This window comes from Podarcis erhardii, assembly GCF_964252035.2.
Source record: "Podarcis erhardii genome assembly, chromosome: 12".
In the NCBI taxonomy this organism is placed as follows: Eukaryota; Metazoa; Chordata; class Lepidosauria; order Squamata; family Lacertidae; genus Podarcis; species Podarcis erhardii.
In genome coordinates this window covers 26,898,832-27,043,010 of record NC_138513.1, presented here as the reverse complement: position 1 = coordinate 27,043,010, position 144,179 = coordinate 26,898,832, and the positions used below count along the sequence as shown (strand labels likewise).

At 42.6% G+C, this 144,179-nt stretch overlaps 2 protein-coding genes and 1 long non-coding RNA gene across 5 annotated transcripts; 2 read left to right on the top strand and 1 right to left on the bottom strand.

The window, feature by feature from the left end:
• The first annotated feature begins 5,899 nt into the window (after positions 1–5,899).
• SOSTDC1 (sclerostin domain containing 1) lies at positions 5,900–10,963 on the top strand. The gene is made up of 2 exons (XM_081833949.1): positions 5,900–6,184; positions 9,694–10,963. Exons 1-2 carry the CDS (start codon positions 5,989–5,991, stop codon positions 10,107–10,109), a joined length of 612 nt encoding a protein of 203 aa, XP_081690075.1. The 5' UTR covers positions 5,900–5,988; the 3' UTR covers positions 10,110–10,963.
• A 3,425-nt stretch (positions 10,964–14,388) lies between these two features.
• Positions 14,389–20,919, bottom strand: LOC309325767. The gene is made up of 2 exons (XR_014149979.1): positions 20,709–20,919; positions 14,389–18,749 (listed from the first exon to the last, which is right to left on the bottom strand). It is a non-coding gene; the product is annotated as an uncharacterized lncRNA (long non-coding RNA).
• Positions 20,920–28,267: 7,348 nt separating this feature from the next.
• Positions 28,268–88,645, top strand: CRPPA (CDP-L-ribitol pyrophosphorylase A). Of its 3 annotated transcripts, none has more exons than XR_014161535.1 (11): positions 28,268–31,543; positions 39,668–39,947; positions 50,212–50,361; positions 52,274–52,378; positions 54,487–54,532; positions 65,532–65,629; positions 66,237–66,329; positions 67,539–67,631; positions 68,929–69,051; positions 76,393–76,500; positions 88,173–88,645. XR_014161535.1 is itself a non-coding variant. In XM_081882250.1 (11 exons), exons 1-10 carry the CDS (start codon positions 31,176–31,178, stop codon positions 76,435–76,437), a joined length of 1,401 nt encoding a protein of 466 aa, XP_081738376.1. In that variant the 5' UTR covers positions 28,268–31,175; the 3' UTR covers position 76,438; positions 88,173–88,645. The 3 variants fall into 3 exon arrangements, 2 of the variants coding, with proteins under 2 accessions (XP_081738376.1, XP_081738375.1); XM_081882250.1 differs by having other exon boundaries at positions 76,393–76,438; XM_081882249.1 differs by lacking the exon at positions 76,393–76,500.
• Positions 88,646–144,179: the final 55,534 nt, after the last annotated feature.

Below are 144,179 nucleotides of genomic sequence, written 5' to 3'. Positions count from 1 at the left end.
GCCAATATTGGGATAGATCAGATTCTTCTTCTCAGTCTAGCTCATATGCATGGAGAGGAGCAAAGCTGGGCCCTCCATGCTCACCAGCCATATGTGTCCCACCTGCAGCGTCCCTAGATGTCTATGTTGCCAGACTCTCATGCAGGGCAGTAACATCAAAGTGGGGCCTGGGCACATAAATCCAATGTGGGGCATGTCTAGGCTTGGACTGAACTGTGCTGTTGATTATGGGATTTTTGCCAGGAAATTAACCTACACGTGTTAGTTTGATGCATGCATGCCACATCCAAACATCAACAGATCTACATCAGTGGCAGTGAACCTCTGGGGCCGTTAGCCCCATGCACAATGCTTTGCAAACCCCAATGATCAGCTGATTGGTGGTGGTTACAAAAATGCAGACTGAAATGGGGCACCTGGTGTCATTGTGAGGTCAGGTGATTGACAGGTGGACAGATGTCAATTGTGGCTCATGGGGGTGGGCGATAAAGATTTGATCCACCTGTCAGATCCATTTCCCCAACCCTACAAAATCTGCACTCCCCACTTTTATCTACATAAAGTTAGCAACTTAAGAAGTGAGGGAGGCATATTAGGTGCAGGGGGGTGTCAGGTATGTTCTCATTGTGATCAAGGCCAGATACTGCCCAATCTGTTGCTGTTTTGGCTACTCTTTTGACTTTATATTTTTAAGCTGTTTCAAGTTACAGAGTTCTTCAGTACATCAGTTAAGTATTTCTATAGCATTTCCCCTAAGTACTCAAACTCTTTCCCATAAATTACTAAGCAACCCTAAGGGCAGTGTGATTATCCATGTATTATGGATTGGACTGAGGGCATGAGACAGTGGCTTGTGTAAGGCCACCCACTGAGTTACGCGCCAATAGCTGAGCTAGGGACGTCTTTTAGGTCATAATTGCTCTTAACTGCTCCGAAGGCAAACCATAATTGCTCTAAACTGCCTCACTTTGCCAACTTGCCATTTTTCTACTGCCCAGTCACCAGATATTAAATTCAACATGCAAACACAAAAGAGATCCATCTCGCCTGGAGATATGAGCTGATTACTTTCCCCACAGCCTGACAAGAAAGTGATGAATCTTCTGCAGTTGGCAGCTCTTCCAGCTCCTGACAGACCAATGAGGCTCTGAGAAAAATGCACCTCCAGATCCCGAACCTTTGAGGAAGTAAAAAAATGTCAGCTGTCAGTGCGACACAACTGGGATAGAAGATCTGTCAGGCAGGGCTCCAAGAGGATAGGTCTTTATAGATCAATAGCAATATTTTACCTGGGGGGCAAAAAGGAAGCCAATATAGACTTCAAAGGCATTATGCTGTCTATGGCCAATACCACTAATTAATCAAGGAGTCCTTTTTAACAGGAGGAGTAGCTGTAGACTGGGACAGGAGCAGCCGATAGACAAGATGTCACACTTATTCTATCAGGAGATCATAAAGGAACAGATAAGTTTGGCAAAGCCTTCATTAGAGAGATGCTGACAGTCTTCTGATCAAAGACAGAAAAGAAATGCAATTTAGAATCCAGAATCCAGATGGTCACTCAGAAATACTTCCAGATTGCAGAATACCTTAACAAAAGGTGAAGCAATTTACCAAGATGATTTCATGGTTATCTGGACTACATAAAGTATCCATTACACACACACACACACACACACACACACACACACAATGCTGAGACTGCATCTTCTGGATATGACGTATTAGTAACTGTCGCCCATGTTTTTGTGACCTCACAGATCAAATGATCTAAAAATCTCCTGATGAGCCTCAAAGAGAATTGTAGGAGCAAATATCCATAAAGTCTGCAGAGCATATGGAAAACACTGAACAAAGAGAAAACGTTATTGGAGAGGAAATACTTGTAAGAAATAAGCTTGACTTGGATAATTTCACATGCTTGCAAAAAGAAGAAGAGTTTGGATTTGATATCCCACCTTTCACTCCCTTTAAGGAGTCTCAAAGCGGGTAACATTCTCCTTTCCCCTCCTCCCCCACAACAAACACTCTGCGAGGTGAGTGGGGCTGAGAGACTTCAAAGAAGTGTGACTGGCCCAAGGTCACCCAGCAGCTGCATGTGGAGGAGCGGAGACGCGAACCTGGTTCCCCAGATTATGAGACTACCGCTCTTAACCACTAGACCACTTTGAAATTGCAGATCCAATTGCAGGTGAGAAGTGGTGGTGAGCTCTGCATGGTGCAGACACATTGGTTCTGCCAGTGCATTTGCACCAAGCCAACCTCACTTTGCTTCCTCCCAGTAAACCACAGCAATGTCTGTGATAAAAGGTGAGGTTAGCACTTCTGCTCCTCCTCACTGACCACTACTGGCTCAGGTTTAAACTGCCACTTCTGTTCTGAAAAATTCCATTTATTATGAGTCCAACCAAAATGTCACAAAGCCGTGAGCAATACTTTGAGTCCACCAGAGCTGTTCTTCAGGTTGGACATAAAGCAAAGCAGGGGAAGTGGGGCTGAGGGGAAAAAAAGCTGGTTTGATGTTGAAGCCATAATGTCTGCATTGGTCAAAAATTCTCTCTGTGTATATCTCTCTCTGTGTGTATGTGTGTGGCATAGAAGCACTTCAGAATTTACAACCACACCATTGCAGAAATCCAAAGCAGAACAATGGGAAATCTGTATTGTGTCGATTCCACTTCGAAAATGGGACCGGCAGCATGCCTAGTGTGTTGCCATTGCTGTTTATTGGACAGAAAGCGCTCACTTCCACGAGGCTCTTCTGTTCCCCATTACGTAGTACAGAGGAAGAAGGCTGCACATGGAGAAACAAAAGAAGCATATTTTGGGTTAAGTCATAATTATATACAATATTTTTCTGATACAGCTGAGCGTGCCTTTATGAATCGTTTAATACAAGGCAGCCTTACTTTATAATTGCTTTATAAAAGCAAAATAGATTTCATCATGTCTACTTTTTTTTTTAGGTGGGTTAAATTGGATAGGTATAAAAGAGGAGAGCTGATCGTCTGGCTGTGGCGAGACACAGGACCGTCAAGTCCTGATCAAGGTTTTCCACACAAAAGCAACTGCTAATACACCGCCGTTCCAACCTGCAACATTCTTGCTATTCCAGAAAAGGGTGTGGCCAGTTATAATAACACAGGCAGGTACGGATTGAGCTCTCCTCACTCGCAGCTGCCAAGAGACTTATGGGTTCTGCTTTTCAACACCTCCTGCTTGCCTCCGTCTCTTCCACAGAAGCTGTCACCTGGGTGGTGCGCGATCTCCCATCGTTGACATGAGTGGCATCGTTCTCATTAACTTAAATGGTGAAGGTAAAAGCCTTGGGGATGCCACATCCAGCCAGAATTCAGTATTTGGCATTCAAACTAAATTTAGCTACATCGGTATGAATTGGATTAAATCGTACGTCAAAGAACTGAGGTTGCACAAATGTTTGGGGTATAGGTGGTTTTTCTTTTTTCCTATTCTGGGGGTTCCGGTTAAGCATTGAACAGAGGAAGCATGTGCTATAATGTTGCTCCACAGAAGAGGCTATACAGGAACTCATATGAAGTGCCCTGTGATGTGTTAGATCTAGCTCACGGTGGTTCTCCAAATATTTGCCGGATTACAATTCCCATCATCCCTGACCATTGATCATGTTGGCTGGGACTGATAGAAGTTGTAGTCCAACAACACCTGGAGGTGTTGCTCTGACCATGTGTCCTTTGTCTCTGTTTGCACAAGTTCAGTATGTGCATGCAAAATACGCACTACTTGGAAATAGATGTACTTTCTGGGAGTTCTAAAGTGATTTCTTACAAATGCAAAATGGGCCTAATGTGGCCAGTGCCAGTTCCATACGTTGAAGTGGTCAAGTAGACATAAAGCAATGTGATCTTGCAGATAAACTTGCAGATAAATAAAGTTGTTAAGGGCTTTATATAGTAACGCCTTGAATTTGTCCCAGTAGCAAATTGGCAAGCAGTGCAACCTCCGAGCACAAGTGTTATATGTTGACAACAGCGCTGCAGCATTCTGCACTAACTGCAGCATCTAGGCCAGGGTTTCCCAAACTTGGCCCTCCAGCTGTTTTGGGACTACAACTCCCATCATCCCTAGCTAGCAGGACCAGTGGCCAGGGATGATGGGAATTGTAGTCCAAAAAACCGATGGAGACCCAAGTTTGGGAAACCCTGACCTAGATCAAGTGCAGACAGTGCCTTGCAGGAATCCAGCTTTGACGTGTGTTTCTGCCAAAAAAGCTACAATCAGGGTACCACAAACATTGGTTGTTGGAACAAAGCCAGCTAAGAGCGCTGGTTTATTTATTTGTTTATTTTTTGCATTTATGCCCCAGCTTTTTTCCCCTCCAAAGGAAATCAAGGTGGCATACATGGTTCTCCCCCTCCTCATCCAATCCCCACAACAACCCTGTGAGGTAGGTTAGGCTGAGAGACAGTGATTGGCCCAAGGTCACCCAGTGAGCATCATGGCCAAGTGGGGATTAGAACCCAGAGCTCCCAGGTCCTCCTCGTCCAACATTCTAACCACTACATCTCACTGGCTGTCAGACATAACACTAAGTCAGCTATACTGCATGTTTGTTCCTCTCCAATGGAGGAAGGAGCAAAGTGGAGGCATGCCAGACTAATTTGCTTAAACTATGGTTAGTGGCTTGGCACTGCATGTGGTCATTGCAGGACCAGTTGCCCCGTATCTCAGGGAGAGGAATCTCAAATGAATGCTTAATATCTGGAAGTAAGACATCAGCAGAACGCTACAGGTCAAAGTGAGATTTCCTCCCCCTCTTTGCAGAACAGCTTATTATTACTCATTATGTAAAATATACTTTCACATCCTTCAAATAGCAGGAGACGACTCATGAAGTGAAAGTTCCAAGTTATGTGCCACTTATGCTAGAGTATTCCCACTGGGCTTAATGAGGCTAACTTGGGCCATGTGAGCTGCCGAAGCTGTCTAAAGAAACTTCCTTTGGGGCAAAGAATGCGTATTATCTTTGTCAGCAGTGTCAGAGAAGTACAGCAGAGAATTTCTAGCACATTGAGAAGAGACAATTCCCCTAACACAAACGTTGCTTTAGGAAAGCTTTGCGTTGATCAAAGCTACATTATTAAAATCTTTCTCTAGGCCATCATTAAATTATTCACGGGACACATATAGTGGGCTGCCGTTTTCTCCCCCTTCCAGAAAAGTATGCTTGCCCTGAACCTTTTCCGCAGTGTGCAGAACAATTTTGCATCTTTCACATAAATGACAAAATCCATCTCTCTCTCCCACCCAGTACAGTAGTAGAAAGTCTTAGGAAGACAAATATTTGCTGGCAACAGTGATTCAGGCTGCATACTCCTGAAACCTTGAATCCAAACATGTTCAAAGCATATCATCCCCCCTCAGAGAATTCTGGGCACTGTAGTTTAGCCCTTCCATAGGCTAAACTACACCAGCAATTCCCACCAGCAACCCTTAACCACAGTGCCCAGAATTCTTTGAAGGAGAAAATGTGTTTCGAATGTGCTTTAAAGGTATTGTGAGTATGCAGCAGGTGAGAGGGGGAGTCAGGTATGCAGAGTGTCAGAAACGGCAAACCAGCTTATCCCCTCTGCAGTGTCTGGTTGCTACTGAACAGCTCTTCGATTCCTCCCCCCCTCTCCCCATCCTCAAAAACCTGGCCTAGGAATCCTGCAATTAGTGACTTTTCCCTCTTAAGCTCCTCCTTTGCTCCAGCCTTCCACTGGTAAAAAAAAAAGAATCCTTTGCTGCTTCCAGGGGATCCCACCCTCTCCTTGTCTGTGTTTTCATCCTGAAGCTCTCCCCAAGCTTACACTTCCACGAGCGCCAAGCCTCTGGGACTATATAAAGGGAGTCTCTGGGAGGAATTTCACAGTTGCAGAAAAAGCGGCGGAGGAAGCAGCAGCAGTAGCAGCAGCAGCAGCAGCAGGAGCTGGGATTCAACAGGCGCGCACACAGCTTGAGCCAGCCATGCTCCTCTCCGCTCTACAGCTCTCTGGCATTCTGCTCGCCTGCCTGTTCCTGAAGGGCTGCTGGGCTTTCAAGAACGATGCCACCGAGATCCTTTATTCCCACGTGGTGAAACCCATTCCGGCCAGCTCCAGCAACAACAGCACCTTGAACCAAGCGAGAAATGGAGGCAGACACCCGGGATTCGACCGGACCAGTAAGTATCTGTTTGGAGTTGTACAGATGCGCTCTGTTCGTTATCCCCTCCTCAAGTACACTCCCTGCCCTTTATTTTATTTTACATACGATGTTTCAAAAGTCGAATTGTGTTTGCCATTAAGGATGCACCCCTTTAGAAGTTCTTGTGGAGAATTCCGTCTCAAGGGGGGGGGGGTCCTCCAAGCACGCTTTTTTAAAATAAAAATAAAAATAAAAATGAATGAGTTCTCGTGCCAAAAACGTGGCAGGCTTATTATTAGTAATTCCAAATTAGATCCAGGCTTTTTGCATTTGGGAGTTCTCTCCTGGATCTTGTGCTCATGAGATCTGAACAGGGAGCAAAAGACAGAATATTAAATGGAGAAAAAGAGAAGTGCTTCGGTTATTTATTTTTTTCTCCTTCCAGATCGGGGGCTACTTGAGATTACCTTTCATTTCTCATAAAGCGTCTTTGTAAGGGACAAAGTGTAGTTCAGGAGAGACAATGCTTTCTCTCCTCTCTCTCTCTCTCTCTCTCTCTCTCTCTCTCTCTCTCTCCGGGCTTTTCAGCTAGCTCACTCGTCTGTGCCCCTTCACAAAGCTAACATTTACTTTCAGCAGCCAAGCTTTGATTTTGTTCCAGCATTTTTGTTTTTTACTTCCTGAATTAGCACTTACCTGCTTAACTCCTCTAGTCAGTGTCAACAAACAGGTTCACAACCTACCCGGGATCTCTGCTCCAACTTGCCTTTGGAAATGCCCTGCTCCCCTGATTGGGCTTTTGGCTGGAAAAAAAAAGAGGGGCACAGTTGGGAAATGTTTTTTTTTTTCCGGGGGGGGGGTGGTCGAGTTGACTTGAGCCATAAACCAGAACATCCTTGTCTCCCAAAAGAGTAAAAAAAAGTTGATGACCACGTTTTTTAAAACAAGGAAAAAAGGCTTGCCTGCATTTCTGCTAAGCGTAGCTTAAATACACAGGAAATATCTTGTCAATGCAAGATTACATGAACAGCCCGGTATGCATTCATTGTCAGCGAACTGTCACTACGGGGGTGGGAGGGGAGCTAAAGTTGTACGCATGCAAGCACTAAAGGAGACAGACAATGCAAAGTGGTAACCACTTCCTTTCACTCACATTCCTGAGCCAGGTGCAGGATGCAAACCTGGATCAAAATTATTTGGGTGAGGAACAGTGTGCAGAAATCTATTCCTCTTAAAATAGTCAGTGGGGAATAGTTGGTGAAGCTGCTGTCTCTTCAAGTAATAAATAGTCACACACACACAACCTGGGTGGAGACTTCCTGCAGAATGTCACCATAGAGAGGGAATTGGTTGATGGACATGGCATGTTGGCACATTAGCAAATTCAGCTTTGCCTTACTAGAATTTGGAGAAGATCTCTTGGTGCCATCTTGCACAAAAGAACGTCCTTGCAGAGTGTGCCTTAAGGAATACTGTACCTGGTTCCTGAAAAATGGAGTTGGTTGAAAAATCCATTGTGCATGGAGTATTAGATTACACCTAACACCCTCCCTCCACAAAAGGTTTGGTAAATTTGAGTTGGCCTGTTGTGCCTATATAAGACAAACCTTTCGCATAAGCTCTTCCAGACAAATATCCCTCCATATTGAGGAGACTGCAAAAAAGTCCATATGTCTTCTTCTTCTTCTTTTAAAATGGTCATTCAACTCTTCTTGAAATCAAAGCAGCAAACATAAATTGAAATATCATGGGCGTGACGCTTTGCTAATTAACTATAATTCTGCTTATTTGCATTGCTTTTGAATAACATTGCACAGTTTCCACTTTCTTTAAGAAAGAGAAAGCAGAAGAGTGAAAGGTGTGTGTTGAAATTCATGGTGTGTGTTCATTTCAAAGGGTAATTATTAAAATAAGGAATTGTGCTTACTTCGTTGAGGGTATATCTCTGCAGATGTAAGCAGGCACAAACATGTCTCTATCTGCGGCTGGTTCAGTGCCTTGGTACAATGTCAGTTGCCTTTTTAAAAAAATGAAATAATATTGCCTCAGGTTTAGCAGTATTACCTGTTTTAAGTAAGCATACTGACAAGCAATGTTGCAATACTGTAATACTGTCGCCTGAAGAAAACTGTGTATTTTGACAAAGAAAAATGTATAGAATACAGTTTTCTAAGAATCTTCCTCAGAGCTAGAGTTTTCCTTGAAGGTGGTATGCATACATTGAGCTTTTTTGTATTGTTGATATTTAAATCCAGCATATTAATTTCCTAAACTCCCCAAACAACACGCATAAATCTTCACACTAGCTAAACAAATACTTAACATCTTGGAACAAATCCATCTTATATCAAGATCCAGGACAATGATTTCATGCAAGTCAGGTAGATGGATGGAAGCTTTTAACACAGTATTACTTCTGATACCATCAGAAGCTGAGGCAGCTTATATACAAACAGGCCACAATTAGCAACCCACTTACTCTGGGGCAATCCCACTAGCTTTTAGACCTGCACTATTACATTACAGCTTTAGTGATTCAGTTTTGGCCCAGAACAGGGATGGGGAGCCTGTGGCCCTCCAGGCACTGTTGGACTTGAACTCTTGTCTCTTGGCCAGGCTAACTGGGGCTGATGAGAGCTGTAGTCCACCAACATCTGAAAGGTCACAGGTTCTCCACCCCTGGGCCAGAGGGAGAAGTAGAAGCCAATAATCAGTGCCTGGCCTCCATTGAGTTAGATCAGTGTTTCCCAAACTTGGGTCTCCAGCTGTTTTTGGACTACAAGTCCCATCATCCCTAGCTAGCAAGACCAGAGGTCAGAGATGATGGGAATTGTAGTCCAAAAACAGCTGGAGACCCAAGTTTGGGAAACACTGGGCTAGATGAAGTACACATCTATAGTGGGGAAATATACCAAATAATCACCCAGAACATCCATGAAACATCAACTGACTGCCAGGGGTCGACCTTTTCTGTGCCCCAGTTCAGACATTTGCCCAGTCTCCATGTGACTGAGGAGAAACATGCCCCTCTCATTCCTCCACCATTCAGATGGTGTAACAAGAGTTGAATGCACAATACCAGCTTCCATGGAAGCCCTGCTGACACAATTTCTCACCCTCAAAAGAGATTTGGTGCCAGTGTTATTGTGGCTGGTGTGTATGTGCAGTAAAATGTGTGTTGCAGGGAATCAAGGGAAATTACAGTGGCTGCTTGGTTGATGGGAAGTATCTTGTGATCACAGAAGTAGCTGCTGCAATACTCTGTGAATCCCTGCATGAGCAGATCCACAAACAGTTACTCTTATGAAGTTGGTTGCAGCAGCAAGGGGGAGGAGCAATAATGTGAAATATGGATGTTGACATGGACTTCCTGGCTTGCATATTACATCATCTACACATAGTGCAGCAGGAAGGAGCTCCATCCCACGGCCACATGAAGGACATATAAACATGGGTACCAAGGCTTTGTGAGCTACTCTGATGCAAGAAATAAATGTAAGCCATTGGAATTTGAGTGTTGACCTCCATATTCTGTGCCTTTGACAGGTCGAGTTCAAGTTGGATGCCGGGAACTGAGATCCACCAAATACATTTCTGATGGCCAATGTACCAGTATAAACCCTCTGAAAGAGCTGGTGTGTGCTGGGGAGTGTCTCCCTTTGCCGGTGTTGCCTAACTGGATCGGAGGAGGCTATGGTTCTAAGTACTGGAGCAGAAGGAGCTCACAGGAGTGGCGATGTGTCAATGACAAGACCCGCACCCAAAGGATTCAGCTTCAGTGTCAAGATGGAAGTACAAGAACCTACAAAGTAACTGTTGTTACAGCTTGCAAGTGCAAGAGATACACCAGGCAACACAACGAATCCAGCCATAACTTTGAAGGAGCGTCTCAAACAAAGCCCGCGCAGCATCATAAAGAGAGGAAAAGGAACAGCAAATCCATGAAGCATCCCCCAAGTTAGAACTCAGCCATGCATCTTAAAATTTGAACTTATCAATGAATTGCCTGCTTTACAGATATCACTGCCTAATGAAAACTCTATCATGTCATTGTTTGCTTCACAGCTGGGTGTACATATACTTGTGGCTTTGACCAAACTCAAAAGGGCATTCTGTGCATAAGGACCTTTTTCGGGGGGGGGGGTGAGTTGAGCATCTATATTTTCAAGATGGGCTCCAGACCTGCAGCTCAATGAACTTCTTTTTACTGGAAACAAAGAGCTGTTGACATGGACATGCGATGTTTTATATTGTAGAGAGCTGCTGTTGTTTTTATGGGCACATGTTCTCAATCAAGTATTTAATCCATGTCTCACACCTCTCATTTAAAAGAAAAGGAATGATTTGGATTTCACACCGGGGGGGGGGGGGAGCATTGTTCATGCTGATCATTTTCTTCCAAACCTTTGTATCCATAGAATTGTAAACAAAAGCAAAATACGCATGACAGCAGCTTCAAAAGTAAATTTGAACAAAAAGCTATTTATTAATGTAATTATTTAATGAGCTTTGATGTGTTTTATATTTTTTAAGACGCCTGTTTTATGTCTCATCACTCCCCTCCCCACATGCATCAAAGTGTTTTCCTATGATTTTTGGTCAGAGTAGAATATACATTTTGTAGATAATGTAAAATAGATATTTTAACCTTTGTAGTTTCTCATTTTGGTTTTCAACTCAAGGAAGCTGAAACGTGGGAAATGTTGTGTAAATACACTGTAAAGTGCATTTGTATTTTTTTATGTGTGTGGTAAAAAAAAGTAGATCTTACTTCATATCAGTTTCATCCATTTTTAATAAAAACATATCAACAACATTGTTATTGTCCTTGGTTTAATAGCACATAAAAGAATGGTGCATCAGTGACATAAAGTAAGGGCTGTTTCTGAGTGGCAGATCACATCAAGGTACTCTGGGTTGGCACCCCATAGCTGCTGGGGTGGTGGACATGTTAAGCCACCTTCCAACATTGCTGCAGCTTACCTAGATCGGGCTGAAGCAGGGCACAGCGGCAGTGAGTCCAGGCTTGGTGAACATCAGTGGAAATGCCAGATGGGCTCTGCTGGTGCACCTACACAGCCTAGATCTTGTCACTGCCCTGTCACTGCCCTGTCCTGGTCCTGTCCAAATAAACTCAAGCAACACCAATTTGTAGAGGGCAGCTCCTCCTTACCACACCCAGTGCTATTGTTCAAACCACCACCAGACATTTGTGGAGGGGACATTGATTGTGGCATGGATGAAACTGCCCTTGGGCATTATACATGAAAATAGATTCACTACTGCAAGAATCCTTTGGGCTGTGCGAAGGGACTCCCCCTGCCCCCTGCTTAATCTGTGCTGGGATTTTCCTCAACCCTCTAGAGCAGATTTGGGGAGGTTGTGCAGAGAGATTGAGAGGAAAAGGCACAAGCAGAAATCATTGCGCTAGTGTATCTATTTAGTTTCATACCATATAAGCACTCCCCACCTGCCCCACACATCATGCATGATCACCATTGCCTAAGGGGAAGAGCAGGGTGTGCTTTCTGGGAACCCACAGAAATGCCGATGTTCATCCCCCAGTATTCAGAGGGCTGCATAGGAAGCAGACTCTCAGAGCTTTCCCTAGCTTTCTCCCTTCGGTGACGCCACTGCAGTGTGCAGTTAGTGGCTTGAGGGAAGGGAATTGTTTTTAAGATGGTTGAAGACTGTATTATAACATAGGCATCATCTGGCCTTGGCATACAGCAGTGATTTACTGGTAAACTGGGATCTATGAGTTGACCTCAGGGTAAGTGGCAGATCAGAAAGATTTTCTGACTCTCAATTGTTTAAAAAATAGCAACAAATGAGAGGCTCCCCACTTAGGCTTCTGAAATGAAGAAAGTGTCAGAGGAAAACGGAGTGGAGTTTTGTGTGGAAGGGCTGTGGGTTCGGTTGCAAGGGGGCGGGGGGAATCCTGGGCTAAGCATGTTCTTTAATTCTAAGAGTCATAGCATATGGGAAACATACAAATGAATGCTCAGAAACAATCACACCTTTCTTTTGGAAAGGCAGCCCAGGGAGGGCAGGGATATGCATCAGTCTTATGTATTCTTGGGGGGCGGGGGAGACATGGCTGTGAGTGCTCTCACATGAAGTTATGGTGGCCACCAATTTGGATGTCTTTAGGTAAATTCATGGAGTAACAGGAGCTACTAGCCATGGTGGTTACACTCTGCCTCCATGTCAGAGACAGTATGCCTCTGTGTTGGAGACAGTATGCTGGGAATCACAAGTGGGAAGAGCACTCTTGAACTCAGGTCCTTCCTTTGAGGCTTTCAATAGGCAACTGGTTGGCCACTGTGAGAACAGTTGGACTAGATCAGCATTTCCGAAACTTGGGTCTCCAACTGTTTTGGACTACAACTCCCATCATCCCTGGCCACTGGTCCTGCTAGCTAGGGATGATGGGAGTTGTAGTCCAAAAACAGCTGGAGACCTGCTTCAGAAACCCTGGACTAGCTGCACGACTGGCCTTATCCAATGGGCTCTTCTTAAATTCTTAAATGTATTGTGTGGCTGTGACCCAAGACCACCACTTTGCCCCTGCGGCAAAGCAGTCAGTAGCACTCATACGGGGCTCTCTGGTCAGCCAATCTTGCTCTGAGGAATGGTTATTCCTCAAGAGCAAAGCACTGTGGGCAAAGGGCTATACCACTGCCACTTTGCCATGGCCAATACTGTCTAAACTTGAACAGCAGCAGCCTTTCAAGCTGAACTACTCTTAAACTACAGTAGTAGTGCGGGTGCTCTTCAAGGTCTTCTGAACCTGGAAGGACCTGACATTTCCTAGGGTCCTTTGACAGCGAGGGAGACAATGCCAAATGAGAAGCCCTGGAGAGCCTTGACACACTGAGACTACTGCCACAGCAGGAAAACACGCACAAAAAGAGGAGGTCAGTGGTAGCTCTGCCTCATGTGCGTAGAATGTCTTCATGCTGAACCAAAGAACATTATTCATTTTGCAAGCAAGCAGTCCATCCAGTAGTGTCTCGAAGCCACATTCGTTTGCAAACAGAGAAGGTGGGGCAAGCACGTCCTGCAAAAGAAATTAACAGCCCCATTCCAGCCATGTTGCAATTTACCAGGGAAGGCTTTTTTTTTTATTGACATAGGCACATCAAGCAATTAAACAATGCTTAAATACTACACAGCAACTTTATGGTCAGGTTCCAGAGATACTCAGAATTAGTTATCTGTAAAATCAGCTGTACACGATACTTGGGCAAAGTTTTGGGCACATATGGGAACTGCCCAAGGGCTGCTAACCAACCAGACATTTCATTTGAGGATTTCTTGGAGGATAAGACTTTCATAGAAATCATAGAGTTGTAGAGTTGGAAGGGACCCTGAGGATCATCTAGTTGAACCCCCTGCGATGCAGGAATATGCAGCTGTCCCATACGGGGAACAAACTTGCAACCTTGGCATTATCAGCACCATGCTCTAACCAACACCAATGCATATTATTTTATGATAACTATATTACTTCCAGAACCAGAGGCAATATGCCTCTGAATACCAGTTGCTGGAAGCTGCAACCAGACAGTTTGCCCTGTTTGTGAGCTTTCCATACGCAGATTGGCCATTGTAAGAACAGAAGGTTGGACTAGATGGGCCTTTGGTCTTATCCAATAGAGCTCTTCTTATGTTCTGATGATTCTTGGTGGCTAAATAATCTATTTTACATCATGTAAATACACTTTGTCATCATTTTAATTAATATTTAATTTATTTAAACATTTTTGACAACCTTTTAGGGCAAGGCCATCCAAAAATCTAATAATTCAATGGGTTGGATTAAGACTACATCAGAGGTCATTTAGTCCCACTGAGAACAAAGAAACAGATGTATCCATTGGACTAAAGTGTGACTAAATCATTCTGGATCCAGCCAATATATAATGCTAAAATGCAAAATCAGTTTGCAAAAGAAAAAAAAGAAGAAAAAGGTGCCACCATTTAAACAGCAGAATCATTCAAAGCCAAGCAATAATCTGCTGGAATATATAATAGAGAAGTCTCCTAGAAAAGAACACAATTATTTTGTCATTTGGTTTATAAAATATAGAGTGCCAACTATGTCTATGAACAAGGATATACATCCCCCCCCCCTAACTGATTAATCCCAGTGCTGGCATGAGTCAGCTGAAAAAGCAATATCAATCTCATTAGTGAACTGTTATCTGCTGATGAAAAATGCCTAGAGCCAAGGAGTAATAAGGGTTATATTTAATGAAAGGAAATACATTCTCCTCTGGCATGTTTGCTATTTTGAGAGCACCATGGAAATACAGAGGAACAACATATGATGATGGTTGGAAGGAGCGAGCCACAATATCTTTAAAAGATCCCCAGTTTGGGAGACAAAGTTTGTGACATGTTTGCAACCATGATTAGAAGCTTAATTTTCATTCTGTTTCCCCTTTCAACTGCCGCCACACACACAACCTGCTAGGCATTTCTCCTCAACTGTCTTTGAAACCCAGAAATGTCAAATCCAAGTTCAGTCACAGAATAATGCTGACTTGAATAACACCCTTGGAAATACCTAAAAGATTTCTGCCTCATAAATAACCAGAGTCCTCCTCAACCTGACCTTTACATCCTTCCTGAAGAACTGCCACATTAATCATGAGCGTGTTCAACACATTCCACTCTGGGATTCTTGTTGCTACAGTGCTAACTTGGAGGATTTCAGAAACTTAGAAGGATCCGCGAGTGCTGGAAAGCATTCTCTTCTCATGATGCATTTCCTTTCCCGCAGGCCAGGCAAGGGGCTTTGATTTTAATTTCATTGACATACTTGTAAATGTAGCTCCAGGTGAAAACTTAAATTTGTCTGCAGATTTATGAGCCGGGCAGACAGTCTGTCACTAGACTTGTTCCCTTTGCTTGAACATCAGCCCCACAACAAGACTTGCCTGAGCATCTTTTTGAAAGCCATCCAGCTTTTCAAATTGTTTCACGTTTTGTCCATGTCAATTTCTTCCGAGGGATGCTGGGAGATCTTGTTGGGTCTGCAATATTAAAGTGAGCTGACTCCATTCACTTCACAGGCTAAGGTGCAGAGTGGAACACAAATAGCTTTGGTTTTTGCACATCTTTCAATTTTTCAATACAGAACCACAAACTGATCATTCAAAAAACAAATGAATATTGAAATACAGATAAAACAAGCATTTTAGGTTACCATGCACACCAAAATATGTATTTTAGGGTAGAATAAAAATGCATATTTTATGGAGAAAATACAATGTGCATATTTCTGCTGTTGTTTTTAAAATGCAGCTTGATGTGGAAACATGCTTGAAGAGCCTGATATAAACAGAAGCAGACAGATCTGTCCATTCTCATTCCTCCTCTACATCAACCTCTGCAATCCTATGTACTCTTACCTGGAAGTAAATTAAGCACAGTGGGACTTACTTCTGTGTAAACACGCAATAGGATTGCATTGCACATTTTTTTTTTTTTAAAAAAAACAGCAACTCAAGACCTCTCCGTTTCCCCCTGGTATGGAGATATTCCATACTCTAATAACGAGAATATATCCATATTGATCACAATACTGAATTCAATTAACTTCTTGCAATGCTCCAAATTTGTTCTTAACACATTTGGGAAATGGCAGTATCTTTGCCACATGGCTGAACAGCCTGTTCTGTTTTTAAAAATCAACCAAGCTTCTCATCTTCCAGTTCCTGAAATGAGAAGCAGGGATGCCTGGAATTTGGAATGCAACTTCTTGAAATGTAGAATGCACTCAGGGGCACCAATGTGCATCAAGTAAATAAGACATTTTATACTGTAACTAATCTGGTTATAGGATGAGGCTATAGGTTCACCACAGCTACCTGATAACTATCTGCTAGGGTAACTGAACCAAGGGTGATGGGTATTACAGAGGAGATCTTCAAAATTCCCTGGTGAGACTAGCAGTTCTGTGAGGCTGTGACTTTATAGCATAATGCACCAATATAAGAAAATGACCAGTCTATGAAATCCTTGAAAAAATGTATGGTTAAAGGCTGCAGGTTTGTGTGTCCACATGTGTGCAGCCAGCACTCATGCATGCTCATATACACACTTCTGAGAGCTTTAGGATGGTTTGCTGGGAGTTATGATGTGTGTTAACCCATAACCTTATGCCCACAAGAAGCTCTCACACAAAGAAATAAAGAAAGCTTGGTTTATTATATAAAATAGGCGTGACAGAATAGATATACAGTGGTACCTCTGGATGCGAACAGGATCCATTCGGGAGCCCCGTTCACATCCTGAAGCGAACACAACCTGCGTCTGCGCATGTGCGGGTCGCGATTCCCCGCTTCCGCGCATGAAGTCATTTTGAGCGCCTGCGCATGCATGAGCGGCGAAACCTTGAAGTAATGCGTTCCGTTACTTCCAGGTCGCCGCGGAGCGCAACCCGAAAATGCTCAACCCAAAGTTACTTCAGCCCGAGGTATGACTGTATATATAAATGCTACTTTAGACAGCAGAGTTACAGTCAAAGCAGGTGGCAAATTACAATACATACGCACTTTAATTAAAGAGTTAAATATTTCCTAACTATTCTATGAAGCTTACAGAAGAATGGGCATGACAATTTTGCCATAGACTCACTAGGAGAGGGGGGAAGGAAAGTATACCTGTCCTTAGAGTTCTGGAAAACACTGGGTAAGTTCTGTCCTGTTGGAGCTATGAGAGCTAACTGACCTTTGAATTGAATGGGTTTTTAAATACTAATTTTCTAAGGTACACCAGCATAGATGGGAGAGGGCTGTGGACTGAGTGATTCCTGCAGTTTCCATAATCCCTTCCAGAATTTCCTGCCTAGTTCGCCTTGGTAATCCTGTTCCCATTTGCTTAACAAAAAGGGTGAAAGACTTGTGGTGGTTTGCCATTATCTGAACCTGGCTATCTCTTGTCTGCGATCTGGCTTCAGGTCTGAATCTCACTGAGGAGTTGAGTATCTTGTACTTGACAAATAAATTTGCATGTGATAACGTTTAAGCCAAGATGTGTGTGAATTCAGGAGATTCCTGGATGCTTTTTAGCAGGTGGCTGGAATCAGCCTGGTTTCATGGTTACTGGAGTTCATCATGGGGGGGGGGTCTTATGTCATATTAGAGTTACAGTGGTACCTCAGGTTAGGTACTTAATTCGTTTTGGAGGCCCGTACTTAACCTGAAACTGTTCTTAACCTGAAGCACCACTTTAGCTAATGGGGCCTCCTGCTGCCGCCATGCAGCCGGAGCACGATTTCTGTTCTCATCCTGAAGCAAAGTTCTTAACCTGAAGCACTATTTCTGGGTTAGTGGAGTCTGTAACCTGAAGCGTATGTAACCTGAGGTACTACTGTATGTCAATCTTATACTTATGCCATGATCTACAGAGACAAACCGTATCAGAAATTCAGATTCACACACACCTCCCCACAAGGTATGAGTAGCACAGCAACTCATTCAATATGTGTCATTAATTCATTGGCTGAATGAGAGCTAAGGGCTTTTAAGATAGTATTCTAGAACTTTTTGGGATCAGACATGATATTATTCACTCAATTAGTCACTGGCTAAATATTTTGAAAAGCCAGTAGTATATTATGGAGGGGGGGCAATCCAAACTGGGATTATGGCATGGAGGAGTCTTTAGCCATTTAACTCCAGATTGCCCCTCCCCAAACATCTGATCAAAGCAGGAACAAACAGATGAGGTCCCATCTCCCTGTGTCCCAATCCCCGTTTGGACTGAACACCTTTAATCTGCAATTTCTGCTTTTTCAGATTTGTGGGAGGTTGAGGCTCACTGGGGAAGCAGGCATTGTCCAGTGAAGGCAGGTCAAATCAGAGGGCAAACAAGAACAGGACCTTGGACAGCTCCAAGAGGGCCCTGATGGCTGAAGTGTGTTCTGCTCCTAAGGCAGTTACAGGAAGATGGTCATTGAGTTGTATCCAACACTAGTCCTAATTAGAATAGACAATGAATGGGCATGGCTAGCTTAGGTCCATTAATTTTCGTTCGTCTATTCTGAGTAAAACTTAGCTGGAGACATCCTTTTGCAGGGACCTAGACCTATGGAAGTCTTATATAACTTGACAAGATATGGAGTATAACTACACTCTTCCACTTTGGAGGAGGTGATCTCATGGCTTATTCTATTTATTTATTTATTTATTTATTTATTTATGGATAACCCACACTTTCATAAAAATATAGCAAGGCAGAGTACAACATATAAGATAAAATCAGAAAAAGATCCATAAAACACTCCAAGTTTTGCATGTATGAGTGGCAGTGGGGAAAATACACAGGAGAAACATGGTTGCTTATGGTTTGGTTTGCTTCTAATGGTGTTCTACTCTCCTTGGCGACACTTGCAGTTATTGTTCATTTACTAATCTTATTTCAAACAACAACAAGTTTATTGGCTGCAAACTTTATATACCAAGGGACCTCTTCCGTGATTTTTTTCCTCTTTTCTTTTTGGCAGATCAAGTACATTCCTTTCCTCTCTCTCTCTCTCTCTCTCACTTCCAAAGAAGATGAGAAGCACGGTGGCCAACTGAATACTTCTGAAAGGATTAAGGATGTTCGAAGGGTGAGTAAGAGTTGCTGTAAATTTAACACACCAAAAAAAACCCCCGAAAAAAAAACGCTTATGAAAGAAATAATATAAATAAATAATCCTGGCTCATAATGGGAGTATTACAACTTTTGCCAGGGGCTGTTTTCCACGCAAGGATACGGGTTTTTACACATATTCCTTAAATCAGAAATGGCTCCTGAAACTGGGCCAGAAGTTTTGAAAAGATGATTCACAATGCAATCCTACCCCTAAGGGGGTACCACTATGTGGGGATAAGAACAATAGACTAGACTCTATGTGGGCACAGAGATACCCTTATGCCAGCAAAGTCTACCACCAAAGCAGCCTTTCTTCTGGCAGGATACCGTCAGCATAAGCGAGGGAATAATGGGTGGAGCAGGAGCACACAGGGCATGAACAAAGGAGGAACTCCCTGCTGCTCTAAGAAGGCAGTGGAAGAGGTAAAGTAAATTACATACTCCCACTGAAGTCAATGGAAAAACGCAAACCAGGACCCCTTTTCTCCCCACCCCACAGCTAAGACTATGCATAGGATGTATCCCTAGGATCTACCCCAAGGCTCAGGAGTTGAACTAATGCTTTCGATCCTTGGTATCTCTGAGAAGAACTGAGAAAAATACATGTCTGAAATCCTGGAGATCCTCTGCTAGCCTTTGCAGACAATGCTCAGTGAATGGGCCAGCAATCTGACCCAGGATAAGCTTCTTAGGGTGCTAAGATTCTCACAGTTGATCATGGCATACCATAATGAGTATCTGTTCAATTTGTGCTCTCAAGAAGGGAATATAGATCACATATACAGCAAGACACTTGGTTGGTTGGTCGGCATCCATCCCTCACAAGACCCATGGCATAGGGATATGGAGAGCTGCCTTATATCAGCAGACGTTTGGGAATATGTGGAATGGCATATGGGGAATGGAAGAAAATCTAGGAAACAATACCCATATCCCCTCCCTCCCTAACAATACCTGATGAGCACCCTAGCACCAGAAATGGTCTGCTCCAGCTGTTAAATTCTTCCAAGGAGAACTGAGCAGATTGCACCCATTTCATTTCTGCTCAGTCTCACCCCACTCCCCCCCCCCCTCCGTTACACCATCCCTCATGGAACAAAGAACTCGGGAATTACGTAAAAGGTGATGGAGGTCTCCAGCAAAGCATATTCACTTTGCGAGTAGCATGGAGAACCACCCCTGAGGTGGTTTTCTCCCTCAGCAATGAGTTAGCAGGCCAAGGGAACAACTGGGCCTTTCAAGATTTATTTTGAACAGTCAGCCCTTAGCTGAAGAGTTCTGACGATTTGAATGGAATGCTCAAAGGTCAAATTCATGTTGGGGGTGAGCACACGCCAGTTGTGGCAGGAATGGAAGACCATTCTTTTTTTCTTTTCTTTTGAACATTTTTGCTAGGGTAGAGCCCAGAGGCATTCTGATGAAATGAAGATTAGCGGGTGGCTTCACAGTGCAAATTGTTGCCAATGCACCATCCTGATAAGAAAAAGGAGAAAGGGATGCTGGCAAACACCCTCACTCCTCTGGGGCACATGGGCCCCTGCCATTTGCCCTACTAAACGTGTCTAAATTCCTTTTTAATTGGAAGCTCCAAGCGTTGAACCTGGGTCCTTCTGCAAACGAAGTGTGAGCTCCGCCACTGAGCAATGGCCTCTTCCCAAAACAGTAGTGTAAAAGATAAGAGAAGCAAGATTTTATCAAGATCGTTAACTCAGGGTGATAAATCTTTTGGTGAACTACATTTACATTACTTGAAAGCAAAACTAAATTGTGCCAGTGACACATCAGTTCTTTAGCAAAAAATTTTAAAAGCGCAAACGTTCCCTATGCTTCTAACTAGGAACCGAGTAGCACATTCACATCAGTCATACTGAAGCACAAGCATTTCTGCTATGATCAAACTTACTTACTAAGTTTTCAATCCACTGGGCCATTAAAAAAGCACACACAGAGATGTTTAGCAAGAAAAATAACGATTTCAATGAGTAGCAGACAAGGTAAACATCTCTTGGTTCAACCCTTTTCTTTTCCAAAAAATTCAGATATAATAGGATTTAATAAAAAGAAAACCATTTGGGTATAATTTAATTTTAATGTTTAATAATTATTTATTATTCAGCCCCATAATAATAATATTTTTTTATTTATACCCCGCCCTCCCCAGCCAAGGCCGGGCTCAGAGCGGCTTACAAGCAATAATAAAAACAAGATGAATGATTACAACTTAAAAACAAAAATAAAATACATTAAAATAATGGAACATTAAAATATTAAAATGTAGCCTCATCACAGGAGGAGAAGGAAAAGAAAAAAGAGAGGGAGGGAGGGAGGGAATCAAATTGGCTCCAAGCCAAAGGCCAGGCGGAACAACTCTGTCTTACAGGCCCTGCGGAAAGAAATCAGATCCTGCAGGGCCCTGGTCTCATGAGGCAGAGTGTTCCACCAGGCCGGAGCCAGAGTTGAAAAGGCCCTGGCTCTGGTTGAAGCCAATCTAACTTCCTTAGGGCCTGGGACCACTAGGGTGTTGTTATTTATGGACCTTGAGGCTCTCCGTGGGGCATACCAGGAGAGGCGGTCCCGTAGGTACGAGGGTCCTAGGCCATGAAGGGCTTTAAAGGTCAAAAGCAGCACCTTAAATCTGACCCTGTACGCCACCGGGAGCCAGTGCAGCTTGAAAAGCACTGGGTGAATATGCTCCCATGGCAGAGACCCCGTGAGGAGCCTCGCTGCAGCATTCTGTACCCACTGGAGTTTCTGGGACAGCTTCAAGGGCAGCCCCGCATAGAGCGAATTACAGTAGTCAAGCCTGGAGATGACCGTCGCATGGATCACTGTGGCCAGGTCGGGGCGGGAAAGGTAAGGGACCAACTGCTTGATGCGGCGAAGGTGGAAAAATGTCGCCTTGGCTGTTGCTGTAACTTGCGCCTCCATGGAAAGGGAGGCGTCAAGGATTACACCCAAACTCTTAACGGAAGGCAATGGCACTAATTGGGCCCCTGCAAGAGAAGGGAGTTGGTCCCTCATCCCCATGCCATCCCGACCTAGCCATAGGACCTCTGTCTTCAAAGGATTTAGTTTCAATCGGCTCCCACGAAACCATCCAGCCACAGCTTCCAAGCATCTGGTCAGTGTGTTCGGGGCCGAGTCGGTGTGGCCATCCATCAGCAGATAGAGCTGAGTGTCATCAACATATTGGTGACAGCCCAGCCCAAAGCTCCGGATAATCTGGGCAAGGGGGCGCATAAAGATGTTAAAAAGCATCGGGGAGAGAATTGCGCCCTGCGGCAATCCACACACCAAGGAGTGGCGCAACGACATTTCCCTCCCTAGTGCCACCCTCTGTCCCCGACCAGAGATAAAAGAGCACAACCAGTTACGGGCTATGCCCTGTATCCCCACGTCTGCAAGGCGGTGGTCCAGAAGGTCATGATCGACCATGTCAAAGGCTGCTGACAAATCTAAAAGGATCTAAGTTGTTGAATAGTTAAGATCAAGCAGAGCATTTGTCTAGAATTCAATTTTTCTAGAATGTAGGACGTTTTTGTCTAGCTAGGGTGTGCTGGTAACTGTGATTATGCTTTTTGCTTACCTGGATGGAGAGATGTGTGTGGAGGATGTGTAGACTCCTCTGACTTTTGCGTGGCAGGAATGTAGACTACTGAACAAAGATAAATCTCACATCTATTGCTCCTCCTACCTTTGTGACCAGTTCTGCTCATCACTTGCACGAGTCCCCTCGGAGATTGTACCTGAGGGAATGTGGCCCTCAGACCAAAGAAGTTTCTCCAACCCTTTTCTAGATCAATCAAGAAGTTGCTTGCTAAGCAGCAGATGTAAACAAGATGTAACTCTCAAGCTGAAGGCACCCATCAGTCACATAATGCTGGGCATTTGATTCACTTTTCTTGTCATCTAACTCAGGTAACAAAAAAATATGTGTGGCACAATGCATGGCTTATGGGCTGCATTGTTTGGTGGGTCAAAAGTTGTTATTAATTAATCTCCTTCCATATTGATTTCAAAGTGATTCACAACCATATAACAAAATGCCTAGAGATAAATGTTAAACAATATAGATAAATACCCAAAGCAAAAATTTAAAGCTTTTTCATTCAGCTGGAAAAACTTCTCAAAATGAGAATGGGTGCCTGTCACATCTCAGCAAGGATGCTTTCCACAAAACAGAGGCAGCTACATTGAAGGGAAGGTCCTGCTCCAAATTGTTGCAGAGGGCTTCTGATAGTTTAGGAACTTCAAGAAGAGATTCTTCTGCAGAATACAGTGAGTTACTGGGTATGTAAGAGGCAAGGCAGTCTCTTATGCAACCTGGTTCCTACTTGTCTTAAACATGAGTACCAAAACTTTGAACGTGGCCCAGAAGCGTTTTAGGAGTCAGTGCAGATCCTGCAAACAAGGGGTTATATGATATTGATAGTATACCCCAGAAGCAAGCTAGCTGCAAACACTGGATCAATCCCACATGGAAAGTATTGTAGTAACCCAACACAATTCTCTCCAGCAGTGGCCATTTTAGCTGGTCATTATGTAACAGGATAAAGAGCTGATGCCCCAGTTTGCTTATTTTCGCCTTGCCTCCCTTATGTCATGCCATTTAGACTGCAAGCAGTTATGATAAAATAATAAAATAAACCATCTTGTGTGGTTTGGCAGAAAGGCGATATATAAATGCAGTAAAAATAAACAGTTTTAATTGTTTCAGCTGCTGGTTATGCAAGCACTGCTGAAGCATAAGCCTCCCGGCCAATTGCCCCCAACATGTGTTGCTTACATTGCACAACCAAGCAGCCCATCAGGCTCCCCTCCCGCCCACCACTGCCCCCCTGAGAATTGATTTTCCACATAAACGTACGATCATTTGTAATGAAATGCACATGGGTGAAACTGTCACAGTTCTTTAGAGGGCTCCATTTTCTGTGAGAGTCCTATGCCCTGGATTATATTTTCAGAACTGGAATAGTAGCTTGTCTTACTTTAGATAATTTTGGGAAATCAATGGTCCCCCCCCCTTCTCCTAACACCTGCTTTTGTAAGTACAATCCTCAGCAGTAATTGACAAACAGCTGTTGTACGTTCCATGCGGCTAACTCAAAAGGCTGCACAAAAACAGCTGACCTAGACCTCAGAAGAGGCTGGCGACAAGTGCAGCGGCTTCTGGTCAGTTCAGTAGCACTCGGATGTTACCCTATAATCACTCAAGAAGAGAGGGTAACAGCATTAAACAGTAACTGAAAGAAATTACTGCCAAGCTATATGCTGTGAAATCAGTGTGAGAAATAAGGAAATAAACATCTGTGCTACACTGGACCCTGCTTAAGAGCCAATGATTGCTAAGAAGTAGAGGGATTAAAATGAAGTGTCAGGAATTAATAGAGATACACGGATGAGAACGTCAAACTGCATGACCAGTGCCAGATTTATGTATAGGCTAAGTAGGCTGAAGCCTAGGGCCTCTAAATCTAGGGGGCCTCCCCAGCCTACTTGCCCCCAGCAGACAGTCTCCCCTCTCCCAAAATTGCAAACCCAAGACTTCATGTGAGGGCAGGGCAACTTGGGCCCAGCAGCTATGAGACTCAGGGCCAGCCAGAGGGGACCAATTTGAAACTCTAGGGCCCAACTTGATTTTTTTTTTGTGGGGCCTTAGTTCACAGCCAAAGTCTGCAGAATCTTAGAGGTATAAGTGTGCTAGGTCATTTTCACAAGGTCAGCAAAGCCCTTCAGAAATCAGACCTGTTATTGAGTTCTTGTGCTAGTTTGTACAGTTCACTTCTGGATTTTTTAAAGAGAAGATTTTGATGAGCATGAGAAACAAGCAAAAGCTACCTTGCCAAATGTTGACCACAAAACAAGGAGACAAAGAGTGGGGGAACAGCAAAGAAATGACAGAAGTGCACCTGATGCCAAGTGGAGTAGCCTAGGGTCTGTCTTCATCTAAATCCAGCCCTGGAAGGGGGTCGGGGGATGGGAGAGAGGGACTGGGGTGGCAAAGCTTAAGTTCTTTTATTTAGTGTATGCTTGGGGTTTTTCTGTCAGTGTCACTTGGGGAAGTTCTCTTTCTATTCACTTGTTATGTTTCATTGATGGTGGAAGAGGTTAGGCTGACCTAGGGTGTGGGTGATCATCTTTGGCTGGCTGCAGCGGGATTTGTTTGTGCGTGGGTGAGTGGGGTTGTCAGGTTAAGTTAGCCATATTGAATGGTATGCTGTCGGTGGGTTATGAGCTCTTGATAGTGTGAGTGGGCATTGTTATCTTGGAAGATGTTGAGTAGGGCCAGTTCTGGGGTGACTTCTAGTACCTGTTTAGTTGTGTTTATTTCTGGTATGACTGCGCACACTCCTTTTCTCACTGGGTCCTCGATTACTTGGTTTGGTGGGATCTGTTGGTTCAGACACAGCAAATGTCTGAGAAGGCCCCACGTGGGATCACGGGGAGGAGGTGCAAGGAAAAAACTCTTGTAACATTGATTTCTTGGGCAACTTGGAAGGGCTGTGGTGGGATCCAGGAACGACAACTTGGAGCCCCACTGACCACTTAACTGCTCTCTTCTCCATCAGATGAGACGCTTGCGGGGTATGATAGCATCTTTTGTCGTTTGAGCATCTAACAGATCTGCCTGCCTTTGATCAGTTGTGCTTCAAGGGAAGCTAACCAGTCTCCTCTGATGCTTTAATTTTTTTCAGCCCAGATAGATGTTAACCAAAGGATCTCACAATAGTCATCTCCTTGCAGGAGCAAGGAAGCACAGGAGAATCAGATGCACCACAAGAGCATCTTGGATGGGATAGCTTTCAAAGAGGGCTAGACAACTGCATGGAGGAGAGGCCTATCAAAGGCAACTAGTCGTGATGGCTATGCTCAGCCTCCCGTTGGAGGGAACAATGCTTCTGAAAAGCACTTGCTGGAAGCAACAAACGCCCCAAACGTGTTTCACAAGGACCCCTTCCTTCCATCTGCCCCAGTACCTGAGGGTCATCACATCTCTCTAGGTATTTGGCTAGAACAAAATATCTGTTGGGGAAAGGCTCCCTCCCTGCAAAGAAAATGGAGGAATCAACAGGCGCCTGGCTCCCGGCCATGCTAGTACCAGTCTGGCACATGAGGGTGGGGGACACGGGAAGGAAGCATTCCTATAGTATAGGGCAGGGATGTCCAACTGGTCGATCGTGATCTACTGGTAGATCCCTGTGATGTTTTTGTTGATTGCGGTCGATTGCTGGCCGCCTCCTGGCCCCGCCCCTCACCCCGCATTGTTGGAGAACTGAAGATGGAGTTTACAAACCGAGGCGATTCCCCCCCCCCCGTGATCCTTTTGTGAGTTGCTGTTTCTCTCCCCCCCCCAAAATACTTTAACAATGTGGCGTTTCCCTTCCCTAAATAAGCAAAGCAACTTCAGCCTCCTGAACACCCTCTCTAAAAAAACTCAACAACTGTGACCTGAACCCCAATAAAATGGGGGTAGATCACTGCCAGTTTTTAGTTCTGTGAGTAGATCACAGTCTCTTGGAAGTTGGCCACCCCTGGTATAGGGCACTCAATTGGCATTTCCACCTACCTGAACTGTGAGCCTTTCCCCCTTGTTCTGGACTGCCGCTCTGCTAAGGAAGATGCAAGCTCTTGCTGGAAGCCACAGGTGAGGAGTGTGTTCCTAAGATTCCCAAATGTTTCAGAAGCATCTTTTTGGTCCTTTAGCTCCTTGATATAATCATAGCATGGCAGGGTTGGAAGGGATCCCAAGGGTCATTTAGTCAAACCCCCGGCAATGCAAAGATCCTGCCCACAGCCAGCCCTGGCTGGGCTCCAAACTCTAGCTTTCTGGTTACCATTGCAATTGGTTACCATTGCATGGTGTGGAGAAAGGGGAGAGAGAAATGTGTTGCTTACACTCTCATAACACTGATATGAGATCCACACCATACAGCCCTTTCAATAACTAAAGTCTAAAGGGCTGTCCCATGGAGGATGGAGCAAGTTTGTTTTCTCCTGCTCCAGAGGCCCTTAGGGCCTGAAGCAGTGACTCTCCTTCCTTGGAGGTTTTTAAGCAGCGCTTGGATGGCCATCAGCCATGGATCATCTAGTTGAGATTCCTTCATTCCCCGGGGTCCTTTCCAACTCTACAATTCTATGATGCTATGTTTTAAAGAGCATCCAATGTGCCTTTAAAGCACATTACTTCCCCCGAAATGATTTGTGCCACAGACCTACAATCCCCAGAACCTCTAACAAACTACAATTCCCAGGATCATTTGGGGGAAGACACCTGTTTAGAACAGGGATGAAGAACCTGCAGTTTGCTCACCCCCATTTCCTAGGAACCAGGAATGGGAAGCTCAAGTGCTTCTAACAGTATGGTTATAGGAAGCAGTGTGTATAAAATACTGAATGTAATAGGGTCATTAAGGTAATTGTATCAGAATTATTATGGGAATGTCAAGGAGGGAGGGGGAAAGAGAGATTGTGGAATTCTGGTGGTGAGTGATGATTGGATGAGGATTTGAAAGGGAGTTTGAATGCGAGGCAGTTGAGAGTCAGTTGAGAATGGTGGGTTCTGGAGGGGGTGGTTGGGCAACTAAATATTCAGTATAGGATCAGTAGTCTAGTCGTCATTCTTGTAATAAAGCCGCATATAAGATAAAGAGAAATACAGTCTCCTTTAGTGAGGGTGCAATACCTAGGATCTGGACCAAACATTGATATTTTTTGCTCTTTTCTAGTTTCATAGGTTTATGTTCAGGTTCTAATGATGTAACAGGGGTGGGGGCTCTTTAAATACTGGACCTAACCCCATCGGTTCAAAAACTGAGAGCACCGAGTAGGTTTCAGTGCATACTCCCTCCTCTCCCCAACATGTGCTTTGCACAAACATGTAACAGCAAGAGAAACCACAGATATTTATTGCTTAGACTCATTAGATATTTAGTGAACACAATAACCATACAATTCAGAGCATATTAACTTTTTCTAATTATTAATTACAGTGGTACCTCGGGTTAAATAATTCGTTCTGGAGGTCCGTTCTTAACCTGAAACTGTTCTTAACCTGAAGACCACTTTAGCTAATGGGGCCTCCAGTTGCCGCTGCGCCGCCAGAGCACGATTTCTGTTCTCATCCTGAAGCAAAGTTCTTAACCCGCGGTACTATTTCTGGGTTAGCGGAGTTTGTAACCTGAAGAGTATGTAACCTGAAGTACCACTGTACTTATTATTACACTTCTAGGAGACTGAAAACTGAACCTCCACTGCCTTGCAGCTATTCATGAGAAAAGCTTCAGGAGTAAACCCCAAGGACGTAAGGGTGGGGAATCTGTGGTCCTCCACATGCAGTTGGACTCCAATTCCCATCAACCCCATTATTTGGAGAGCTTTTTGTTTCTACAGTGGCCATAGTGGCTTGGATAACTTGTCTTTTGTATTGTATAGGTATACACTTGCATAGGTTTTTTTTTTTTCAGCCTGCTCATGCTCCCCCTGATAGCTTATGCTGTAGTTTTCTGAAGGGCAGAATTAGGTTGGAGGATGCCATTCCCATCTCCAGAACTGCATGGCCCACCCCTATATAGCTATAAAACGCTCAGGTTTGGGGTCAGCTGGCAGCCCTTCGGCGCTGTATAGCACAACAGGTAAGGCCCCAAAGTGAGAAGACATACAATGGCATTTTGTTTCAGGTCCCACTTTTAACCATAACTAAATCCTATTCTATTGCTTTTAGTGGAATTTAGTCATGGCTGATTTTTGCTAGATTCTGTCCAGGTCACTAAGTATTTCAGGTTGCAACCCTACAAGCACTTATCTAGGATGAAGCCTCAGTGAACTTAATGAGACTAACATCTGAATAGACATGCATAGGATTGTGTTGTCAAGTAAACAAATGCATGTCCAGCATGCTATCTCTTAAGGCAGGGATACTAATCTCCACAATGTGTTATATGTGTGCATAGAATGGCAGCTATTGTTGTGGGTTAAGAAATACCTTCTTTAGTAGCTCTTTTAAAAAAGAAAGGTCCAACTGATATATAGAAGTGTTTGCAGTCACCAATTGGTTGGATAAGCAACTTGGGAAAAGGAAGCATTTAACTTCCATCTCAGTACACAATGAGCACCTTTTAGCAGACAACCAGGAACTCTCTCAAAGCTATAATTTTGCCTTGGCCTTTCAAAAAAAAATCAACAGTAGCTTATATTGTTGGGCATACAGTGAATAAGCAATTGTACTGAAATATTTAAAGACAGCTGCCATTCATTGTAGGGCACAAGGACTATTTACATATGTCAAGAGCATTTTAATGGGAAACAAAGAGGTATAGTTAGCTCTATCCCACTTCCCTAAATGTCAGTCTGGAAGTGTCATTCAGATGAATAAAAGTCAGAAACAAGAGTTTACTTCAGGGGTGGGGAGCATCCAGAATTTGCAAGATTTACTCCCATCAGCCCCAGTCAGCCTGGCCAATAGTCAAAGATGTAGTCCAGTAAGGTAGTCCAGGCTTCCTAGCAATGGTTTACATTGACATCCGAACACTGTGATCTTTTGGCAGAATTAATGGTAACCCTATGTGCTCCAGTACCTACATAAGTAGCTCTGCCTCTTGGAGTGTTATCAGTTCTCCTGCTTCAGATGTTAGGCGCTAAATGGCTCCTTAAACCAAGGTTACAGTCGCCAAAACAGAATGCCTAGTTGCCATTTTTGGACCAGACGAAATTAATTCTGCTTGTGCAGAGAAAATATAATGGATAGAGTTCTACAGGATGTGTTGCTAGTGTCTGAAAATAGTCAAGATCCAAGGATCCCCAGGCATGCACCTCAGCATGGTAGAGACATCAGGAGCTATCCTGGCATCCAGGCATCTTCTCTTGGGTGCAAGTGGCCAGTAGCCAGGTACAAAATGCGCCTGGAGAATTTCTAATGCTGAACTTGGGTAAGCTTTTTATAAATGCCAATTTATTTATTATGTTTATTTCCCATATCTCATCCAAGGAGCTAAAGATTCTCCCCTGCTTCATTTTATTTTCACAAACCTTTGAGTTACTTTAGGCTGAAAAAACAGTAGGTTGTCCATTGTCACCCAGTAAACTTTATGGCTGGGTTGACATTTGAACTCAGCAATGTCTCCCTGTTGCTAGTCAAACACTCTACTAATGTCATTAGGGTCAACTAAAAATATCACAATACAGTGAACAAGCTTTTGAAGTTCCCAGAACCACCTTACTACCTAGTGGTGTTTTATTTACCTCTAATAATGGTATTATTCTATAATTCCTTTGGGCTTTCCCAGAATAAATTAACACAACCACTTGCTACAAGTTAACTCTGAATTAAGTTCCATTGATTTAATTTGGGTTTACTCTGCAGCATTTATCTTGGGGACTGGTGTCTGTGATCTAGTACCCAACCTTGTTGGTGCCACTTAGCAACAATTTGCACTGATCCCAAGACAGTATTATAAAGCTAAAACCATTAGAGATCTTGGCTACAGCTTGTAGTTAGTAAGAAGAGCTCACCTGTGATGGCCGTTTCCATCAACATGCTAACCCTGGAGTTGTCATGATCCATGGCATGGGCATAGTCAGGATTTTTTTTTGGGGGGGGCAGGCATTATTGGTCAGTTAGTTAAGTATTTTTATTTACTTGATGGGGGTCAGCTGCCTACTCAGCTACACCCATGGGCCATGGTGACTTCCGGAAGTTGTGGGACTCCAACTCCCCTCTTCCCGAATCACTGGTCATTCTGGCTGGAACTGAAGGGAGCTGGAGTCCAGCAATATCTGAAGGGCATCACATTCTCTACCCATGTGGACAGTGCATGTGAGGAGGCAGCACAAACGGCCAGGGAGCAGCAAAGTAGCTAGAGCACTCCTCGCACGCCATAGCTAGCCTTGTCCTGTCCTGCAACCCAGGCTACTGAATTGCAGAGTGACACAAAGTAAGTAACTGGTCTCTGTGCTGAAACATTACATATGCATCGAACTGTAGTAAAAAAACTAGGGCAACATCCTTAACGTAGACAGTCTACAAGATAACCAGGTCTAGCCACAGCGTCGCAGGCACTAAACTGAAGGCAGTGTGACGCCGACGGCAGCCACGTGGCTTCCGCTTTGAATCCCAGCCCCTTTTTTTAAAAAAAAATGGCAAGGCGCATGCGCAGAAAGAACGCAAGCGTCGCCCTCCCTCCCTCGTTTCTAAGAGGGGCAATTTAAAGGGCCAGCCAAACCCACTTAAAAACAAAGTAAATTTAATAAAAATTTTAAAAATGCCGGGGGCGGGAGAGGATCAACAAGTAAAAGGATGGTGGCTTGTTGAGAATATGTGAGGCAAGAGATCAATTCAACGGGGGCGAGCTATCCAGGCAGCCGGCATAGCGCGCCCGATGGTTTTTGCGACTCACAGCCAGGCTTGGGGGTCAAAAGTGAGGCGGGCGGCTGCGGCTGCTCGAGACAAGCCCCTTCTCCGTCCCTGGCGCGCGCGCAACAACCTTTTCTTCCGGGGTGGTGGGGAAGGGAGAAAAGGAGCCACAGTTCGGATTTCCACCATGGAGCTGCCGGTGACTGACCTCAGGGAGGGCAGTTGCGGCGGCAAGGGCTCGGAGGCGCCTCGGGAGCGACGCCCGCCGGTGTCTGTGGCGGCGGTGCTCCCCGCCGGAGGAAGCGGGGAGCGCCTGGGCGGCTGCACTCCGAAGCAGTTCTGCGCTCTGCTGGGGAGGCCGCTTGTTAGTTACACGGTGCGAGCCATGGAAAGGTAAATAGCCGCCGCCGCCGCCGCCGCCTCTTCCCTCACGCCAGCCTGACTTAGCGTGGCCAACGGCTTTTTCCCTTCACCCACGCATGCGCACACGCTCTCCAGGGCTGACAGGAATGGCGCGCTTACTTCAGCCCCCCCCCGCCTTCTGAGAGAAATAATAACTGTCAATGTGTAAAATACAAAGCAAGCAGTGTGGGTGTATGAGGGAACCCCCCCCCCAAATATCGCATTGGGCAACGTTGGGGTCGGTCACAATAAGGTTTTTTGCCAAAAATGCGGGTCATAGTCATGGCAACAGCACTTCAGGCATCTGAGATTTTGAACAAGACGCAGCTCTGCCTGGAAGCTTACAATTTTACCTCCTTAGAAACATTTTAAAAGGAAGGGGAGTCAGAAAATCAAATTCAGCTCTGTATTATGTGCACACGTGAAAAGACCTATTGATTTCACGAGAATTCCCTTTCAGAGTCGTGCTTACGTACCTGCTGAATACAGGGGTGTTTATTCTGATTAAACACGAGGAGTTTTGCAGCCTTGATTCCACGGCTTTATTGCTAAGATGAGGGAGATGTTCAAAGGCAAGAAGTTGGCTCACAAGCCCCACCTGCTTGGATCCCTTGTCCTATGGAGCCTCAGCTAGTAAAAAGTATTTGCAGTTCTGAGTCCTCATGATCACTAATGTTAGCTTAAGCATGTGTTGTACTTATTTATCTTTTACACTTACACCCCACCTTTTTTCTAAGGAGTACATGTTGACTTGGAGGTCCCACTAACTTCAGGGAAGCTCTTACTGTGTTTTGAACTGCAGCTCTGGAATTTGATCCTATGCAGCTGGGTACACCTAAGCTGCTTGAAATGAGTAGGCTTTTTCAAAGTATTCACAGGTTTGGTCTGTAAATGATCTTGAGTATGTAGCTGTCTATATCCCAGGTCATTTCATATTCCAGGTAATTCCAAATCCTAAAGTTGTAGGTTTGATGGGAAGAAAAGAAAAATCATTGCAAGTGATGTGGTATTTTTTTTAATTAAAAAAATTGAATTGGAATTAGGGTAATTTACACTGGAAATTTTTATGATGTCCTAGGGAGTAATCTAATTTAGCATAACTGTTTAGTAAATGAAGCTAGTGGCATTGCCTAATATTTACTTGTAGTTGTAGTTGACATCTATTTACTGTTACTAATGAAATTATGAAATGGAAAAAATTATGTGGGGAAAATATGGCACTGAAACCCCTACATCAGTAATTGTAAGCATGTAAATAATGTGATGAACGGGGCCATAACTCTTTGGTAGATCACATATTTTGCATTCACTGGGTCACAAGTCCTTCTCCCTGTCAAGTCCTGGTATGGCTGGAAAAAGAGGCCTGCCTGAAAAGTTAGAGAGACACTGTCAGAGCCCACAAAGAATAGACTCCATGCTGTTGTACTCTTTAACTCCACAGTTAATATTTTGGAATAGCTACCGTCCCCATCCTGTATTTCCCAGCTATTCATGGCAGGCCTTTATTGCTCCAGCTCCTCCAACTGTCATTTTTCCGAACTGTCAGAAATGCTGATGTCAAAGCCTATACCCAGTTGGTGCAAACAGGGAGCCATACAGTCATGGGGCAGTACTTTAGTCTGGACTGCTTTCAATTATGGATACCATAAAATTTGGACTGCCATGGGTGAATATATAAAATAGGAAGGTATCACTTGGATACATTATTGTGATTGGCATTAAATCTATTCCATGGCCCTGATTACTTACAAGCATCTCCCCACTTACCTGTGTTCTGCTTGCATGGTGCTGGGAAATAAATAAATAGAATCATACTGTACCAGGAAGTGGTGGGAGAGAGCTGGAGAGTCCTCGCAGCTTACAAGGAGACCCTCCCCAGAACCTGAAGAGGGCGGAGGAAGCCCCAAAGAGACCTGTGGCACAGTGGGGTTTTGTTTACATAACAGCTGACATGTGGGGTAGCACAGCAGCAGCCACCGCTGCCACTTTCCCGTGTGTCCTCCAACCTCCAGCTGGTCCCAGAGCTTCTACTATAGATATTTTGGTCTGGGTTGGAGAGGGAACTAGAGAGCAGAAAAAAATAGACGTTTAGAGACTTTTTAGAGGGTGCTCTGCACTTTATGCAATTTTATTTACGCTTGTGGGTGAAGGATCATAACCCCTGCATAAGTGAGGGGACGCCTGTACTCTAGACTCTAGAGTATTCCATTGAGAATCAAGCCTACCCCTGTTTTGTATAGCTTTTCTCTTTATCTGCATAATCCAGTCCAGGGTTCTTAGCCCCACTAGGGCAATAGTCTTTCACTAGCTGGTCAGGACTCAAAGCTGGGTTGTATCCTGACCTAAGGTGGATCAGCCCAGTGGCATTACAGCATTACTTGCATATGGAGGTAAATTAAGGATCAGTGTTGTACTGCATGTATGGGCTAATGGAGCTTCTGAGTCTGAAAAGGTTGAACATTCTGCATGAGAGTCTGTTGGAAAGGAACTGGTTTATATGTGACTGAGGCCATGCATGCTGAAAATAGATTCCAGGACTGAGCCTGAAATAACATTGACTTAGGTCAAGTTTATTGTGTTTTGAAACAACACAGTGCATGCTTACTACCCCATCTGTTGAATTCAATCTTGCCTTCTCATGTTCATTTTTAATAACATTCTTTCTGCCCCTGTTGTGTCCCATTTATGTTGCCTACCACCCTTTGTGGCTTCCCCTTAGCTTTTGTTGTTCCTCATAGACTGAATGTGTTGTCTTAATAGTTTGGCAGGTGCATAAATTGTAATTTTGCACACCACTACCCTGTGTTTGATTGTGAAGAATGATTCGGTCAGTGACCTTTTTGCCATGTGCAAATGTGCAGAAAGGAAAATGACTTGGATATTTGAAGAATGGTTGTACTCAGCAGTTTTTCAAACAGTGTGTTAAGGTGGGCAATAGGAATACAGAGTCAGAAATTCCTTGGGCTTAGCCCTGGAGATTGTTTCTAATACAATGGCTGTTTATGTGAATCAATAAAGAGGTGTCTGAGTTCAGGAGTGGAGTGTTTTTCACTTCCGGGTCGGCGCCATCGCCGAATGGCGGACTCCCTCCGAGCTCCGGAGGGAGCCTGCACGGCAGGGGCTGGGTCCTACCGCACCGGCGATGCGGGGACCCTTAAAAACCACGGCCACGGGGGCCGTGGACATGGAGACTCGGCTGACACCGTTAGCGCCCTCCCGACTCGTGAAGGAGCCTTTTTAAAGGCTACGGATCGGGTGCCGGGGAGAAGCGTGGTGTTTTGAGTCCTCTGCTATCCCTGCCGTGCGAAGCCGCATGCCATTCGGCGGAGAGCGCTGGCTTCTTCCTTTGAAAATTCGGACCTAAAAGAACAACCTGTAAGTAATTGGAACTTGGACTAAAAAGAGGGACAAAAATTTTAAAAATTTCGGAGCGAGCGGGGGAGGCGCAAAAAAGGAAGTCAGCCACCCCCTCCATTGTAGAAGGGTCAAAGCAAAGGATCTGATAACTAAGATCGGAGTAACATCATTTTGGCAAGTTTTTAACCTCACGAGTGAAGAATATGAGATTGAGCTGGAGGAGGAAAGTAGAATTCGGACTTAAAAACAACCCCCCCTGGAACCCCGGGAGCGATCGATGACGGAGTTTGGAGAGGAGAAAGGCAAGTTTTGACAGCTGTCAAAGAGCTGTCAAAGCGGAAAATAAGATAGAGACTATGTTACAAGGACTTTGCTGGTTATATTTGTTATAAATTGGATACAAATTGTTTTAAATAAGGATTACAAAGTTACTAGGGCTAATGGATGCGATCTGGAAGAGAACTCAGTTTTTGCAATCCACCTAGAGGAGCCGAGGGATATTACAAGTTTTAGCTGGAAATTGGAACTGAACTGTTTATCTCCTGGGAAACTGCAGAAATGGAACATTATTATGACTACAGAGGCCACTACACCGAAGAAGACAATGGAATCATCTGTTGTGGAATGAAAGGAACTTGACGTAATGTTTTGTTTCTGAATAACAAGCCTCTGTAAAGGAACTAACTTTTGGAATTAGGACATTTGTGCAGGAAAACAGGGACAGAAAGAAATAGAAAGAGGAGTGTGATCAATAAGAACAACAAAATAACAAGAATTGGACCAAGTCAAAAGTGGGGACATTTGGGACATCCAGATTTGACAAGCTTAAGGATTATAATTTGGAGTTTTTCACTCCTGGATATAAAAATCTGGATGGAAAAAATGGGCCTCTCTTTGAGACAGAATCCTTCCATGATTGGACATTCGAAACTAAAGAGGACTGGCAAAGGACTATGATTTAGAGAGACGTGGAAATATCGGACATTGAGGAACATTGGGAACGCAACCGGGAAAAGGGGGGGTGGGAAATGTGGAATCCTTAAAGGCGTAAACTATGTTTTATTTAGGCTATATACATCTACATGGTATTCTAAAGTGGGGAACTCGTGGTGGGAATAAGCCGATTTTAGGGGAATGGAAAATAATGTTTTTTAAAAAAAAAAAAAAATTGGGTTAAGGATAACAAGTTTGAATTGAGGAGAAGAACTTGTTGAGATCATTTGAGAGATTTGGAATACAAGGGGGGGAGGGAAGGGGAAGTCCTGAAAGGATGTAATTGGAAAAAGATTTGAAATTGGATGTTTTATTAATTTGTAATTAATTGGAAAACTTTAATAAATATTATAAAAAAAAAACAACAGGAGTGGAGTGTTTTTCTGTTCCAGAAAGGCTTCACACTTGGGCAGAAGAGAGTACTTGCATGTGAATTTGTTAAAAGATACAAAATATACAGAAGCTGAGTTAAAAATACAGTTTTTAGAAGGGAACGGAGTGATGCTGTCACCCACACAAAATCAACATATTGGTTTAAACTGACTGTGATGAACCCCTGCAAGTGTTCCCTATTACATGCCAATGGTGCCAGAGGAATAGATTTATCACCATTCTCTCCAACAAAACCCTGTGGTGGTAGTGGTGGAAAAGCTAGTGTGTGTGGTTAACACTGACTAATATTCCATTATCTCTAATTAATGCATATGTTGGTATTTATGCATGATGAATGAGCATTGTTTTGGCACCCCAACTTATGCTCATTCATTCTTAGCTGTCTTAGCCCCCCACTTGTGCCACCCTGCATGTCCCTTCTCTCTTTCCATCTGTATTGGGTCTTTCCAAGAAGCCTTCTCTGACCCTATCCTGGGTGGGTTGCTTTCATTCTTTACAGATGCCAGAGGATTACTGTGTCTTGCTTTGAGCTTTGGCAGCACTTTATACAGTGTCATGCTAACAATTTAATTGGCTCCTGCCTCAATCTCTGGGACTCATCAGCAGCTAGTACCCTTCTTAGAAAACATATGAAAAGACCCCCCACTCCAATCATTTGTGGCTTCCTTGCTTTCCAGTATATTCTAATTGCAGACTTTCTTCCCTTTTCAATAGCTCTTTGATGGCATATTGCCCCGAACAGGCATCATCTAGTCCTTGGTCAAATTTTAAAAGGTGTCTTTAACTGGAAAGATCAAATATCCCATCACCCCTGAAAGGGTACCAAGTGATGTACCCTTTCTGAGAGCTGGCGTCTTCTAAATAAGGGACATCTGGAAAACATTTCAGCACAAAGTTGCAAGTTCCATTATGTTCCAGAATCTTTTTTTCTTTTCAAGGAGTTATGACCCATGATTAGCTTTGTGATATATTTGGATCTACGTCTTGATGAAGTCTGCTAAAAGACATCTATTACTTTTTGCTTCTTTGAATGAAGTTATCTGCTTCATCGTCTTGATAAAACTAGTTCATGAATTCTTTCATGAGCACCACACACTGTATTCTTCCGTCTATTTCATAAGTGAAGCGAGCACTGTATTGGGTTAAAAAATAAAAATATTGTTTGTGCTATATTCTGCCTTTTGACCTGCTTTCCAGAGCTTAATATACTCCTTAATATAAAACATTCAATTTAGCTTCTGTTTCAAAATAGAATGCATTCTGAAAACATGCAGATGTTTTGATACATTTTAAAGGAAAACTAAGTAACTATTTTTTTTTATAAATATTCTCTTTTAGTGTAATTTTTGAGCTTGCATTTTGGTAGAAATAACATCTACTTAGAAGTTCAGCTCTATCCAGTGGTGGTTTTACCTTGGTGAAAAGTACTTCAGTTCATGCACGGTCCCAGTTTTCACCAATCCCCTTTACCCACCTAAGGCTTCCTAAAAATATGTTTCTGAGGGTTGGGTACCATCTGGAACAGCATGGGTTATGGCACTGGCAGGAGATTTCTGCTGAAAATGGGTTCTGTGAATGAAAACACTTTCCACTACGGCAAACTCACTGGGAAGAAGGATTAATTGTTAAATCACCCTGGGAGCTGTTGCTGTGTGAGGGAAATAGGGGTCTCCTAACGTGGTTGGCGCTGTGGGTTAAACCACAGAGCCTAGGACTTGCTGATCAGAAGGTCGGCGGTTCGAATCCCTGTGACAGGGTGAGCTCCCGTTGCTCAGTCCCTGCTCCTGCCACCCTAGCAGTTTGAAAGCACGTCAAAGTGCAAGTAGATAAATAGGTACTGCTCCAGCGGGAAGGTAAACGGCGTTTCCGTGCGCTGCTCTGGTTCGCCATAAGCGGCTTAGTCTTGCTGGCCACATGACCCGGAAGCTGTACACCGGCTCTCTTGGCCAATAAAGCAAGATGAGCACCGCAACCCCAGAGTTGGCCACGACTGGACCTAATGATCAGGGGTCCCTTTACCTTTACCTTTAACACCTCTTAGTACCCGTAGCAAACATTAAGTTCCCAGAATTGTTGGGGGGAAAGCTATGGCTATATAAAGTGATATCTCATTCTTCTTTGGTGATCACTCATAGCCATGTAAGATTGTCTTCCATGAAAACAGTGACGGTGGAGGCCAATTCTGAATCCACACGTCCTTCCACAGTGGGGACATAGTTTTCTGGGTGGGAGTTGATCACGGTGAGGGTTTGCCAAATGTACCTTCCTCTTAGCTCATTTCTCCTTATCACCCTGAGTTTGTGCATCTTCAAGGTCTACAACAGCTTTGGTAAAGGCTGTTCTCCAATTGAACACTCACAGGCCAGTGTTTCCCAATTGTTGGTGTTTAAACAATACAGTGGTACCTCGGGTTAAGTACTTAATTCATTCTGGAGGTCCGTTCTTAATCTGAAGCACCACTTTAGCTAATGGGGCCTCCTCCTGCTGCTGCTGCTGCGCCACTGGAGCACGATTTCTGTTCTCTTCCTGAAGCAAAGTTCTTAACCTGAGGTACTATTTCTGGCTTAGCAGAGTCTGTAACCTGAAGCGTTTGTAACCTGAAGCGTATGTAACCTGAGGTACCACTGTTTTAGATTTGCCTTGAGAGAGTCTTTAAACCTCTTTTGTTGACCACCAGCATTACACTTTCCATTCTTAAGTTGGGAATAGAGTAGCTGCTTACGAAGACAGTAATCAGGCATCTGAACAACATGACCAGTCCAACTAAGTTGATGTTGAAGAATCATTGCTTTGACACTGGTGATCTTTGTTTCTTTCAGTACACGGACATTAGTTCACCTATCTGCCCCAGTGACGTGTAAATTTTTTCAGAGATACCGTTGATTGAATCGTTCAAGGATTTAAATATTTAAAGTGGTATGATACTGCTTTAAATGTATAGTGCAGATGGGGTCATAGTTGGCAAATTCACTACAGGTTTCCCTAAGGCCATACCCTATTATATCCCAGTCATAATAGGAGAGAATCTTCTTATGCCTCTAGTAAATAGTATATGTCTAAGAATATTTTGTGTCTTAACAAATAGATTGCAGTTGTGAGTAAATTCTGGTCACAAAGTTGGTTATTTAGTTGAGTAAATGAGAAGATTTATGATTCGAAGATCTAATGTAGAAGTTTCTGTTGGGTAAAACATAGTTCACTATTGTTCTGAACATGTGAATTGTGTCTTGCTTTTTTTGCTAGTGTTCCTAAATGGCAAACAAGTAAAATTAAAGAAACTCTGAAAGATACTTTTACCATTTTTTTTTACATATTTAGAAAAAAAAATACTCAAATATTGTGCATTAAATAATTTTATTCAATGCCTTATAGAATCAGCTGGATATCTGATATTGTTGTGGTGGTGTCTCCGGAGAACGTTGAAGTAATGAAGTCTATTATAAAAAAATATGGTCACAAACGAACAACAGTAGCCGAAGGTGGAATGACTCGTCATAGATCGATCTTCAATGGATTGAAAAAAATTGCAGAGAGCCACCTTCTCAGTTCACCACTTCAGAAACCAGAAGTAGTAATAATCCATGATGCCGTGAGACCATTTGTTGAGGAGGACATACTTTTTAAAGTAGTTATGGCTGCCAAAGAGCATGGGGTAAGTACTGTAAAATCACAGAACTCTAATGCTGAGATAGTAGGTGGTAACACAGAGACAACTAACAGTGCTCTGAGTTTGGATGATCTCAGTGATCAGACTGCGATATAAGGGCTCAGGCCCTTCATAAGGTATCCTGGACCCAAGTTTTTAAGGGTTTTCAGTATCCTGAACCTGGCGTGGTAGGATAGGATAGGTAGGATAGAGACAGCAAGTATAGATTTTCTAGGAGAGATGTCACATGCTTTTACCATCTGACCTCACCAGCAGCCTAGCTCCTGCCTTCTGTGCCAGCTGGAGCTTCCAGACTAGGCTAAAGGGCAAAGAGCACATTACAGTAACCCAACCTTGAGTTTACCAATGCATGGACTACAGTGATCTGGTTATGCTGATCCATACAGAGAAAGACTCTGGAAATTAAGCATTCCAAGATATCCTAAAATGAGTTAAAGAACATTTAACGCTTATTTAAATTTCTATGAAAAATAATGATTTCCTCTTACATTGTGTGTGTAGAGACTTCCTGGTTTTCTTTCCTTTCTTTTTCATTAAAAAAAACACAACCTGTCTGAAACTTCATACTAAATCACTCATGCAAGGAAGATGATGCTAATTTAGAGTTCAGGTTCTGCATACCATAAAGATAGCATAATTGTATGAAGTTTTAATGTTCTTAAAATGGCAATTGATCAAGTAGGATATTGCACTCCTTAATTCCACTTGTCAGTGGAATAAATTACTTTATTACATTTACTAATCAGTTTGTTATTTGCCTGAAGGATTCAAAATGTGCAACTTTCCAGACCTTCCAAATTAGGCCTTAATAAATTAATTATATGAAACAATCTCCTGATAATGTTAGAATATAATTTTGTAACCAATTAGATTCCATTTATGTTTTGAAGCAATTTATAATTAAAATTTTACATTTCTAAAAACCACTATTTTTGTTGCCAATACAAGTTGTGGAAAGTAGTGGAAACAGAAGAAGGCAGCATTCCAAAGCCCCTAGCAAGTTTTTTATTGCCAACAATTTAAACTGCACGACAAAGAAAAATGCTTGCAGCATGTTTTCTTTAAATTGAACTTGTCAGTCCAGCTTGAAAGATAGAATTGAGAGACAGAGTCTCTATAATTACAAGTATTGAATTAAGTCTGATTCTTTCCTTACAATTATTGCTGTTTATAAGTAAAAAGTGACTCAAAAACTTTCACGTTTTCAAAAGTTAGAATTTTCCTGATTGTTTTTTGGATTTGTATTTCACATGAAACAGGCAGCCAATTGAAAGATGAGAATGATGCTTCTTCATGCTTTCAAATAAACATTTAGTGTTAAATGTGAAATTGTACATTTTGAAAATAAATATTGATTAGGGATATAACAATGTGATTAGTTTGAAAAGAGTTGACTGCCAGAATACCCAGGTGTAGAATCTAGCTTCTGTTGAGTGAGAATTCAGGACGTTGTTGTGTTTGTGTTCAGTGCCTGTGTACTTTTACTTAGACCAGGTGTATGTGTATTCTAGGGCTAGAAAAATCACCTTCAGAGTTGCCAAACTCCAGAATTACAGAATTTGGACTGAAGGATCACATAGATAAATGGAAGCTCCATTGCAGATGAGCACAGTATATAGTATATATTGGCCTTACATGGAATGGAATTGCCATGCCCATAACTTCCATGCTTTCGGTGAACGAGTTTGTAAGCATCTTAGCCCCAAGTTTTCTTGATCTTATAATTTCATTGTATTTCTTAAAGGAAATTCACTGAATGACATAGATCACCTTGGAGGGAGGCATCCATCAAAATCTAACTTAATTGTGGCTCTATATTCATTAACATTTATACTGTGATTTGACGTGTTGAAAATATTTATTTATTTATTTATTTATTTATAGTAGTAATCTCTACATCAGTCCTCTAAGAGTATTTCTCTTAGTTTTTATTATCTTCCCGGTATATCTTGTAGTTTAAGAAGTGTACTTGGCATACTGTAATCTGTTGTTATCCTCATGTTATGGGAGGGGAAGGTGAGACAGAGTGTCTATTGCAGCCCTAGAATGTAGTCTGCTGCAGTTATCAAAGATTGCAAATTGAGAGCATGTGACAAAGAGGTGTAAAACAGGTCACTCAAGGAAGCTAAGCTGAGCCAGAAACTGCAAATCAAGTGAAGCCATAGCACATCCTTGCACACACAGGCAAACACACAACAGCACTGTAAGGTGCTCACATGCATCTGGCAGTGTTTCACATATAAAAACAGACACAGCACTAATGTTTCCTACCTCCTGACTTTTGTTCAGCCTTTTAGCCTGATAAGTACCTTTTTTCAGAGGGCAGAGGAGGGACCCAACTTTACCTTTGTTGTTGTTGTTTAGTCGTTTAGTCGTGTCCTACTCTTCGTGACCCCATGGACCAGAGCACGCCAGGTACTCCTATCTTCTACTGCCTCCCGCAGTTTGGTCAAACTCATGCTGGTAGCTTCGAGAACACTGTCCAACCATCTCGCCCTCTGTCGTCCCCTTCTCCTTGTGCCCTCAATCTTATCCCAACATCAGGGTCTTTTCCAGGGAGTCTTCTCTTCTCATGAGGTGGCCAACTTTACCTAGGCAACATCAATCTGGCAATGAGCATGTACTGAATTAACTTACACTTAACTTACCCCTGTAGTATCTCTTTTCTTTTACATAATTTAAACTAAAAAAGGAAAAATGGAAGGTACCCAAAAATTGTAGAAAACATGGAATCCCCCTGCACTTCAATGATAAAAAATTAACTGCTTTAATTCAGTCATTTTCCTTTTTTCGCTTTCCCGGCTTTCTTTCTTTTTGGTAATGTGGCTAGCTTAAACCCTTTGCCAGGTAGATTCGCTATGCCAAGTTGCATAGTGATAGGATGAATCATCTTGATTTTATTATGAATGGAATTCTGAAACAGCTGTTTTAACTATACAGCTGCTCCTAGAGCAGCACAATAAGAAATTTATGTGTATAGATTTTGTTATACTTCAGAATGAAATTTTGTTGTTGGATATCTGATTTTGGCTGTATAGGTGACTGACATGTAAGATGAGACATAGTTTGGAGACACTGTTTCAAAACCAGCCGCACCTGCAATTACAATAGAACACCAGAACAATTGCATAAGTGCTGCATTAAAGAAAAGGAGAGGCTTTGTCAACCTCACATAAAGATACCCTTGTGCATATGTTTAGGATGAAGTTTCTGAGAATGCTTACTAAGCTTGTGAAGACATTTTTCATCCCCTAATTAGGAATGCTGTATGTTGGTTGCAGCAGGCAAATGTGAAAAAAAATAATGAGCAGTTCTCCACTGAGTCTGTGGGACAGTTACCACTATATAGCATTCTAGTGAAAGATGGCCATTCTGTCATCCCTTCTATCAGTTATTTATAAAATGCACTATTCCCTGGAATAAGCTCTAGATCAGATATATACCCAACCTTTTTGAGCCCAAGGGCATGTTTAGAAATCTTAGAAACAAAGTAGTTCTGCTAGGGCATGGACTTTGGCTGTGAAACAGAATTTCACCTCTTGCTCCTCTCCCTGCACCCATCTAAATCTGTTCTGGGGTTTCCCCCCAGATTTGCACATGGGGAAAGGTGAGGAGGGAAAGTTCTGTTACGCAAGCAGAATCCTTGTGCTAGCAGAACTACTTTGATGGTTACCACCATAAGAAACTGTCATGGGTCTCACAAAATACTAGTTTCCTAGAATCACAGCTGGTGATGCTCACAACCCTCTACAACTCCCCAGAAACAAAACAGACAAAAAAGCAATCAACATCCCCCAAACAGGCAATCAAATAACCCAATGGCTGCCATGTTGGGGGCCCTAGCTTTAGATCATGGTTGTCCTAGGGTGGTACACTGTTTCAGGCTACAGATGAGGGCATTTCATAAAAATAAAAAAATCACCTCTGTGAAATGCACAAACAAACCACTCGCTTAAAGTAGAAAAGAATCTATGAGGTTGTTCTTCTCCCTTCTTTTTCTGTTTGGAGAGATTAAAAACACAACAACCTTGACATGGTAGAGTTCACTCTACTACTTCATTTTGCTGAACACGTAGAATAATAACTAGATGAACTCTATAAGAGCCAGCATTTTCTGGTTGTTATGCCCGTTACTGTTTTTCAGAAAGTTAGTGCTCCGAGGACTATTTGCTCCTGGGTTGACTTCAAGAACACCACTTAATATACAGTCTCAGTGAAGGGTTTTAAAAAAATTGCTTGTGGGTGAATTTCATTGTTCTTTTAGATACTATTTGTATGACTGAAGGTTCCTTAGAAGCAAGGTTTTCTGCTGTGCTTCTTTTTTCTTAAGCTGCTTCATGGCTTGCACCGCCCCGCTCTCCAAGCCATACATGGAGGCTCCAGGGACTAGTTGAAAACATTCCTAATGCAATTAGTGCATGTCATTTCATTGAGAAGTGCAACTTTGTAACTTAAATGATCAACATCCTTAAGGCATGTGCCTTTCTTCTGATTTCTAATTTGCCTTAGTGCTATCACAAAATGAGCTACTGTGCTTGCACATACCTGCAGCAACTTGTTATCGGATAGAAAATGCAGCAAATGTTCTTGTGCAGTATTGAAAACTTAGGGAAAGCTTTCCTTCTTTCTTCACCAGTTGCAAGAGAGACAGCAAAATTGCTCTGCTTTGGTTTTGTTTGACATAGCAGAGTGGGCCCCTGCAAAATCCTTGAGTGCTCTATTGCTCCCCAAAGCTCACTGATCTCATGCAATCCTTCTTGTGCAGTATATGTTATTCGGTGTTTAAATTTTCAGGTATGCTTTGAACCTTCTAGTAATGTTTTGATTCTCTTGACTTCCTTTGTTGTTGGGCAAGAAGCCAACAAGCTGTGGGTTGAGACGGAGGAGGTCTGGTACAGCCTCTGGATCCTATTCCTGGCTTCCTTCAAATTTTAGATATTTCATTATAGTGCTCATTAGTGAAATATTATTTCCCCCAAGGCAGTCTAAAGGACTCTCCCAGTGATTCATAACTTGTGGGACACTATACACCATTCAGCTATAAAATTATGACTACCTCAAATCAGGCTGCAGAAAAACAGTTTAAGTGGTACTGTTTTTAAGTTATGACAATTCCAATGTTCTAAGAAATATTTCTTGTACTTGGACTCTCCCCTCCCCAATAACTTATTGTGCACAGAGAGCACAGTAATGATACTCATTGTAGAGTTCTAAACCTTTACAACTTCAAAATTCCTAGATGCTTCTTTTTAAAAGACAATGAAACCCTTCCTAATGGACTTTATGAACTGAAACCTATTTTTATTCCATACTTTCACCTTTTTAACAGGTTTATGAATCAGTGGAGCAGGTAGTATTTAAGGAGACCTGAGTTTCCGAAACTTGTTACTGTAGAAAAACTTTCAACAAAGCTTCTTTGTGCATGAAAGGATTTTGTTGGGTAAAACTAGGCTGTAAAAGCCAAAAGGAAACATTGGTCAATTTAGACTTAATACAGTAGAAAGTTGGGAACCTTGAATCCTCAGGAAATAATGCAGCTACTGACTAGAATCCAGTTTGCTTGTGTATCTGTTTTTGATAGGAATAGGAATTCTTATCTATTATGAACAGATCTTTAGAAATAAATTTATGTAGCTTAAGAAAACCACTGTTTCTAAAGAAATAATTACTGCTCCTTAAAATGAATGCTTTTTAAATTTAGGATTTGATTGTAATTTTTCTAGAGTATCTTGACAGAATCAGGACATTTCAAGAAATTAGAGGTGTCTTTGATAGAAATAACAAGTGAATAGCCCTTTGTAGTTAAAAAAATAAAAAGGATTGTTTAACTTTTTAAAAAACAGTTTAAGTATTTTAAAGAAAAGGGCAATTTTTTTTGGCGTCCTACACTTAAATCCACATTTGGAAAGTAACAGAGTGAGAGAGAGGGCTTGAACTAAAGCCAGAAAATTGAAGCAGGCAGAACAGCTTTGTTGACCACACAATGGCAGATGGTCAGGCTTCTAGTATATGTACCTTGTTAATCCAGAGGTGAAAACTACAGAGGTTGACATCCCTTCATTTCTGGGCTGAACTCCAGCCTTCAGTCATGAAGTTTCTAGCTCAAGCCCTAGAGTTCCTGTTGGATAGTGATTCCTTTTGCTTCCCTTCCTACAATGAAGCATTAATCATTCACTACCCAGCAAATCCCCTTCCGCTAGCTCTAAGAAGCCAATGTGGGCAAGGGGCAAGGGATTAGGCTGCACTTCTCTAAGCACTGGTCCACATCCTCAGACCACGATAATCAAAATGATCCAGTAGAGATAGAACAGGCAGGGTTCTGGACACTTCCATTGGACTTGCTCTAACTGGTATCTGACTGTCCAAATCTGAGTGATTTTGCCCCTAGCCTAAAGTGCCTTGCAAGTATACACAAGGCTGCTAAAGGGTGTCATAGCAATGCTCTCTTGGTCATATGGCACAAGCCCATTCACCACTTGGAAGAGCTCTGCTGGACAGCTACTATGGACATAGTGATGATGGAGAAGCGAGCTTTCTCCATTGCTATCACCGTATGCTAAGTGCCGTAATGCACTTTGGCCTGTGCTCAGTTGAAGCAGGCACATGTGTGTGGAACTTTTTATGCATAACTGTAAATTTAAGGCCAAGAGAAAAGCAGTTTTAACTGGAAATTAGGATTAGGATTTTCAGAAACATAGTAGAAACTGTGTAAAGGAAGAAATTTTGAAACAAAGACTGCAATGCTAACCCCACCCACCTGAGAGTAAGCCCCACTGAATTCAATAGAAATTACTACTTAGTAGATATCCAATTTTGTAATTATGCATTATAAATTTACATTGTGTACATTAAACCTTTGTTTTTAAAGTCTGCTTAATATGCACCATGGTGTCAGGTGTCAGGTCATTGATTCAAAGTTTGCTTTAAGCTTCTGATTATCTATTCATTTTGCATTTCGGAATAAACAGATTAAAACTTCCTTCCTGCTGACCTTATTCCAACAAGTTCTAAAACTGGCCCCTTCCAGCTGGGTAAACAGCCTTAAGGATCTAATTTGCCCTCTTCTCTTTAATTCAAAATTATGTTAAATGTTCTCTTCAGTGACTCATGACATCATTCTCCGTTTTCACAGAGTAGTTTACACAGGTTCAACAGTTCATTCTCAGCATTACAAATTAAGGAATTTAAGACTCTGGGTTGTACTGTCTTTTTTAACATTCCAAAATGACTCTAGTGTGTAACCATTCTGTCTAGGCCTGTTTTGTAGTCTCAATCGAATGCCATGGACTATTTATTTATCGCCCACAAGTTTACCTTTTTACTGTACAGTGGTACCTCGGGTAAAGTACTTTATTCGTTCCAGAGGTCCGTTCTTAACCTGAAACTGTTCTTAACCTGAAGCACCACTTTAGCTAATGGGGCCTCCTGCTGCCACTGTGCCACCGGAGCATGATTTCTGTTCTCATCCTGAAGCAAAGTTCTTAACCCGAGGTAATATTTCTGGGTTAGCGGAGTCTGTAACCTGAGGTACCACTGTACAAGATAGACAGACAAATCCTGGGCCAGAGTCTTGATACCAGCCACATTGGACTCCAAACAAGCACAAAGTATTGTTACCGGAAAGACAGCTCAGTTTTTGTCCCCACACTGTCATTTTGTCTTTTAGTCCTTCTTGACAGTGGCGTAGCGTGGGGGGTGTAGGGGGGGCCGGCCGCACCGGGCGCAACATCTGGGGGTTAGGGTTAGGGGGTGCAAATCCACGGGTTAGGGGGCGCAAATCCATGGGTTAGGGGACACAAATTACTTGCCTTGCCCCGGGTGCTGACAACCCATGCTACGCCACTGCTTCTTGAACATTAGTTTGTAAAGGCCAATAAAGGAGTATTTGTAGGTCCTTTGACAACCTCTCCTTGACATGGGAAAGAGAGGTTCCCATTCTTTCCCTCACTTGCCAGGGGAACACCTGGATGCACTAAAGCCAAATCTCAATTTCTTAAAGTGATCAAGTCAACGCTGCACCGTTTATCAAGCCCTGAGTTCTTGTGTGACTTTCCAGTTAGTAAAACTGGGGAGAAGCTGTGCACCTGACTACTGAAATGAGCTGGAGAAGAATTGTGGGGAGGTGGGTTTTTAAGAATCCTAGAAGCTTCTTTCCAAGCCAGGTGTGGACAAATTTGTTGGCATCCCTGACATTTACTTGAAGATGGGATGGGTTTGAGGTCTTACAAAAGAGCATAATGAAAGCATCAATGACAGGCACATGAATTTTGTCATAAGTTTTGGTGATTAAGTTGCTGTGAAGTAATCTTGGATTTTGTTGGCTACTAAATTAGAATAGTTTTTCTAAAATCAGTTTAACTCTAAAAGAGTAGTTTAATACAGTACAGTTTAATGCTAAAGAGTAGCTTAATACGGTATCAGTTTAATGTTCAAATATACAACAAAATATTTTTTGGAAATAGTTGAAATATTTTAATCTCATAATTGCTGGTGGTTGCTTTATCTTTGAAGGTGGTATTCTGTAAATTTAGGGTAAGTATTCTTTTAAGACAGTTCTGCTAACAGAAGTGGTAATTACAGTATGTGGCTGAAGCATGTTGATTACTAGAGATATAATTGGTGGGAGCGCAGATGTCTGAATAGAAGTACATGTTTCTACCTGTTAAAAACATAAATACACAGGTAATTCTTCTACTTTAGTTTAGAAAATACATGTGGTTTTGAATGCCCACTAATGGAAGTTGTTTCAATGGTGTAAAATAATATTTTCTGTGCAGTAATATGTGGAAAGAGTTTGATTAATTAGGATGTGAAGACATTAATCATATTCATTTACAGAGCAATACTATCCCTGAGTTTATTTATGCCTCCTGGGCAGGGAGAGGTTCTCTTCTAAGTTCCTGTGCATTTGCTCAGCCTGAAGATACACTGGGATAGATTTCAGTCTCAATATATCGCATCCCTGCTGCCCTTTCCGTTGGCACCAGTACAAGGGACAAAAAGTGGGTGGAATAGGGAATGGCAAGGGAAGAGCAGAGCTTAATCAGTATTGTGTGCTTTCTCAGGTCATGCTCCTGTCTCCTTCAGTGGTGTAATATTATGCCTGTAAGTGAGGAAGTGTATTATAATGCTACCATTGTTGTCAACGGTCAGCCCTAGACAACTGCCGCGTCTCAATTTCTTTTCTGCTGCAGTAGAGGACAAGATCCCAACTAAGACATGCTTATTTTCTTAAGCATAAGTCCTGACTATCTCCATGATTATTGCTGGCATTTGAAGCCAATCAGAAGGAAGTTGAGAATTGAAAATAAGACTAATTGGGTGAATAGCCAGGAGACTCTGACAGTTCACCAAAATACTTAATTACGCAGTACATATTCCAGTGTAGTGTTGTAGAATTGTTGGCTAAATTTAACCTATTGTGTCATAACTCTTACCTGATTGCTTGTCCTATGAATTCATTCACTACTTACCATCAACGTTTGAAACTAAGATATTTATAAGCCTATGAAGTCAACACAGCAGAATTTCACTAACCATGTTTATGAAATAGTATTAAATTAAAGTAATTTGGTTTGATTTGTAATAATTTGGAAAATTAATTAATTATTATTATTATTATTATTTTTAAAAGATGCCGCTAGAGTCTGAGTCATATTTAATTTGATGGCTTGGGTCATCTGATTGTTTCTCCACATTCCCATTGTCATGGTTTCAAATATAGATCTGGGTTTGGTGAAGTGGTCACATTAATACTTTGCCATTTATCCACCAGAGTATGGTTACACTCATTCCATATTTCAGAACAATCAAAATAATTTGTCAGTTGGTTCTTCAGCCTCCATAATGAAGTAAGTTTTTTGCCTCCCATAAATAGAAGATTCTGAAAATACGATAGGTATGTGTGTGCTTTAGATAGTTTTTCACAAATATGAAAGATTGGTGCTAAACATTTTTGGGAAAGGTTTTAGTGTTAATTTTCACTGTTTGCTACAACATGATAAAAATAATGCATGCAGCTGTCTATTCTGATAGTATGAGGCTCAACTTTCATCAACATCATGCAGAATAGGATGTGCAATATATATCAAGAAGAGTTCAGTGGCTGTCTGGATCAGGCCAACAGTGTATGTGGAAGTCAAAATATTAAATTTGCTTGGACTTGTTCTTTAAGCAGAGATTAACTAAGGTAAACATGTAAATCTGTGTTTAAAATCTCTCCCCCCCCTTTTTTTTCTTGGTTCCCAAGGCAGCAGGAGCAATTTGTCCTCTTGTCTCCACTGTTATTGCTTCCTCTGCTGACGGATGTTTAGACCATTCACTAGATCGTGCCAAGTACAGAGCAAGTGAAATGCCTCAGGCTTTCTTATTTGATATAATCCATCAAGCATATCATCAGGTAAGAATTTTGGCAATTAAAAAAGAAACTTACTCTTCTCCTCACCCCCCCACCCCCCACCCCCATACTGTAAGAGGCAACTGACTTGCATGTGTTATTTGGGGAGTGAATTAGTAAATATTCATTTTAATAAATTATATTTTTGGTTTTTTGCCACCAAATGGTAGCATTTTGTATAATTATGTTATGTTACATAAACTTCCACACAAATATCCACACAAAATGTACGAAAAGGTTTATGTGTTGGGTGTGTACAACCTACAGTACCAGTCTGTGTAGTTGATTCTGCAGTCAAAATGGACAAATGCTTGTTCTTCTAAGCGTGCCTTCTCTTTGTTTTGATTGGGGAAGGTGAAACCTGAAACCACCCTATGTGGGTGCATAGAAACCTCAGACTTGTGCATGGCTGGTATACAGCTCATTGCACAATGATAAAAGTCACAGCCAAGGCTCTGACCAGTTTTACCTCTGCCCACACACTCCACTGGCAGGTGGCTTCTGGAAATTTGCCCATGATGGAATTGCCCTCTGAATGAAAGAGGGACCCATTCAACCTGCCTTTAAAATAGTTTTTAAAATACTGGTTGGAGTTATCCTCTACTGAGTTTCTGAAACACAAGCTCACAGCATGACTGCTAAACCTATTTTCACATCTTGGCCACTGGATCACACACATCTAGTTTCTCTTTGGTCATGTTTGATTTTTGATGTGGTGCATCTTCCTTTCTTGTGGAAGCACACCATCTTGGTAACCAAATGTGAAGACTGACAGACCCTGCATTTAGGAGGAGGCAATCTCCTCTTTTCTGCTTGTTCCTATTGTAGCATCTCCCACAGCTACAGGAGAGTTTGACTTGGTAAACGACAGTATCAAACAAGAAATCCTGTTTGCAGGAAGCTTTAGCTTATTTCCCTCTCTTACTCCTGAAAACCAGTACTTACTGCTATCACTAAAAAAAAAAAGAGGTATTGAAATTCTATATTTGTTCCAGGTAAACTTAACTACTGCTCACCATCTCAATCTACCTCATACTGATTTAAATTTTCCTAGTTATTTTGATCTTAACAAACATTTTGAGGAATTTATGGACAGCTCATTTTCCTGTTGCTTTTCTGTTTTTCACCCCCCCCTCCCGTAGTTAAGAATGTGTAGAGGGAAAGCTACTAATTGCGACTGGTGAATTTGCATTGCTTTGAAATATTCCAGAATGTCTCAGATGCATTACAGAAGGGATTCTACCATTTTAGTAGCTATACTGTGCTTACATAGTATAGTCAGAATTGAAAGGGCTTTAACTCTGACAATTCTCCACTGGCACAGTTAACAAAGGACAGAATTACAGAAGATCTTGGCTCAGGAAATAATCTAGCCCTTTCTTGACATAACACTTTCAGTTTATTGAGAGTAAACTGGCAAAGTTACATAATGTTAGGTTACTGTCCTGTTGCTGCGAGGCATTATACTAGAAAATACATGTTTAGGAGAAGTACAGTTACAGCTGTGCAGCACAGTAGTACGGTCATGGTGTGTGCTTGCAATGTAGGCCGAATCTGAAACAGATATGATAATCTTAGTATTGATGCTGTTAGCTGAGCAACTGCTATCATCTTCTGATGTGGCATATAACAGTATAAAGCAGAAAATTATATGGATCAGGATGGCTTATTTGGACCTCTGCAGTGATTACCATGGTGGCACAACCTGATGTTGGCAGTAACATTTCATCACACAAATGCAACTGATATAGGTCTATTAGCCAAACATTGACTGCACCTGGACTAGGGTGCTCAGTCAATCTGTACACAGATGTGAATTGTATATTTGTAAAGCTTGAGAAACAGTAATTTAAAATGCCATGTTGTATATAAATTCCGTAGGCTACAATGATTTTTGTTTCAACATTGTCTACAGTGCAATGACTATGACCTGGATTATGGAACAGAATGTTTGCATCTGGCACTAAAATACAACAAAACAAAGGCGAAACTTATTGAAGGGCCCCCTGACTTATGGAAGGTAGGAGCAACATTTTTCTTTAGTAAATGGGAAGCTTTGGAAAGTTGATGATAGTTACATGATTGCACTTCTGAAAAAATATTGTTCAAATGCTACAAACCATGAATGCAATTTAATTATAACAAGCTGTATATCCATGCTGGAGCTTTTAAGATGCCCAACTCTCTTTTCACTGCCACAGATGAATGTAATAAATCTTCTGCAATGTAGAATTGAGATGCAGGTTGTTTCTTGAGATGCCTGTCTCATCAGCCTGATCGAGCTTTTCTTAGGAAAACCCATTCTCCTCTGGTTTTAAGTACCTAGGCAGGATTCAAGAAAGGAAGTTTATGGAAATGGCTCAACTTTGGTAGACTTCTCTTTTAGCTCATACAGAATGATACTCTTCAAATATTCTTTTATATAATATTCTATTATATACACAACACATTTTGATGTGTTTATATCAAATACATCAAACATATATATTTTAATATGTTGAATAGAGGTAATAATACATAAAAGCACAAGTTACAGGAGAATTCAAGCCTCCCTGTTTCTCTATCTAGTTCTCCTGGCAAAGTCAGCTTCCTGGCATGTCATTCTGTCCGTGTGCTACTCCATTCCACCTACTGAATGTGTGGATGGACAGAAGTGTCAACAGCAGCTCGAAACAAGTTTCCTGGAGGGGTTAGGACTGGGCCAGCTAAGTATTGTTGGATCCCAAGCCACTCTCACTGCATCCTATGATCACCTTGGTTCTATTTCAGGCCCAGTTGTTGCTTCAGCTCTAGGCTGACACAGGCTTCTCCCTCCACCACCTCCTGTGCTTGCCACCATGTAGGGGGATTTGGATTGTACCCTTAGTCTCTAAAAAACAAGGATTACTACAATATCATTAAAGTATGTGACATAATTATAAATGAATGGAGATACATTTTTTAATTAAAAAAATAGTCTATACATCTTGTGTTAAAAGAATTTCTAGACTTATCCTTCCACATTTTTGTTATTATGTCTATGCTAAAATCATACTGTAACAACTGTTTTATATATCATTCTGTATCACTATACAGTATATTCAGTTTATATAAGACATTTGTTACTACACACAATACACAATACTGTAAATAAAATCTGTTTTGGTAATTTCTCTTTATTTTCTGGCATCAGTTTTAAGCATGTGAGGTTCAGAGCAACCTATTCATTTCACTACCAAAACTGACATAAGAGCTCTCCTTTATGAGGTGTCTTGTTCAAAAAACACTCCTGCTCCAAAGTACTTTTTAGATCAGAACTAGTAATACATTCAGAGTATTACAGCAAGAGGATTGTTGTTTTTTAAAATAAAAGATGTTAACTCTAGATTTTGGGAAATAATGTAATTATCATAGTAAGGGAAGCAATATAATTATCATAGTCATTTAGATGAACTTCTTGACATGAAGATATGCAAATGGTAAATTTACTATTTCACTAAAACAGAATAAAGGTGAACACTCTTAGAAAGAATATGGCAGACATATGTGGGTAAACCAAATGTAGCCATTTTTAAAAAGAATTATAAAATTAATACTGAACAGATTTTAAAGCTTAATACAAATACAGATTTGGAAGATCTTCTGATTTACATTTTTTCTCATGGCTTCTAGTGCTTTTTAAATATAATTTAGATATAATGAAGATATAATTAAATATAATACAGTAACTTGGAGCAGAGCTTTCAGTGTGGCTGTCCCTGTTCTGTGGAACAACATTCCTGTCAAGACACAACAGGTACCCACTATCTGCACTTTCTGGGAATAACTGAAGACCTTTTTCTCGCAACAAGCTTTCCCAGCTGAATGAATAGGTCTCTGCCTTATGCATACATTCTGTGTGTTTTTTAAAATCGTATTTTGTGTTTGTGTGTGTTTTAACTGTTTTTTAGTTCATCCATTATGCTTTGTACATAGCCTTGAGATGGAAGGCTACTAAAAATAACAACAATAATAAAATGACAATATTATGTGTTGACAGTCTTTCAGTGTGGAAAATGGTCTTTAGGTAGTGTGTGTGTGTGTGTGTGTGTGTGTGTGTGTGTTATTGAAAACTTGTGGAAGAACTAATTAGGTTTATCTGTCCTTTAGGTGACCTACAAGCGAGATCTGTATGCAGCTGACTCTTTAATTAAGGGTATGTACTTGTCCTTGAGTCTGCCAGTTCATATAGTCACCAAGATGAAACCACATTTTGTGTGTGAAAACACTAGAAATTAAAGTTGACTGGTAAAATAATAAAACCACATAAATAGCTTTAGCTTATTCCTTTAATCATGTAAAGTTGCATAAAGGAACCAGGCAAATGGAAAATAGGCCTTGGGCACTGTCTCTGATTCAAGTCAGACAATGCTGACCTTTCAACCAAAATGAAAGCCTATCCAAGGGGAAAACAGAACTTCAGGAAGTACATAATCAAGACATTAGTGAGGACTTCATTGTTCTGTGTATGGGCATTGCACCAGTAGGGAGATGCAGTGTGAAAGATCCATATGGCTAGTGACAGTACACATCATGGTTGCTGCTGCACAGATACAACTTGTATTGGCTTCTGTTTCAAGGCTCTAAAAGTGCCTTTACAGATTCTTTCTTAGTGAGAAGTGTAAACATTCACCTTGCCATCACCTTGCACCTTCACACTTCACCATGACAGTGTGGGAATGTTCTGGGGTGCAGGAGAGGATATATTGACTAATTATATCCTTATCCAACTTGTACTAACAAGTTCCCAAAATATCAGCAGAGTTTATAGACATTCCCCTTTAAGTTCGCAACGGTAACGCTTGCACAGGTTCGCTAGAACCTCTATAATAATTACTCTGGTAATTTCCCCTTTGTTCCCTCTTAAAATACAAGACACGACACAGTCTTTATAAAAGTATAAAAGAGTTTACTCACGTTCTGTTCACAATATGATCCCAGAAGGTAGGCAGGCTTAAAAAGGTTACATGCACTTAGAATCTATCTTGTAGCAAGATAGTACTGTCCTCTCTTGGCTGGGAGCCAAGAGGGCATGTTGCTCCTTCAGAAGATGAAGATGGCAGAGAGGCAAGAGGCAAGAGAGAGAGTGGCTGCCTGCCCTGTGCTTTTATCATTACCTGCACAGGTGAGGCCACACCCACCTCTGGTCACATGCGGAGGAAGTCCGTCCCCAGGAAGTTTACCTGCTTGCTGGACAGACATCCCTCCCCATGTTCTAACATGTACACTCTAGGAATGTTGTCATTGACTGCTCCTGTGTTTACATCCCACATACCCCTTCTCAGGCAATACAACATACATAAAACATAAACAACTTTATTCAACCACCGAGAGTCCCAGCTTCACACGTAGATTCTGGAAACTCTCTCTTGGTAGGGGTTTCGTCAGGATGTCAGCAGTCATCTCTTGGGTGCTGCAGTAGGATAGTTCCACAAGTCCATCCTGGATCATCTGGCGTATGTAGTGGTATTTAACCCCAATGTGTTTTGTTCTGGCCAGGAACTTCTCACTCTGCGTCAGCTTCAGGCAACTTTGATTGTCCTCTAGCAAGCTGACAGGCCCTTTTCTCACCAACCCAAAGTCCTTTATGAGTTGATCAAGCCAGGCGATCTCTCTGCAGGCTTCTGTTGCTGCAACGTATTCTGATTCTGTGGAAGATAATGCTACACAGCTCTGTTTATAACTGCCCCATGAAACAGGTCCATCACCAAATGCTAAGATATATGAGAATTGTCCATTATTTGACTTACTGTACAAGCACTTGTCAGCGTCGCCTTGCTTGTACCCAAGTTGCGTCAGCATTTTATGCAACTTCTGGTTCCAGGCTCTAGCAGCCTGTTTAAGTCCATAAAGTCCTTTCTGCAGTTTGCACACTAAATGTGCCTCATGTGGTTTCACAAAACCTTTGGGCTGTTTCATATAGATTTCTTCAGAAATCTGCCCGTGTAGAAAAGCGGTAGCAATGTCTATGTGTTTCACTCTCATTTTCTTGGAGGCTGCAATGCTTAAAAGCATTCTTACGCTGCTGTACCTCACGGTTGGTGCAAAAACTTCATCATAGTCTTCACCAAAACGCTGTGAAAATCCCTGTGCTACAAGTCTAGCTTTGTAGCGCTGCACTTCTCCTTCTGACCCCTTCTTAACCTTGAAAACCCATTTACTGCCAATGGCCTTCTTACCGGGAGGCAGCTCAGTGAGTGTCCAGGTCTTGTTCTGATGCAGTGCATCCATCTCCTCCTGCGCGGCCTTCCTCCAGAGACTGGCTTCTGCAGCTGGCATCTCCTGTATCTCTTCCCAAGTGGAAGGTTCCTGTGGAAACGCCGACCCTGCAAAGTAGGACAACCGTAATGGTGGGACACCTTTGTTGGTTCTGGACGAGCGTCTGACCTCTGGTTCTGGGACCGCATCAGCTTCCTCATCCTCCTCCAACGCAGGCATGTCCCCATCTGAGTCCTCATCTTCGTCTCTGGTGCCGCCAGGGTTCTGGTCCTCTGTGTCGCCTGTAGGGGGTGCTGTAACACTCGAAGGCAGATTAGTACTTTGTGGGGTCTCAAAAGGGAAATATACAAGTTCTTGAGTCCTTTCTGACTCATCAGAAGAATCCACAACAGTGTTCTTAGTGTCTACTTTTCCATATTCATCAAAATAAACCGCATGGTATGCATTTGTCTTACCAGTTTGTAAGTCCATAATTCTATATCCTTTGCCTCCAGAGGCGTATCCCACAAGGATACCTGCTTTTGCCCTGGAGTCAAGCTTGTGTCTGTGTTCCTTGGGCACGTGGAAATAACACGGACTTCCAAACACACGTATGTGCGACAGATTGGGAGCTTTCCCATGCCAAAGTTCAAATGGTGTGCGCTCTGCACCTTTAGTTGGCAGTCTATTCTGCAAATAGACCGACGTGTACACTCCTTCGGCCCACAGCTTCTGTGGCAAACATGCATCCTTTAGCATGCACCTTGTCATGTCCATAATGGACCTAAACTTTCTCTCAGCTATGGCATTCTGCTGTGGTGTGTAAGGAATTGTGGTTACATGTGCAATTCCTTCCTTGGCCAGGAGAGCCTGCATTTCATTTGAGCAGTACTCATCTCCATTGTCGCTCATTAACACAGCTGGAGCTCTCTGGAATTTGTTCTTGACCATGGCAATGTATTCCTGGAGCTTGTCCACTGTCTCACTCTTCTCTTTGAGGAAATACACAACACAAAATCTTGAAAAGTCATCCAGAAATATTAAAATGTATCTATTCTTTCCCAGTGAGGGAACATTCATGGGTCCACATATGTCAGTGTGCACTATGTCAAGCACTTTGTTGCTTCTTTGTTCTGCACAACGTGGAAATGAAGGTTTTACAGCCTTCTCAGTAATACAGCTTATGCACTTTGCTGGAGCTTTGTTGCTCTGCTTTACCTGCAAACCTCTTACAAGATCTCTTTTCTGTAGATCCAGAATGACGTTGGTGTCTCTATGTCCAAGCCTTCTGTGCCACAGGTCCAGATCTGCTTCATCCTTCTGGCTGGAATGTGCCACTTTTGCAGACTGATTCTCTGAAAGATCAAGCTCATATACACCATTGATTAGCTCTGCTTGAGCAAACACTTTGCCATTTCTAGTCACCTTGCATACTCCATTTCCAAATGTGATCTGGAAACCTTTCTTGTCCAGTGTGGACACGCTGATTAAATTGCAGCTCAGCTCTGGTACATACAAAACTCTAGAGATTGTGTTCTCAATGCATTCATTGTTTATATTGCATTTCAGACTCATGGAACCTGCACCTTTTGCTTTAACAATGTTCCCATCTGCAATTTCAATTTCAGATCCTTCTTCATCATTTATCTCATTAAAATAGTCCTCTTTATATGAAAAATGTGAACTGGCACCTGAATCTAAAATCCATTTATTACGTCTATTCTCACGATTCTGGACAGTTAAATTCCTTTCTTGCAGTAGCCATGTGCATTCACATTTCCCCTTCTTTTCCCCTTTTGGCTGAAAGGGGTGGGGTTTCTTGGCTTTAGGAGCCTTGCAATTCTTTGCAATGTGTCCTTCTTTGTTACAATTGAAACAAATCACTTTCTTAGGCATCTCTTTGGACTTTGTACATTGCCTAGATGCATAACTACTGTCTTTGCTTCTAGCATTTCTCACTGGAGATTCGGCTCTATCTCTGCATTCTTCTTTTAAATAACCAATCAAGTCTTTAAAAGTCAGACCTTGTCTATGATCCATCAAACTTACAAATGCGCTAAAGCGTGGTCCAAGTGATGACAACAAAAATGCTATCTTTGTATCTTCATCAAAAGCTTTGGGAGTCAAATCAATTCTCTGAATAATCTCAGTGAACTTGTTGATGTGCTCTGTGAATTCCTCTTTTGAATTCATCCTCACTCTGGTTAATTTACACACCAAGTTTCTGAAGCAGTTTATGCTAGATTCTCCATACACGCGCTCAATATCTCTTAAGATTTGAGATGCATCATCTGTACTATTTATTAATGATAGCTGCTCATCACGAAGTCCACTCAAAATTATGTGTCTAGCTTCGCTGTTCATGCGTTTCCAAGCACTTATCTTGGCTAAAGCTTCCTCAGACGATCCCGTAGGTTGAGGGTTTAAAGCTTCCAAAATGTGCTTATAATCTAAACATGCTATCAAGCGCTGCTTCCAGTGTATGAAATTGTGTTCATTCAGCACAGGCATTCCTAGCTTTGCATCACTATCAAAAGCTGCTCTAGCCATCTTAAAATCCAAAAATTTGAAAATTCTTCAAAATTTCAAAATTTCTCAAAATTTTAAAATCAAAATCTTAAAAATCTCAAAATTCAAAACAATTCTTCACTGCCTTGGGTCACTGTGAACTCTGAGGGAAGGGGGGGGGTGCTTAATCCCCACTGCACAATGGAACAAAGGACCATGTGCTTACCAGGAAGTTAACTCAGAAAAATACTACTCAACTCAAAATCACAATCCAACGCAATCCTTCAAAAATACGCAGAAATATGCAATACTGGGCCCATAACCCTTTGTGGGAATGTTCTGGGGTGCAGGAGAGGATATATTGACTAATTATATCCTTATCCAACTTGTACTAACAAGTTCCCAAAATATCAGCAGAGTTTATAGACATTCCCCTTTAAGTTCGCAACGGTAACGCTTGCACAGGTTCGCTAGAACCTCTATAATAATTACTCTGGTAATTTCCCCTTTGTTCCCTCTTAAAATACAAGACACGACACAGTCTTTATAAAAGTATAAAAGAGTTTACTCACGTTCTGTTCACAATATGATCCCAGAAGGTAGGCAGGCTTAAAAAGGTTACATGCACTTAGAATCTATCTTGTAGCAAGATAGTACTGTCCTCTCTTGGCTGGGAGCCAAGAGGGCATGTTGCTCCTTCAGAAGATGAAGATGGCAGAGAGGCAAGAGGCAAGAGAGAGAGTGGCTGCCTGCCCTGTGCTTTTATCATTACCTGCACAGGTGAGGCCACACCCACCTCTGGTCACATGCGGAGGAAGTCCGTCCCCAGGAAGTTTACCTGCTTGCTGGACAGACATCCCTCCCCATGTTCTAACATGTACACTCTAGGAATGTTGTCATTGACTGCTCCTGTGTTTACATCCCACAGACAGATTATCACATCTCATTTAGTGTTGCACTCCACATTTATTTGAGACAGATCTGCAGCATTAGGGCTTTGATTCTGACTGCTTTGGCAGCAAGTCCCAACTCATCAAATCCCATCTAGCACTGTATTGCCAGCTCCATCTCTTGGAGGGACCTGTCTTTGGGGTGTTAGACTACATACAGCACACAGCTTGCTAAAGTCAAAGCAGGATGTCAGTCCACATGGAGAATCAAGGCAAGCCAAGTAGGAGAAGCTAGGTTCAAATTCAGTAACTTCCCAGGGGGCAGTGCTGTGGAGCTGGTCTAAGAGTCACAAAGGTCTGCAGCCAGGAGGAGGAAGAAGAGGAAGAAGTCCTAGCTGACAGGTTTGGATAGAAAGAGATCTCTCTTTCTGTCTCCAAACTCCTCACAAGCTGCTGCTGTTCCTCATAGGATATGGTGATAGCAATCAGTGTAGCTTCTTAGAGAAACAGTGGAGGAGAACCAACTGAGCCTGACTGAGCTGCTTTCTCATCTGCCCTGTCTGTAGGGACTTGTTCTGTGCAATTCCCTCTCCCTGCATAGGGAAACCAGCCCTAGGAGCCATTAGTCAGTGGATACACTATGGTTCTGCCACACTGCGGCCTTTTATTTTTTGTAACAGTGTATTCTGAAAACATTTGGACCTGATTCTTCAAGTGGTTTAAATTTTAAGTCTACTACTCTGGTTTTCAGTTGAATGGCTGTTGTTGAAAGTTAATCATCTGTGTGAAGGAGATACTCAAACTTCACTTACAAATTAGAAGCAAAATTGGATCCTGGCTCCTCATTTTGCATATATTTGTTCATTTAGAAGATTCACAGGAAAGTGTGATTTCTGGTGCACCTAGGTATCTAAAACAATTGTAGCTGTTTAAATATGGGGATTTCCTATGTCAAGGACTGATTTACAAATAAATACGGAACTAGTTACAATGAGCTAAAACCACACTTCATCTTGTATGTTTACCTATGTATTTAGGGATATTCTGTAAGCAAAGCAACATTGTATTAGTTGTGCAGACTTGTTTCGCCCACCCACAGCTGCTGTGCAAGCTCAGACTAACAAGTTTTTAAACTGGTTAACAATGCCAAGACTAAAAAAACTGAATTTAATTTACATAAACAAACCAGTCTGAAGCGATATGGATTTTCTTATTCTCTACAATGAGCACTTCTTGGCACATGCTCTACTAGTCACTTTAGTAGAAACTAAAAATATCCAGACACATCTTATGTTTTCTGTTTTCTTCTTTACCTTCTTCTTTTGGTACAATTGGGTAGTACATTCTGTTCAAATACTGACTCTATAAAATATTTTCTTAAGTCATTCAGATTTTTCTGCTTCTGTAGTATAAATGTTATACCAGTCAGTAATCTATGATGTCTTCACACAAAGGTACTTGACTATTAAGACTATTGAATTTTGAATACAATTTCTTCTTCTTTTTTGTTCTACAAATATTTCCAACAAAGTTATCCAGCTGTAAAATATTCAGTTTTCTCTGAACATCTTATGGAAGTTAATGACATTTAAATATATTTTTAATTGCTGAGAAATTATATGCTAACTTAAGTCAGTTAATTGCAGTTGATCTACACTGAGTACAGCATAGTAGGAGAGCACCCTTTGAAATTATGTGAATGACTTCAATGCATATAAAGTAACAGATGAGATTAATACAGCATATTCCCTAGGTTGCTTAAATTATTCCAGATTTGTGTGTATAGGGGAATTTGTACATAGTATAAAAGGAAATTTGTATATGTCTCAAGCCACCTTTCCTCAATTATTCCGAGCATATGCCTATACTTATTATAGCTCCTTAGGTGACATTTTACATAATGGCAACTGTCTTAGAAATGACTGTACTTAGGTAGTATAGCTGCTGTTTATAAATCAGTAGGTGTGACAACTTCAGTAACTAGCCCAGCTGCAGTCTCACTGAACCCTTGATGAGAATTATGAAAATGCAAATATTTGCACAGCAGCAACGTTACATGCCAACCCTAAATATAAATTGACCACAATGGGGCTTCTTTCCATGTAATATATTTAGGAATGGGATTTTACAATGGTATGCAAGTGTTTGAAGTTGACCCATTTCTGTAGGCTATGTTAATGCAAATGCATGTCACTGTTTTATTGATTGAATCAGTGGTTGTGAGCTTCTCCTACAGAATTAGGATTGTACATAGCCAAACTATACATCTTATCTTACAGACTGTATGATCAGGTATAATGAAAGGGGATGAGATTTGGCTCTCCACAACTTGGCCAGAACTTGGATAAGAGACCACAAGGAGAATGCCATATATGTCATACCAGGGCCATGCTAATATGACATATCCATGTGTTTAAATCCAGCTTGCTTCAATCATGTAAAAAGTGAGGATGTGGGAATCCAATGTAAAAAGGGAGGTGCAGTTAGGAGAGGCAGGGTTAACATTATCTTTATAGATGTGTGATCATATTAACTTTGTGATTTAATGGCCTCTTATTTTGCATAATATAGTAGCTGATCAGTTTTATAATAATCAAAGACTATTTTGTATAGCAGTACAGTGGATAAAACTTTTAAACATTAACCTGGTTTAAGTATATCCATTATCAGAAGATAAGAGCTGTCCAATGGTACCTAATGGGAAGCTAAGCAAGTTAGAGTCTTACAAGTATCTGGCTGGAGAATGGCACTGCACAATTTCGTGAGTGTAAAATTTGAAGGATAGCTATGTTTCAGTTCACATATTTGGCAGGTTTGGCTTTAAATGTAAACTGAATCAAATTTCTCTCCCATTCCTGTTGGTGAGCCAGGATTAGGGAGAGTTATCATAGCAAGGATGGGAAACTGGTGGCCCTCCAGAAGTCCCTGCCAGTCATCCTTGACCATTGGCCATGCTGGTTGGGGCTGGTGGGAGTTGTAGTCCTACAACATTTGGAAGGTCACAGGCTCCCCATTCCTGTGACTCTGAGCTATGACCCAGGAAATCACTGGGCTGAATCTTGTCTCTGCCATAAAGCCACTAGGTGGTCTTAAGGGAGCCAAATTTCCGCTCAGCTACTCGTAATATGGGCATAATTATACATGGTAGTGGTTATAAGGATTACAGTAAGATACAGAATATGAAGTACTATGACCATCTGAAAGCACCGTGCAAACATTAAGTTGTTATTCAGTAATATTTCCCTAGACATTTGAGCAGCAGTTTACAACAAATAAATGCAAATAATACCTTGTTGTTTCCCAATGTGATTGATCAAATCACAATTAAGATATGACATTAAAGAGTTTAAAAGAAATTAGTATATCATCTGCTTTTAATTATGTGAGCAGTATTTGGTGATCTGTATTACAAATGTAATCCTACCTATGCAAATACAGCTAACAAGTTCCAAATGCTTTAGGAAAGCTTAGCTAAAGTTTTGTGCTGTAGGCAATATAAGCTGTTGATAAAGGACACATTCCATTCTTTTAAACTGAGCACTGATGTAGGTAAGAAAAATATAATGATCATTCAAGTACCAAACAATGTGGTTCCAATATGTTAAACATTTGATTCACTGTCTTCATAAAATGATTTCTTAAAGTGTAATGGTGTTCCATTTTTTAGCTTTGTCTTTCTTTAACAACCAATGTTGGAAAAATAATAGAACATGTTTAATAATAAAAAAAAAGCATTCCTAATGCTCTTGAAGTAAAACAGGTAAGAACTTGCTGGATGTGCAGACAATGTGGCGCATGTCTGTCTCTCTCCCCCCCTTCTCATATTATTAGTCTGCAAATAGGGAAACCTCATCCTGCAGTTAGGATGACTCATTTAGAAAAGTAGTTAGAACCTGGATAGTACAAAAACATCCTGAAAAAATCTCTTTAAGGATTTCTTCCCCTAGGGCAACTATATATTTGAACCTCCAGTTGAAACATGTAAAGCTTCAGTCTCCCTTTCAGGGATACCTTGAAATGTGCATTCAAAAATAGGTGAAGAATGAACCTATAATTTTTAGAACTATAGCTCTGCCTTGCACACTTGCTTGACTACTGAATTATGTGATCCCAAATTCTAGCAGTAATGAAAAATTAATGTTTAGAAATTAATATATTCACAGTGGGGCTGCCGTCAAGGAATAAATCACTTATTATGCCCTGCTTGGACTTACTACCTCATTGTGCAGCCACATGCTCCTCCATTCAAATGAACATACTCCTTTTATGTCAGTGGTATCTAACTTACCCCTAGTTGCACTTGCATTGACAGTAGCGCCCTTTCCCCCTGCTCCTTTACTGGAGTGTAGGTAGCTTCTGCTCTGCTCCCACATCACAGGAATAGAGTGTGGGTGCTCAAATCCCACTTGAATTAAGTGAGTTGTGTAACAAAGGATAATCATATATCTAAGTTTTTTATGCTAAATACACTTAGGGCTTTGCTCATTAGTATTTCTTCACATAGAATGCAATCCTAGGTAGCCAATGAACAGATGGGGTGAAAAATGAGAGCACTGAAATTATTATTTGTTGTAGCTGGTCATATAGGGGAACAGATCAGTTATCTGGGCTGCCTGTTTTTTCAGTGATGGGATTCTATTAAAATGTCCTTTGATTATGTGAATGCTTTGCTCCTGCATGCACTGTTGGCTGCTTAATATTGCACCCAGTAGGTCAGTTCATATGCAGTGCCAAATCATAGTTATGCAATATGGGAACAAGCACACTAACTCTTCCTCTTGCACACTCTGTGTAATTGGTTACTTTCCTGGCTTGAGGCAAATCATAGTATGCTCTTTGCATCCCAACTGGTTGGTGCTTGCCTTCCAAACCAAAATCATAAAGCATGGTTTGAAGCTTGTTTGCAAGCCTGATTTTGGAGGGCAAATGCAAACAATTGTTTGCTGCAACAGAGGAAGTAATTAAGTGCAGTGTGCAGTAGAACGGTGCATGGAACACAAGGCTTGATCATGGGATGATAGATGTAGTGGGAGAAATGGATACACAACTACACCAACAGAAATAGAACAAAGAAAGCTTATTATATTATTAAGTTCATTTTTATTCCAGAGTTACAGTGGCTTTTGAATCGTGTTTTTTACACATGCAGTGGTTTGCCAAACAACACAAAAAAGAAAGAGTAGGGAATACCCTTCCTCCCAAAGGGACCCATGGGATAAAACACTGGGCTGTTTATGGTCAGTTCTTTTTTCACAAACTTGAGTTGTCTTTGAGTTGGATAGGGATGGTATCTGTAATAGTAGCCAAGAAGTTAAATTTAACAATCCTCAGGTTGGGGGGAGGGAGTATTTTCATGGTAGTTGATGATATATCTAATCCTGTATTTACCCATATATAACCCTTGTCATAAAACCGTTTTTCCAGGTGCAGAAAACACGATTCCTCTTTCTATAAAAACAAACCCTGTCTAAAATAATTGTTTACTGAAATAAGTTAGAGAATTGATGATTATGATGATAACAACTGTTTTTCCCCGCCGTTTTAAATTTTCTTTATTAGACACCATATCACAACAAGTTTGTGTTCTCACTAATATGAAGGAAGATGCCGTGCAAGTAGGATTTCTCCTTCATGAAACACTGAAGAGCCATGTGAAAGTAAGTACTAGATTTTGATTCTCAACATCATCAACATAAGGAGAATTCCAATGTGAAAGATATGTACAAGTATTTTTTTTAGCATGCCACTAAATGCAGTGGCCTCTGGCAATTTTTTTCCCCAAGGGATGATTATAGCTTGGGTTGAATTGGCATCCTGAGTTGGTTTTCCTTTTGATTCCCAGAACACATGCAGCTGATCAATCACTCCTTGTACCAGGGTATTTAATACAGTGCTTCCTTCACTGGGTCTTATTACAGTCAGTCAAGACAGTCAGATCAGACCAGTATTTTGAAAAGTGTTCTGCTTGGACTGGCTAAGGAGGCCTATAGCTGGGCATGAAATGAGTTTATGGCCTGGTTCCATTAAACCATAGTTTAGAAATTTCCCACAACGAACACTTCTAGTTCACATCAAACCATTGTGGGAGCTGGGCCTGAGTATGCTTGTTCTGTTCATGAGTATGATGATACAAAGAGTTACTTACATAGTTTAAAAGTGATAGTTAACACATGGATTCTTCAGTGGTTTGTGATTTAAGATGTGCAGGATAACAACATTGTTTAGGGGAGTATTCATTAACACAATCTTAATTTCCCTTTTCAGCTGGTTAAAGCTATATCAACTTCCCTTTGCAAAAATGAAAGTCATCTACAAAATATATTACTAGGACAATGCTACAACTTTATTTGCATAAATGTAAGTATTATGGAAGATCAAAGGCAGTCTCCGAGCACATATTTTAACTTTACAGCATCACTTAGATGCATTGTCCTTGATAAAATTGGCTTCCTTACAAGCTTCATGGTCTGTTGTCAAACTGATGAAACTCAGGCCTGCAATTGTGAAGGACAGGTTTTAGTTTAACAGAGCCATATGTCATACGTAGAAATCAGTTCTGTCAGTTTGATACTTGGACTGTTGACTCATGCGGAGTAATGTTGATATATTTTACAACCAGATACATCCCATTTAAAGTTGTATTCATATTCTTAATACATTGTAGAAAGTTATTCCTAAATTAGAACAATTATTGTCTTTTAAATTTCATTTTTTACAGTATTTCCACTATATGTACTGCTTTATGTTCATAAAGCCACAACTTTAGGGAAAACGGTTAAGTACATTTGAAAGAGTATAACACACTTCATAAAATCTTTACTGCTTTTGATCCCAAAGTGTCTCTGTGATTACCTCAATTGTAATCAGTAAGACATTTTCCCCCAATCAGGCAATCCTGTTTTTTCATTATGCTGCAACTTGGCTTGTTTGTATGAGATTATTGATTTTTATCAGAAGTTATTTATATGATTGTTAACATATTAGACAGATTGCTATTTAAAAATACATTCTTCTATTTGCTCTGCCAACACATTTTTTTTGATGCACCTGCTGTGTTGCCAAGGCAGAATTTATCTCTTCTACAGTGAAGTTACATTTGTTTACGGCTCCATAAAGGCACTTTTCTTTCCTTATGGAAAAATTCGCTTAGATTATTTTTTGTCCATTACGAATCCTGAGATTCTGTAACCCTACAATGCACAGGAAAGGGGAATCCAGTTGTAATATTAGTGCAATACTACAAATGTATTGTTATTTTATTGGTCATATAGCACCACTTCAGTGGAGATCAACTTCATAAAGTACAAGGGGATAGGTCCTTCCCCTGAGGGATTTACAGTAACACAAAAAAGACAACAGAAGGAAGGGGAGAAGGTAGTAAATTAGGGAATAATATCCTTTTATTTACATTACATGTGCTTCATTTGTTACAGTAGGGTATAGGCTTGAGGGAGGTAGGCCACAGCCTCCCTGAGCAAGAGAAGTTGATAGTGTAATTAAATAAGTACATTATGCATCTTGAAAGCATTCTTCTTAACTGGAAACCTGTGTTGTTGTTGTTTTTAGGATAACCTGTCTAACTTCCAAGAAACACATCAGTTAGTAGAAATACTTGAAAACACAAATGCTTCTCTTTTATACTCTGTGGTTCTTATCTCGGTAGGTTAATATATTACATTATTATATTATAAAGTAACTTTTCTAATACATCAGACTACATATGAGATTCTGTTTTTAAGCATCAGTGTCACCTCTGTAACATGTAATAGATACCAAGTAGAGGCAAGTCAAAACTATATTATTTATTGAATACTTATTGTAAGGGTGCATGGGGTTTTAGGGGACGGGTAGTGCCTCTGGCAGGGGACATATTGTGCTCCTTCTGGGATAGTCTGTCCACCTTTGGTCCACACCCTGCACTCAGCTCTCCCCTGTGATTCCTCTACAAAAATCTGGAGTGGAGCCCTTAAGAAGGTTGGATGGTGCCCTTTACGCCTCCTTCCAGCAACTCCTGCAGCCAAGCTGGTGCCAACCATATTGCTCTGCTTTCCTTTGGACCACATCAGCAAGGCTGGGAGAAGGGTCTTGTCATCTGGGCAGGCCAGGACCTCCATACACACTGCCTAGACTTGTGCCCCGGGGATGTCCTTTTGGTCCTGCTAACATAGTGTTTGAGACAGATGAATGCCAACAACTTGTTGTAAAATTCCATGCTTTTCCAGATTAGGATTGTCTAATCATGCTGGTGGTGTGTATCTTGTCACCTCTAACTCCAGCTGAAATTTTAAAGGGAAATTTCTGAACCAGAATAACCTTTAAAGCAATGTACTAAAATAGTAAGCAGGGTTGGTATGGTACTTTTCTTTGATAGTATTGGAGAACCACACTATCTGCTTTGCAATTTTTTGCATGGTAAATCAGAAGTAAGTTTCACTGTGTCCAGTCAAGCTTGCTCCCTAGGAAGTGTGATTATGTTTGCATCTGTTGGCCAAACTAATCCGACTGATGGTGATGGTGTGAAGATCTGTGGCAGACCTGTCACACTTTACTAAGTCCAGGTGGCAGTGGAACCATCCTGTGGAAGCTGGTTGTGTGTATCCTTTTTGCTTCCTCCCATTGACTCCAGTTGATGGGCATTAACTATGCTAGATTCAAGCTCAGTTTAGAGGCATGTCAGTGAAACAAGAGAGCTTAAGATTCTGTGGCTCTTTGGTCACTCATGATGTACCTCTAAACCACCCCATTTTTCATTCCACCACTGGTGGAGCACCACCAGCAAAGCATCAGGAATAGGAGAAGGTTTCACTGTGATCCAGGAAGGACCTCCCTCTCTGCCAGAGGTCCTTTTTTTTTTGCCTGCAGATACTGTTAGGACCATTCTTTACTTTTTTATTTGTTTCTTGGGAATTTAATTAATTTTTTTAAAAATAGTTTTTCTCTTCTCTCCCTTTGTTAGGTATACTTGGATTTTTTTGAGAATGTGTCTTTTATCAGTGCAATGCAAAGATTCACTAAATTTGCAAAGGAAGTGGAAAAGAAAAATATTTTGCTATATGGTCTCAGTATACATTACCAAAAGGTATGTAGCTAAATGAATGTGAAGTATCTGTGAATTATCTATTTATGAATGCATTTTTGTGACCCAACCACTTGATTTTTTTAAAGTTTTAAAGATTTTTTTTTTAAGTTTTAAAAAATCTGAAAGGTGACAAAAATACAACAACTGTTTTTTAGGTTGGAAAGGTTCCTGTCCATTTTTGTTGTTCTGCAGAACCCTTAATGTGGTTTACATATATTAGTAATAAAAAAACTCCCTGCCCCTATGTTTACAATCTGAGAGACTTGACACAAAAGAAAAAGGGTTTAGGGTGGAGGAGAAGCCTGAACGTTAGGAGGAACACCTTAAAAGTGAGAGCAGTTCAACAATGGAACCAATTACCTGGAACAAAGTGGGGTGGCCTCTCTTCACTGAAAGACTTTAAGCGGAGACAGCCAGTTTTTGAGGATGCTCTAATTCTGAATTCCCTACATTGAGCTTGGCGTTGGATGGGATTGCCTATGGGGTCCCTTCCAACTTCATGGTTCTGATTGGAATTTGTGATTAAAAGCCTAAGTAGGTTTCTGAGAAAGCCATGTAATCCCAGTATAATGAGGGCTACTGGAGTACAGTTCCTTCTGGCTCTGTTTATATATCACACTCTGCATTGGGAAATTGTCATTTTAAATGTCAGTCCTTGAATAATTGCCTGGAGCCATTCTTGGTGTCAAGTAAGTATAATTCCATGTATAATGCCAAGAACATATCTCGTGTGTCACAGCAGCACTTTCTGTGCGTAAGAAACCAAGAAAGACAGATCTTCACTAAAATCTATGCTTTCAAATAAAATCAACTGCATTGCTGCATTTTCTTGTTAAAAACATGAGGGCAAATCTGTGATGAAATAATAGTGCAGAAGCAGGGAATAAATCCTAAAAGGATCCAAGATCAGCCTGACTTGATCACGTACATAGCAATATCGTCAGGGAGTGCTATAGGACTGGTTGACGCATGAGGCCCTTTGTGATTACGCTGGAAGGGAACAAGGTGTGAGGCTCAAAGCCAGGACATATGATGATATTTGCGTGGTTTATGTGAATTGGCACCTCCACATAGATGGCATATTGTCAGCTTGCTAATGTCAGAAATTGTAGCCGTAGTTCACAGAATTCAGCTATGCACATACTAGATGTGTGACTGTACCAGTTCACAGAAATAATGCTTCCAGACAAATCCAGTTGTTACCTTGGTAGCTTCTCCACCCTCTCTTTCACAGTGAATGGTTGAAGTTCAATTCATATGTGAATCTAGTCTAAATCATTAGGTACTTGTGCCAGAGGGCCCGCTGAGCTCTGGGTTTCCCTGTGAATCTCCACTGCTTTTTAAAGGGCATGTTCCTACCATTCATGCTACATGTTTGCTGCAGGAATTGCCATTTAAAGGGTGATGTCAGGGCTTACATTTAACTGTAGGTAAACTTGGTTAAGAAGAATACCGACAGCAGATGTGTAAAAGCTTTTTGAGTACATTTTTCTTTCAGTACAAACTAAAAACTGGATGCCTGATTTAGTAGTTCTTGTAAATGAAAGCTCTAGAAAGGCTAATCTCATTAAAGCTTGAAATGCTTATTCTAAAAAGGCAAAGTTTCCCTTTCTCAGTCCATTTCCAAGCGAGGGCTGTGTTTGTCATTAAAAAATTCCGATGTTTCATCAAGGGTGGTATTTTGTTTTCAATTTGTGGGAGAGCATTTAAATTTGTGGTTAATTTTTGAAATTACTTGTGTGACTACTTCAGGCATTTAAATACTGGATGATTCTTCTCTAATATTACCTTACTTTTTCTGCTTTTGGCTGGGAAAACATTGAGGATTTTTTGTTCCAGAAAGATAAATCAATTAACTGAGAGAAATGTTTTGCAAATAATCCTTCTCCGAGTAGAGTATATGAACCTATCCCATCTTTTCTTCACAACAATCCTGTGAGGCATTTGCCGCAACATCGCCTACAGTGTTTAATGGTTTAATGGATATCTCTCAGGCCCATATCCAATGGTTTAGGAAACATATACAGTACAGGCAACTTGCATTCTGGGACATTGTAAGCCCATTCTGCCCCCTTCTGAGGCCAAAAGCAGCACACATGTCAGTGGTCGTGTGTCAATGGGACACTCAAAATAGTCGCTGCCTATACTTTTATACAATAATATACAGTACTTTTCTACTGAATTGTTACAGTGTGAATGAGGTCTTCTTTCAGGGTATTTCTGACTCTTATGATTCAGTGCCCACATTTACATGTCATGATAAAAAATTGTTTATGACTATAAAGAACAATCCTAGCTCAAGCGCTTCCCATTCCCTCTCCTCCTCCATTAATGTTGGAAAACTTTGCTTCATATTAAGGCTAACCCCTGCTTAGTTTTGTGTTCAAACCTAGCCAAACTATGGTTAACCATTGGTTATGAAGCTGATTGTTTCAACCAACTACTGTTTAGGGCTTGGCCATAACACTAAACTGTGGTTAATGGAAATTAGAAGCAAACTATTCAATCTGATCATGACTATGCTAGCAAAGAGAGGCTTTGTGCCCAAAGCTGTTAAGTGCCAGCCCACTGTTTATCAGTACATGCAAACCATGAGTCACAGACTGTGGTTTGGGCAGTTACTTGGGCCATGATGCAGAGGAATGTGAGCAAGGCCAAGCAGACACATTAGCATGGCAAAACAAACCCTACTTTTCTAAATCTGTAAATTCTGGTTATTCAGGTGCTAGTTAAGAGCCCCCATCTACCTCTGGTGTGGCCATAAATCTCCATTTTAAGTGCTGCTTAATCCTTTAGGTTGGAATGACTGTTATAATTTGACACTCGGAACCTAATGTTATTTACTTGGAAGCATCTCCTATTAATATCTGTAGCTGATACCTGCACATGTGGCAGATCACCCATGCTTAGAAATCAGTTTAATGCCCTGAGGTAAGTTCCATTGTATGCAGGCATGCATGTGCATAAAGTTGCTTAGTGGTTCACTACAGATTTAGAAAAGTAGGGTTTGTTTTGCCATTTTATACAGATTGTTTCCCTTGCACCTGTGCTTGCTCCTAGAAGGGGTTAATCTTCAGAATTATGAATGTAGTTTGTGGAAGAAATACATACGGGTCTGCAATTGTATTTGAATTAGAGTGAGAAACATTTTCCTACCATATGGGTGGAAAAGAACAATCTCATAATGTATCAAATTTCCATTTTTGACAGTCTGAACCACTTATATGTGATTTTTACAATCTATCTGGAAACCTAATTTTGCTTTAGCCGCTAAATGCTTCTGTTTACTATTTCATTCCATGAAGTATGATTTTGTGCTAATTCTGAAAGGGGGTTCTTTCTGCTAGGTAGCAGCAACAGACAATATGTAAAATAAATATATTGTACTCGGTCCATAATTGCCAGCCTATAAATTCTTGAATTTTCCACCACAAATTCAAAAGGAATGCAATTACTTGCATCTGGCTTGAGTAAACCTGTGTTTACTCAATAAGATGAACATATCCTGGCAATGCTTCTGCCTTTGGTATTCTTAAGCTGCATCCTGCTAGAGAAAAAGCACAGAAGACTTACATATTCACTGTGTATTGTATATTAGAAGGATTACACTGTAATCCTTCACTGTAATATGTGCATACACCTCTGTCCTATTTACCAGTTTCTTAAATTTGTATCCTGCCTTTCCAACATTAAAATTCCAAAAAAATCAAATTACTTCTAGGCACTAAATTATTCTTTTTTTAAAAATCTTTTTTTCTTTGTTTTTCTGTTTTATCATATCATCAATGCATACTGTATTATATAATAAGGATAATAAGAAAAATAACATAAAAATGACATATAAGTAAATATTACTAGTAACATGGCTTCTTCCTCCAATTTGTTTTACTTACCTAAACTTTGTCTTTAATTCCCCTTCCACTTTTTCCTTGGTTCCTAACTGCTGTCTTTTCAACTGCGTTTTCTTACTCTTCTCTTCATTATCTTATATTATCCCACATTATAGCCTCTACTGCTGAGTATTTTTGTCAGTCTGTTACGTTTTTTTTTTTTGTTATAATAGTTTTCCATATACCGTATTTTTCGCCCTATAGGATGCACTCCCCCCCCCCAAAAAAATGAAGGGGAAATGTGGGTGCGTCCTATGGGGCGAATACAGGCTTCAGGAAGCTCTGCGCAACCCTCCGGAGCCCGGCGTGAAGCGCGCCCGGGCTTTGCACAGCTGTCCGCAAGCCTGGGGAGACCGGCGCGGCTCCCTAGGCTTGCGGATAGCAAGCTGTTCTGGGGGCTCGGGTCGTGCCTGGGAGGGAAATAATTTTTTTTTCTTTATTCCCCCCCCCCAAAAAAAACTAGGTGCGTCCTATAGGGCGGTGCCTCCTATGGGGCGAAAAATACGGTAATCTATATGTAATATCCAATCCTCTTTCAAATTCTTGTCATCTTTATTTGTCATGCTGACCAGTTCTATATATTCTAATAGCTTAAGATGCCATTCTTTTTATGTTGGTACTTCGTCCAGTTTTGTGCTACCAGAACTCGAGCGTCTATGGCCGCATACATCCAAAGAGTAATTTGATTTTTTGATATTTCTGTTGTTATTATTCCCAAAAACATTTTGGGAAATGTTCTTCTAAACATTTTCTTAAGTTCATTATATACCATCTCCCAAAATTCTTTTATTATTCTACAGGACCACCATGAATGATAAAATGTACCTGATGTTTCTTTACACTTCCAACATAAGTCATCCTTAGATCTAGATTCTAGACATTTTGGCTAATTTACTTGGTGTCAAATACCACCTGTGGATCATTTTTAAACAGTTCTCTTTTAAAGCGTAACTAGCAGTAAATCTTAGGTTTATTTTTCACAATTGTTTCCACCGCTTCAAATCAATGTTGTGACCCACATCTTGTAGGCACTAAATTATTCTTATAGTGATGAGGGTAAGTCACATTTGAGAGGTGAACAAATTTTAACTGTAGTCAGTGACTGATGAAACATTGCTTTCTCCTAGCTTTTTAAAAACTTGTGGCACTATGAATTACTCTGCTGTTTCCTCTTTTTTCTTGCACATTGCCATGTTTTGTTATGCAGGGTAGTCAGATGAGGGAAGAAGAAACAAAAGAAAGTTCTGCTGTACCCCATCATTGTTCAGGAGAGTCCCTGATCCCAGTAGAGTATATTTGGAGGGCAGAGGGTGAATTGGTGAAAATTGCCTTCACTTTTCCTTAGTAGAGATCTCCTCTGGCTCAAAAGCTATTTCATGAATACAAGGGCATCACTGGATACAATCCAGTTTACTGCATGTGATTTTTGTCTGTTTTTGGTTTTTTTAAGTTTTCACCCAGTGTGCCGTGGCACCCTAGGGTGCCTTGAATGATGGTCAGGGATGCTGCACGCAACACTGGCCTCTGTCCCTCTTTCCTTCCCTCCCTCCTCTGAGGCTGTTTTGCATCCCAAAGGCTTGTGTGGCTGTTTGTTCCAACAGCCCTGGCTACGTGCTCCCCAGGCATATAGTGCCTCTGGGGCTGGTCAGGGGGTGCTGGTTTCCAGGAGCTGAGGTGGCCTCAGAGTAAGTAAGCAAGTAGGTGAAGGAGCCTTACTAGCCAGTCCCCCAGCCCCTGCTGTTGGGAACGGACAAACATGTGGGATGCTGGGCAGTCAGGCAGGCACCACACTGGCCTTTCTTGTGCTTGATGGGAACTGAGTGCCCGGTGTCGAAGGGGAGCCTTTCCACCATGCAGGCCCAGCGCCACCCTCTGCTGTCACTGCTGCCTGCCAAGGTGAATAAGGTGCTGGCCTCAGGCTTCTAAGGCTGAAGGCAACCTCTGCCCCTGTGGGGCAGCGTGAGGAGGCACCTCTTTTTGGGGCGGGGGGCAGTGGCTCAGAGACCAGGGGCAGTGGTGGCGTCTGCCTGGAGGACTGCCAAGGAGAGGGGAGAGGAGAGGAGGCTGAGGGAACACTCCGTGGGAGGGTGTTCAAAAAGGAGCGAGGGGCTGTCAGCTCTGCAGGCAAGGGGTGACATAACTGGTTCGGAGAGCGTTTCTCCACTGGGGAGCTTCAGAAAGAGTGCTGTTGGTCAAGGGAGATGTGGACTCAAAAAAGTTGAAAGCATCTGCTCTAGCCACTCAATTTGGAAGTAGTGTTCCATATTAAATCATTCTGTTATCTTAACTGCCTCTCATTTTTGGTGTAATTAAATTACTATTCATGGAGTTAGAACACAAAATCTAGGCAATGTGCGTTTAGTTTCTTTGGACTTTTGATTCACACATGCATGTAGTTGACTTCTCATCACTTAATGACTTGCAACTCAGTATGTGAATTGCTTCCTTTGAAAATTAGGGTGATGAGATGATATAAAAGCTCTCCCTCTGGAGTTTTATCTTTGAAGACTGTTTTGCAAATTCCAACCATCAATTGATACTGCAATTGCTGAGTGATGAATAACTATGTGTAATCAAGCAACTTCATAAAAGTGAAATAATGTTATGCTTTAGAACAGAATCTAGACCCAGTTATTGAACATATTTTTAGACAATTAGGATTGTTTCACACTTAAATACTGCAATCAGAGATACGGCCTCTTTAGGTTCATTACAGAACGCTAGAAATCTACAAAATATAAATGGTATGGGTAAGGCTGGGTTCTATCCCTTTTTGTTTGTGATATCACAGGTACAATCCACACCATGTAGCACTTCCAATAAAAACACTCGTTGAGGAAATATTAAATTTTTCCAGCAGCACGATAATTGCATTTTGAATTTCCACCTGTATGCAGGAATAATGCCTTTCAGAAACAAAGTGATATTTCAAAAAGACCATGGAAATTGTTAATATCCTGTGTTTGCACTACCACAATACCCACATTATTGTGGATTTTTTTATTGATATGAGATGCTAATAAAGGTTCTTTATTCCAAACATAAAAGGCCAGCCACAGACCAGGAATCTTTTAACCAGCTCTTGAAATGAAACAAAACAAAAACCTCACCACAAATACATCAGGCCTCTTTGAAAGCTATTACAGACTTGCTGTTTTAAACATAACAGTGTATAAAGAAAACACTACATGAGTATGCTGCTAATGGAAACCAACATGTTTGCCAAAACAAGTGAAAAGTACACACTGTGTCAACTGATTCATGATCAGAGACAAGTTGTCAAAGACAGGGCATCTGAATTACTCATTCCAAAATTGACTTAATGTATTTTGTGCTTCTTGCATTGTTTTATAAAACATAGATTCTGATGAATGTTTCAGTGTTGATTGTTATGATTCATATCTAAGAAATGGATTGCTAGTGAGGGGATAACTTCCATGCTTCTAAACAGGTCTGCAGTGGTGAGACTTCTGGAGGTACACTGAGCCAGTTCTGATGTAAGTGCATGAACCATGATGAGCACTGGGTTTGAGTGCTTGCCTTCTCTGGCATGTGCCATGTGAGAAGTTCGGATACATTTGTTACTGGTTTTTAACTAAATGGAATTCCTTATTATGTCTGAACTGAGGGAACTCTAGTTAATGAACAAGCCAGGGTCATAAATCAGAGCTCACTGGGTTTGAAAGGCTGTGATAAAGACGAGTGACTAAATTTATCTTCTGTTACCGCAGGGTTACCAACCCTGCAGGCACCACACACCAGCAAAGGTTTTCTTTAGTGCTCCCAGAATGAGCCATAATCCTCAGATAATTTTTTTAAGGGATTTCTAGCATTTTTAGAACTTGGGATATAAGATTAAATTTACAGACACCATTCTTCTCAACTGTTGTGAGAAATTAGCCGGTAATCTCTTATATTTGCATTTCAGGTTTTTGTTTTTAAGGTGCTGAAACATTTAAAATATTCCATCCATGCTACTGAGTTTTGTGGATAGCTTGGTATCAAATATGTTCAGCTACTTAAATACCCCTCCATTATCTCTTTAATGGATGGCACTTCTGCCATGACTTCTCAGTTTGATTCCTTTTCAGAATAGATCAGTTACATCAGTTTTACAGATGGGCTTGCAGCCAGATCCCAACTCTGAAGTATGTCCTGGTGATTCCTGTGGGTCTTATTCCCAAGTAAGGGACAAACTGCATGCTGCAGCACCAGCATATATCCCCTTGTTTGCAAGATTTTGCAGTGGCTGCCTATCTGTTACTGGGCCAAGTTCAAGCTTTTGGTGTTAACATATAAGGCCCTATACAGATGGATGCCAACAGCAGCAGTAACATACCATGGTGGGGGGGGGGGTAACTCCTAATGAAAGAATTTTTTTAACAATCCCACATGCAGACTTCAAAAGTTCTTTATAATCAGTTTAAAATTATTTCTGCTGCCATCTATATTATTTTACCTTCTCTGGTTCATTTCCACACATGCCCTGATTCCCTTTAGTGATCTCTCAGTAATTTGCATTGATGTAAGAAGCCTTCTATCACTCAAGCAAACATCTTTTGCGGTTTGAGCCAAAATGCTATTCTAAACCCACTCCTTCATTAATCACATACGGTGAAATGTATTTTATAACCAAAGGTAAAAAACTACACTGCTCTTTGTTTTGAGTGTAGCGAGTGTTTGCTGTGTAAATAATGTCACTAATTATAAAAGTGCCAAAACATTTTTAAAAATTGCATTCAATTGCCATATGAACAAATAATAATTATAATATAATTGGCCTTTCAAATACGTCTTGTACTTGGAATGTAATGGTTAAATCAGTGGTAACTTGTATCAGAACATCAAGGCAAATGGAGCTAAATGCTATAATTATTGCTTTCTACAATAGATAGGCAATAATATGCTGGCTGCGGGTGTTTCATAATGATGTACATGTAGATTTAGTAAAAAAGATGGTGTAGTATAATTATAATTAACTAAATTCAACAAAGATAAGAAGTGAGCAATTTTCCTGATACATCAGCAGTTCCTTATGCAAATTTTGGTTACATTCAATTAATTCTAGTTCTCTAAATTATATTTATTTACTTTGCATATCATTTCCAAAAAGAGATGCAGTCTAACTTTCTTTCCCCAAGACAATCATGTAGGCCTGATCTGCGAACTAGCTCATAGATGTACTTCTGATCCCACTGAAATTGTTTCTTCTTGAACCTGAAGCTATTTCCACCAGGGAAAGGGTGGTTGTTACTATTAAAAGTAATAAAGCTTATTGGATGACGGGTGGATGATGTGTGTACTAGAATGATGTGTGTACCAAATAAACACATATGAGGTATATGAGGTTGAATCCATTGAATTAGATTGTGTTTCTTTGACTTCCCTGCTGATCAAAGGTAATGTGATATTACACGACGTTGTAAAATTTAAAATGCTACTCATGCTGCTAACAACTCATGGACAGCAAGATGGATCATGACAAAAGTTCAGAAAAACACAACTGTATCCAATGTAGCAGAAGATATGGGCCACACAACTCGGTTTATTGAACCGTATGTAGGCAACTGTATCTAGGCTGTCTATGTCTGTTTGCAGGCAGGCAAGAACAGAATTAAGAACAAAACACAGTTTCTGACTGGGGTGGGGCCTAATCATTGGCTCTGCAGACACCAATAAACTCATAAACACCCATCAGCCCCAGCCAGCATGGCCATGGTAAGGTATAATGGGAGTTGTAGTCCAGCAACATCTGGAGGGCCACAGGATAGCCACCTCTGCTTTAGATTATTATAGGAGGTAACGCTGGAAAACATTTACGGCCTAATAAAGCCACCAATACAGTGTCCTTCCATGTACTCTGAGGTCTAGCTTACAGTGTTGATATTTCTTTGAGTAGCACATGCCACACAAAGAGAAGGGAAAGTGAGAGCAGAATTACAAAAGAGAGATGTGGTATTGGTTAAAATGAAATAAAGTGATGGGAAGAAATGAATGTTTTTAAAAGGCCTTTAAATATGTGACCTACTTTGTGGAGTGTCCCCATGTTTCTCTGTACTTTTTGTTAAATTGTTTTCAGTTGTGCATGGTTCCATTTGCATACTGCATAATGAGCAAAATACAAAACAAACACACACACATATTTTATTTGTGGCAATGTGTATTTGTAGCAATGTGTTCTTCCTAAATAAAGGAAAAAAATGATACTTGTCAGTGTCCCTTGACAAGTCAGTAAATTGAAAAAAGTCACACAAACCAGTGCCTGATGGGGGAGGGGACACTTTTTTATTGTCTTACAGTTATATCTTGACTTCCTTTCATCATAGTACCCAAGGCAGCATACATGTGATACCTCTTCATATGTAGCTTGTGAGAGTATCAGTTTGTCTAATTCAATTTGCTTTACCCCATGGAAAATTTTACAGCAGCAGCTAGCTCATCAATAGAAATAAAATACATTTACGGTAGTTCTTCATTGCAGATGATCCAAGGTGTCTGAACTGTAATACACAGGGCTGGGGGAATGCGGCAGTGCATTTTTTTTCTTTTTAGAAATTAATTTGGGAAGTCAATGGCTAAAATAGGAACATAGGAAATTGCATAGTATCAAGGGGTCCATCTAACTCAGTATTTATTGTCTCTATTAACTGACCACAGCTTTCTGGGATTTCAGATATGGGATGTTCCCAATCCTGTCTGGAGTTGCCAGGGAGCCAAGACATCCCTAAATTATTATTTTAATGTAAGAATGGAATGTTCTAAAATGACTCTTAAAATGAGGCAGATACCATTCTACTCTTATAAGCTGTTTTAGGTGTACTTGTACAGAAAAATGGGGTATAAATAATATTAATTTGCAAACAATTTTCTAACACTATTTTTCAGTTTAAAGAAGAGTACAGCTGTATATACTGGCTAATTAAAGCTCAATGGGGTCAAAGAGATTTTAGCACCAACCTGCTCTTGGAGTTACAACCATTTTGTATTTTTTAATGGAATTGTTCTATTTATAGTCACCATTGTTATATGTTATAATTGTAAGATAGTGAGTCAATTACACAGTTGCCTGTGAAACGAGGCTGTCTAAAATAGGGGGCTCAGAAGAAACCGGAGTTCAGGAAGGGCTTACGTTATCTTTCTAGTGAATACCTCACCAGAAACTAGATTGCTGAACTATTTTGACCGTCAGTGATTTCTCATTTTTAATCCCTGAAGCATAAATATCATATTTCTTCATCAGTCAGCAGTGGTTTTATTAATATAATTACAGTAAAAGGCAATAGATCTTCATTTTGTCCTGATTATAATTATAAATGTATTGCCAAAATTATTACATTTTATATTGACACAAGACATGCTAGCACATGCATTCTGACAATGCAATGCTGAAAAACACATTTCTTTCTATATGAATGTGTTCATGCTGTTTAAACGGTGACCATTCTTGCTTTCCAGCTTTGATCACAGAATACATATTTCTAATGGGAGTTTCAATGCTTAGTCCCCAGAGTGTGCTTTGACTTCATTCTTGGAGTCACCATGCACTATTTGTCCTGCAGATGCTTTTCTGGGTTGCATCTATTTATGGCTGATATGGAGAACCTGTGGCCTCACAGATGTCAATGTATTACAGTTTCCATCACCCCTGATTAATGGACATGCTGGCTAGGGCTGATGGGAGTTGGAGTTCAACATCCTAGGTCCATGGAAAACTTTGTCCTGGATTGTGTTGCCTGTTCTCTCTGGACCTAATGGATTCAGGGTTCAAGGACATTCTTTTTGTACCCAGCTACTATGATTCAGTAATGTTTGACATTTTTTAAACAATATTTTAAGTGGGATTAGTAACAGAATCTTTTCAGCAATTGTGGGTACAACTACAAATATCCAAAAATCATTCATTTGGTAGTTTTAGGCTTCAATATTTGGTTATGTTAAAAAGGTAAAGGGACCCCTGACCATTAGGTCCAGTCGTGACCGACTCTGGGGTTGCGGCGCTCATCTCGCTTTATTGGCCGAGGGAGCTTCCAGGTCACGTGGCCATCATGACGAAGCCGCTTCTGGCGAACCAGAGCAGCACACAGAAATGCGTTTACCTTCCCGCCGGAGCAGGACCTATTTATCTACTTGCACTTTGACGTGCTTTTGAACTGCTAGGTTGGCAAGAGCAGGGACCGAGCAACAGGAGCTCACCCTGTTGCGGGGATTCGAACCGCCGACCTTCTGATCGGCAAGTCCTAGGCTCTGTTAGGGCACAATAATTGCTCCTTGGGAAGTATGCCCTTGTGATACTTGCATTTGCAATTATAGTTTACATTTTTTGGTATATTCTTAAAATATCCCTGCACAGTGTGTGAAACAACCCTTGAATGCATTTAGTTTACTGTAACATGTTTTAGATAACCCTTGTTTTATGCATCTATCATAATGGCATAAAAATATTATTTTGGCTATTCGTCTCTGATAACTTTATCATTTTAGTTCCATAAGACCATAGCACTAAATTAATGTTTGTCAGAAACCATCAACACAGTGTCTTTTTCTCTTTCACTATCAAACCATGGAATGTAGTAGAAAAGAAATAAAACAGTCAAATAAGGAGTGTGCATATACGTTGCTTTTTTCTTTTCTTTTTTGCAAGAATACCCCACCACTTCCACACAGAATAATTACAAATAATGATAATGGAAATGTTTAGGATCCATATTTTCAGATAGTTCTAGGCTAAGACCTTCACATGCATAGTAAGACATAACATTAAAACGTCTTATAAAAACAAATCAGTCTAAAAACACTGTGCTGGAAGTCAATGGTGAAGCAGCAAAGGTCTATATAACACTATGTTCCGAAACCCCTCCCCATGTTTTTCCCTTCTAGAGATCAACTATAAGGGAATGTGGAGCCCATTTACAGCAATGGGTGAAATGGGAGCTTCAAGTAGTTCACTGCTTTTAGTTTACGATTTTTACTATGGCCTGGTTCATAAAACACCACAAGCTTTGTGTTTATACCTTAGTGTACCTGAACCATGTGAATGTGCGGGTACCTGGAGAGGAGTTGATAGTCACTTTGCTCTACACTGGTCATTCTTACTATTATGCTGTGCTAAAACCACAGTTTGGCTTCTAACCCAGGGCTCATGGTTTAGATTGCTAACCATGAGCTGTAGCCAAGAACAATCCTTATCCAGTAGAATCAAAGTTGGGGATGCTGTTCAGGCATGTAAATTGAAACCAGTGGAGCTATGTAGTGTACTATGCAAATACGTCTAGTACAGACTGTTGTTGGTTGGTGCATTTTCTGTCTGCTTGAAAGCAAGTTTTATTGCTGTCTGACTATTGGAGGGGAAGCAGTTACTCATGGGTATTGTCATGTCATTTTTCTGTTTTAATCAGTAACATAGAGCATTCTTTTTAGATTATGCTGAAGCCTAGCTAGTTTTGAGGGTGAACTCTTAACAGAAAACACAAATGTACATTTTTCCCCACAGAGCAATTAAATATCTTTATTTAACTCTTCGCCACAATTAAAAACACAAATCTGTGTGAAAGAGACAAAACAATTTTGTAGGAACAAAAGTGGAAATGAGGAAAAAAGCAAAAACAACTAGATTATCTTAGAATTTAGTTGCTACTCAGTTGCCCTTGTTTGTTGGCTCTTTTCCTCCTCTCCCACTGTTTTACTTGTATTTTCAACACAATCCTATACCTATCTACTCAAAAGTAGGCCCAGTGATTCTTGCTTTCAGGGATATGTGCATGGGAATTCAGCCTTGTTGCAGAAGATATATTTTCACTGCTATTTTTCTTTTATTCAGTGTTTTTCAGCACATGATTGGTTTTAATTTGAATTTTCAGCAAAAGAAAGCACTGACTATGTTCCCAACTGAGGCTACAGATGTGTTAATGTAAACCTTAGACCGCACTGAGTTTCAAGTTGTGCGTTTCATTCATATTTCTTTGGGCTTTGGTTTTAAAATATTTCAAAATAGCTGTACTTGATTAACAGAGTGAAAATGTGAAGTTTAATCTGCATTATTTAGTGAATTGAAAAAACAAACATTGTAGTTTCATGGGTATGGCCAGGATTTATTTGGAGGGGGAAACAGAACCGAGTTATCTATGATGCAATTGGTCAGTTTGTTAAGTATTTTTCTTTATTTACTTTAAGGGAGGGGGGGAGAGACAGCTGCACACATCCCTGGCTACGCCTTCTCAAAACTGTGTGGCCTCCTTCTCAAAACTGATTTGAAGCAACTAACAGTAGGAAAACCTCCAATCATGATGGCTAACACTGATTTATAGAGTATAGATGAGCACTGTCACTAAGAAAGTCTTGGCTTTGTAGAGCATAATTGTACTTAGAATTATTTGTTTCAAACTCCAAATTAGTGCTGGGCAATACAACTTTCATGAAACAAAATGGGAATTGAAAACATATTCAACTAGGATATATGGCATTCCAGACATTTGAGAATCTAGTGTTTAGAGGGCAGTGCAGACACAGAAAAACCTCCCAAACCATGAGAACAGGGTGAAGGTGGAAAGCAAGCTGCACGCAATAATTGCTGTCTGCATTGGAAATAAATTGCACGACTAACATTTCAGTGAAACAACAATGTGAAGTAGATAGCATAAGAAGCAGATTCTTAAAAAACAAAACAAAAGAGGAAACACTTTTCAGATGAGCTTTATGCAAAATTGAAAAAGGATGTTCTTGATTAAGTATGGTTGGTGGCAAATCTTAACAGCCAAGGCCTAATGAGTAGAACCCTAGTTTATTGGTTTTCTGTTTATTAGTATGCTGGTTTTTATTAATTTACTTGATGTATTGTGGCAATATCCAGAGTAGACCTGCTGAAATTAATGGACAAGTTAGTCATGTCCATTAATTATTATGGGTCTTTTCTGAGTATGAGTCGCATTGGACATACTTCTAGGTTTTGAAGTCTGAAAGCTGAATTTGGAGGTTGTATTCTCAATATGTGTATGCATGATGAACATAGGAAAACAGAAAATGAAAACATTGCTTTCTTCTTGATCTGCTTCATCACAAGTAGAACACTTAATTCTTCCCTTGCCCTCCTGCTCTAGATAGGCAGATTCCCGATGCAGTTTGAATGCATTCTGTTTTAGATGAGATGTTAAGATGCTTGAAAACAGGAAACAATGGGGCAGTTGCACTTTCTGTGGTTTTTTTTTTTTCTGCATCACTATCTTGTCCAAAGACATTCAGTTCAGTGAAAGTACAATACTGTAAGGTAAGGGCATAAATAATGGCAAGGGTGTATTTTTTGCAGAGGTAGAGAAACTGCAACCTTCCATATGTTGTTAGACTCCAACTCCAACCATCAGCCCCAGTCAGTATGAACAGTAGTCGGGGATGGCAGGAGTTCTAGTCCAATAGTATCTGAAAGATTGTAGTTTCTGCATTCTTGTGTTTTTGGGTAAAGAGGTTTCCTGATCACAAATATTTTGTCTGTATTCTAGAATTCATCATCTTTTTTTTTTGTTACGATTTGTCCACCTTTAGTGCCTCAAATTGTTAATTTACTTTCTTAGAATAGACTAGACATGCTATAAATGGATGTGAGTGAATGAGGCATATATATGAAACATATACCTCATATAGTTCAATCAGTCTGGAGGGTCACAGGCTTCCTGTCCGTGATCTTAAAGGTAATTTTGCATATTTTCCTTTGTTTTCTTTTGCCTTTCCTCCTGGCATGGTCTGGGTGAATGGTTGGGTGTTTTCCAGTAGTACAAAAATGTCTAACCAGTTTTCCTTAACACAGGAGTGTGGTGGGTGTTCTAAGCTGCAAATGTAACTCCTAGCAGCCATAAAAATAGTTTACAGACTATCCTTTCTCTTCTGTCGCCAACTGACAATCTTCTGTTTATACTGATACAGATGTACTGAAAGATGGGTATTCAAAATACAATGTATGTTTTAGTACATCATCCAGATTTCCAAGGGCTTTTGGAGCAAAACCATTGTGATGATGCCACACCTCACCAGCAAAAGGAAGTGAAGTTCGTGCATCTTAATAATGCTTTCACCCTCCCAAACGTGATACAGTTATAGCAGTCAGTCTCTCCCTGCCCCCTTGGTTGGAAGCAGGTGTGTTGCTGATTCTGTTAGACTGGTTATGGGATTTTATTTCAGAATTCTTTACTGAGACCACCCAAAAGAAATGCCAAATGTGCTGCACAGAATATTACCTCACGTTCTTGTCAGTTCTTTGCGGCAACTAACATCTGGGCATCTTTGATATAGTTACACACAGCTGTCAATATAAATATAAGCTTATTCTTCATTTCAGTTGGAGTGGAACTCAGCTGAACCCAGGGTGAAAAGATACAGTGGGCAATGATCCCTTGGCCTTCTGTCTCCCAGCCATTATTGTTTGCCAGTGAAATAGCATGGTTTTTAAAAGTTGGCTTAACCTGTTGCAGTCAGAATCGATCAACATTCATGCCAAGACAGCCTTAACAGGGTCACCTCAGGCTGTCATGGCTTCATGACAACAGTTGGGCTGGTATGTGTTGTTACTGGGCCTATGCATTCTCCAGGGCGCATTCTGAACCTAGTATTTTTCACCTATCAAGTGGTTTGAAGGTGAGAGCCTATTGTCATAGTCAGAGCCAGACTATTAAATCTCTTTCTCATGAAATTAGGCAGACAGGAAACATTCCTCTGTGCAGAAGAGTTGGGCCCATTAAGTTTGTTTATCCTAGGAGACTTAGGAATCCCATAAATTCATGAATACCCTAGGAGTTTCCAGTTGACGTGGCTGGTGCCTCTCTTAAAAACCTTGTCTCACTATGAAATTGTGAGTTGTATTGGGCTGTTAACATGATTCCTCCCACTGAATTGCTCACAGTTGCTCAGGAAGTTATTCAGCAGAGTTTTTTTGAGGGGTTAGTGGCCTATTGGGTGATATTTTAAAACCTTTGGAGGACTTCTGTGACATGCTTGTAGACGTTTTGATGATAAAATGGCTCTTATCTATGCCAACCTTGTCCCCACTGTATCTGGAAACAATTAATCAATTTGTAGTTGCTGTGGCTCGATGATGTAGACCAGTGTTTCCCAACCTTGGGCCTCCAGCTGTTTTCGGACTACAATTCCCATCATCCCTGACCTCTGGTCTTACTAGCTAAGGTTGATGGGAGTTGTAGTCCAAAAACAGCTGGAGGCCCAAGGTTGGGAAACACTGATGTAGACGAGGTGCTTGGAATGACGCAGCTGACCGTTTGTGGATTTGCCCTTTCCACATCTTCGTTAATTACATCTAGCTATGGAATAACTGCATCTAGCTGTAGAATAAGTACTATATATTTGTATAGTAGGCTATGCTTAAGTCAGGCAAAAGCTCTTGAGGGTGTGGTGCAGAGCTGGGGAGCGGCATGGGCCTGGGAAAGGTTCTAAGGGCTGGATAAAGAAGCCCAGTTTCTTTCCCCGGTCAACAAGAAGGAGGACTTTCTTGGCAATGGAACCCCAATTGTAGAATGCCTTAAAGCAGCTGAGGGCAGACCAGAGTGAAGCTTGCTCCCCTCCAGTCTGTTCCCAAGGCCCGCACACTTGTCTAGGCAATGTTGTTTTGTGTGTTGTATGTGTGGTCTCGCTTCATACGGTGGCATAGCTGAATGTATAGAATACAAGTTACTGATCACCAATAACTCTACTAGAAAACAAATATGAGACTGCTTTCCGGCAGCGTATTACCATAATCCAACTTGTATTGAAGCAAAAGTAGACATCAGTGTGTGGTATGGGCGCCCACACATAGTGAGAAACCGCTCGAATCAGATGTAGTAAGTGTGCATCCGAATCCATCTGGAGCTACAAGGCATTTCTTATTTAAAAGGAGAGGGTGCATATCTTTTTGTGGAATCAAACTTTTGTAATATGAATTTATAGACTGTATGACTGGCAAGATTCCAAAATGCTTTGTTTTCCAAATTACATTCACATGGCGCTGTAAATGTTTTGTTCTTTGGTTGGTATATTAATGCAGTAAATCATCTATTTAAATAACAGCAAAAAAAAATATTACACGCCAGAAAGATAGATTTTTCAATACAGCATTAACTGTACTAGGTTAATGGATCCTGCGGTTCAACAACAATACAGTCTGCATTTTGGAGATGGGGAAGTAGATTACCACAGAATTTACGTGATACATAGGGAAGATCAATTACTAGGACTGCTGTTGCAGGTTTTACTGATGAGTAAAACCATTTTTTGTACATGTTCCATAAGCATCACACATTTGGGATGCCAGAACCATAGAGGCAGCAGTGGGTGGTCGGTAATGTGAGATAATTGGTGTGGGACAAGAACAAGATCTCGGCTGCTCATTTTGTTTTTCCTATCCTTCTGTGTTTAATGGTTTACAATATGACTAAACTTTTCAAGTATCTAAGTCTGTGATGTTTCCCGTTGTTGAATATTTGGCTTCCCTCAATGAGAATATTGAAAAGCAGGATTGTAACACTATAGAAAGAAAGCTGTATGGAAAGAAAGGCAGGAGCACTTGTAAATATGATTGACCATGACATCTTTTATTGAGTCAGTTTGCACTGCCAGTTTAATTCAGTAGAAACTCCAAGAAAGGTTCTTTGCTATCAAAATATCACTGGAACGAAGTACTCACTCACAGGTCCAGCTAGATATTAGAAAGACTGTCTGATTCTTGTTTCTATTTTTATTTGGGTTCAATGAATCCAAGACATAAAGCAGTCATTCAGAAACTAAAGGTTCTGCACATAAACATGTTGGGAACACAGCAAAAACGTTTAGCGATCTGTAAATTCAAAGGATTCAAAGGATCTGTCAATAGAAGAGACCCTCTTCCACTGACCATTGTCAGTCAAAAATGTGCAAACTGAATGAAGAGAACAGGAAATATTCAGCTAAGTTTATTTCTTTAAAAAATAAATTTAATATTAATGTTGTGCTTTACTTGTTTACTTGCACTGTATTGTGCAAAGTTATTTCTCTGCCCTGCTACCTAAGATTCTTTTTCAATTGTAGATCTCAAAAATTGAATCTCTGGCCATCTGCAGCCAAAGGATGTCATGTGCTACTGAGATATGGGCCTATCTGCTTCCTACTTTTTCTTCCTAATTCCTACCATTTTCCCATTAATATTTTAAATTCATATTTTGATTTCCCATCCTAGAAATGAAAGCAGCTGATAATGGGTATCTTTTTGCTCTCTTTCAGGACAATTTGAAGCTTCAAGAGACCATGGATTCAGCTGCTGCTCTTATCATGGCATTCATAAGAGACAGAAATCCTGCCTACGTCGGACAGCTTCTAGTAGCATGAAAAGGAGATGTGCAGATATTTCAAGGAGGGGTCAATGCAGCCTTTTTAAGTTGGAAGCTACTAAGAGTATATTTTGGGTGGCAGTTAAATATTTAAGAGGGAGGTCTTATTTGAAATATAGCTACTATAAGGTTCAGAATGTTATGCTACGTGTTACCTTGAGTGCCTTTGGGCAGCGAGAACTAAGGACTATGATAAATAAGGTTGTTTGTATTCTAAAGGGATATAACTGCAGAAGTGAATTGTTTCAAAGCTGTGTGGACATGATCTAACCAGAGTAAAGGGCTTTAAATGCAGCTATTCCATGAGGAAGTGCTAAGCATGTGTTACTATATTATTACACTGGCAAATTAAAGCCATAAGAAGAACCCATCTAGTCCAACATTCTGTTCTCACAGGGACCAACCAGATGCCTGTTGGAAACCCAAAATCAGGATCCAAGCATAACAGCACCATCCAACCCTGTGGTTTAAGGCAACCCTCACCTCCTCTCAAATAACTTTTTGGTTTAAATCAGGGGAAATCAATTATGGGTGTTATTTGAACAAAACATTTCATACTGACATTTATTAAATGGATTGTGTGTGTATTGCACTACCTTGCTGTGCTTTGAACCCCAGATAAAGAAGTAAGTGGGCTTTTTGCTCGACTTCAGATGTTCACCTTTTCATGTGTGGAGCTGTCCCTTGCAATGAAGAAAAGAAGAAAGCCCCTCATATTTCAAAGGCATACATTAGACTCCCTGTGCCAGCAAGGAAAGACCAATTCCTGGTTCTGTCTCTTGTCAACACTTAACCTTAGGCCAAATCCACACTTTGTGCAGCAGAAACTCTCTTTGTGGCTACACCAGTGTTTCCTGCAACAAATATATACGTTGTGGATGACATGACCCACATCTTTAAACATCTACAGAATGTGTTGAGAAGGGTATGTTTTGTGTTTAAAGATGCTAGTATATTGTTTGCACTTCATGTGTGATAGCTACAGAAAACAATACAGTGGTACCTCAGGTTACATACGCTTCAGGCTACATACGCTTCAGGTTACACACTCCGCTAACCCAGAAATAGTGCTTCAGGTTAAGAACTTTGCTTCAGGATAAGAACAGAAATCGAGCTCCGGCGGTGTGGCAGCAGCAGGAGGCCCCATTAGCTAAAGTGGTGCTCAGGTTAAGAACAGTTTCAAGTTAAGAACGGACCTCCGAAATGAATTAAGTATGGCAGTCTCTACAGTGGTACCTGAGGTACCACTGTATCCACAATATTTGAGCCTGCCAGGTGGAGCATCTCAAAATACCTAAGTGTAGGGCTCTTGTATTGGAGTAGGTGGTTAGTGCCTCTTGCTCCTTATCTGGGAAGCCTTGTATCTTGTTAACGTAAAATAAGAATGAGCAAACCCCAGTTATGTTTATGTTCTTCAACCCAACTCTTCATATAGTATGTCAGTAAATCTGTAAGGGAACTAAAACAATTATGGTTAATGGTTAATAAGCAGTGCACAGCTTTACATGCGTATTCATGCACAACCTCTTTGAGCGTGACAAGGAAATAAAAAGTGCTCACATTATGACCCTTGGGCCATATCCTGGGTGCAGCTTTGTGTAATGCAGCTAAATATAATCAATTACAGTAAGGCTGATTGAATCATCGAAACTTTTTTTGTGGTCATTTCAAACGCTCATGTCATTGTTGGCAAGATTATTTTTAGCACCCTCAAGGAAGTATAGTGAAGAGAACACTCAGAAATGGAGGTGAAAGAGCTGTCTTGCATGATTTGGCCATATAAACTATTATTTTACTTAAAACATTTTTATTTTGCTATTCAACCAACAAAGGATTACCAAAGGAGCTTACAAATATCAATAAGAAAGTCCCTGCCTTCAGGCTTGCAATTTGATAGAGAGTTGTAAAAGCAAACAAACATGGGATGTGAGGCTCTATATCTTTGTTATTCTCTTGTCCTTTGATAACTTTACAAAGATTTGTTTGCACTTTTTTGTTTGATATGTACAGTTGTGCTCCTTCAGTTGAGCCTCAGCAGTTTCTGCAAGGAGGCATTTACACTGAACAATTGTTCCTAACCTTTCTCAATGCTTGGGTAGGTGACAAAGAAACACAGTAGTGTTAATTTCCCTAAGGCATAGACTGAAATTTCAAAACAAAGTATGCGTGACTGAAACTTTGAATCAAAGTCCTTGATTTTGCAACTCAACTCTGCCATGAATTCACTAGAGGTGTTAGGCAAGCCACTGTTGTATGGGATAATGCTATGAATTCTGATTTATTATTATTATTATGATTATGATTATTATTATTATTATTATTATTATCTATAGATTCACTAACCTTTTACCTGCCACTTTTTATCAAATATAGAATTTACATCATTGAATCTTAAGCATTTAACATCTACCCTCAATGCCATGTTGCTCTGTGACTATTCTCCTTTTTTGCTTTCTGTCTAGAATATTTGTGCAAAAAGCTCCAGAATGATTTAAATTTCTTTGTACCACTCAAACCCCACGGCATTAAAAGAATATGTCTCTACATTCTATGACATCAGGGAAGAACAGTTAATGATACTAGGGCAGGCAGGCAGGTCAAATAGTAGTGTCCTCCCATAAGAACCTTAACTTCCGATTGGATTGTGCTCTGCAGATTTAACAGCAGCAGTTGGTAGTATAACAACTTACACACTGCCCCCCCCCCAAAAAAGGCATCACAAAAAATAGATGTACATAACTTTTATAAATGTGAATTAATATATATAGTTACAAATATAGAAATAACTGCTATGGCTTGCATCCAACGCTGCGGGCATAGAGTTCCACTCATGCAAGAGGACTTCCTCTCCTCTACCTTCACACCCTCAAAATCTGCTCCAGATTTTGCCCTCCAGAGAAGATTTTGAGGGTGTGGGGAAAGCGCTGCAGGGAAGCGAAGGGGAAAGTTCCATCACACAAGTGGAAGTCTGCTATGTTAGTGGAATAGCAGCATTAGACACAGCCCAGTCATTCAAATAGAAATACAGTACATCTCACCATTGTAGGGAAGACTGGCCAGGTGACACATGTGCTGTCCGGGTGCCAACTCTTGATGGGCAACATCAAGGCCTTTGCTTTCCCTTCTCATGGCTATTTATATTCTAACTGGACTTCTATCTAGGCAGTCTTCCAGTTGTGGATTTCTTTAACTAGAGTCCTGCAAAGTATGATACAGGATTATGCTAGCAGCTGGCCCCTTTCTCCATTTTTTTAATATAAACTATTTAATTTGGGTATAATGTTTTTATGCATTGGGAAACAGAATGGTCAGGAATACTATCTTGTGTTGAGGACTAGTAGGAAGGGATCTAGACTCAGCTCAGTGGTTGAGCTTAAAAGCCAGCATATTTGTTTAAAAACCACTTCTTACAACTTACTTTTTAAAGAGAAATAGATTGAAGCATGTTGGGAACCTGGTCATGCCAGAAATCCTGAGAGAAAGCCCTTTTGCTCTGGTCTACCTCAGTTCAAGCAGACACAAGATGCACTTCAAACACAGGATTACAGAAAAGAGGAGGCAATAAGAAGCAAATCTTCCATAAGCAATTCAAATCAACGCTGCACTAGAGAGAAGCAACTGTAGGCATAACCGAATATTATTATGTCATTCAAACCATTGTGTTTGGTTATGTTTACTGTTTAAAGTAACCCACCTGATTATTCCATACTCTTTTTTTGACAGTAGAATTACTTAGTTCTAATCCCAGTGGCTTCTTCTTTTTAAAAATGTATTATTGGATATTTATCCTGACTTGAAATACATGGTTTGTTGAATAAAATATTTTTTTTTGGTATCACTTTGAAAGAAAGCTATTCAAAGGTATTTCCTCTTGTTTGTTTCAAGGATCACTTACCTGAACCCACATCTTGCTTTTGTCTCTGAATTAACTAGAAGAGATGCCAAGACTTGCAAAAGAAATAAACCCTTGATGTGATCCAGCTGATAGTATATTCTATGAGTCGCTGACCTTTATATTTATGCAGTACAATAGACTCAAGTATAAAAGTTCTATTTTTCAGTCACACATCTCGATGCTGTATTTGAGCAGTAAGGTAAAGGTAAAGGTACCCCTGCCCGTACGGGCCAGTCTTGCCAGACTCTAGGGTTGTACGCTCATCTCACTCTATAGGCCGGGAGCCAGCGCTGTCCGCAGACACTTCCGGGTCACGTGGCCAGCCTGACAAGCTGCATCTGGTGAGACAGCGCAGCACACGGAACGCCGTTTACCTTCCCGCTGGTAAGCGGTCCCTATTTATCTACTTGCACCCGGAGGTGCTTTCGAACTGCTAGGTTGGCAGGCGCAGGGACCGAACGACGGGAGCGCACCCCGCCGCGGGGATTCGAACCGCCGACCATGCGATTGGCAAGTCCTAGGCGCTGAGGTTTTACCCACAGTGCCACTTGTGTCCCTTTGATCAGTACCCCCAGGCAAAACACGGCTCTGATTTTTGCTATTTCCCCTTGGTTCTCATCATCTCTTGCAATTTCATTTTGTTACTGCTAAATTGATAAATTATTTTGTTTCAGATGATAAACATAGAAGTCCCCTTTAAAAAACAAACAAACAAACAAAAAAACTAGAGGGAAGTTATTTGTGCCTGAAACAGAATTTGTCATAAAATCTCAGTAGATTTTATCAGAAACTCACAACACTAGAGTTATTCTGAAAAGTTTTCCTTATATTGTCTCTTCTGTTTTCCCCCACATCCTGCAACCAGAATTTGGACCTCTTGTGTGTCCTATGCCTGATAATATTTAGACAGTGTTTCTTTAATTTTAAAACACACACATTGGCTGACTTCTCACACCACAATAAACCAGCCTGTACCAATCTGGCATCCTCTCAACTTTCTTGCTGTGAGCATGACCGCTGTATGCAACTAATGGGAGCTATAGTCCAAAATATCCGGACAGCACAGGATTGGCAAAGGCTGCTGTAAGCCATAGCTAATCATTTACAGTACCAATATTGCTCTGATATCGCTCACATGGCTCCTTGCTAGCATGAAGAAGCAGCAAACCACATTGTGCAACATTTCTGTCTGTAATTGTGTGTCTGGAGCAAAACAATTATGAACCCAGTTCTGATATAATGCGAAGTCAGCGATCATAGTTTTTCTCTCCCGTGTGCAAATGGGGAGGAGCAAAGTGGGCAAGATCCGTACTTCATAAAAAAACACAGCAGAAACATGGGAAGCACCAGTTGAGGCAATACATCCCTCTTGTCCAGGCCCCTAGGCTGTGCCTATGCTCCTCTTGTTACTGCACTAGCGATATTGTTGTCTGCCGGAACAGAGTGCACCAATGCTCTCACCCCTATTCAACTTTAAATAAGTTCAATGTAACCAGGTATGACTAAAGGTATTTTTTTTAATCCCACTCCTTAGCCCCCACCCACCCAAGGTTCCCAGAGTGACTTACAGATCACTACATGCAAGGCAGTCCCTGCCCTCAGGCTTATATTATTTTTAAAAATGGATTTGGAGGGAAGGAGGAAACGTCTTGTGCAGAACATTGACAGGGAAGACACATCTGCAGGTGGATGTTGTTGGTCCCTGCAGAATTACTTCTTACGGAATGTGTATTCCAATAAACATCCCTATTTTGACCAAATTGATGCAAGAAAACACTGGCTACCTGCATCTGTTTCCTCTGCTTCTTTGTGAACAGTTTTGCAACGGTGTGGCCAATTCTCCCAAAGGCATTTCCTCCCCACTGGTAATTTTTTTCCACAAAATGCACTCCTCATTTCAATGAAGCAAGAAGTTGACTGGCAAATACATATTTTTTCATTTCTATGTTCCTGTTTGCGGAAGCAGGTTCTGTGCCGTGTGCCTAAAAGAAAATGAAAGCAATTAACTGCATGATAAATCAATTAGAAGTGTCTTAATCCTATCCAATTGGAACCTACCAGAGCAAGTTAATACTGAGCACTCATAAATTTGTGATCCGGTGAGTCAGTCACAAGTTAGGCGTGTCCATTTCCACTGTGCCAGAGGATGAAGACGGACTCCACCTCACATCAGTTGTAGAATCTGCAAAACTGGAAAGCTAGTATTAATTCCACATGAGATACACATGTTTTCTTTAATTCAAAAAAGAAAATCATGTAACTAGATGTGGCAGGATAGCCTAAGACTTGCCACTCTCCCTCCTGCCCCAAGCAGGCACTAAGCCCTGGACTCACTTCGGAAGAGTGAGGAATGGTTTTCCTCCAGCAGCGCTCTAACACGACATTCTGACTTGGGCCAATGCAGCTGACCTGCTTGCCACTTCCAGTTAGTGAAAGGGTGCAGTCAGCTATAGTAGTCCAAGAGCTAAAGGCTGCAGGACTAGCAGTACCATTAGGCAAAGGTAGGTAACTGCCTCCAGCAACAGATTATGGAGGGCGGCAGCAGACGCTCATTCACGGTTGCTCCTCCCAACTATTGACAAATAGAGCATTGTGTCCTAAATAGTCCTGCACATTCTTAATTCAGATTGTTGCCCTCTGGTGTGCTAGTGGACTCGATCCAGTTGCTAATATTGAGGTAAGATTCAACTGCAAGTCCAGCTGGCTTCTGTACATGAAACGGGGTAAAAAAGAGGTGCCAGAGCTCACCACGAACTTCCCCCTTCTCTTAGAACGGTAATGGTGTCCATCCTGAGAGGTGCCAGAGCTGAGCTCTAGTGAGCTCCGCCTGGGGGAAAAAAGCCCTGTTGAAAGCCATTTTGCTCTCCACCTTAGAGAGTAAAATGTCTTGGGCCAGCACTGGGAAAGAGGAAGTGTAAAAGCAAAGCTGCCTTTCTCCACAGGGCACGGCACTGCTGAATGGAGAGCCACCCATTAGCCCATTTCAATAAGTTCCAGCAATATTGGAAAGGTGCTGGTGATAGGTGGGAAGGAATTCTGACCTGAAGCTATCCCCATCCTTTAGCCCAAAGCAGGAGAGAGACTTCTGAGCGGGAGACAACTAGAAGGTCCAAACCCTGATGTGATGGAGCTCAGGAGCTACCACTCTCTGCTTACTTCTGTTCTCCCAGGAACCTTAAATCAGAGACCTCACTCTTGCCTTCAGACTCAGCCCAGGGGTTGTGTTCTTCAGCAAATAGGTGCTTGCTTCTTGACTCATTATCTGTGCCTCTAGGCCCCAGTTCCTGCAACACCCAGCCCACACAGCGTGCGTAAGAAACCAAGCTCCTTTCACCCACCTCATTTCTAACAAAGCTGACTACTGGATTGCTCAGATGCTGTTGCAAAAGAACATGAGAATTTCTCCGTTGTCTTCACCCCACTTCCTCAGCATCTCCTCTGCATTTGTTGTGCTTTCCCATTCCACCCCCTCCTTTCCTGTCTGCTTCCTTGTGTCCTAGTTTGCCAGCCCATCCCTCTCCCCCACCCCATTTGAAGCCCACCCTGCTTGACTTAAGCAATCGCCTCCTGCGTTCTAACCCAAGACCGTGGTCTGGCACAAGATCCCTTTCCTTGCCTGGCTGGATCAGGAACTGAGGCTGTTGGTCTTTGGCACCTCCCTGTTCTGCTTGGTGGGGCTCAGAGCAGATGTCCCTTCCCCTGCCAACGGAGTACAGATGATCAACAGCTGGTGTGGAAAGGGAGAACCCTTTGCCATGGCAGCTGCTTGTGGCAGCGTTGTGCACCAGAACTTAAATCCTTAGAAACTCCCAGTCTGCCCCGCCAGGAATTCCTTTAAAATCAATTCCTGCATGTAAGAAACGGATTACTGGGCCAGCCTCAATGCACTCCAGACCTCCAACATGCTTTTCTCTGAAAGTTGCCATAAAAACAATATTTTAAAAAGTCTTAAGGGTTGGAATTGTAATCTCCTCTCTCCCCTCATCTTTGGTAGGGGAAAGAAAAGGGAGGAAGGAAACCAACTGTCTGTAAAGGATTTGAGGAGTGGCTGCTTAGCACCCGTTCAAGGAAATCATCCTAAGCTGGCAAAAACAAAAGGTTCCTAATGCCTTGAGTGCACAAGACAAAAGCCACCTTCTCGCTGTTTGGAAGTACAACAATCCTTCATTAATCCGGCGTGTGTTGTGTGTACCTTCAGGAAAGCTGCCACCCAGAGACTCGAGGGGCACGAGTCTCTCCTCCCCACAAAGGTTTAAAACACAAAGCTAGAATTACTGCATTTCCTGCTCTTAATAAATCAAACCAAATGGGCAGCAGTCGCAACAGTGTCTGGCAAGTGGATTTCTCAGACGAGCATTCTCTTCCCTCCACCCTCCACGCTGAACAGTAAACTAGTGCAAATAACATTAAAATATTTTTTAAAAAGAAATGCCAACCCTCTCTGCTTCAAATTTTCCGATTTTTGGTTAGGAATTTAGGACTATTCCAGGATTGATTTGGGCCAGGTTCCCCAAGGCCATATTTTGTCCAGAATGGGCTCTCACCTCTTTTTCAGGTGTGCAGCGGTTGCGACCCCTCACCCTTCCCTCTATCCTTGACAGCCAGAATACATGTGTTGGGCCTGCTGTTTGGGAGTTTCCCTGGCTGGAAGGGTCACAGGGCAGGACTTCCCACCAAAAAGTTGAGTTCAGATCAAGCCAATCACAGCCACCCTTATAGGCAATAACTTGCATGTCTCCCACCTCCAGCTGTGAAGAAACGACTTGTTTCCCATGAAGGGTGTTGAGCTCATCAAGGCAGCGGTTGCTGATGTCAAAATGCTGCACCCTCAGTATCCAGGCCTCATAATTGTCTGGTCAGAGCTCCTTCACGGCAACAGTGGCAAGGAACAAGGCATTGCGTTGAGCAACTGAGCAACTTGGTAGTCGTGCCAACCCCCATCCTGACATCATTCAGTAATTAGGAATTATCCACTTCAGGGAATGAGTTTTGGGTGGTGGATTTGTTTGAGGGGATCTCTGGTTGGTTGCAGCTGTTGGTGGATTGGTGGCAAGGCATCTTAAAGAGGCACCACGAGTGGCCGTTAAGGCATTGGGTGGAATCCTAGCCTTCAAGATTTGGGGTGAAGTGGTGCACCACCCTGTCCTGAACATATGCAGGGCACCCCGTTAGAGGGGTCTTGGTGGAAGTTTCTGTCCAGAAGCCAAGTGAGCGTGGGGCAGACTGGCTGTAGAGCTTCCAGCAGTGGCGTTAGGATCAGCATCTTGGAGAGGAGAGGAAAGGACCATCACCCCTCCTTTGAGTTGTTTGTTGAGGTTGGGGGAATGTGCTGAGGTCATTCCACTTCTTCTGCCCATGGAAGGGCTTTTTGGAAAGGATGAGGCAGAGCTGAGAAGTGTTGTCCTTGTTTGCTTTCTTTACGCTTTGCTGCTCATGAAATGGAACGGTGAAAGGGTCTACGTAGGAACTCTTTGTAAAGGGGGAGATGTTTTGAGGGCCATTTCGCTCCTGGCTTTGCTGCCCACTGTCCTCATTGCTGAAGCGCCACATTTGCAGGCAGAAGTAAGTGTGCTGACATCCAGCAATCTTGAAATGAGAGCTGAGTCAGCCTTGGATGACAGCCTTAGGCCCAGTTCAAGTCCCATAGCTCTGCCAGCTCTAGGGTGGTGGAGAAATCTGTCCACTTACCACCCCCCACCTTCTGCCCCAGTTGCCATGCTCAGCAGGCAAGGAATGTCCCTCCATAAAGTCCCACTCAGCTGGGCTGGGTGGTGACTTCAGTTTGCTCCCTTAGTTCCTAGAGAGGGTTTGACAGCCTAAACCATGAACATTATCTACAGGTCTGCCTGCTTTTGTCTGCTTGTTAACAAAGAAGTCATGCTCATTTGGGACACAATCCACAGAACGTATCCCATGTAAGCCTAAGATAGATGAGTGGAAGTTTCACATTTGTCTATCCAGTGGGGCCTACACAGATGATCCCAGTGGGTTGTGCCTTAGATTTTAACAGTGCTTTTTTTCTTAAAAATGTTTAGGGGTACTCTCATTTTCCTACTCATATTGAAATAGTGCCCCTCAATGAGGTCAAACCTAGATTCACAAAATGTTTATCCCCGCCCCCCCCGAAACCTAGTGTCATGGTCCAGTTTACGGGCGGTTGAAGTCCTGGCAGAGGATGTTGGGACCAGGGGCAAGATGGCAGGGTGGAAGCAGGAACAGGAGTCAGGAAGCCAGGTGTCAGGAAGCCAAGGGTCCGAGGGTCAGGAAACCAGGAGTCAAGGGTCTGAGGGTCAGGAAGCAGGGAGTCAAGAAGCCAAACACAGCAAGGCAGGAAGCGTGTTGCTGTGGCAAAGAGCCAAAGGGAAATGCTGACCTTATATCCTTTCCTGGCTCTTGCCACCAGATGCTGTGAGCTACCAATCAGCCTCACCTGTGCGGCTGCACCTTGCCTCTTCACAGTGGCATAGTGTGGGGGGTGCAGGGGGGGCCGGCCGCACTGGGTGCAACATCTGGGGGGGGCGCTCGCCGCCTCCGGAGTCGCCGAAGAGCCTCGGGCGCAGGCTGTAGCAGAGCCCCATGTCTCGCGGAACTGACGAGCTGTGCGCGCATCCGGGCTGAAGGCGTCCGGCAGGCAGCGGCTCTCAGCGCTCGTCACGGTCCCCGCACGTCAGGGCCGCGGAGGGCGCGCCAGGCAGCCCCTCCTCACAGCCCCGCCGCCGCCGCCACTGCTGCAGCTGGGACATGTTGCATTTTCCTCGCCTCGCTGCCCTCCTCCTCCTCCGGGCAAGCGGCATCGTTTGGGCGGCAGCGCCAGCGGCAACTCGCCTCAGATCACCTGACACGGACCCACCACCGCCGCCGTGGCTACCTTACCGTAAATACCCCAGCCCAGGCAGCAGCAAGAAGAAGCTGGCGGCAGCGGCAGGTTAGGGGTTAGGGGCGCAAATTACTTGCCTTGCCCCGGGTGCTGACAACCCACGCTACGCCACTGCCTCTTCCGAACAAACTTAGGAAAGCCCCAGTCCTGTGAAGCCCCACCGGTCACAGGGCCTGGCTCCTGCACGCACTCCTGACACCTAGATTCACAAAATGTTTATCCCCCCTCTTCCCCCAGAAAAAAAGCACTGGATTTTAATATCAATATTGTATTCATAAATACTGTAGATTAGCATCATTTTGTCAATTAGGTGTGGCTGCTCTTCAGGGCTCCGTGCATGTTGGTCAATATTGTTATTGCTTTAGAAAAGCTTCAAAAAGGAGAAGGAACACAAGGCGCGTTATTCACCTAGAAAACTTTCAGATCTGCTGTAAAATTCTATGAGTAAGATACATAACTGTTCAATGGTCCTTTCATGCCCCCTGCAGTTGGACAATTTTTAAGGGAGTGCAGTTAAAAAAACCACATGTGGTTTTCCTCCTAATTCACTTTATTAAACATGGCTCCATGCAAAGGATTTCAAGGGAGTAAATCCACTGTGCTGTGACTCTGTATCTTATGTACTTGCTTAGGTTGCAGTTGAATTACTCACACCTGCAACTACCAGCATTGTGGTACAATAGGAACAAATTGCCCTGTATAGTACACTGGGTAATTTGCAGCAAAAGCTCAAAGAAAAATAAGATTATTTTCGCACATAATGAACTGGAGCACACTCCTGCTTCAGCCCCTGTCCTGCTTGTGGCCTTCCCATAGGCATTTAGTTGGCTAATGTAGCAAGAGTGCTGGCCAGTTGTATGATCCAGAAGGTCTCTTCTCATGCTCAGTGTCTTTTGCTTCCTATCTCTGTGTTTCTTTGCTGTATGTAAGGAGATACATCTGACGCAGGCACAGATCGTCACCCTCTTCATAGGGCATCAAGGCTGAGCCACAAGTAATGGTTAGAGCTGAGCCAGAAGCTGTATTTGAAGGTGCTGTCAGAGGGAAGTCCTCTGAAGAAGTCCTCGGCTGAAGGACTGTCTTGTCCAAGTCTGGTTTAAAGGCAGAGTACCACCAGGGTGGAAAACAGTGACCTTGAAGTTGTCCACCAACAGTTGGCAACCGGGCAGTAGACCCAGCAAGCTTACAAGACACCAGGCCTTTCCCACTATGGTGGCTGCATTCAAAATGGTGGTCATTGTTTCAAAATGTGCATGTACGCATCTCAGTTAGCACAGTCACATTTTGAGAACATCACTATCCTCCTTTTGGGGTTATGCATTTCCTCTTTGGGGGCAGGTGATGCATTAAATGACCACCCTGTTTCTATTCCCACCTGTGGCAATTGAAGGTGAGAATGTCCCTATCATGGCAGCTTGGCCTTGGCTTTTTTCTAGAGAGAGTTCGCCTGGTGCAGCTCGTCGCCTTTTTGGGCACCAGGTCTTTATTTTCCTGGCTCTCTTAGATTTTTGTTTTTAAATCCAGCTTTCTGTTGCTGTTGCTCAGATATTCGTTTTTAATTTTCTTTGTTGTTTCTCATTGTAATTATTTTATTGGAAGCCCCTCTGGGCATTTGGCTTGAAGAGCATAGTCAACAAAATACATACTTACATAGTCAACAAAATAAACATATCACTAACACTTCAAATGGAAAGGCTATGATTTGTACATATGGGAACCTTCCATAACTAATGTGATGCACATGCCAAGTTCAAAGGGTTCAAAATGCTCCCTGTGTGCATGGCATTGGCATCCATGGGACTTCTCTGCAGGTCCAATCCAGCAGCCGAATGTGGGCTCAGATGTTGCAAGGCCTACAGAAGGTTTGCTGCCGGCGTGATAGCTTTATTTATTTATTAAGGGTTGTATCCAATGCCAGCGCTATTCAGTGAGACCCATTGATGTTAATGGACCTGACTAACTTAGGCTGGGTACACATTCTATAATAATAATAATAAGAAGAATGTATTATTTATACCTCACCCATCTGGCTGGGTTTCCTCAGCCTCTCTGAGCAGCTTCCAGCAGAATATTAAAATACAATGATTCATCAAATATTAAACACTTCCCTACACAGGGCTGTCTTCAGATGTGTTCTAAAAGTCTGATAGTTATTTATTTCTTTGACATCTGTTGGGAGGGCGTTCCACAGGGCGGGTGCCACTACCGAGAAGGCCCTCTGCCTGGGTCCCTGTAACTTGGCTTCTCGCAGTCAGGGAACCGCCAGAAGGCCCTTGGCGCTGGACCTCAATGTCCGAGTAGAACAATGGGGGTAGATATGCTCCTTCAGGTATACTGGACCGAGGCTGTTTAGGGCTTTAAAGGTCAGCACCAACACTTCAAATTATTGGCTTCAAATGCAGATAGGTTGTTCTTTTTCTCAATTCTCAATTCTGATTGAAGTTGGGCGTTTTACGGGAAGGAAGCTTCAAAATGGAGTATTCCCTAAGAAACAGCAGAATATGTGTAGATTGTGGCTAATGTGTGCATGTTGCATCCCTGTGGGAGTGCCTTGGGTGCAGACTAAACAGAAAGGTTTACACAGTCCTAGGTTCATTCATTTCAATGGGTCTGCTCTGACTAGCATGGGGTGCAAGCCGAAATTTCTATCGTTTCCTTCTTCCCAGAGAAAGCCAGGTAGGCAAACAAGAAACTGGTAAAACAAAAGGATTAAATATAAATGAGAACACTTTTTTTAAAGGTTAAGGGCATATAAACATATTTTTTTGAAACAGTCACATATCCTCACAGCAAATAAACTAAAGTTGTGCGGAACAATATCTTCCAGGCATCAAATGCTTGGGTGAACAAGTCTTTTTACAGATGACTTCTGAAAGTTAATAAGGAGGGAGTCAGTTATGTAATGGAACTAAATATGTTAGTTTGTCTACACTGCAACAATCACCCATCTCTTGTAGCGAGCAGGGATCCCAGTGCTGCCTTCACCATCAATTATGCCTTAAGGTGACTGAAGTCCAGCCATTCTGTGAAATGATGACTGAAATAGATATAGATAATCCTCGTATTCTCTGCCAGAGAACAGGATTTACTATCTGCCTTCTGCAAGTTTGTGTGAGTCATTTACAATTTCTGTGTCTGCACTTTCCATTGTTTCGTTAAGCTCATTCCTTACCCCAAAGGCAGGTGGGATATTTTTTGCCCAACTTTCTGCTTGTAGGACACCATTATCTGGATGACACAGACTCATTTGAAAAGATGCCATAATTAAGAGAAAGTTTGCAATGATAGCTGCAAAACCCAGGTTGGAAAGCTTAGGTCATGGGTAGGCAAACTAAGGCCCAGGGGCCAGATCCGGTCCAATCGCCTTTTAAATCCGGCTCACGGACAGTCTGAAAATCAGCATGTTTTTGCATGAATGTGTCCTTATATTTAAAATGCACCTCTGGGTTATTTATGGGGCCTGCCTGGTGTTTTTACATGAGTAGAATGTGTGGTTTTATTTAAAATGCATCTCTGGGTTATTTGTGGGGCATAGGAATTCATTCTCCCCCCCCCCTTTTCTCCAAAATATAGTCCGGCCCCACACAAGGTCTGAGGGACAGTGGACCAGCCCCCTACTGAAAAAGTTTGCAGTCCCGTGGCTTAGGTTGTGTTGTAGATGTTAGGAATGGGCCAATTGCATTCCATTGCTGTGCTAACCAGGGGGCAGCAGTAGAACTAGCCTGAATTTAAGCCACTTTTTGCTTGACTGGATCTATAGACAAGATGTGCATCTGTTGCCTCTCTGATGTCAATGTGAAAATTAAGGCCAGTTCAGACAACTGAATCCAAGGTGACATCCTTTGCATGATGGGGAGCTGGGAATGAGCTACAGAAGCATGTTTGCATACCTGGGCCAATGTGCACTATATTTTCCACTCCTAAAAGGGGTGGAAGGGTCACACAGATTGTAGGAATGCCACTTACATATTTGCAGATGCAAATACAAAGCCTCCAACACTTCTCCAGTGAAAATGGGGTTGTCCTATTCAACAACAACTTTACTATTTATACCCCGCTGATCTGACTGGGTTGCCCCAGCCACTTTGGGCAGCTTCCAACATATATAAAAACATAAGTAAACATTAAACATTTTTTTAAAAAAACTTCCCCTACAGATAGCTCGGGGGTTGGATAACGCCATACCTTACAACATTTCTCCAGTGAAAATATGGACGTCCTAAGGAAAAGCAGGACATTTCAGGATCAAATCAGAAACCAGGAGGGCTTCTGTAAATTCAGGACTGTCCCTGGAAAATAGGGAAAATAGAGTCTGCAAACAAGAACATAAGAGGAACATAAGAGTCCTGCTGGATCAGACCAATGGCCCATCTAGTCCAGCATCCTGTTCTCACAGTGGCCAACTAGACACAGTAGAAATGTGGTGTCAGAGATGCACCCATTTCAAGTTACAGTCCTGGTCTTCCCTGAGTCCCCCAACATTTGAACCAAGCTTGGGAGGGGGAGAAATCACATGTAGATCTTCTGAGCCTTCTGATGTATGTCCATCTGGTTGGCCACTCTGAGAACAGAATGCTGGCCTAGATGGGGCTGATCCTGCAGATCGCTTCTTAAGTCCCTGAGATGTTTTCATGCGGTGTGTTTCAAGGCCGGGTCTATCTCTCTCCTCTAGGTACAAGACGTTTTCTCTGAGCCGGATGTCTGAACCAGATCCATATCCATGAGACTGGCTGCAGGACTGCAGCATCCAACCATCTGAGATGCATTCTCCTTAATCAAAAGAGCTCTGTGTGTTCCATCTGCGCTGCACACCCAGTCACAGGGGCCTGTGCTTTGAAGCAGGAGGAAATGTCTTATTAGCCAATAATGCAGTCCTTCCCTTTGTCCAGCAGAGGGACCATAGTATAATAAATGATGGCTTGAAAGTAAGGGACTCCCTCCCCGTCTGCTCTAGAGCTCCTCTAGAGCTGTGCTGCAGAGCTGATTCTTTCACCTATTTGCATTTTGTGGCTCTGTATCTCTCTCTCTCTCTCTCTCTCTCTCTCTCTCTCTCTCTCTCTCTCTCTCTCTCTCTCTCTGGGTTAGGCTGCCTTTTGGGATTCCCCAACCAAGGCTCAGGCATTAGCTGGAAGAGAAAATAAAGCCATACAAAACAGGTAAAGAAAATAATTGAGATCAGGAAGAAAAAAAAAGACGAGAAATAAATGAGGGAAGTGTGAGGGAATACAAATGTACCTTCTGCACTGTAAACAGCTTGTGTTTCCTCTAAAATGTTTTTGTCAAGCTTAATGATGCATGGTGCATCTGTGCACAGCGGTCTCACTTCAACTTGATATCCCCCTTCCTTTCAGGTTTGATCATGCCATTTGAACAGGGAATATTAATTTACACACCACTGCTTTGTCTTAGGGTTGGATTTAATCTTAACCCGTAGATGCTCACTATGAGTTTGAGAGCCTAATTTAAAGCCACTTCAGGGATCAGCAAACTTTTTCAGCAGGGGGGCGGTCCACTGCGGTCCACTGTCCCTTAAACCTTGTGGAGGGCTGGACTATATTTTGAAAAAAAATAATGAATAAATTCCTATGCCCCACAAATAACCCAGAGATACATTTTAAATAAAAGCACACATTCTACTCATGTAAAAACACACTGATTCCCGGACCGCCCACGGGCTGGATTTAGAAGGCGATTGGGCCGGATTGGGCCCGGGGCTTAGTTTGCCTACCCATGGCCTAGTTGTTACATTTATTTATTTATTACATGTTCATCTCACACTTCCCCCAAAAGAGCTCTGGGGCAGGTGGGGAGGTCCCGCCTTCCACACACAAACATTTTATCCTCATAAGAGCCCTGCGAGGTAGGTGAAACCGCGACATGGTGATTGGCCCAAGGTCACCCAGCAGGTGAGCTTCATGGCTGAGTGGAGATTTGAACCACAATGTGGAATTCCATAGGGCAGTGGATCCCTGCTAAAAGCAGCCGTGATGTAAATACTGATCAGCCAATCGGCAGTGGCAGGAGCCTTCTGGGATGCACACTTAAACTCCAAAAGCTGAAAATCACTTTGGGTCACTTGATGTCATTTTGATGTCAGGTGATGGTGAAAATCAGGATCTGGCCCACTGGCTAGAAAAGGTTGTTGTTCCGAAGAGAAGCCAAAGAGACCAGCAGTTGAATCTTCCTTCAACATGGGCGATGGGACGAGATGTTCCTCCACTCCCAAGACCACTCTATCTGGCTCCTGCCCTCTGCCTGCTCAGACCAACCCCAGTGCAACAGTGATGGTCCTCCCACCAGCAGTTTGTGGCATATCTGCACTGGCTTCCTCTCTGCCTAGTCCCTTAGTTAGCGGGATTATCATAGCTGCACCACCTCTGATGTGTTAGGAGCACCTGACTCGGCAAGACATGACTAGGCTGTTGTTGCAGCTCTGGCTCAGGAGGATGGGAAAGCAAGTTCAAGAGAAACAGCAGAGGGGAGTTGCATCTAGCCCTGTCATCTGTTGCCTTTGGTGGCCATCTCACTCTACCTCCATGGTGGGGGAAGCTGGGGCTTGCTAGATGTTGTTGGACTCCAACTCCCAGCAGCCCCAGCCAGCATGGTCAACAGTCAGGGTTGATGGGAGCTGTAGTCCAGCAACATCCGGAGGTCCATACCCATTCCACCTAATGTTAGGGTTGACTTCATATGCTGACATGCACAACAGGATGTACTTGTTGAGACAACAGGGGCAGATTTTGTGTGTAGAGTAGTCTCATATGGGCACCGGAGACCCATCCATGTAACCAATTTCTAATCTGGGACATGTAATAAAATACAGGCCCAAGTTAGCTCTGCTACCTATTGCAATGAAAGCGCAAAACTATCAAAGGTTATCAGCTGCATGGACCTGGGAAAATGAGTTTTTCTACACTCATCAAAGTAACGTAGACTCTGCTCACGAAAGCCTCCATTAGAGGGGGGGAACCCCCTAAATATTGCAGTCCCCATCTCTGGTTCTCACAAACTGTAGACCAGTTCCGTATAGTAGGGATGGGGAATTAGTGGCCATCCAGATGTTTTTGGACTCCAACTTCCATCTGCCCAACCAGTATGACCCATGGCTAAGGGCTATGGGAACTGGAGTCTAGCAACATCTGGAGGGTCAAAGGTTCCCCATTCCTGATGTATAACTTGGTTCACACTGGACTCCTTTGCAAAATATCGACAGTGTTAATTCAGCATTTTCCGCTGCTGTCAGTGTAATTAATGTTTGAGCATCAGTTTGGAGTCATGCCTTAGGTAAGCAATCAAAGGCCCTGTTCAAAGTGTCCTAATTATTATTTAACTCCAATTAAGGCAGATGTTGACAGATAAGAAGGTAGTAAGTTCAGAAAGGCAAGAGTAAACTTGCAGCCAAGATTTGGATTGGTATGGACACTGAATTATAAAACTTAACAAACAGGGCTGGGTATTCAGAAGACTTGAGTCTTCAGGTGAATCACTATGGCATTTTTATAGAAGTGTTATATTCCCTTTAAAATATGGAACCCCCTTGACTTTTAAAGAAGCGCACATCTGGCTTTCTCTAGGCGGATGTGCTATGGGGTGCAACAGAGCATAGAAACCTCCTCTCACAACTGGGGAGTGGAAAATGCCGAAAAGAACAAGAGATTCCACAGTGGAGGAAATGCCAAGTTGCAGTTATCTTAGAACTATAAAATAGAGCATTGCTGGGTTAGGGAAAGGCCATAGCTAAGTGGTGAAGCAGCTGTTTTGCAGTCAGATCCCAGGATCAGTCCCCCAAAAGAGATGGGGGAATAAGCCTGTCTGAAATCCTCATGAGCCGCTGCTGGTCAGTGTAGGCAATATTGCTCTCGATGGTCTATAGAGGGCAGTTTCCTCTCTTTCTTTCTCATGCTGGAAAGAGCCACAAAGCTAGAAAGAACCCACTTCCACTCAGCTCAGTAACAACTTTGCCATTTTACTCCACCAGGACACAGATTGCACTTTGTGTAAACAGGGAGGTTGTGTACCTAGTGTGATTAAAACGCTCTGCTCAGCTGTGAGTACAATCCCTTCAGCATATGCTAATAGCGGTCTTCGAGTTGGTCAAAGCAGGGAACATTCCCTTTTTTGCAGGACATAACATCGCATGGGCCTTCTCCCCCACTGACAGCTGTTGACTCGGTATCACAGCCTATGCACGAACTCTCTCTCTCTCTCGTAAAGATCATCCGTGATAAATAACGGGGGACATGGCGGGATAGTTGTTCATGTCTCCTGCCAGCTTGTATATGTGTTAACAGCCAATGATGTGGCTTTAATAAAGGAACTGCCTTTTGCTGTGTTTATGTCACGTCCTTTTCTTCTTCTTTACACTGTTTATTTATTGCAGAGGAACTCCTTGTTCTTCAGATAAAACGTACCGAGCCAGATTCCCATTTTTTTGTAACTGCGCCAACACTCCATGGAGTGTAAGTAGATTGAGTTGATGGGAGCTTTAGTTTAAGATACCATTTGCCTTTAAATAACTATAGATTTAGCAGATTAAGCTGATTCCTTGTGCATGGCTGTTTGCTTGTTTCCTACGGTTAGGGTGGATCTACACATAAGGGAAAAAACGACTTTAAATAAGTCATAAATTAAATCATTATAGCAAAACAACAAAAAACCCTCTATGTAAAATCACACAGAAAAGTTGTGTGCTCTACAGCGCCATCTGTAAGCGCCTGACAGTAAGAGCTGTTCGACAGTGGAATTTGCTGCCAAGGAGTGTGGTGGAGTCTCCTTCTTTGGAGGTCTTTAAGCAGAGGCTTGACAACCATATGTCAGGAGTGCTCTGATGGTGTTTCCTGCTTGGCAGGGGGTTGGACTCGATGGCCCTTGTGGTCTCTTCCAACTCTATGATTCTATGATTCTATGTGTATAATGCATTTAAAGCACTGTTTTTTAACTAATCTAGCTGAGTCCTTAGTTATTACCAGCCTGTTGCTGCTCAATATCTGTAAATATCTGCAGATAATGAATTTGTAATTAACACTGATCACAGCTATCTATAACAGGAGAACATTCAGATATTGGGAACCACAGAAGTTGCCTTCAACTGAGTCAGACCATTGGTCCTGAAACCTTCCATTGTGGCCATCCAGATGTTTTTGGACTCCAATGCCCATCAGCCCCAACCAGTGTGGGCCATGGTGAGGGTTGATGGGAGTTGCAGCTGAGCAGCATCTGTGAGGTCCCAGGTTCTCCACTCCAGCTCTGTGAGTTCCCTTTGACCTCAGCTGGACTCAAGGCCAGTTGGCATGATTAATATGAAAATGTTAAAACTGAGGTATGGGCTGGGTGGCTTGGGACACAGCATGGCACATTCTGAAGCATCCATGTGACTTCCTCAACGTCTGCATAACCTCCTTTAACCATGCCACCACATCATTACAGAAAACAGGTGGGCAGCATATAAAGCCAATGGGGATCGCAAGGAACTGCTCATGTGCCAAACCATTGAAAGATTGACTGAAAGATGTGACATTTTCTGCATTGAACCCCTTCAAACCCATCTTCATAAGGCTACAGGGGTGCCAACTTGAATAAAATATTGAAGGGGCCCTGGTAAGCCCCAGCATGCATGGTAGATCCCATGATGCGCCACATTTGAATTTGAATGGTAATGCCCATCAACTTGGGGAGGCAGCCCCCTCATTTGTTTATTGGGAGGGGCGAAGGGACTTCAGCCCCTAGGATGAACTACAGTGGTACCTTGGAAGTCGAACAGAATCCATTCTGGGAGTCCGTTCGACTTCCAAAACATTCAGAAACCAAGGCGCGGCTTCCGATTGGCTGCAGGAAGCTCCTGCAGCCAATCAGAAGCTGTGGAAGTTGCGTCGGATGTTCAGGTTCCAAAGAATGTTTGCAAACCAGAACACTCACTTCCAGGCTTGCGGCGTTCGGGAGCCAAAACATTTGACTCGCAAGGCGTTCGGAAACGCCGTTTACCTTCCCGCCAGAGCGGTACCTATTTATCTACTTGCACTTTCGACGTGCTTTCGAACTGCTAGGTTGGCAGGATCAGGGACCGAGCAACGGGAGCTCACCCTGTCACAGGGATTTGAACCGCTGACCTTCTGATCAGCAAGTCCTAGGCTCTGTGGTTTAACCCACAGCGCCACCCTTTATTAATCCTGTGCCCTTCACAATCATTGTGACATAATCTGAGCCTCTTGAAAGGGAGAAGAGGAACAACAACAACAACAACAACAACAACAACAACAACCCTTCTTCCACTTTTAAAACGGTTCCACACATCCCAGCCGCGTGGAGATGCCTGCAGCCATCAGGCAAAGCCTGCCAAACCTAGGTGTTATGACCAAGCCTCGAGGGATCGCAGCCAGATGGTATTTTTGGGAGAAGACACAGTTCATTTCAGAGCAATTTGAATGAGCAGCTTTCTTTTCTTTATTACACCGCAGCATTTGGCAGCAATCCACAAGAGGCAGATTCTCCCCTCTCCAAGGAATGATCTGCCCACTCTGTCCATTTAGCAGGACATTCAGCCTGAAAACCCAGGCTCCAGCCACACATGTCGAGCAGATGTGCAATCATGTGGAGCAAAACTTTTCCTTAAAAAAAATCAAACGTCTCAGCAGTCTACAGGGGAAAATGTAGCATAACTGCTGAGAAACAGTGACACAAAATCCCCGGGTTTTGCTGTTGTTTTTTAAACAGTGAATATTGTTAAGAGAGCCCCCCCCCTCCTTTCTGATCTCTTTGGAAGTGGAAGACATAACTCCTGTTTTTTTGGTTGTAGAAAAATATGCATGTTAGGCTAATTGGCTCCCCCCCCCAACCCCCAGTTCATTGAAAATAAAACCATTTTTGCAAAGAAAAGATTGTATTTAACTCAGACTATCTTGGGGCCAGGCCCCTGCAGAAATCAGTGCTGGAAAACTTCCACTGGGGGAAAAAAAACATGCGCACACACCCATTTTAAAGAGAGGATATCATACATATACATCCTTTCATCCCTGCCCTACAAACTTGCACGTTAAGGGAGAGAACCAGCTGTTTTTCTCATGGTGAATCAGAGTTACTTGGGGAAATCTGGCTTCCTGTTTTTATGTGGACGGCTGTACTGTTGCAAAGCCTGTTAATTTTGGTTAGGTCAGTAGAGCAAGTTTAATTATTGGAACTTTCCATTCAAGTTGTATGTTGGAAGGCAATATTGCTCAGAAATCCGAGAACAGTATACTAGCTGCATTTAAATAATCCATTATTCGTTAATAGACACGCACCTTGCAAGGATGGATCTGTTCTTGACCGCACCAGACATAGTGTGCAAGGCGAAATCTGTGTCTGCCGTGCTATCATGTCTATGCTGCTTGCTCCATGAGCTCACACATTTCTGGTGCCAATGTAAGTTCCTCTTCCCCAATCCAAAGCTGGTTATAGGTATGTGAAGGATGATGCGTTGAATCCATGTGAAGGATGTGCATCTGCACTGTATTGCATTGTGCAATTGCATTGTATAATAAGATACATCTGCATTGTATGTTTGTGGCCTTGTGTGCTCTCTGCCATTGTGTATTCGGTCAAATTTTTGTTTTTGCTTTTTTGTTTTTAAGTTTATATACTTGCATGTCTCGGAGCAGCTCTCAACATAAAAGCACAATTTAAAAACACAAAATACATGACAAAAATAAAATAAAAGAACAACCCAATAACGCCCCCTCCCCAACGCATTTTTAAAGGGCATTGGATGTCAACCCATGAGCCCCATGTTCAATTTTTTTCTAGTAAATTATGATTTCCTTGACTGTAGTGATCTTCAGGCATTCACCTGAACACACAAGGGTTAAAATTGTGTCAAAAGCGTCCTCTTAGAACTTTGTGTATTGATCAGGGTCTTCTTTATACACTTTTCTGGGTGCATTTAGAAGCCTCTGCACAATTGTGAGTCCCTGTTGTATAAGGGTCCTTGATTGCATGGAGGTTTCTAAATGCATAATAATAATAATAATAATAATAATAATAATAATAATAATAATAATTTTTTAATTTATATTCCACCCTCCTCAGCCAAAGCCAGCCTCAGAGCAGCTAATAACAGTAAAAAATAGCACAATTTACATAAAATCACAGTCAGTTAATTCTAAAATGAATCCAGAATCAAATTAATGGCAACCATTGGGCTAGAGTTCTATGAGGATTACAGAAGGAGGGGGTCAGACTGTGCCTTGGCCAAATGCCTGGTGGAACAGCTCTGTCTTGCAGGCCCTGCGGATATCAAGTCCCGCAGGGCCCTAATCTCTTGTGACAGAGCGTTCCACCAGATCGGTCGGGGCCACGGCCGAAAAAGCCCTGGCTCTGGTTGAGGCCAGCCTAACCTCCCTGTGGCCTGGGATCTCCAAGATATTTTTATTTGAAGACCATAAGGTCCTCCGTGGGACATACCAGGAGAGTTGGTCCCATAGGTACAAGGGTCCTAGGGCTTTAAAGGTTAAAACCAGCACCTTAATCCTCATCCTGTACTCCATCTGGAGCCAGTGCGGCTTGTATAGCACTGGGTGAATGTGATCCCGTGGCGAGGACCCCGTAAGGAGTCTTGCTGCGGCATTCTGCACCCACTGGAGTTTCTGGGTCAATCTCAAGGGCAGCCCCACATTGAGTGAGTTACAATAATCAAGCCTGGAGGTGACCATCAAGTGGATCACAGTGACTAAGTCAGGGCGAGAGAGGTAGGGAGCAGAACCTTTGCACTCAGCGTTGAAAGGTCTGAGAAGAACCTGCTCATGTGAGGACATGTGGCGGCGGCGGGGGGCGGGGAGATTTTTGTGTGCAGATCCTACCTCTCAACACAGTTTTAAATCTCATGTGTAGGCCTATGTGTGTCTATACTATTTTTCTCTTTATTATGGGGTTTTCAACTATCTCTTTCATGCCCCCATGAGATCAAAGCATCCATATATAAAGTACCGTATTTTTCGCTCTATAACACGCACCAGACCATAACACGCACGTAGTTTTTAGAGGAGGAAAACAAGAAAAAAAAATTCTAAACGAAATAGTGGATATATGATTTTTGTGGTTCATGCTGTGGCCACAGACATGTGATCTGACTGATAATTTGCTTGGAAAAACCTTTTAACGAAGTAAATGGGAGCGGGAGACGTGAGGGAGTCCAAAGAAGTGATGAAACCACGTTATGATATAAGTAAGGTTGTTTATTATTTGTGCATTTGTATCCAAAATTTTTTTAATAAATATTTATATAAAAAAAAAAGACATCTGACAGTGAGTTTGGAATAGCCCAATGCAAAAATCCTGAGGATCCATGCTTTGTAACCACGGAGGAGGGAAGGAAGGGGAACCATGGATCCTCTGCTCACGACTGCAGCAGATCCCCCCTGCCGCAGGCATTCGCTCCATAACACACACAGACATTTCCCTTTACTTTCTAGGAGGAAAAAAGTGAGTGTTATGGTGCAAAAAATACGGTATATGTCTATGTCCTTTCTCGTCTTCTCTCAGTGACAGTGCCAGATTTACGTATAAGCTAAACAAGCTATAGCTTAGGGCCCCACTCTCTTGGGGCCCCCCAAAAAATTTAAAGGAAAAAAAATGACTAGATGTACATTTCCAAAAGATAAGATAAAAAACAAATAAAATAAAACATACATACAGCAACAGTACCTGAAGAAGTGTGCATGCACACAAAAGCTCATACCAATAACAAACTAACGTAGTTGGTCTCTAAGGAAGGAATTTTTTTATTTTGTTTCGACTACGGCAGGCCAACACGGCTACCTACCTGTAAATACAGCAACAGCGCTTCACAATTAATATGCTTTTTCTTGTACAGTGGTACTTTGGGTTACATACGCTTCAGGTTACGTAGGCTTCAGGTTACAGACTCCGCTAACCCAGAAATAGTGCTTCAGGTTAAGAACTTTGCTTCAGGATGAGAACAGAAATCGTGGTCCGGCGGTGCTGCAGCAGCAGGAGGCCCCATTAGCTAAAGTGGTGCTTCAGGTTAAGAACAGTTTCAGGTTGAGAACAGACCTCCGGAACGATTTAAGTACTTAACCCGAGGTACCACTGTATTTCAGTTCAACAATTACTTTGATAAAATACATATTTTGTACTGTGCAAATGGCTTTAGATACCTATTAGGTCCATAAATTGCCATATAGCTTATATCCAACACAAAAAACAGGGACAATTTGTTGTTGACAAAGGACAGCTGGACATATAAAGGGCCCCATTACCTTCAGTAGCTTAGGGCCTCATCAAACCTAAATCCGGCCCTGCTCAGTTATGTTTGTTTTTAATGGCTTTTAGGTTTTATTTATTTGCAATTTACCTACAATCCAATAACGCCAGCAGGGACAGATTCCCCATTCCCCTTCTCACATGTAAGCTACTTTTATAGCTACCAACACACAAGAGGAAAAAAGTGACAGGCTTGGGGAAAAGGCAAAGTTTTATTTTATTTTATTTTATTTTATTTTATTTTATTTTAGTGGGAGAGCATCCCAAATGGGGACTGACTGCTTCTTGTGGGATTGTGAGTTGTTGGCAGATCAATAAACTGAAAGAAGGGGAGGAGAATGGAGTGGAGCAGCTGTAATCGCCAACAGCAGTCCATACTGCAACATTTTGTTGTTGTTTTGACTTGTAATGCTTTTTAAGGATCTTCCTCCCCACCCCAATAATTTACTTCATCTAGATCCACATTATACAGTTCCATATTGGATTGTTAGTTTCATTCAGCGCATCAACAGCTAAAGAAGGATTTCCTCCCATTTATATGTTCGCAGCTGCACACCCTTTCATAAATCCAAACTATAAACTGCTCCAGCTAGTATTAACCTGTCATAACTGTGTTTTTTCGGATGCGGCGATGTTATAGCTGGGGAAGTATAGCCAGCATAGTTATAGAGATTGCTTTTCTTTTATTCATATCCTTGCTCTTAATACACATTCCAAAGAAAAATATTGAGCAGCAGCAAACTGTAATAAAAGAGACCAAAAATGGCAAAAAACCACCGCACTGGAGGAAGCCTACGTGAAAACTCTGGTTGTATCTTCCTGGTTACAGAAAACAAATAGAGCTGTCAAAAGTGCTTGCCAGTGAAGGCTTGCCAAATAAAATATTGCTTTATGGAGTCAGGAAAAAACTAATTTGAAAGGTTACTGTAGGTTATTTGTGGTCATGTCTTATCCACATGATGTCATCTTGAAAGATCTACATTATTTTTTGTCTTATTTCTTCAAGACTTTATCTTTCAGGCTATCTCAACAGCTGCCTAAATCCACAACTTTATCTTCCTCTGAATTATTTACTGAAGTCATCCTCATCCAACAAAATGAATGGAAAACTGCAATCTAAACAGAAAGCATCCGAGTGTCTTGGAGCTAGAGAATATTGCACTTGCTATTTGAAATGGAGAGCCGCTCATTACTATTTTCTACTATGCTGAGAGCGTATGCTGCGAAATTCATTGTCATGAGCTGTTTTAATGGCTAAATGGTCAAGTGTAATAGTCATCAAGTAAAGACAGTGATGGGGGTTTTCTGGCTGATTTTCCAGATGCAGTTTCCCTATGGAAATTGGAGTGATTTTCTTAGGGTAACTTGCACTGGGGGAAAATTGGGAGGAAACTCTGATTCCCCAAAGCCAAGCCGGGGAAGCTGTGACCCATTCAGATGTTGTTGGACTGCAACTCCCATCAGCCTTAGTTGGCCTGGTGTCAACTCCCACTCCAAATCAAAAAGTCTCAAATGGCCTTTCAAAGCAATGAAACTTCTTGCTCTTTTCTGAAATGGTAGAAATACTTATGTAAAGAATACTACAGTGGAACCATCAGTTTAGGTCCCCTTAGAACTCAAGAACATCACCATGACTTTGTAATCACAGGAGAGATTTAAGCAAGCTGAGGCCATGTGGAAAACAATCATACTTCATGCCCTTTTGTGTTTTGTCTCTGCTAGGCAGGTAGGGATACAAAGAGGCTCATGGTGGGACTGGCATATGGATAATGAAGGCAGCGGCTTTTTACGTTGACACCCCTTGGCAATCTAGGCCTTGCTTGTCAACTGAGCTTCTCAATACCACTGTTTGCCTCCAAACTCCCTTTTAGTTGGACACCCTCAACTGTCCTGGAAAAACCAGAACATCCTGTTTCCCCCCCAAGAGAGCATGGCAGCCATTTTGGACAATTTCACGCCACAATCTCACCCCAAAAAAGGTGCTTTTGGGGGGGGGCTGTGATCTTGTACAGCACCCCAAAACTCATTTTTTTGGGTGCTGTGCCCCAAAGTGCTCTTTCAGGACCACAATCTTGTGTGGGCCATGTGACTTGCGGAGAAGATAGTATCCTGGTTTATCATTGTGACATGTTGGAGAGTAGGCCCTTCTTGTCAGCTTTCCACTCAGGGCTCATCCTATCCCTGAGCAGAGCAAAATGTCCTCCTCAAACAGCAGATGCTGGGGTCCACCCCTGAGCTGTTGGAAGTCAGAGTCTGTGTGCTACTGAACCTGGCCTGCACCACCTGAGTTAGCCTTCTGTCCTCAGGGATGAGAGTGGATGCTGTCCCATCACCAGTTTGGAAGTAAATATTAGTTGCTAATTTGTAAGTCAAATTGGGAGAAGACACCAATTTGCCTTCTGTCACAATCAGCAGAATATATTGGGCTGGCCCTTACCCCTTCTCTCTATGTGGGTATCAGGAGAGACATAAGGCATGCACAGAGCATGTGGCAGAACCACAGTATCCCTTTTTCGGCCTGGCTGTGTTTACTTCCAGTTGGGCCAAAGTGTGACTCAACCGGGCTGCTTGTATTGGCTGTCTAGAGACCTCACACGGATATTTTCAAGTTGTGAGTTTGCCCTCTTGGCAACTGCAGCAGCTTGGTGGCTCTTTGTCATCATGTAATCAACCAAATACCCCATTATCTCTTTATTTAGTTGTTTCCAGCAAATGAAACCTTCAGCCAGTTACAAAAATAATACTTATTGTTTGTCCTCAAATGCATGATCTTACACTTGGTGCTATTGAATTTCATTCCATTTATATTACTCCAGTTCATGAGGTCACCCAAATTCATCCTGCATAATTTCCTGCTCCTTCGCTTCATTAACAATACTGCCTAGCTTGGTGTTATCTGCAGATTCCATCAACATGCTCCTATTTCCTTCAATCAGCTTAATAATAAAACATATTGAATCAAATAGGCCATAAGTAGGCTGCTCTCCTAGAGAGTCCACTAGTTGCCTCTTCACATTAAGAAAGTTATTCCTTTACCCAAGCACAATACCTTAGTCTCTTTAACATAAAGGTAAAGGGACCCCTGACCATTAGGTCCAGTCGCAAACGACTCTGGGGTTGCGGTGTTCATCTCACTTTATTGGCCAAGGGAGCCAGCGTACAGCTTCCAGGTCATGTGGCCAGCATGACTAAGCCACTTCTGGTGAAACTAGAGCAGTGCACGGAAACACCATTTACCTTCCCACTGGAGCGGTACCTATTTATCTACTTGCACTTTGACGTGCTTTAGAACTGCTAGGTTGGCAGGAGCAGGGACCAAGCAATGGGAGCTCACCCCGTCACGGGGATTTGAACCGCAACCTTCTGATCGGCAAGCCCTAGGCTCTGTGGTTTAACCCACAGTGCCACCTGCGTGCCCCCTTTAACATAGTGCTCCTCAAACTGTAATTTGGATTCCCCTGAGAAGACACGAAACTCCAAGAAGGCAGAAGAAGATCCTGCAGCACGCAAAGCTGGAGGCACGTTCCACCTCATGGAAGCTACCTAAGCAAAACAAAGCAACTAAGAGATCTGGCAACTTTTCAGTGGCGAGCTTTTGTCATTTAGATACAGTTAAGAATTTTGAGGAGTCCCTATGAATTAAATGGGAGTGGGTGGGAGAAAACATATCATACGCCTTTTTACACAAACATTGGGCCTTCTGGCAGCTTCCTCACTGCAAGAAGTTACAGGGAACCAGGCAGAGGGTCTCCTTGGCAGTGGCGTCCTTCCCATGGAAAGCCCTCCCATCGGATGTCAAGGAGATAAAGAACTACACAACTTTTAGAAGACTTCTGACGACAGCCCTGTATCGGGAAGTTTTTTATGTTTGATGTTATATTACGTTTTTATGTTTGTTAGAAGTGCCCGGAATGACTGGGGCAACCCAGTATACATAATAAAATTATTATCATGATTACAGTGGTACCTCCGGTTACATACGCTTCAGGTTACATACGCTTCAGGTTATAGACTCCGCTAACCCAGAAATAGTGATTCAGGTTAAGAACTTTGCTTCAGGATAAGAACAGAAATTGTTCTCCGGCGGCGTGGCAGCAGCGGGAGGCCCCATTAGCTGAAGTGGTGCTTCAGGTTAAGTACAGTTTCAGGTTAAGAACAGACCTCCGGAACGAATTAAGTACTTAACCCGAGGCACCACTGTATTCCAGAGTGAAGAAAAAGAACCATCTGCTTCTGAGGTAATTTCTCCAGAAGCCTAAACAACATCCACCATTCTTTTCCCCTGTCTCTCTGGGCACTTCCAGATTTTGGGGGTGAGATTCAATCTCATAATGGTGAGCTCAGGCTGTGCCTTTCCAGTTGATTTGGGGATCTGGCTCAACAAACCTACTTCCGCCAAAGGATCAACCTTTTGTGATAAGGAGGGTGACAGGGAAATGCAGTGGGAAGTGTGTGATGGCACCAGCGTTGATGGAATGTGGTCTGGCCTCCCTACATACCCAAGTCTGGTTGAATGCTCAGTAAACAGGTCCACTGGAACTGTCCCCACATTCAATTTCCCCTGCTTGTGGGCTAGACTAGGAATGACTTTGCTATCCTGCATGCTATGTTGATACAGATATTCCTCCAACCAGATTTTAATAAAGGCCCAATCAACTGTTCTTTTCCATGTTGGGAGTGCTGTGTAAGCAGCCTGTCTAAATGGCTCTTTTGCACTGTAATTAAGCAGATAGTCTTGTTAAAAGAGTGCATACAGATTAAAGTGTTTTTCTCTGTTTTCCGGCAAAGCTAATTGCTTTCAACTTGAAATCCCTGGATCTGTTGTAAATGGAGCACTGGAGGAAAATATTGTGGCTACTTTATCAAAGCTTGTGATTGCTTTATCATTGCATTGTTTGGATCATTGCATCTGTGATTTTATCTTATTTTTTAAAAAGAAAAGTATAGGAAGCTTTTTGTATTATTAAGGGGAAAGGGCCTTAGCTCAGTGGCAGAGCATGCCCTTTGCATGCAAAAGATCCCAGGCTCAATCATTGTCAACTCTAGGTAATGGACTACAAATCCCATCATCCCTGATCAATCCTCATGCTGCTAGGGTTGCTGGGAGTTGTAGTTTAACAACACATGGAGGACAGTATATTAACTACCCCTAGGTCAAGAATGGGAAACCTATAGCCTTCCAGATGTGATTGGGCAACTTCAGCCTACTTTTCAACCCTTGCCAGCATAGCCAATGGACACGGATGATGGGAGCTGTAGTCTAACAGCATCTGGAGGGCCAAAGGTTCTCCAATACTGGTGTGGACAATGCTGAGCCCAGTCGACCAGTGGTCTAACCTGGACTAGGGCATCTTCCTTTCGTTTTTGCTTCAGTCCGGAGTCATGCACCTCTCACAATTGCATCTTGGCTTTCAGGAAGTCTATGAAACTGTAACTCTATAAACACAATTGCTTCTATGTTTCTGCAACTTTGTCCTCTTACCTCAAAGGGCCAGAAGAAAACCATATAAATCTGTCAGATGGTGCTAGGAAGACAGGTATTTATACAACGTATTTTCTAAAGTGTGCGTGCCGCTTGGGAAAAGACTGTGGATACATTCAGCATGGAGCTACACTGTGTACCGGCACAGGAGAAGCAACACACTGACGCTGCAGGTCTTCCTCAGCAACACATTTGCGCTGCCAAGTTTCTATTACAGCACAGACATGCAGGAGGACTCGCAGGTGTAGCTTTTGGCAGAACCAGCCGAGGGTTGTGTTTCAAGTAGTGCTATGTTGAAAAGGAATGGCTGCGGAATTCTGGAGCCTGTTGAGGACAAGGAGAAAATAGATGATATGATCTGGGAGGACAAAATGAATAAGTGCTGCTGCACTGCTGCGTTGACAGTGTATGCATGTCCTAGGCCTGTAGATATGACTGACAGGAGCTTGAGCTGACATGGGAGCCGGTATTGACAGATCTATCCATTTCAGTTCTCTCAGTTTCCCATTTCCGTACCGCAATTTGTGATTATCATTGCGTGGACAGGCGGAGTCCCCAGATCCCGAGTGGTCCCCCCCGTCATGTGGAATAACGACTCTAGACAACGTGCTATGGGATTAAATTGGCCACAACTTTATTAAATTTCAAATGTGGGTAGACCTTGGCTCAGGCATTGGGCGTTCTCCCTCCCTAGTCCCCAGCCGGGGACCTAGGGAGCATCAGGGTTATCCAGTGTGTGTGTGGGGGGGGATGGGCCGGCTCTGGAGAACATATGTTCAAGCAGAGATAGCCGCCCCCGTTACGCCGCCGCAGGGGAGAGCAATGACGACCTTTCGGCGTACGGCCAAAGCCTCCCTTCAAAAACCCCTTTAACGGGGAACCCTGGTATCGCCGCCGCAAAGAGGAAGATGGACTAAAGGATTCCGCCCAAGGCCTGATACCGCCAAAGTTGTGACGTTTTGCTACGGGAAAGGCGAAACCTGCCAATGCAGGGAAATTCCTTTCCAGCCCTTTAACAGCGACCTTATCGTAGCAGCGCCTGCATACCTGTGGAGACAGGTTAACCTGCAAAACCTATGAAGAAAAGTTAACCTGCAAAAGAAGACATTAACTGAGGGTGGGTAGGGTGGGAGAAGCTCTGGAGCCAAGTGAGGATTACCAATTAAGATCCACCCTCTATTGTGTGGGCAGGTAATCCCTCCCCCTACCTGGCCTGGTTTCCCTGGCAACGCTTCCCCCAGGTGGGATTGGACAACTCACTGGGGTAGGCGGGGACCTCCAGGTATCCCACCTGGGGGAAGGCAAAGCCTATGTTGATGGGGCCACTCCAGATCCAGGGCTGCGCGCGTCCACGCAAAGGGCGCCCCCCGTTTTTTAAGTGGGGAGCGGTCATTGTTAACACATGTGGAAATACTTAAGCAAAACACAGTTACTGACTAGTGATGGAAAGCACAATTCCTGAACTTTCTGATAAACATCGCCTCTTTCACCAACTTCAGCCTCTATACCTATAGTGCTGAGATGGTCAAATTGCAGCCCTTAGCGTGAGGCCTTCAGAGAGATATCATTTCAGACCTTTGGCAAAAGGAATGTGTATCTCCACCAGTGGTATAAAATGCATCCTGTCCTTCTAGGTGGGGAGGGAGAGGGAGAGAGAGGAAAATATGGGGTGGCAGAAGTCAAAGAAGTAACAACAACAACAACAACAATATATTATTTATACCCCGCCCATCTGGCTGGGTTACTCCAGCCGCTCTGGGTGGCTTCCAACAAAAGATTAAAAATACATTGAAACATCCGTCATAAAAAACTTCCCTAAACAGGGCTGCCTTCAGTTGTCTCTAAACGCCAGATAGTTTTTTTATTTCTTTGACATCTGATGGGAGGGCGTTCCACAGGGTGGGCACCACTACCGAGAAGGCCCTCTGCCTGGTTCCCTGTAACTTCACTTCTCACAGTGAGGGATCTGCCAGAAGGCCCTCGGCACTGGACCTCAGTGTCCAAGCTGAATGATGAGGTGGAGACGCTCCTTCAGGTATACTGGGCTGAGGCCATTTAGGGCTTTAAAGGTCAGCACCAACACTTCGAATTGTGCTCGGAAACGTACTTGGAGCCAATGTAGGTCTTTCAAGACAGGTGTTAGGTGGTCTCGGAAGCCGCTCCCAGTCACCAGTCTAGTTGCTGATTTCTGGATTAGTTGGAGTGCAGCACAACAAATTTCCCTGAAGGGAAAGTGTCCCTTGACAGACAAAAGATTGCCCACTCAACTAATATACATATTGTCAGGGGTTCAGGGAGAGAGACGCAGAGTGAGGGGGAAGGATTCCAGACTGACGAGGAAGAGGATGACAATGACCCAAGATTGTCCATGAGTCCGTCCAGTGAATCGGAGGACTCCCAAAAGGGAGCCCCTCTGGTCAAGCCAAGGGGAGCTAGAGGGGGAAGCAGTCAGGAGCAGGGAAACGAAGGGGGAACCCCCAGTGGGAGTTGGAGAGCGAGACCGGCTGCTCCGCTGGAACGGAGTGAGGGGGGAGGAGTGACCAGTGTGTCAGAAGGAGCAGAACAGGAAGCAGAGAGGGGAAGGAGATCAGGGCAAGACGTCCTGCCGGAAGGGGAGGAAAGTAGTATCGAGGGCAGTGTAACTGTCGAAAGGAAGGTCAGGAGCAACGTACGCGCGTCAAGTTCAAAATGGGAGGCGCGCGGAAATGAAGAGAGTCCTGGGGAGGAGCCTGGTCCCAAAGCCCGAAGGAGGGGGGAGGAGGCGGCAGAGGATTCAGCCTCTGGAGAGTCCCGAAGGGAGAGAACACAGGGGGGCAGAAAGACCCTGCGGAAAAGGAAAGAGAGAAAGAGGTGGACCAGTACAAGCCTCTTAAACTGGTGTCGGGGCGGGAGTGACTCAGAGGGGACTTCGGCGGTCTAAGTGTAACAGACGTAGAGTCACGGACCTCGGATGTAAAGCTAATAATGTTCTTCAATAAAAGCTTTTGTACATAAGCTGCAGTGGACTTTGGTCTCTTGTGAGCTGGGACCACGGGTGACTCTGACACATATGAATGTAAGTGACATCAAAAAATGCACAATATAAGGAGAATTTTCTAAAAAATGTGTATATTAGGCAAAATTGCATACAAAACTGTATTTTTTAGGAGAATTTTGCACTGGTATTCTGATGAATTTTCTAAAGGATTTAAAAATAATTATAATGACCGCTCCCCACTTAAAACGGGGGGCGCCCTTTGCGTGGACGCGTGCAGCCCTGGATCTGGGGTGGCCCCATCAGCATAGGCTTTGCCTTCCCTCAGGTGGGATACCTGGAGGTCCCTGCCTACCCCAGTGAGTTGTCCAGACTACATTTATCATCATAGACTACATTTATCTAGCTTAGATTCAGTTTACAGCATTCGATGTAGACTAGTCACATTTAAAAACCACACAAAACCTTCGTGTAAAAAATACAGAAGAGTTTTGGAGCAGATTTGCAAGTCAACTAAAAATTGCAAGATACGACATAACACATTTAAACTGCCCTGCTCTTCAAAGGAGCTGGGAGTGGGTGGATTTCTCATGCCATTCTCATGCCATTTTATCCATATCACAATCATGCGAGGTAGGTTGGAGAGACAGAGAGATAGTGACTTGCCCAATGATCACCTAATGAGCTTCATCCTTGGGCCTCTCTTGTCCAAGTCCAACACAGGCTTGAGAGAACTAGCATTCAAAGTGAGATGAGGAGCAAAAGAGAAAGATAAATTGGTGTTAGCTCAAGAAAGTGGGGGCACAGGGGAAGGGGGGAGCCCAGAAGAAGGCAGGCAGGCAGATCTCGAACCATGTTTCAGGGAAACAGGGTGCCAAAAAGATGATATTAGACTCCCATTTTGCTCACTTATCAGGCCCAGTCCCTAACTGACTTTTTTCTGTGGGTTGATTGACCTGATGGATGGCATTGGGAGATTTTCTAGCCCAGCTACAAGTATATAAATTGGCTGTTGTCTTCGTTAAATATTATACCTGAAAGAAAACTACAATTGTGGGTCAGCCACTAAGAAATACATTACATATAATTGGTGTTATTTTCCTAGAAAAAGAGGTGCCGGAGCTCATCATGAACTTCTCTCTTGTTTTCTTAGAATGGCAATGACACCCACCTGAGAGGTGCCGGAACTGAGCTCCTGTGAGCTCCGGCTGAAAAAAAGCCCTGCATATAATATTCGGACCTGATACAGCTCACACCAGTAGTCTAAGGCAGGGATAGGGAAGCTGTGGTGACCCTTAAGACACTATCGGACTCCAGCTCCCACCAGCCAGATAATTGGGGTACAAATAATAAACGTTGTTGTTGTTGTTGTTGTTGTTGTTGTTGTTGTTGTTGTTGTTGTTGTCATCGTCGTCATCATCATCTTTGACAACTGGCCATGCTGGCTGGAGCTGATGGGAGCTGGTGACTGAAAAATCCACTTTCCTTTGAGTTCCTTGATTTTTTCTCCAATGGTTTGCTACACTGTCAAATCCTCATTTCATACATATGTATGATCAAGCAGCACAACGCAGAAGCTCTGAGGCCTTTTCTTCGTGGCACGTGTTTAAATGTGCTCCAGGACTGCTCTCAATAGACGTTCGGGCTCACAGTGGGACACAGGTGAGGAGGCAGCAACCTCTCTTTCTCCACACTCATAAAATAAAAAAAGAGAAATATGGGCCTTAGCAAATAGGTTTATGTAGCACTAGAACTCTGCGGACAAGGTTGAGTGCATGCATGAGTTCAGACTGCATAATTTTGAATAGCAGCCTCTCTTTGGTCTGCTTAACATTACACCAGATTCAACAGACAGCTTAATGGATGATCCATAGCAGGGCACGCTTCCCTTCCCCCTCTTTTCCTTTCCCCCATACCCTTTTATTGTGACTTGCTGTGTCCAGGGATTCAATTTGGCGGCTCAAGGCCAGATTTCCGCCCCTTCCCCAAGTACTGTACATTACCCTTTGTCAAGACGACCCGGTCTGTTGGAATTGTCTACCATAGTGTACAATATTTAGTCTCTTTTCCAAGTCAGCCCCCAAAAGAGTCTCAAGTACCTGAGGCAATTCAACCAAAGCGAAAAGAGTGTTGGGTTTTTTCCCTAGAATGAATGAGAAGAAAAGCAGACACTCAAGTATTTGGAAGCAGCAAAACCCACAACCCCCTTTTTGGGGGTCTGGAATATGATTTGATGATAATACTGAGCTATATGGACCAATCACCAGACTTAATATAAGGTAGCTTCACATATGTTATATGAGTGGAGTTTCTAAAGCAGTGTTTTATAAGTGGCAACAGACCCCAGAGGGTGTCTGGCTCATTTTCAGTCCTTTGGGAGCCAGAGGCTGCATTATTTCCCCCAAGAATTGTACTTTGCTAAGGATTCTGGGAACAGTAGGTCAGTAAAGGATAAGCTACAGCTCTCATAATTCTTTGAGGGGAATAATGTGCTTTAAATGCCAGGACTTAGTGTGTATGTCAGGACAGATCCCAGATCATCACCCAGTGGCATGGAGGCAAAACAATAGTCTCCTGACAGTGGTGTAACTTCCACTCACTGAATTTGCTGGTTTTTTTTAAATATTTAATTGGGCCACAGCCCTGTATAGTATGCCAAGGTGCTATTGTGTTAATCAGCCAGTGCTGCAGGAAATACCAAATAGAAGAAGGAAAAAAGCATATAATTATTTTAAAAGACATCTCCCTGGAGAGAATTTGACTATTTCCATTGACCCAACATAAAAGTTACTTTACATTCTTTCAGGTGATTATTTTTTTTGGAGATTGGTCCTTCTGGACTGACTAACACATCTATTAGTCCAATTATATTTCGGCGATAATTATACTGCAGAGTTCTTTATTATGACACCTGAGAGATCATTGGGAGAGCTGGCATACAAAAAAAGGGGGGGGATCTCTGGAGCTTTGGAATCAAGAGCCTGCAAGGTTATAATTTCCAGGCTTGTTACAATTCTTCAATCCAGATTTAAACTTTTATTCTTTGGTATAATCTACTGAGCCATCCCACTATTGATTGAAATGAGATGCCCTCAGACCAAATATTTGCAATTAAGATGAGGGAAATATGTCTGGTCCATATGGTTTGAAATGATGTACAGTCAGTTATACTGGGAAACTCCAACAGGTAAAAAAGTAAGTTGAGTTTTGTTTTGTTTGTTTTTTTAAAAAAATCTATGAACGTTTCATTTTCAGGTCATTGGGTCTGTCTCCCTCTACTGTTGGACTTTCTGCCTTCTACCCTACTGGTCCTAATGGGACCAGATTGGGGAATGTTGATTTATACAGATATATGGGCAGGGCACAGAACAGAGCATTCATTTCCAAAACATTTGGAAGGCACCAGGTTTATATAGGCTGAAAAGCTGATTTATACAGATATGAAGGCAGGGTGTAGAACCTAACATTCCACAGCTGTGGAATTTGATCCCGAGTGAGATCAGGCAAACCTCAATTCCTAAATGCTTTTTTAAAAACAAAACCCCCATCTTTTTATCGTGGCAAGTAGAGGCTAACCATGACTTGGGCTGTAGAATTGGTATTGTGGTCTGGCTCCGAAATCTTGGCATTATTTCGCTGGAGTAATATCTGGCTCTGGAATACGAGGTGGGTTGTCATTATTGTATGGTTTATTCTGGCTCTCAATAAGGAAGTGGATTGTTATAAATATTTATAACGTTTTTAAGATTATATTTTATCATGCAGGTGTTGACATCTGGTGTGTAAGCCACCTTGAGAAGTTTGGTTTTTTTTTGTTCTGTCTGAAAAACAATCAGTATGTCCACTAATTAACTAAATAGCAATAAAAACAACCAACAAAATCATAAAATAACAGTACATACTAGAACATACCATCAAACAAACAGAGCAGCTACTATATCCACAGCAGTGCAGGTAATGGTAACTAAACCCACAGAGAGCCTGAATGCACTATTAACATAAATTTTTGGAGTTACATATTGTGTACATGAGCAATGCAAAGTATCATAGAATATGACAAAGATCACAGAATCTTTGGCAGCTTTCAGACATAGAGTTTATTTCATTTTACTGGCTATAATGTTAGCAGTTCTGTTCCAATTTCTAACATTCCTTTTACACTGCAGTACAGTGGTACCTTGGTTCCCGAACAGCTTGGCTCCTGAACCGCTTGGCTCCTGAACACCTCAAACCTGGTTTGCAATTTTTTTTGGAAGCCGAACATCCGACACTGCTTCTGATTGAGTGCAGGAAGCTCCTGCAGCCAATTGGAAGCCATGCCTTGGTTTTCGAATGGTTTTGGGAGTCAAACGGAATCCTGGAATGAATTAAGTTTGAAAACCAAGGTACTGTACCTGGTTGCTTTACAGAACTGTGGCTTTTTTATTGATATGCCACCATATTGTGTTCAATTTTAAAGGGCAGAAAAAAACTCTATTTTGGGACTAATCCCAAATTTTGTTACGTGTTCAATGGTGGTGTAATCATGAGAACCACAGAAAAAAAATGAAGGAAAACTCCTGTGGTTTTCTGAGTTAACGACCTTGCAAACAGAATTTTTTTTTCTCCCTGGAAGCAACTAATGCTAGACTTCCTCTAGATTCCACTAGATTTCCAGAACGGGCTTTTATGTCACGTGAAAGATCACATAAAACATGAAGGGAGCACCAGGAAGACAGAATAAAGTGCCATCATCTGAATGCAGCCTTCGAGTTGGAAGGGGACTCAAAGACCATAGAATCCCACCCCACATCCCTGCAAATGCAGGAAATTCATTGCTGCGAAATCCCTGAAATTGGTGGCCTTCCAGCCTCCGCTTCAAAATCTCTAGCGAAAAAGAGCTAGGCTTGCCATATGTTTGGAAAATTCCAGACATGTACAGAAATCGGATGCCTAAAATGGCATCCAGGGGGAATTTTTTGAATGTTAAGAGATTTCTGGAATTTTCCGAAGGTATGACAACCCGGGTTTTTTCGGTTTCCTGTCCCCGTCCCCCTGTTTTTCTGGATTTTTTTTCCAGGGGAGGCTGTGCCCTGGTGGCAGCGGAAGTAATGAGAGGTCACTTTTCTTGGCCGGTGGGAAGGAGACAGAGAAGGGAGGAAGGTGATGCAGCAGCCTAGCTGCCCCCAGCATGTTGAAAAGGGGACCCCATGCCAGGGGCATCTCATGGGCGGCTCAGTTGTGACAGTGGAGATAGCGAGACAGGGTCTGCAGGAGCTGCTGGTGCAGCCACCTTGCCCAAGTGTTGAGGTGGTGGTGTTGGTTCGGCTCACCCGCCGGATGCATGACGGCACATACCTCCTCGTGTTGTCAGGAGGGGCTGCAGCCCCTCAGGGCCACCATCCCCTTCTAGCTGCAATAACGTCAAGGCAGAGATGGGGGCCGGGTAGGTAACAGTGGGGGGTGCACAGGAAAGAGTTCAAATGAGACCTGGATAGGCCTGGATAGTGAGGGAAGCAAACTGTGAGGAAGGGGAACAAAACCAGCTGTGGTAAGTTCGAGGTTGTGGGGGGAGAAAGGTGGCAGCACCTCACTACATGTTTTTGAGGGGTCGTGGGGGGGGCTGAGTAGCTGGGTGGGGTGTAGTAGAGAGGAAAGTAAGGTGGGGGGCTGTGTTGGGTTCTCTCTCTCTCTCTCTCTCTCTCTTCTTCATTTTTCTTTCCCTGCTCAAAGAAGAACCAACTCCTGGAGATGCTGTGTTTGACTTTTTGTTTGTTTTTAGGGCTCCCCCCCCCCTCTGTGTGTGTGTGTGTCTGCCTGCCTGCCTGTCTCTGTATATATATCTACAGTGGTACCTCGGGTTACAGATGCTTCAGGTTACAGACGCTTCAGGTTACAGACTCCACTAACCCAGAAATAGTACCTCGGGTTAAGAACTTTGCTTCAGGATGAGAACAGAAATTATGCAGTGGCAGCGGGAAGCCCCATTAGCTAAAATGGTACCTCAGGTTAAGAACAGTTTCAGGTTAAGAACGGACCTCCAGAACAAATTAAGTTCTTAACCTGAGGTACCACTGTATATATCTATATCTATATGGCTTGCCTAAAAAGAGCCCACACACTTTCTGTGGCAGTCTATCCCACCGCCAAGAAATTCATGCAGTCAGGAAGTTCCTCCTGGTGTTTAGGAGACCATATTGGCTGTCTCTTCATGCAGACCCAGGTCATCAAGCCTGAGCTTCCACCATGAACCACCATTGGCAGACAAATTCTGTGCTTATGGTAATATTTTATTCTCTTGTTAATTATGCTGTTTTAAATGTGGTTTTTATATTTGACTTCCTTTAGTAATGTTTTCTTTTTAAATGTTTAAGATTTCTTTCTGTTAACCCTGTCGCGCTAAATGTGCATTCTGTCGTCGACCTCCTTTGCAATGTTTTATTTGAAAACTTGAAGAGAATATTTTAGTTTCCTGTTAATTATGTTGCTTTGAATGTACATTTTATATGTGACTTTTTTCAGCAATGTTTTATTCTGGATTGTCCTCTTTGATGTTTTCATGTGTTGTAGACTGCTTTGAGATTCTTTTCTTAAAAATATAAAGCGGTATAGAAATGAAATGAAAAATAATAATAATGTTTATTTGAAATCCTCAACAACAACAACATTAATAATAATTTTGTTATTTGTGCCCTGCGTCTCTGACTGGGTTGCCCCAGCCACTCTGGGTGGCTTCCAACAAATATAAAAGCATAACGAAACATTAAAAACTTCCCTATAGAGGCCTGCCTTCATATGTCTTCTAAGAGTTGTATAGTTATTTATCTCCTTGACATCTGATGGGTGGGCGTTTCACAGGGTAGGTGCTACCAAGAAGGCCCTTTTTGTAATAACTTGATTATTATGTTTATATTTTTATTTTACACCAGTTAGATAAGCAGGCTGTAAAATGTAAACACCTGAGTTTGTCAAACTTTGGCTAGGTTTATGCAACTCAAACAGCTATTGTTTCAGAGCAAGGTGCCTGATGGTATGTCCGTTTCAGGTCTTTTTTGGGAGGTGGTTTTTTAAAATAAATAAATAAATAAATAAATAAATATGAAATTGTTCATTGAAATCCCATCCAATACAGTTTTCAGCCCGTCTTGGAGTCTGAACTTCCTTAGTCACCCTGGGCAATAGATATGGTGAGTATAAATCTATTGATTTTCTGGCAGCTCCCAACATCTTACATAAGGAACCAAATGCACTGCTGTCTTGTCAGGATTCAGTGTTGCCATTTTGGTTGTAGTGCATTAATTTATGCATTTAAAAGGAACAGGGAGAGCACCACATGCTGTTTTTATGTCATGTGTAGAATCAATTTCAAACCCCGTTTCCCCACTTAACTTTAGTCAGCTTTTGGTCCTAAGCATAATCACACGCATAGGAATTTATGTATTCCAGATCAGCCCTTTTCAAAATAGTGCTCTGATTCTATAACACATTGTAGCTTGCTCTGATCCTCTAATATTTATAGAGAGCATTCACGGATGTGAACAATTATCATATTATCTTTCCACCCAAACCCCCTTCTAGTGCAACTTAGCCACATCTCTGTTAATGGGAGATAGTTTGTAAAATGTATATATTTCTCTCCCCCCACCAAAAAAAGTCATGCACTTCAAATGCATTTTACAGCCCTCTGTGCTAGTCATTCTCACCTCATGAATTCAAAAGTGTCTTATGAATTTGGGGCTTGTTGTTGGAGGATGATCTCATCCCCCAGCTTTGCAAATTCTCTCGTTTCATTTTCCCCTGCAACTCGTTCTGTATATTTACAGCCAAACTTTGCTGACAAGGACAAATTAGCCTGCCCCCTCCTTTTTATATTTTTCTATTGTGTTCCTCGCTCAAAGGCAATGTGGGGCCATGGTTTCTGCTAGGAAAGAGCCATTATTTGTGGTGGTTTCATTCATTTTATATGATTTTAGAAGTGGGACTTTACAATATTGCAGGTTGGGGGGGGGGTCATGGCTTTTGAGGGTGACACCAGGAAAATGGCTGTTCCAACATGCCAGTTGTGGCTGCCAATTCACCTTTAACCAGTGATCTAGGAAAACTAGGCTCGATGTCTAGCCAGTCAACATGCAGTGAACTGTTAAGTCTGAGCTGTAAAGTGTGTGTGTGTATGTATTGTGGACTCAAGTAGAAGGACACTCCACCCCCATTATAGATTTATGAAACTGAAGGATTGCAATGGACCTGTTGATCTTCTAGCCACTCCATTTCACTAGGCATGCAATTCAATTCCCTAGTAGAATACTAATTCCTTACTTATAAATCATCCTGCCTGTGATATGAGTTGCATTACTCATGACCCTGAAAATATCCATTGGTCAAGTCATGTCATAAGCAAAACAAGAAGACACACAAAAGCTTGCATCCTCTTAGAACAGAGAGCCATCACTCAAAAGGTGTGGAAGGCTTGATTGCCTTTCTGCTTCTCTTTTCTTAGAACTCCCCTTGGGCAACATCCATTTGCCAGCTGGATCCTGACAAGTCCCCTGCATTGGTGGTCCTTAGAGATACACTATTGCGAGCAGGACTGGTGTCAGAAATCATCATTATTGAACACCTCCTGAGGCCCACACAGCCTAGCAAGGGAGCCAGCATGGTGCAGTGGTTAAGAGTGGTGGACTCGTAATCTGGTGAACTGGGTTCACTTCCCCACTCTTCCACATGCAGCTGCTGGGTGACTTTGGGCTAGTCACACTTCTCTCAGCCTCACTTGCCTCACAGAGTGTTTGTTGGGGGGGAGGAAGGGAAAGGCGAATGTTAGCTGCTTTGAGACTCCTTAAGAGGAGCGATAAAGCAGGATATCAAATCCAAACTACTACTACTACTACTACTACTACTACTACTACTACTACTACTTCTCCTCCTTCTCCTCCTCCTTCTCCTCCTCCTCCTCCTCCTCCTCCTCCTCCTCTTCTTCTTCTTCTTCTTCTTCTTCTTCTTCCTCCTCCTCCTCCTCCTCCTCCTCCTCCTCCTCCTCCTTCTGCTGCTGATCCTCAGGATATCCTGTGCCTCCTGCTGCTTGGTGTCAACTACCTTTTCGCATTTGAACAATAACAAGAGCAAAAAAAGAGGACCTGTAGCAGAGGTTGGTGTGGTGAGGCTGAGCCACCTTAATCAAAACACCAGAGCTGCTGCAGTTTACTTAGACGAGACTCTAGTGCAATAGGAACAAGGGGAAAAATAAAGAACTACACCAGGATCTGCTGCCCTGTGGATGCTGCTGCCTGAGGTGATTGTCTTGCTTTGTCTCATGAGTAGGCTGGCCCTGGGTGTTGACATGCTGCTTTCTGATTTGTGTGTATTGGCAGCATTGCCAAGGACATGGGCAAAGTGTTTTGCCAGTTTCATTATATTCTCTCTAGTTTCCAAATTTTCTGTGAGTGTGACTGTTGGTGTGGCAGAAACATTGGATTTCTCCATCCCTATTCTGAAGAGAAATAATCTCTCTTTCATCTTTCACCTGTGTTGGGTCAAGTTATTGCTATATCCAATGTGTTTTGCAATTGGCAGATGCAAAACCGACAACCTAAAAACCGCATGGCATTGTACAATGTCGATATTCTTCAAAGCAAACAGAAGTCTTAGGTCTTCTCATGTAGTTTCTAATAATAGCAGCATTATTAATAGCAATACTAATACTAATAATAGTATTACCAAAGAGAGTAACAATGACGACAATGTTTTGGAATTAAAATAAAAGAGTGTCACCCCCAAGAGATTAACAGCAATATCATTTGTATTGCCAAAACACTAATTAAAAAGATTTTGTTAACTTCTGTGGTGTGATGCAATAGTGCCCCTCGTTGGCTGACTGAGGTAACAAAAGTAAATGCACATTCCTCAGCACGCAGGAATATTGGTAAAGACTCCCCCCCCCTTGACTCCCAAATCCTGGGGTTTTTTTGGAAATAAGGCTTCAGGCCAGATTTAGTAGCTTTTTGTATAAAGCATCTTACAGCTTTTCTCACTAGCCACATCTCAAGTAGGATGTTGAAGGGCTGGGAAGAGTGCAGAAAAGGGGATTGGAATGTCTCCCTTACTAGGGAAGGTTACAATCTTTAGGCATTTGAGACCTTGCTACATGTAATGCTCAATGTGTTGCCTGCAGTATTGTCTGGGTTTTAAAACTTAGCACATACATGGGGTGTGGGAGTCTGTTTTGAATTGGGACTCCAGTTCATGGGGAGAAGAAACTTTACTGTTTCCTCTTCTACCATGATCCTGACAAATAAAAAAACACCCCTGGGCAAAAAACACAATTAATGATGGGGGGGAATCCCCCTTCTATTAGCTTCAGTGGGTTATTTTTTTCTGTTACAAATTTCAGATTGCTGGCGACTATTTTTGGTTGAACCTCCCCTCTCTGACAGGTGTGGTCCCCATTTTTTAAAAAAGATCAGGTTCTGTGAACTAAAGAATGACTGGCCCACAGTCACATGTGCGTGCTCCATAATTTGTTTCATGGCGGACCTGACTGCATGGAAGCTGCCAAAAGGTGGCCATTTCCTGTACAACCCCAGTGAGATAACTCTGAGGTCATGTGGAAGGAGTCAAAGACATGGCTGCGTCCCATGCCAGTGATGCCTCAATATGTGTGTGGGGTTTGTTTGTGTAAATATGTACATTGGGCCTTGATAGTATATCAGTCTCAAAACATGTGACTAGGTGTTGACAGACTACTTGCATTCAGCACTCTCCTCTGGTGAGAAATAACCGTGAAGGCACGTCAAATCATCTGTGACTTTACTGCACATTCAAAATGGCTTTGTCATGGAAATACAACATTTTGTGTTAAGTTTATTTCAGAAGTGTCGAAGAGGATGGCACTTGCGGCATGCCTCGTAATCAAATCAAGAAGCAGTCTAGCTGTCAAACCTTCATCTTTAAGAAATACTCAACACATAAAGCATGTTATGTATGCAAAGCAATGGGGGTTGCTTTCTAAGAAAGCAGTCTTCAGGCAAATCTGTGTGTTTTAATCTGGGAGCCATTAGAAAGTGTTGTGCTGCAGATGAAAGGAGCCAGAAAATTCCATATCATAATGCAGCATGATCAGTAATTCATGGGGCAGGTAATCCACAATGACTTGTCGGCCCCTTTGATTTTGCACGGTTTATGGCTATTAGCAGTTTCCCCTTTCAAATTTGTTTGCCTCCATACTTCCTTTCTGACCTCTTTTTCATCATTTATGATCCAATTTGGTAGTGAAAAAACATAACTGCTGTTCAAGCGCATGGCTGTCATTCAAACCCCATTACGTTGCCAAGACGTTTGACGTTTGCGACTTCGGGGAGGGGAGAGGAACATTAAGCAGGTGTACCGAACACTAACCAGGTGCCTCTAACAATGCTTTATGGGATTCACAACTTGCCTCCAGGCTATAAACCCGTTTCAAGCTCAGTTTCCAATATAGATTGAACTTTAATATTTAGTATTTGGTGCCAGCCAAACAGAAGTTGCAAGGGTCTGTAATTTGAATAAGAATTATGGGATTCAGATGCATTCAAATGATAATATGAATTTGATAAGATGTGAAGCATGTTTGGCCAGTTCTTCATCTTTGTTGCTGCCCAATTCAGCTTTAAAAGTGTTGAGAAGTGTTTTTTTCTTCTTTAAATTATTAGTATTTTAAGTGTATGCATTGAATTAAAGTGTTTTGGAATTAATATGTTTGGATAAGAGGGAGGAGGGAATTTTGGGAAGGAGAATTGAAGGGGAAACTCTTGTTAGTTGTAAGATCTTTTTTTTTAAAGAAACTCTAATAAACCATTAACAACAACAAATGTGTTGAAAACTTTTAGAAATATTGGCATGGGATCCATATTTCCATATTGTTGTTGTTTAGTCGTTTAGTCGTGTCCGACTCTTCGTGACCCCATGGACCAGAGCACGCCAGGCACTCCTGTCTTCCACTGCCTCCCGCAGTTTGGTCAGACTCATGTTTGTAGCTTCAAGAACACTGTCCAACCATCTCGTCCTCTGTCATCCCCTTCTCCTTGTGCCCTCCATTTTTTCTTTCCCAGCATCAGGGTCTTTTCCATATTAGTTCACCTTTATGTTTATTATATGCACTAGGTGCATTTTATTGCTCTATACAGCATATCATGAGTAAGAGCCATGGAAGGGGGCACTGCCTAATTAATATTATTGCTAATGTTATAGCTGTGATCTTAAGCCTTACTTCAAAGAAGGGATGGACAAACTATCAATTTCTGAGTTTCACAATTTTTTTATCTTAAATTCAGTTCGCCACATTTTTAGCTTTCTTTTAAAAAAAAGGTTGTATGGACATTCATATACCTTTTTGCTCATTTCTCCCAATATATATTCGTTTTGGGGGACGCGGGTGGAGCTGTGGGTAAAACCTCAGTGCCTAGGACTTGCCGATCGCATGGTCAGCGGTTTGAATCCCCGCGGCGGGGTGAGCTCCCGTCTTTCGGTCCCAGCTCCTGCCCACCTGGCAGTTCGAAAGCACCCCTAAGTGCAAGTAGATAAATAGGTACCGCTTTATAGCGGGAAGGTAAACGGCATTTCCGTGTGCTGCGCTGGTGCTGGCTCGCCAGAGCAGCTTCGTCACGCTGGCCACGTGACCTGGAAGTGTCTCCGGACAGCGCTGGCCCCCGGCTTCTTAAGTGAGATGGGCGCACAACCCTAGAGTCGGACACGACCAGCCCGTACAGGCAGGGGTACCTTTACCTTTACCTTTATATTCATTTTACCACAATTTTGCCTATTAAATACAGTCATACCTTGAGTTGAATGCGCTTCGGGTTGAGCATGTTCGAGTTGCCCTCTGCGGCAACCCGGAAGTAATGGAGCATGTTGCTTCTGGGTTTCGCCGCTCACGCATGCGCAGACACTCAAAATGATGTCACGCGCATGTGTGGTAGCGGCGAAACGCGACCTGCGCGTGTGCAGATGTGCCGTCGCGTCTTGCGTTCCATTCGGGATGCGAACGGGGCTCTGGAACGGATCCCATTCACATCCCGAGGTACCACTGTATACATTTTGGAAGCTATTTTCCATTGTAGGATGCATTTTTGTACATTTTCACGTATATACACGTTTTTGTGTGTACTGTTCATTAACATGCATTTTTATAGACATGTTATACAACATTGAATTCCACCCTCTATGATATTCCAATGCAATGAGCTTTTGGGGCAACAGATTTTGTCCAATACTGCAACAATTGTCATCCGGAAGATACAATAACAACCCTGCTGTAACTCTCACAGTAAACATTTAAAGACAGAAAACTTAAGATTTAGGACTGTCTGGCTTTAAAAAGGTAAAGGTAAAGGACCCCTGATAGTTAAGTCCAGTCGTGAACGACTCTGGGGTTGCGGCGCTCATCTCGCTTTCAGGCCAAGGGAGCTGACGTTTGACTACAGACAGTTTTGGGGGGTCATGTGGCCAGCATGACTAAGCCGTTTCTGGCGAAACCAGAGCAGTGCACGGAAACACTGTTTACCTTTCTGCCAGAGTAGTACCTATTTATCTACTTGCACTTTGACATGCTTTCGAACTGCTAGGTTGGCAGGAGCTGGGACCGAACAACAGGAGCTCCCCCTGTTGCAGGGATTCACACCACTGACCTTCCGATTGGCAAGCCCAAGGCTCAGTGGTTTAGACCACAGTGCCACCCGTGCTTTAATGTGGCCCTATTTGCAATAGCATAGCTGTGTTAGAAGCACATCTTGAAATATGTACAGGGGCTTGGAGGAGATAACCTGTGGCCAGAAACCTGCTTCTTTATGCCAGTGGCGGGTAGGGATGGGCAAATATAGGCATTTCAATACCTCTGATTCCACTTGCCCCAGTATTAGGTTTGGCTCTCCACAATTCTACCTAAGTCTACTTTGTGTAGGGAAAAGTTCTCGTGAAATTTCACCAGCATTTAGTGCAAATTTCTCCTAGTATGCACATGCTTATATTCAATTTTCCCTTATATATGCATTTTTTTTGCAAAGCAATTACCCACAACACAATGTGTTTTTGTACATTATGCTATTTCCACCAATAGATGCATTTATATGAACCCATTAGTGCTGTACAGTATATAGTTTTTTGTACACATTATGTTGCTTGAGAATTGCAAAATTCAGGGAAGTGCGAATTTTAATAATAATAATAATAATAATAATAATAATAATAATAATAATGTGGTGGTGGGGAGGGGGGGTTGCAGTTATTTTTAGGAAGTCATTAGTTTGCACCAGGCGTCCTATTGGGAAGACCCAGTTTTCCGAGTGCATGTTCTGGAAGTTGGGCAATAGGGGCAGTACAGGATTCCTTTTGGTGTACCGACCTCCCCGCTGCACCAAGGATTCCCTGCCTGAGCTGCTTTAGGTCATGGCGGATGTTCTCCTGGAGACACCTAGTTTGGTCGTCCTAGGGGATTTTAACATCCATGCTGACACAACCTTACAAGGGGCCGCTCGGGACTTCGTGGAAAGCATGGCCTCCATGGGGCTGTCCCTGAATAAGTCTGGCCCAACCCATAGCCGCGGACATGCCTTGGACCTGGTGTTTACCTCTATGGATGTTGGTGATCTGACACTTAGTAAAAGCGAAACGAAAGAAGTGCCATGGTCAGATCACTTCCTGGTGCAACTGGACTTCTCTGCGACCCATCCCCTCTGCAGGGAGGTGGGACCGATTTGGATGGTCCGCCCCCGCCACTTAATGGATCCAAATGGTTTCCAGAGAGCGGTAGGGGATGCTTTATCCCATGTTGATGGCCTTTCAGCTGATTCCCTGGTGGCCCGCTGGAATGTGGAGTTAACCAGGGCTATTGACTGTTTGGCTCCGAAGCACCCTCTCCGATTGCATGGAGCCCGGACAGCCCCGTGGTTTTCCACGGATTTGAGGGCAATGAAACAATCGTTGAGACGGCTAGAGTGCCGGTGGCGGATAACTCATTCCGAATCTGACCGGACACAGGTTAGAACTCAATGTTGAGCCTACCAAGTGGCGATAGCGACGGCGAAGAAGAATTTCTTCACCGCCTCTATTGCATCTGCAGAAAACAGTAACAGGAGACTTTTTCAGGTGGTTCACAATTTAGCGGAACCACCTGCAACATTGGGGCCCAGTATGGGCCACATGTTCTCCTGCAATGATTTTGCAAAGTTTTTTTGCAGATAAAATCGCTCAGATTCGGGAAGAAGTAGACTCCACCGTGGGAGCAGGGCCGGGGCGGGAGAGTGCTAGAGTTTTGTCTAGTCAAGTTGAGTGGGATCAATTCCAATCTGTTACCTCCGAGGATGTGGACAGGCTGCTTGGACGAGTGAAACCAACCACCTGTCTCCTGGATCCTTGCCCATCCTGGCTTATAAAAGCTAGCCAGGAAGGACTGAGCGATGGGCTTCGTGTGGTGGTGAATGCTTCCCTCCATGAGGGAGCCTTCCCAGACCCGCTGAAAGAGGCGGTTATTAAACCACTTCTTAAAAAAACATCTTTAGATGCGGCCACGATGGCCAACTATCGCCCAGTCTCAAATCTTCCATTCTTGGGCAAGGTGATTGAGCGAGTGGTTGCTGAACAACTCCAGGCACGCCTGGAAGAAGCGGACCATTTGGATCCCTTCCAGTCGGGATTCAGGCCTCATCATGGGACTGAAACTGCCTTGGTTGCACTGGTTGATGATCTCCGGCGAGCTAGGGACAAAGGTGGGAGCTGTTTCCTAGTTCTGCTGGATCTCTCAGCGGCATTTGATACCATCGACCATAACATCCTTCTGGACCGTCTTGAGGGGCTAGGAGCTGGGGGCACTGTCATACAGTGGTTCCGCTCCTTCCTCCTGGGCCATGTTCAGAAAGTGGTGGTGGGGGATGAGTGTTCAGACCCCTGGGCTCTCACTTGTGGGGTGCCTCAGGGTTCTGTCCTCTCCCCCATGCTTTTCAACATTTACATGCAGCTGCTGGGAGAGATCATCAGGAGGTTTGGGCTGGGCATTCATCAGTATGCGGATGATACCCAGCTCTACATCTTTTTTAAATCAGAACCAGTGAAGGCGGTGAAGGTCCTGTGTGAGTGCCTGGAGGCGGTTGGAGGATGGAAGGCGGCTAACAGATTGAGGTTGAATCCTGACAAGACAGAAGTACTGTTTTGGGGGGACAGGAGGCGGGCAGGTGTCGAGGATTCCCTGGTCCTGAATGGGGTAACTGTGCCCCTGAAGGACCAGGTGCGCAGCCTGGGAGTCATTTTGGACTCACAGCTATCCATGGAGGCACAGGTCAAATCTGTGTCCAGGGCAGCCGTTTACCAGCTCCATCTGGTACGTAGGCTGAGACCCTATCTGCCTGCGGACTGTCTTGCCAGAGTGGTGCATGCTCTGGTTATCTCCCGCTTGGACTACTGCAATGCGCTCTACGTGGGGCTACCTTTGAAGGTGACTCGGAAACTACAACTAATCCAGAATGCGGCAGCTAGACTGGTGACTGGGGGCGGCTGCCGAGACCATATAACACCGGTCTTGAAAGACCTACATTGGCTCCCAGTACGTTTCCGAGTACAATTCAAAGTGTTGGTGCTGACCTTTAAAGCCCTAAACGGCCTCGGTCCAGTATACCTGAAGGAGCGTCTCCACCCCCATCGTTCTGCCCGGACGCTGAGGTCCAGCGCCGAGGGCCTTCTGGCGGTTCCCTCATTGCGAGAAGCAAAGCTAAAGGGAACCAGGAAGAGGGCCTTCTCGGTAGTGGTGCCCGCCCTGTGGAATGCCCTTCCAGCAGATGTCAAAGCAATAAACAACTACCTGACATTCAGAAGACATCTTAAGGCAGCCCTGTTCAGGGAAGTTTTTAACGTGTGCTATTTTAGTGTATTTTTGGTTTCTATGGAAGCCGCCCAGAGTGGCTGGGGAGGCCCAGCCAGATGGGCGGGGTATAAATAATAAATTATTATTATTATTATTATTATTATTAATAATAATAATAATAATAATAAATAAAACAACAACAACAACCTACTGGGATCCAATGTATGTCTTTCAAGACCGGTGTTATGTGGTCTTGGTGACCACACCCAGTCACCAGTCTAGTTGCCGCATTCTGGATGGCTCTGATTTGGTTTTTATAAATTGTTTTGGAAAGTGTGGATTCATTAGGTCTGCTTTTATGTGTGAACTGAAATGAATTTCTCCCCCATCCCTGGGAGTGGGAAACATATACATTCCTCCATGCACAATCTTCTGGGGATCCCATGCCCCAGTTGGCAAAGCTAGAGGCCCAAGTGTATAGAGCAATGAACCTGACCTTTGCTGCATAGACTACATTCCAGCCATACAACCGCCAGAGGTTTTAACACATAGAGAGGCTTCTGCACTCATACAAATCTCTCCACCCACCATTCAGGCAAACAAGATGCATTATCAAAGTTTATTCCAGCCAGGTAAAAGCGACCAGGGAGGGCAGAGCAAAGGGAGGTAGGGGTCTTCTCTAGGGCTGGCTAGAGCTGCCTTTAGCCTCTAGGCCTGAGGTTCTCAAGCCCAGCTATGTATACTTCTCACTGGATCAAGGACCAATGAAGTGAAAGAAAGTACAAAAGTACAGTAGAGTGGAAGAGATAAGACTAGTTTCCGTTCTCACACTAGACAGTAAACACAGACATGTGATATAACAACCACACATCCAGCAATGGATGAGTGAAATGCCAACATGACCCACTGTTAGTCATAATCTGAGTAGACCTTTTAACTAACTTGAGTGCATTAATTTCAATGGGTCCACTCTGAGTAAAGTATCTTCGCTGGATGCAGCCCATCATGTTATAGGCAGAGTGGCACTGTTTTAAATTTTGTGAAAGGTAATCCGTGAGGGTTTTTTTGACCTTTCAAAAATAAAAAGGTGTTTGTTGTTTGCCTGAATGCAATCAGTTCTACGGCATACCGTTTTTATTAGTCATATTTATCAATTGGAAAACATTTTTTTTAAAAAACCCCAAAACATTTTGGTGAGTTGGCAAGAGAAAATGGCAATGTGATTTTATTTCCAGAAGCACATGATCCATCAGTCCAGAATTTACTTTTTATTATATATAGTTTCCGAAATGTCTCTTGTCATTTTTTAACTGTAATTCATTTCCTGGTTTGCCTAATAAATTATGGTGTGGCAGTTTTGCTTTTTCAAATGTTGCCTTCATTTCCTGCTTCCTCTTTTCATTCTCTCAGTCTCCCCTTTTACATCCTTATATAGCTTGTCTCTTTTCCGAATATTATGCTTTTCTCCGTGGGCCTATATTCGTTTCCATGTACCATTTCTCACTACAGAAATGCAAAAATATATGGGATAGAACATACATCTAATGATGACATATTGATTAGTGCTACTCAACATCTGTGCTGGCCCACTGAATTTTAATACCTGAAGTGGAGTCCAAATGCCCCCCCCCACAATTTTAAATACATTAGTACTTGTATCTATCCTCCCACTGCCTTCATGGTACCCCTTGAAGCAAACTATCTCCCATTTAGCAGGATACAGGAGCTACTAAGAATGGGAATATTTGCGTGGACAGGCGGAGTCCCCAGATCCCGAGTGGTCCCCCCCGTCATGTGGAATAACGACTCTAGACAACGTGCTATGGGATTAAATTGGCCACAACTTTATTAAATTTCAAATGTGGGTAGACCTTGGCTCAGGCATTGGGCATTCTCCCTCCCTAGTCCCCAGCCGGGGACCTAGGGAGCATCAGGGTTATCCAGTGTGTGTGGGGGGGATGGGCCGGCTCTGGAGAACATATGTTCAAGCAGAGATAGCCGCCCCCGTTACGCCGCCGCAGGGGAGAGCAATGACGACCTTTCGGCGTACGGCCAAAGCCTCCCTTCAAAAACCCCTTTAACGGGGAACCCTGGTATCGCCGCCGCAAAGAGGAAGATGGACTAAAGGATTCCGCCCAAGGCCTGATACCACCAAAGTTGTGACGTTTTGCTACGGGAAAGGCGAAACCTGCCAATGCAGGGAAATTCCTTTCCGGCCCTTTAACAGCGACCTTATCGTAGCAGCGCCCGCATACCTGTGGAGACAGGTTAACCTGCAAAACCTATGAAGAAAAGTTAACCTGCAAAAGAAGACATTAACTGAGGGTGGGTAGGGTGGGAGAAGCTCTGGAGCCAAGTGAGGATTACCAATTAAGATCCACCCTCTATTGTGTGGGCAGGTAATCCCTCCACCTACCTGGCCTGGTTTCCCTGGCAACACTTCCCCCAGGTGGGATTGGACAACTCACTGGGGTAGGCGGGGACCTCCAGGTATCCCACCTGAGGGAAGGCAAAGCCTATGTTGATGGGGCCACTCCAGATCCAGGGCTGTGCGCGTCCACGCAAAGGGCGGCAGGAAGGCCCCCGCCGCCCAGGGGAAGCTCCGGGGCCGCCCAAGGCCCGATTAGGCCGGCGGAGCCCCCCCCCGAGGCCTAGTAAGGCCCCCAAAACGCGGCAGGCCTCCCTGCGGCCTAAAAAAGGCTGCCTGGAGGCCACAAAGGCCCTGGGGGGTGGCCGGGGACCCGCTCCGCCACCACCCACTGCACCCCAGGGGCGCCAGGCCTGGCAGGGAAAGGGGAAGTGGCCACGTGTGGCGTTGCCTCCCCCCCACGGCCCACACGCCCCCGCAGGCATGGGGGAGCAGCCAGAGGGGCCCCCATGCCATCGCCCAGCACCCCAGGGCATCAGGGCCCGCCTAGGGAAAAGGGGATCCTGGAATCCATTTTAAAAAGGGGATCCTGGAATCCATTACCCCCCCCGCTAGCCTTTGGAACCCAATCGCGGGGGGGGGGGGGGGAGGCCAAAGGCCCCAGGCTTACCTTTTGGAGCAAGGAAGTCCAGCGACGTCCTTCCAGGAGAAGCTCTGGAGCCAAGTGAGGATTACCAATTAAGATCCACCCTCTATTGTGTGGGCAGGTAATCCCTCCACCTACCTGGCCTGGTTTCCCTGGCAACACTTCCCCCAGGTGGGATTGGACAACTCACTGGGGTAGGCGGGGACCTCCAGGTATCCCACCTGAGGGAAGGCAAAGCCTATGTTGATGGGGCCACTCCAGATCCAGGGCTGCGCGCGTCCACGCAAAGGGCGCCCCCCGTTTTTTAAGTGGGGAGCGGTCATTGTCAATTTCACTCAACTTCTCATTTTTCCCATCTAAACTCAGTTCCTTGCATTTCCACATCAGCTTGCGATTAAAATAATAATAATTAACCAGTGTTTCAATGTGATATTCCTATCCCCTGTCTATTCAAATATATATTTGAATTCTCTTCTCAACCTCAGGGCATTGGCAGTGAAATTCAGGCGGTTTGGTCCTGGTATGCAGAAGTTACATGTTCGGCTTTCCATTTTATGAAGATGCCAGAGCGTGACTTCACTTCAACTGTATCTCTTTTTGCATGTTGGCTGCAAAGTTCTCTGCATGGTGGAAATATTAAAGGCGGTTGATTGATCTTGACTTTTACCAGCCCTGTAGTAAAGCAAAGAAGTAACAAATGGTGTCATTGCTGAAACGGGTGAAACAATATTTTCAGTCATGGTTACAGTCAGAGGCAGAGTCTGGGGCACTGAACCAGAACCTGAAAGGGAAACCAAAATATTCAACATTCACACAGGATTCCGCACGATTGTTTTAACTCAGCTAAGTACGTTTTTGATCATGAAACCATGACCTTTCTGCTTGACGGTCCTGGTGATTTATAGGATTAACAAAAATAAGAGCAATCCATGAGTAATTTTATATACAGTGATTCAAAACACAAACACACATATATATTCTTCTTTTTTTGCCCCCCAACTCTGACATAATTGCTGCTCATGTATCCATGATTTATTTCCAAAGATTACCCATGGAGATATATTCTGGACAGATAAAAACTTAAACTTGTCCTTGTTGTGTGTGTTCATTCCTACTAACTATGCACATTTTCGGTAAATATATATTTTTATTACTTTCCTGCTGAAACTCAGGTAGAAATCTGGCAGGTAGCAGGGACCCACCATCTCAGTTTCCTGTGCCCATTCTTTCCTGTACACCATCAAAGCCAACATTGTACTTTTAATTGATTTCAAGACTCCAGAATGAGTCCAGATACAATAGCAATGTTTTGAAAGAAATCACAGGTTTATTGGTGAGTGTGCAGGGACAGTGGAAGGAAATGTTATTGCAAAGTTGCCGAATGCAATGGCAAATAAAATCTAACAGCCAGATGCAGCATTGTTCTTCATTTCCATTTCAGCCACTTCCCACTTTGAAATACAACAAGGTCTCTTGCATGCTCTTTAAACAAAAAACAAAAAACCACACACAAACATCTGGCATGTACAGCTCAAAAGCAATTGTAACATGAGCTCCATTCAGTGAAGCCAGTGTTCAGATGCAGTGATTACCTGCAAGGGAAGTCTATGCAGCTGCTCCCGATTTTATGTTCGTTTTAACGTTTAAATTCATTGTTAGGTTTACATATAAAGTAGCAGGCATAGTTTTCAAGAACAACAGAACTACTCAACAGATGATAAGTCTGAATCATTTCAGTCCACAAACAAATTTAACATGCTCAAAGAACCTTATCATTAATCAGACCACTGGTCCATCTCGTTCAGTTTTGCCAGGATCTTGGACAGGGATCTAACCAGGCAGAGGGCCTTCTTGGTAGTAGCACCTGCCCTGTGGAACACCCTCCCATCAGATGTCAAAGAAATAAGCTACCTGACTTTTAGAAGACATCTGAAGGCAGCTCTGTTTAGGGAAGTTTTTAATGTTTGATGTTTTATCGTGTTTTTCATTTTCTGTTGGGAGCCGCCCAGAGTGGCTGGGGAAACCTAGCCAGATAGGCAGGGTATAAATAAATAAATTATTATTATTATTATTATTATTATTATTATTATTATTATTAGTTCTGGGAACTAAACCTGTGACCTTGTGCAGCACATGAGCTGTTCCACTGAACTAGGGGTCCTCTTCTTTAAAGTATGGATAAAGCAATCATATGTCCCTAAGTAGAAGGTCAAGCCAGTAGACTACCTCACTGAAATGGTTCTACACAATGTGCTCCTTACTCTTAAATCTTCACCCGCAGGTCCCATGGTGGGTTACAACAATTCATAATTTGACATTTAAAACAGTTTAAGCAGATTGCACCTGCAGGAATAGGGTGGGCTATGAAAACACACGTCTCAGGTGTCAAGGGCCAAAAGCTATATGGTGAAGGAGTTGGACACAACTGTCTGGTGAGGCAACACCACAACTTAGGGGCTGCCACAGAGAATGCCCTCTCCTATGTCACCACCACTACCCCACTGGGGAACTACCAGGGGGAACTAACAAAAGGACCCTCTCTCTGTTTATCTTCCCAACTGGGAGGGTCTATTGGGAAGGAGGTGGTGTTGGGGCGCTGATTTA

Coding starts and splice junctions, on each gene's coding strand:
- SOSTDC1 (XM_081833949.1), top strand. CDS start 5,989: ATGCTCCTCTCCGCTCTACAGCTCTCTGGCATTCTGCTCGCCTGCCTG. Junction 6,185..9,693: donor CCCGGGATTCGACCGGACCA/GTAAGTATCTGT, acceptor TGCCTTTGACAG/GTCGAGTTCAAGTTGGATGC.
- CRPPA (XM_081882249.1), top strand. CDS start 31,176: ATGGTTTTTGCGACTCACAGCCAGGCTTGGGGGTCAAAAGTGAGGCGG. Junction 52,379..54,486: donor GGCCCCCTGACTTATGGAAG/GTAGGAGCAACA, acceptor TCTGTCCTTTAG/GTGACCTACAAGCGAGATCT. Junction 54,533..65,531: donor AGCTGACTCTTTAATTAAGG/GTATGTACTTGT, acceptor TTTCTTTATTAG/ACACCATATCACAACAAGTT.